We start from the raw sequence: 144,179 nt of genomic DNA, 5'->3' as shown, positions 1-144,179 counted from the left end.
AGGATCTGCTCATTGGGTGTCCGGATCCCACATGTCACCTCCACATTGTCAGCTGACAGGCTGGGTATGGTGATCGCACTGACTGTCTCATTGACAATCCAACTGACCGGTCCTGGAGCCACGTCCGGGCTCAACATCCAATACACATCGTCTATAAAACCCGAGGTGCTCAACTTACAGTAAAGAGTGACGTCAGACCCTTTCAAAACAAAATTATTTTTCAGAAATATTTTGGAGCCTTGTATTGCAGCGCGAATATCTGCAAAAAAAAATACAAAAGTAGTGAAAAAGAAGCTAAGGATAAAGTCTACAAGGGCACCTGACATCAAGATGGACTCTTATAAGGGATTTGTCAGCCATCTAATAAACAGGGATGCACTCTGATGAGTAGCTCTTCATACAATTATTTGTAGGAAAGAACTCTTTCTTATACTACTGTATATCAAAATATGTACTAAGAATGGTTTTGGTTACGTATCAATGTAGTAGGCTTAGTTCTGGTAATATATCTATAAATTAAACTTGGTTCTGCTATAGTACTTATTTAGTAAACTTGGTTCTAGTACTGAATCTACAAAGTAAACTTGGATTTGTTACTGTATCTATGTGTCAGGACTCTGAACATTTTTTATTACCTTTTTGTGCATTACTGCCCTTTTCCAAGATGGCGTCTTTGGTCTCATGTGCACTGTGTCTTCCTGCTATAAAACTCCACCCCAGCCTTCAGTCTGTGCTAGAGTATTCTGCCTTGCATCCAGCTCCTGACCTCTGGTGACTCCCTGGCTATATACCTGCTCCTGTGAACCTGTGTGGTGATCCTGCTACTCTGCTCTGAGTTCCTGCTGCACACACCAGTTCCAGTAATCCTCCTTCATCTGCTGCTCGTGTTTACTTCCATCTGCATTTGCTGGACATGTAAGCTGTTTCTGCTTTGCAAGAACCTGAGACTATTACCCAGACCTCCTGGTTGAGCTAAGATATTATTTGAACTGCCTTATAAGCATATCTATCTGTGTTTTGGACTAAGCAAGGACTTATTCGTGTCAAGTGTCCTCAAGAATAATTGTGCTTCATAGACTTTCTGCGTGATTGCATTTTCCTCTGAAGTTTCCTATAGACTGCTGAGCTGCATTTGATATTTGCACCAAGTGTTGTGGACTTGAGTTTCTCTCTGCACCTGTTTGAATCACCGTGTGATAATATAGACTTTACCACTTATAAAACTGTGTCCTGTAGTTGTCTTGTTCCACGCAAAGAGTCTCCTAAGTTATCCCCTATAATTATTACAGGATACTCTAGCCTAAAAAAAAAAGGAGACTGCTGGAACAATGACTGCAGAAAGCAGACTAGAGCAGGTGTTTTCCATAATTAGATCACTGCAGAAAGATGTGGAAGGTCTGCAAAAGAAGTTTGGGAGCTTTGAACACAACCAACAAGAGTTTGGACAGACTTTGCAGGACTTAAGCACCCGCATGGCAGCCCAGGAAAACAAACTTGCTGGCATAGAGTCCCAGTATGGATGGGCTTTTCAGGACATAAGCACGCAAATAGCTGCACAAGTGACTTTTTCCTCTGGGCAACCGCCACCAGCTAGCCCACCTAAGTTGCCCCATTCAGATTTAATGGTGATCGTGACAAATTTCGTGGCTTTGTGAATCAATGTATGCTATATTTTGATGTGCATGCTGACCGTTTTCCTACTGATAGATCCAAAGTATTGTGTGTAATAATGCTGCTGACCGCACGAGCGCTCGCCTGGGCGAATCCGATGATTGAGTCTCGTTAAATAACTTGGATGATTTCTTGGCCGCTATGGCATTAATGTATGATGATCCTAATCACCGTGCAACCGCTGAATCTGCTTTATTGTCTTTACGCCAGGCAAAACGTTCTGTAATTGAGTATGCTACTGAATTCAGGAGATTAGCGGTAGATACCAATTGGGACAGTTATGCACAATTGCCTATTTTTAAAAGGGGTCTGTCTAGTATTGTAAAAGATGAACTAGCTCGCTCAGAGTCACCACAAGGGCTAGAGACATTTACACAGCATTGTGTGCGCATTGACATTCGCCTTACTGAGCGTAGGCAGGAGAAGTTTGCTGCATATAACCGTATTTCTAACTTTTCCCTTCCTTCCAAAGAGCCTGCAGGTAAAACATCTCGGGAGGTGGAGAAGGTGCCCATGCAAATTGATTCCGTTCAGAGGCACGAGATCAATGAGCGCCGGGAGCATCGCCTTCGTGAAAGTCTATGTTTCTACTGCGGCCAGTCTGACCACTTCTTGATCAATTGTCCTAAGTGTCCTAGACGGCCTAACAAGGTGCTAGCAGCAGTAGGGGAGTATGACAACTGTGATGATGAATCTGACATCTCTGAATGTAGCCTGCCTTTAAACGCTGTATTCAATTCACTTTCTATGACTTCACCCCCCAAGGAGCTTAAGGAAAAGAACTCTCACTGTTCTCTCCCTATTAAGATCCTGTGTTCAGGCCAGTGGATTTCCAGTGCAGCTATGATTGACTCTGGTGCAGGTGGCAATTTCATGGATATCGCATTTGCCAAGGAACATGGTATTGAAATTCAGCAAAGAGCCTCTCCAATTACCATGGAAACAGTGGATGGGTCACCTTTAATCTCTGGGCCTGTGGATCAGGAGACCATACCCCTTGAAATTTTGTTGGAGCCTAATCATCAGGAGCAACTTTCTTTCTTGCTAATTTCTTCTCCTCATTTTCCTGTGATTTTAGGCATTCCTTGGTTGCATTCTCAGAACCCAATTATCAACTGGGAGACCAAGGAGATTATCTTTCCAACAAGGAGCAACTCAGCGTTACGGCTACGGAACCACATGTACAGGTATTTTCTTTACCTCCAGCATATAAAGAGTTCTCTGACATCTGTGACAAGAAGAATGCAGATCACCTTCTTCCACACAGGCATTATGACTGTCTCATTGAGTTGCTTCCTGGGGCAGCTATTCCTTTTAGTAACGTATACCCTTTGGCAGCACCTGAGCTTCAAGCCTTAAAGGAGTATATTGATGAAAATCTGGCCAAAGGCTTCATACATCCTTCTTCCTCACTAGCAGGGGCACCTATCTTTTTTTGTAAAAAAGAAGGATGGGACCCTGAGACCCTGTGTTGACTATCGGGAACTCAATAAGGTAACCGTACGAAACCGTTACCCTTTGCCTCTGATTCCCGAATTACTGGAAAGAGTCCGCCATGCTAAGGTGTTCTCTAAACTGGATCTTCGTGGGGCTTATAATTTGGTGCGTATTCGTCCAGGGGATGGGAAGACAGCATTCAGATGCCGGTATGGACACTTTGAATCTCTTGTAATGCCCTTCGGGCTTTGTAACGCCCCTGCAACGTTTCAACACCTTGCTAATGACATTTTCAGAGATTTGTTCGACCAGTTTGTAGTGATCTATTTGAACGATATACTAATCTTTTCTGACTCTCTACAGGAATATGAAGAACATGTCAAAATTGTTTAAGACGTCTGAAAGAGAACCATCTGTATATTAAGCCGGAGAAATGTGAGTTCCATCGTTCTGAGATCAATTCTTAGGTTATATCATCTCTCCCCAGGGGCTGAACATGGAATCTGGTAAGATTCAGTCTATCCTTGACTGGCCGGTACCCAAGAACGTTAAGGAGGTCCAACGTTTTATTGGTTTTGCAAATTTCTACAGACGCTTCATTCAACATTTTTCTGATATTGTCTGTCCCATTACTTCCTTGACAAAGAAGGAAAAGCCCTTTAAGTGGTCATCACAGGCTCAAGAAGCTTTTGATCGGCTTAAGATCTGTTTCACATCAGCACCGCTGTTGATACACCCAGATCCAACACTTTCTTTCATTGTGGAGGTGGACGCTTCTGATAATGCTTTGGGGGCTATTCTCTCCCAAAGAACTGGAGAGAAGGGTCTGCTACATCCTTGTGCTTTCTTTTCCCGTAGACTAACCTCAGCAGAGAAGAATTATGACGTGGGAGACAAGGAATTGCTGGCTATTATTGCGGCTTTCACAGAATGGAGGCATCATCTGCAAGGAGCTGCACAACAGATCATAGTGCTAACTGACCATCGCAATTTAGAGTTCCTTAGATCCGCTAGATGTCTTTCTCCTCATCAGGCTCGTTGGAACTTATTTTTAAATCAATTTAACTTTGTTATCTCGTACCGTCCAGGTTCTTGTAATGGGAAGGCTGATGCTTTATCCCGAATCCATGCTGCGGATTCCGTACCTGGAGCCCCGTCCAAGACCATTCTATCTGATGCCAATTTCATTGGAGTTATCCATGATCAGGACTTGTGGAAGGAGTGCAGGGAGGCCTATGATGGTGATGTATTTCTGGCCAACCCACCTGTGGATATTAATCTTGTCTTTAAGGGTGGCATGTGGTTCAGAGAACGACGTATCTACTTCCCTGAGGTCGTCCGTCTGCAGATCCTCAAGTTGGTACATGACTCCAAGTTGGCTGGTCACAGGGGGTACAGAAGACACAAGAGTTCCTGAGCCGATTCTTCTGGTGGCCAACTTGCCTGAAGGATACCAAGGACTATGTTCTCTCTTGCGAGGTATGTGCTCGTTACAAGACTCCTCATGTGGCACCTACGGGTCTTCTACAACCATTACCTGTTCCGTCCCACCCTTGGGGGTCTATATCAATGGACTTTATTGTGGAGCTGCCTACATCGGGGGGCATGAATACAATCATGGTGGTAGTTGATCGCCTGACTAAAGCTGCTCATTTTGTTCCGTGCACCGGCCTCCCCTCAGCTAAAGATACAGTGAACTTGGTTATACAGAATGTCTTTCGGTTGCATGGGGTTCCGGATGAGATCATCTCTGACGGTGGAGTGCAGTTCATCTCAAGATTCTGGAAGGGGTTTTGCTCTGCACTCAATATTAATGTCTGTCTCTCTTCCGCTTACCATCCCCAGACAAATGGTCAGACTGAGCGTACCAACCAGACGCTGGAACAATATCTAAGATGCTATGTCAGCCATCTCCAGGATGATTGGTTGGAGTTGCTGCCGTTAGCCGAATTTTCATATAACAATTCTCAGAGTGCCTCCACTAAATTTACACTTTTATTTGCCAATCTGGGTTATCATCCGTGTATCTTACCTAGGTCTCCAATTAATTCTCCGGTTCCGGCAGTGGAGGAAAGGCTGACTGCGATGAGGCAAAATCTGGAGGTTCTGAAGGAATCCCTGACCACAGCTCAAGAACGTTATAAGAGATCGGCTGATAGATTTCGTAAACCTGCACCCATGTTCAAGGTAGGAAATTCCGTGTGGTTAGCAACTAAGAATCTGAAGTTAAACGTTCCTTCACAAAAACTTGGACAGAAATTCATTGGCCCTTTCAAGATCAACGGTATTGTGAGCTCTGTGGCCTGCCGGCTGAAGCTGCCTAGGACAATGAAGGTACACCCGGTTTTTCATGTATCTTTACTAAAGCCTGTATCTCCTAATACCTTCCAGGGAGTGCTGTGCCACCTCCGCAGCCTGTAGTGATTGATGGGCAAGAACAATTTGTGGTGGAGGAAATTGTTGATTCCAGGATTCGCAGGAATCGGCTCCAATATCTGATAAGATGGCAGGGATATCCCCCTTAGGAAGACTCTTGGGAACCTGTGGAAAACATCAATGCCCAAGAGAAGATTTCTCGTTTTCATCAGAGATTCCCTGAGAAACCAGGTCCAGGATCGTCCTGAGGCCGCTTCTAAGGAGGGAGTAATGTCAGGACTCTGAACATTTTTTATTACCTTTTTGTGCATTACTGCCCTTTTCCAAGATGGCGTCTTTGGTCTCATGTGCACTGTGTCTTCCTGCTATAAAACTCCACCCCAGCCTTCAGTCTGTGCTAGAGTATTCTGCATCCAGCTCCTGACCTCTGATTACTCCCTTGCTATATATCTGCTCCTGTGAACATGTGTGGTGATCCTGCTACTCTGCTCTGAGTTCCTGCTGCATACACCAGTTCCAGTAATCCTCCTTCATCTGCTGCTCGTGTTTACTTCCATCTGCATTTGCTGGACATGTAAGCTGTTTCTGCTTTGCAAGAACCTGAGACTATTACCCAGACCTCCTGGTTGAGCTAAGATATTATTTGAACTGCCTTATAAGCATATCTATCTGTGTTTTGGACTAAGCAAGGACTTATTCGTGTCAAGTGTCCTCAAGAATAATTGTGCTTCATAGACTTTCTGCGTGATTGCATTTTCCTCTGAAGTTTCCTATAGACTGCTGAGCTGCATTTGATATTTGCACCAAGTGTTGTGGACTTGAGTTTCTCTCTGCACCTGTTTGAATCACCGTGTGATAATATAGACTTTACCACTTATAAAACTGTGTCCTGTAGTTGTCTTGTTCCACGCAAAGAGTCTCCTGAGTTATCCCCTATAATTATTACACTATGTAAAAAGGTTGGTTTTGGTATAGTATTTATGTAGAAAGATTGATTTTGGTAAAATATCTGTTAAATGGTTCCGGTGCTGTATTTGTGCACTACTATTGCTTCAAGTACCATATCTATGCACTAGGCTTGGTTCATGTACTGTAATGATGCTGGTTCTGGTACTGTATTTATGTAGTAAAGTTGGCTCAAGTATTCTATCTATGTAGTAAACTTCGCTCTCATACTAAATTTAATAAGTTTGGGTCTCCAGTTAAGCAGGCTAAAAGACTGGTAATTTTCATGTCTATCCTGTCACTGTTTCGAAGGCATATGTTGGATACACCTATGCTTCTTGCATGTTCAGCACCAGAACAGAATAAGTGCTTAGATATGATACTAGATTAAAAGCTGTAGCTATATGGAAGCACACTGAATACATTCACACAAGAAGAAATATTCACACTTTTACCATCACACATATACACATCGTTACTATAACTCACTTCATATATTGCTACCATCCAACGTCTTAGGCTTCAAAACACATAACACTTGGCATGCTGGTGACAGGTATTGCTCCATCTTATATTACAGTCACAATCTACCGTGCCAAAACCCGAGACCAAACTGCTATCGTGTGTCTCTGAAACAACTTACCTTTCTCCGGTGTCCTCCCCGAGAGTGCAGCGCTCCACTCGCTCCATAACAGCTGACCACTGTTCCCAATGCAGCGTACAGCGGCCACATACTCCGCGTAGGGAAGGAGTCCGCTGAGATTGTAGCTCATTTCCTTCTCTTTCCCCATGTACAGGTCAGGGGTGTAGTTCTGAGACAAGAAACACAGACTTTACATTGACTTCAAAATATTAAGTTATTCAAACAAGTGAAATATGTCACATATAAAAGGGTGGGATGTATGTAGACAGTGACTCCACCAGCAGAATAGTGAGTGCAGCTCTGGAGTATAACACAGGATGTAACTCAGGATCAGTAATGTAATGTATGTACACAGTGACTGCACCAGCAGAATAGTGAGTGCAGCTCTGGGGTATAATACAGGATGTAACTCAGGATCAGTAATGTATGTACATAATGACTGCACCAGTAGAATAGTGAGTGCAGCTCTGGGGTATAATACAGCATGTAACTCAGGATCAGTAATGTAATGTATGTACACAGTGACTGCACCAGCAGAATAGTGAGCGCAGCTCTGGAGTATAATACAGGAGGTAACTCACGATCAGTAATGTAATGTATGTACACAGTGACTGCACCAGCAGAATAGTGAGTGCAGCTCTGGAGTATAATACAGGATGTATCTCAGGATCAGTAATGTAATGTATGTACACAGTGACTGCACCAGTAGAATAGTGAGTGCAGCTCTGGGGTATAATACAGCATGTAACTCAGGATCAGTAATGTAATGTATGTACACAGTGACTGCACCAGCAGAATAGTGAGCGCAGCTCTGGAGTATAATACAGGAGGTAACTCACGATCAGTAATGTAATGTATGTACACAGTGACTGCACCAGCAGAATAGTGAGTGCAGCTCTGGAGTATAATACAGGATGTAACTCAGGATCAGTAATGTAATGTATGTACACAGTGACTGCACCAGCAGAATAGTGAGCGCAGCTCTGGAGTATAATACAGGAGGTAACTCAGGATCAGTAATGTAATGTATGTACACAGTGACTGCACCAGCAGAATAGTGAGTGCAGCTCTGGGGTATAATACAGGATGTAACTCAGGATCAGTAATGTAATGTATGTACACAGTGACTGCACCAGCAGAATAGTGAGTGCAGCTCTGGGGTATAATACAGGAGGTAACTCAGGATCAGTACAGGGTAAGTAATGTAATGTACAGTGGGTACGGAATGTATTCAGACCCCTTTAAATTTTTCACTCTCTGTTTCACTGCAGCCATTTGGTAAAATGAAAAAAAGTTCATTTTTTTTCTCATTAATGTGCACTCTGCACCCCATCTTGACTGAAAAAAAATTAAATTTAAAAATATTTGCAAATTAAAAAAGAAAAACTGAAATATCCCATGGTCATAAGTATTCAGCCCCTTTGCTCAGTATTGGGTAGAAGCACCTTATGAGCTACTACAGCCATGTGTCTTCTTGGGAATGATGCAAAAAGTTTTTCACCCCTGGATTTGGGGATCCTCGGCCATTCTTCCTTGCAGATCCTCTCCAGTTCCGTCAGGTTGGATGGTGAACGTTGGTGGACGCCATTTTCAGGTCTCTCCAGTTGCTCAATTGGATTTAGGTCAGGGCTCTGGCTGGGCCAGTCAAGAATGGTCACAGAGTTGTTCTGAAGCCACTCCTTTGTTACTTTAGCTGTGTGCATAGGGTCATTGTCTTGTTGGAAGGTGAACCTTTGGCCAAGTCTGAGGTCCAGAGCACTCTGGAAGAGGTTTTCATCCAGGATATCACTGTACTTGGCCGCATTCATGTTTCCTTCAATGACAACCAGTCATCCTGTCCCTGCAGCTGAAAAACACCCCCATAACATGATGCTGCCTCCACCATGCTTCACTGTTGGGATTGTATTGGGCAGGTGATGAGCAGTGCCTGGTTTTCTCCACACATACCGCTTAGAATAATCACCAAATAGGTCTATCTTCGTCTCATCAGACCAGAGAATGTTATTTCTCATAGTCTGGGAGTCCTTCATGTATTATTTAGCAAACTCTATGCGGGCATTCATATGTCTTGCACTGAGGAGAGGCTTCCGACGGGCCACTCTGCCATAAAGGCCCAACTGGTGGAGGGCTGCAGTGATAGTTGACTTTGTGGAACGTTATCCCATCTCCCTACTGCATCTCTGGAGCTCAGCCACAGTGATCTTGGGGTTCTTCTTTACCTCTCTCATTAAGGCTCTTCTCCCACGATTGCTCAGTTTGGCTGGACGTCCAGGTCCAGGAAGACTTCTGTTGGTCCCAAGCTTTTTTCATTTAAGGATTATGGAGGCCACTGTGCTCTTAGGAACCTTGAGTACTGCAGAAATTCTGCTGTAACCTTGGCCGGATCTGTGCCTTGCCACAATTCTGTCTCTGAGCTCCTTGGCCAGTTCCTTTTGACCTCATGATTCTCATTTGGTCTGACATGCACTGTGAGCTGTGAGGTCTTATATAGACAGGTGTGCGCCTTTCCTAATCAAGTCCTATCAGGTTAATTACACATAGCTGGACTCCAATGAAGGAGTAAAACCATCTCAAGGAGGATCACAAGGAAATGGACAGCATGTGACTTAAATATGAGTGTCTGAGCAAAGGGTCTGAATAATTATGACCTTGTGATATTTCAGTTTTTCTTTTTTAATAAATATGCAAAAATTTCTACATTTCTGGTTTTTTTTCAGTCGAGATGAGGTGCAGAGTGTACATTAATGAGAAAAAAATGAACTTTTTTGAATTTTCCAAATGGCTGCAATGAAACAAAGAGCAAAAAATTTAAAAGGGGTCTGAATACTTTTTGTACCCACTGTATGTACACAGTGACTATACCAGCAGAATAGTCAGTGCAGCTCTGGGGTATAATGCAAGATGAACATGGGTTTTAGCGTTGACTATATCATCTATTCTTCCTTTTGTACAGAAAATTTATTAGTTTTTGTGATACTGACCCACTGATCATCTTGTAGCTTTTTGAACCGTAGAGTGCAGTTCAGATCTAGCTCGTCAGGTGCCAGGGTTGGTCTTTTCCATGAGATTATTAAGAACGACGCTGGATTTGGTTTCAATGACAGGATCTCAGATGGATCCATTTTCGCTACAAAAATGTACAAGAAAAACTAAATTGACATCTACAGAATTTGAGGAATAGAACCTAAGCAACAGCACATGTGAAAAAGACTTGGGTGTACTAATATATCACAGACTGCACATGAGTCAACAATATGATGCAGCAGCAAAAAAGGCAAACACAGTTCTAGGATGTATGAAGAGAAGCATAGAGTCTAGATCTGGTGAAGTAATTCTCCCCCACTACTCCTCCTCGGTCAGGCCTCATCTGGATACTGTGTCCAGTTCTGGGCACCACATTTAAAAAAAGACATTGAAAAACTGGAGCAAGTTCAGTGAAGAACTATGAAGATGGTGAGCGGACTGCAAAGTATGTCCATCCTATGAAGAATGGTTAAATGATCTGGGAATGTTTAGCTTGCAAAAAAAGAAGGCTGAGAGGAGACTTAACAGCTGTCTACAAATATCTGAAGGGCTGTCACAGTGTAGAGGGATCATTATTATTCTCATTTGCACATGGAAACAAGAGACGCAATGGAAGGAAACTGAATGGGAGAAGATACAGATTAGATATTAGAAAACACTTACTGAGGATGTCCCTAACTCTAGTAGCTGACCTCGCTCTGTGCCAGCTGGCCTCAACATAGATGGAGGCAGGACCTGGACCTGACTGTCTTGCCCCTGCCCATGGAAATCTATGTAGACAAGGTTACGCTACACATTGTATGCATACTAACAGGTGTGCTTGACCAGTTTTTTTGTTTCGATGTAGTTTCTTGGCCTTGGTACAGTTGGGTTTTTTTCTTACATCAGTCCAAGTTTAGTAACCATTAACTCAGATTTTCTTCCTCGGGTGATTTCCTCAATCTCCCCTTTCCTCCATCCTGTGATCATACAATGAAAGGTGCAGACATTGCTAATCATGTTATTAAATGTGTACCTGTTATTTGTGCTGTCGCTAATAGTAAGAGCCACGGCCAGCAACAGATCATCATCCTCACCATCCAGCTGGACACTACTGGAGAAACGAGAAAGGCATTATTACTACACCATAAAGGGGGTTATACACTGGTGGCTGATCGCATGGTTTTAGCAGAAATGGGGGTTCTGACAGGGGATACATTGCTTCATCTGCATGGGGGTCTGGTGAGACAGGGGGACAGCTCTATAGCTGTGGGCCAGCATTAAGAGCATAGCAGCAGATACACAGCACCATTGGATGTTCTAGAGCAGTCCCAGAGGGTGGGCAATATCCATAACTGAACATGCAGGCCACGTGGCAACAGTGGCCTGAAGCACCTCATGCCACGATCTGACGCTGGCAGAGGCCAGAGTAGCAATCTTGAAGGACCTGACGAAAGTATGAACAGAGGTGGCAACCTTGCAGACTTGTGAAATGGAAATTTGACTGTCACAGGTGTGTCAGACAGTCGTCCTGGATCTGGGTGTAGAAGGTCTTTGCGATTAGCTCAAGCACCTTCTTGAGTTTTGCAATGGAGCGATATCCTTCTCCCTCTATGACCCAATGGGTATCTCCACCTTTTGCTGCTAATCACACACCTGTGCTGAAGGTTTAAATACATTCAATTGCTGCAGCATGGTGCTAGTGTTAGCTCACACTTCCCTCTGTCTTGTTGGATGTTCTAGCAGTCGGTTAGTGCCGTGACATCTTGGTTGTCTTCTTAAGCTAAGTGTTTTCCCCCATCCATCTTACCTCTGTCTTTATTTTTAGTGGGGACTGACTAGTGCTAACCCCATCCTCTCCCTATGTGGGGCCTATCGCTAGGGTCAGGCAGGGATTGGGTTCCTGCTCGGCGATAGGTACAGAACCTATATAGGGACGTTTAGGTCAGACAGGGTGATTTTAGATCTGCCTAGGGGTCTCCACTCCCATCTTATCTAGTGTTTGGGCTACCCCTTCCCTACTCCTGCTGTTGTGCACTTACTTATCCTTCACCCAGCGTGACATTAACCACTTGATAGGCCCCGACTACCCTTGTGGAAAGAGTGGGTGCCCAAAATGGCTGAGCTTTTCTGCCTACCATGTAGACTTTCACAATTAGACCTAATGCACCCGGCAATGGTCATCTTGGAGAACAGCAGACCATTGCGGGCCCATCAAGAATCACAAAGAAAAAACCAAAATGCCAGAAACACAATTGTTGGAGAAATTAAGGGTGGACGATCTCCTCATTTCGGTGGAAAGCTGGTACCTCCTTTGAGACGGAGGATGGTATGAAGCATAAGACCAGCATGTCCTGATGGAGAACGAAGAAAAGAGACTGGCAGGGGAACACAGCAAGCTCAGAAACCCTGGAAATGGAAGTGATTGTCTCCAGCAATGATACATTCCAGGAAAGGAGTTCAGGAGAGGCTCCAAGAAAGGACTTAAATTCTGAAGCGAATATAGGACCAAATTGGGAGCAAAAGTGTCCCACTAAATGCATTGAAAGACAAGCCCAATATGCCACCTCCAGGAGGAAGAGTGCACTAAGGTAGAATGGAAAGGGCAGAAACCTGTCCCTTCCAATTAGACTGGAGAAAATAGAAGACTCTTTGAATAGAAAAAAACATGGAGAGAGTGTTGGTGATAAACCTTGGCAAATTATGTCTGGAGAATGGTCTAGATGATAGTGTTAGTAAAACCTTAGGATTTCATGATGCAATGCAACCAAGTAGATAAGGTTGGAGTACCAACTTCAGCGAGAGCAGCACAAGGCTACCAGTATTGCTGGAATGTCCTCCACTTGAACTTCAGAACGTAGAGATTAAGGGGAAGAGTCCAGAAGAGATAGAGCAGAGAGACCTCTAAGCAAAGAGGGACTAATGCATCCTCGGCAAAGACCTGTGGGCAGGGCCGGACTGGGACTAAAATTCAGCCCTGGCATTTGAAGTCACACAGGCCCACTTGTCGCATGGTGACTGTATAATATCTTTGTACACTTGTAGGCTACAAGAAGTGAGGGGAGTGTAACACGACTATATAACATATAATTACAGCTGTATCCAGCATTACAGCTCAGTCCCCATAGAATGTAATACAGCACAGCCCCCATAGACTATAATACAGCACAGCCCCCATAGACTGTAATACAGCACAGCCCCCATAGAATGTAATACAACACAGCCCCCATAGAATGTAATACAGCACAGCCCCCATAGAATGTAATACAGCACAGCCCCCATAGAATGTAATGCAGCACAGCCCCCCATAGAATGTAATACAGCACAGCCCCCATAGAATGTAATACAGCACAGCCCCCATAGAATGTAATACAGCACTGCCCCCATAGAATGTAATGCAGCCAGCCCCATAGAATGTAATACAGCACAGCCCCCATAGAATGTAATACAGCACAGCCCCCATAGAATGTAATGCAGCCAGCCCCATAGAATGTAATACAGAATGGCCCCATAGAATTTAATGCAGCACAGTCCCCATAGAATGTAATGCAGCACAGCCCCCATAGAATGTAATACAGCACAGCCCCCATAGAATGTAATACAGCACAGCCCCCATAGAATGTAATGCAGCCAGCCCCATAGAATGTAATACAGAACAGCCCCATAGAATTTAATGCAGCACAGCCCCATAGAATATAATGCAGCACAGCCCCATACAATATAATGCAGCACAGCCACCATACAATGTAATGCAGCCAGCCCCATAGAATATAATGCAGCACAGGCCCATAGAATGGAATGCAGCCAGCCCCATAGAATATAATGAAGCACAGGCCCATGGAATGGAATGCAGCCAGCCCCATAGAATATAATGCAGCACAGGCCCATGGAATGGAATGCAGCCAGCCCCCATAGAATGTAATGCAGGCAGCCACCATACAATATAATGCAGCACAGCCCCCATAGAATGTAATGCAGGCAGCCCCCATAGAATGTAATGCAGGCAGCCCCCATAGAATGGAATGCAGCACAGCCCCATAGAATGTAATGCAGCACAGCCCCATAGAATGTAATGCAGCACAGCCCCATAGAATATAATGCAGCACAGGCCCATAGAATGGAATGCAGCCAGCCCCATAGAATATAATGCAGCACAGGCCCATGGAATGGAATGCAGCCAGCCCCATAGAATATAATGCAGCACATGCCCATGTAATGGAATGCAGCCAGCCCCCATAGAATGTAATGCAGGCAGACACCATACAATATAATGCAGCACAGCCCCCATAGAATGTAATGCAGGCAGGCAGCCCCCATAGAATGTAATGCAGGCAGGCAGCCCCCATAGAATGTAATGCAGGCAGGCGGCCCCCATAGAAAGTAATGCAGGCAGGCAGCCCCCCCCAATAGCTCCACAATCCAGTCATCACTCATTGATAAAAAAAAACAAACACTCTACTCACCTCTCCTCGTGCCCCGCGCTGCTCTGGCTCTGGTCTCAGCAGTCGCAGTCTGCCCGCCCGGTCACACAGCAGGTGCGCGATGATATGACGTCATCGCGCACCCGCAGTGTCAGCGGCAGGCAGAGCGGGGAATGATGGGAGAGGGGGTGTCAGCAGACGCTCTCTCCTCCATCATTGCATTCAACTGTACTGGCGTCTATGACGCCGGTATAGTTGAATGCGGGCCCGGGAGTGTGCCGCGACAGCGTGGGGAGTGTGCCGACAGCGGCACATTCGAGCGGCCCACTACTGCCATCGGCCCTTCTGGCATTTGCCAGAACTGCCCTATGGCCAGTCCGGCCCTGCCTGTGGGTCTAGATACTTGTGGAAATAGGTTTGTAAATTAGATGCAAAGCAAAAAGGTCACATCAGAGCTAGCTGAAGATCTCAGAATATCCTCTAGATCAGTGTTCTCCAACTGCAGTCCTCAGGAGCCACCATTAGGTCATGCTTTCAGGATTTCCTTAGTATGGCCTAGTTGACGTTTCCATCACCTGGGCAATACTAAGGAAATCCTGAAAACATGACCTGTTGCTGGCTCTTGAAGACTGGAGGTGCGGAAGGCTGCTATAGGTCCAGACTTTCTTGGCTTGGTTTATCCACTGCCAGTTGTCTACCTAAGTGATGTTGACTCTGGAAAGCTCTGGAACATGAAACTCAACACAATGAGCTATTATGGTGGCTTCCCAAATGGCTCATGGGCCCTAGCTGATCCCTGATTGTTTCACCAGGCCACCTCCATTGAGTTATCAGTACCAGTACTAGACACAAAAGGGCCAAGGGAAGAAATCTAAAGAAATGTCTCTCCATTGCAGGAGATTGATCTGGAGTTGACCCTAAGTGGTGCGATGAGCATACTTCTCACTATACAGGCTCGTGCATGCAACTGATTTTCTCAGATGAGTGCTACACATGAATGATGGATAGCACTCATCGCTATAATATTCTTTTGTGCTTTACAAATGTTCAATTTTGATCAGAGTGTCGGATCAAAATTGGCAATGTCAGTCTATGGGCCCGCGAAAAATATTGGACTGCACTCAGATGATATCAGAGTTCGGAGCAATTTTCACAGACTGACAGAATGGAGAAACATTTTTTTTTCCTCTCTCCACTTCCAAGAAAAACTGATGCCACTCAGATCAGAATAATTGAACTGTTTTTCTAAGATCTAGAGAAAATGTCAGTATGACCCTATCCTGAGCCTGAGATTGGTGTTACTTCAGACATTTTACCAAAGATCAGCACCTACTGCAAAAGCCTTTTGAGGCGAAACAGAATTGGCCAATGTGTAAGCACAAGGGACGCAGATTCGAGCGAAACCTCACAAAGTTTTGATACATGCAGCCACTGGAAGGAGAAATTCAGGAGAGCATCCTATGTGGGCCATGCTAACACAAGGAAGCATGCTCTCCTGGAAAAGACGCTTTATAGTGGGACTCAATTTAAATATCCAGCAGGTAATTGAGAAACTGTTGAACAAGAGTTTAATTGTGCGTCTTCATGAGAAATCAACGCAGTTATCGATCTTCTCTGCCAGACATAATTGATCTGTCTTGCATTAACATTTGTACAATAATCACATTCTGATTGCACAGAGATGAGCGGCACTGATGTAGGAGCCGCTTATCTGGACTGGCACAGATGCTTTGTTTTCAAGTTTTTGTGCAGCGTTCACCCTTTCAAAGAAATTGGTTTTCAGAAGCTGTAATGTATAATTGATGGGACTCTGCCCAAGATGCTGCAGTCCTCCTTTGTGAAAACAAGGATGTCACATATTGACCAATGAATGGTTAATAAGTTGTGAAGCAGCTGACGTGTGGAAGGTAAGAAATACTGAACCTTCTACTGTCCATCATGATTCCTAGAAGTAATCTCGGAGTTGTGTGGCCAGAATAAATGTCCTTAGCCCGTGGCCTCCTGCTGTTCAGTGGTTACAGATCTCCTTAGTGATTTATTATGGACCAGCGTCATTTGGCATAAGTGGTGGTCCACCTACAAACCGGTCAGACCGCAGATAAAATTGTGCCCAAACTCACGTGTTGCAAATTGTAACATGCTGATTCTATTGAAATTAAGGAAAAGATGTAAAAAATTGATACAATGTGACATAGAATATACTTATTTTTTTCAGGATGGGAGCAGATCGACACTATATTCCCCTGAGCACACCCGTCATCGCCTTCTATCCGAGGTTTATCCAAGGAAATACATTTTGTCCAGAAGGCAAGAGCAACGTGTGATCAAAGACCAAAGCGAACCAGTGACTGTGTATTACAAATACGAACCTAGGACTAAAGAATAATCTTTATAGAAGTGTCAGCTCTTACCTGTCTCCATCCCGCGTGCACAGGTCCGGCCACGCTGGGGGAATATGAATTACAGTTATCATAGAGGAAGTTGCACATTTACAATCTTTCAAAACATCCAGGAAGCAGCCGAGGATGCAGCAAGCGGCCGAATCCTGAAGCTGTAGCACAGTGAAAGCGCGAGAATATACCGCCTGTGGTCCGAAAGCAAATAACACACTCGCCCAGCGTCCGCACGTTGCAGATGTGCCAGCTAACCTAGGCGCTGTGGAAAACTCCTGCATCTAAAGCCAAAGAAATGGACAAGCACACCTGTTGGTATAAGTGCAACGTGTAGGTGCACATTCACACTGGACATTGTACGGAGTGGCTCAAGAGCAGAGTCAGTTTTGCACACTGTGGGGCCGCCTGCACCAATCCCAAAATTATTGTAAGCCCGCCAAAGTCTGAAGTATTTCTCAACATTTCAAGTAGTTTTACATCAGAAAATTAGCGAGTAATCAGGGTCCTAGACCTTTATATCCAGAACGTAAAGTTTCTCTCGGATCCACTCTAATCTTTGAAAGGGGGAAAGGTCCTTTACTCCTTTGACGGTTTGATCCTCGCACACAGGAAAAATCCAATAGGCTTTTTTTGTAATATACTTGTCGCAATGGCCCAGCGGTCAAAATGTAACCTTGTCCACCTACATTGACGTTATGACCTGCGTGAAGGCCAAAATCACTCTCTTGTTCCCCTCAGCCTTAATATCAGGGGAGCTTGAGAAACAACCAAACCAAGATTGCAAGACAGCCTGGAGGGCTTACTGGCACATATAGCGGACCAATCTGAAAACCACTGATCTAGCATCGGTCAATAAGACAGAGGACAGAAGCTTCTGATGGGATTAGCCATTTACACCTTAACATAGAATGTTTTACTATTGGCTCATTTGCATCCTAAAGTTAAGCATCTTTCAAAATAATCATTAAATATTTTCTATCAGGTTGCTGCTCTGTGATTAAGCACTTTACCCTCCTCAATGCTGTATGTCAGCAGGGAGGGGAATGTGGAGAAAGACAGTAAGTGCAGGAAAGCTTTGTCTTTACAGGAGGTAATGTGCACAACAACACCCTGGATACCCAGAGCTCACATCCAGCCTATATTACTAGGAGAGACGCACAAATCTCAGATCCCACCTAAATTACAGTCACAAACCTCACATCTAGCCTATATTACAGAGACACACAGACTTCACATCCAGCCTATATTACAGAGACACACAGACCTCACATCCAACCTATAATACAGACACACAGACCTCATGTCCAGCCTATATTACTAGGAGAGACACAGACCTCACATCCAGCCTATATTACTGGGAGAGACACACAGACCTCACATCCAGCCTATATTACTGGGAGACACACATACCTCACATCCAGTCTATATTACTGGGAGAGACACACAGAGCTCACATCCAGCCTATTACAGAGACACAGACCTCACATCCAGCCTATATTACAGAGAAACACAGACCTCACATCTAGCCTATACTACTAGGAAAGACACTCAGACCTGACATCCAGCCTATATTACAGACCTCACATCCAGCCTATATTACTGGAAGACACAACTCACATCCAGCCTATATTACTGGGAGAAACAAAACTCACATCCAGCGTATATTACTGGGAAACACACATAGATCTTGAATTCGGTATATATTACTGGGAGACACACAGATCTCACATGCAGCATATATTACTGGGAGACACACATAGACCTTGCATTCAGACTATTTTACAGGGAGAGACACACAGATCTCACATCCAGCCTATATTAGTATAACACACAGATCTCATATCCAGCCTATATTACTGAGAGACAAACACATCTCACTTAGGCCGGGTTCACATTTGCATCTTTGTGCGCAGCGTACGATCCGCATGCGTCATGCGTACATATCTTTAACATGGTGTACGCAGGGACATGCGTTCGCATGCGTTCAATTGCAGAAGACTCTGGATGCGGGCACAGGACTTTGGATGTAAGTATAGAAGCTTTGAAAATGTCTGTCTCACACTGCATTCTGCACTTACAGTTAGGTCCATATACACTCACTGGCCACTTTATTAGGTACACCTGTCCAACTTCTTGTTAACACTTAATTTCTAATCAGCCAATCACATGGCGGCAACTCAGTGCATTTAGGCATGTAGACATGGTCAAGACAATCTCCTGCAGTTCAAACCGAGCATCAGTATGGGGAAGAAAGGTGATTTGAGTGCCTTTGAATGTGGCATGGTTGTTGGTGCCAGAAGGGCTGGTCTGAGTATTTCAGAAACTGCTGATCTACTGGGATTTTCACGCACAACCATCTCTAGGGTTTACAGAGAATGGTCCGAAAAAGAAAAAAAATCCAGTGAGCGGCAGTTCTGTGGGCGGAAATGCCTTGTTGATGCCAGAGGTCAGAGGAGAATGGGCAGACTGGTTCGAGCTGATAGAAAGGCAACAGTGACTCAAATCGCCACCCGTTACAACCAAGGTAAGCCTAAGAGCATCTCTGAACGCACAGTGCGTCGAACTTTGAGGCAGATGGGCTACAGCAGCAGAAGACCACACCGGGTACCACTCCTTTCAGCTAAGAACAGGAAACTGAGGCTACAATTTGTACAAGCTCATCGAAATTGGACAGTAGAAGATTGGAAAAACGTTGCTTGGTCTGATGAGTCTCGATTTCTGCTGCGACATTCGGATGGTAGGGTCAGAATTTGGCGTAAACAACATGAAAGCATGGATCCATCCTGCCTTGTATGGAGCATCTTTGGGATGTGCAGCCGACAAATCTGCGGCAACTGTGTGATGCCATCATGTCAATATGGACCAAAATCTCTGAGGAATGCTTCCAGCACCTTGTTGAATCTATGCCACGAAGAATTGAGGCAGTTCTGAAGGCAAAAGGGGGTCCAACCCGTTACTAGCATGGTGTACCTAATAAAGTGGCCGGTGAGTGTATATTTGGACAGAGACAACATTTTTCTAATTTTGGTTATAGACATTACCACAATGAATTTTAAACAAAACAATTCACATGCAGTTGAAGGCCAGACTTTCAGCTTTCATTTGAGGGTATCCACATTAAAATTGGATGAAGGGTTTAGGAGTTTCAGCTCCTTAACCCCTTAATCCCATCTGACGTACTATCCCGTCAAGGTGACCTGGGACTTAATTCCCAGTGACGGGATAGTACGTCATACGCGATCGGCCGCGCTCACGGGGGCAGCGCGGCCGAGTGTCAGCTGCCTATCGCAGCTGACATCCGGCACTATGTGCCAGGAGCGGTCACGGAACGCCCCCAGCACATTAACCCCCGGCACACCGCGATCAAACATGATCGCAGTGTTCCGGCGGTATAGGGAAGCATCGCGCAGGGAGGGGGCTCCCTGCGGGCTTCCCTGAGACCCCCGGAGCAACGCGATGTGATCGCGTTGCTGCGAGGGTCTCCTACCTCCTTCCTCGCTGCAGGTCCGGATCCAAGATGGCCGCGGCATCCGGGTCCTGCAGGGAAGGAGGTGGCTTACCGAGTGTCTGCTCAGTGCAGACGCTGGTAAGCCTGCACCGATGTAAGTGAGATCGGTGATCTGACAGAGTGCTGTGCACACTATCAGATGATCGATCTGTAATGTCCCCCCCTGGGACAAAGTAAAAAAAAAAATTTTCCACGTGTAAAAAAAAAAATAAAAAAATTCCTAAATAAATAATAATAAAAAAAAAAATATTATTCCCATAAATACATTTCTTTATCTAAATAAAAAAAAAAAACAATAAAAGTACACATATTTAGTATCGCCGCGTCCGTAACGACCCAACCTATAAAACTGCCCCACTAGTTAACCCCTTCAGTAAACACCGTAAGAAAAAAAAAAACCGAGGCAAAAAACAACGCTTTATTACCATACCGCCGAACAAAAAGTGGAATAATACGCGATCAAAAAGACGGATATAAATAACCATGGTACCGCTGAAAACGTCATCTTGTACCGCAAAAAACGAGCCGCCATACAGAATCATCAGCAAAAAAATAAAAAAGTTATAGTTCTGAGAATAAAGCGATACCAAAATAATTATTTTTTCTATAAAATAGTTTTTATCGTATAAAAGCGCCAAAACATAAAAAAAGATATAAATGAGATATCACTGTAATCGTACTGACCCGAAGAATAAAACTGCTTTATCAATTTTACCAAACGTGGAACGGTATAAACGCCTCTCCCAAAAGAAATTCATGAATAGCAGGTTTTTGGTCATTCTGCCTCACAAAAAGCGAAATAAAAACTGATCAAAAATGGTCACGTGTCCGAAAATGTTACCAATAAAAACGTCAACTCGTCCCGCAAAAAACAAGACCTCACATGACTCTGTGGACCAAAATGTGGAAAAATTATAGGTCTCAAAATGTGGAGACGCAAAAACTTTTTTGCTATAAAAAGCGTCTTTTAGTGTGTGACAGCTGCCAATCATAAAAATCCGATATAAAAAACGCTATAAAAGTAAATCAAACCCCCCTTCATCACCCCCTTAGTTAGGGAAAAATAATAAAATTAAAAAAATGTATTTATTTCCATTTTCCCATTAGGGCTAGGGTTAGGGTTAGGGCTAATGTTGGGGCTAAAGTTAGGGTTAGGGCTAGGGTTGGAGGTAAAGTTAGGGTTAGGGTTGGGGCTAAAGTTAGGGTTAGGGCTAAAGTTAGGGTTTGGATTACATTTACGGTTGGGATTAGAATTATGGGTGTGTCAGGGCTAGGGGTGTGGTTAGGGTTACCGTTGGGATTAGGGTTAGGGGTGTGTTTGGGTTAGGGTTTCAGGTAGAATTGGGGAGTTTCCACTGTTCAGGCACATCAGGGGCTCTCCAAACGCGACATGGCGTCCGATCTCAATTCCAGCCAATTCTGCGTTGAAAAAGTAAAACAGTGCTCCTTCCCTTCCGAGCTCTCCCGTGCGCCCAAAAAGGGGTTTACCCCAACATATGGGTTATCAGCGTACTCAGGACAAATTGAACAACAACTTCTGGGGTCCAAGTTCTCTTGTTATCCTTGGGAAAATAAAAATTTGGGGGGCTAAAAATCATTTTTGTGGGAAAAAAAAGATGTTTTATTTTCACAGCTCTGCGTTGTAAACTGTAGTGAAACACTTGGGGGTTCAAAGTTCTCACAACACATCTAGATAAGTTCCTTGGGAGGTCTAGTTTCCAATATGGGGTCACTTGTGGGGGGTTTGTACTGTTTGGGTACATCAGGGGCTCTGCAAATGCAACGTGACGCCTGCAGACCAATCCATTTAAGTCTGCATTCCAAATGGCGCTCCTTCCCTTCCGAGCTCTGTCATGCGCCCAAACAGTGGTTACCCCCCACATATGGGGTATCAGCGTACTCAGGACAAATTGGACAACAACTTTTGGGGTCTAATTTATCCTGTTACCCTTGTGAAAATACAAAACTGGGGGCTAAAAAATCATTTTTGTGAAAAAAAAAAGGAATTTTTATTTTCACGGCTCTGCGTTATAATCTGTAGTGAAACACTTGGTGGTTCAAAGCTCTCAAAACACATCTAGATAAGTTCCTTAGGGGGTCTACTTTCCAAAATGGTGTCACTGGTGGGGGGTTTCAATGTTTAGGCACATCAGGGGCTCTCCAAACGCAACATGGCGTCCCATCTCAATTCCAGTCAATTTTGCATTGAAAAGTCAAATGGCGCTCCTTCCCTTCCAAGCTCTGCCATGCGCCCAAACAATGGTTTACACCCACATATGGGGTATCAGCGTACTCAGGACAAATTGCACAACATTTTTTGGGGTCCAATTTCTTCTCTTACCCTTGGGAAAATAAAAAATTGGGGGCGAAAAGATCATTTTTGTGAAAAAATATGATTTTTTATTTTTACGGCTCTGCATTATAAACTTCTGTGAAGCACTTGGTGGGTCAAAGTGCTCACCACACATCTAGATAAGTTCCTTAGGGGGTCTACTTTCCAAAATGGTGTCACTTGTAGGGGGTTTCAATGTTTAGGCACATCAGGGGCTCTCCAAACGCAACATGGCGTCCCATCTTAATTCCTGTCAATTTTGCATTAAAAAGTAAAATGGCGCTCCTTCCCTTCCAAGCTCTGCCATGCGCCCAAACAATGGTTTACACCCACATATGGGGTATCAGCGTACTCAGGACAAATTGCACAACATTTTTTGGGGTCCAATTTTTTCTTTTACCCTTGGGAAAATAAAAAATTGGGGGCGAAAAAATATGATTTTTTATTTTTACGGCTCTGCATTATAAACTTCTGTGAAGCACTTGGTGGGTCAAAGTGCTCACCACACATCTAGATAAGTTCCTTAGGGGGTCTACTTTCTAAAATGGTGTCACTTGTGGGTGGTTTCAATGTTTAGGCACATCAGGGGCTCTCCAAACGCAACATGGCGTCCTATCTCAATTCCAGTCAATTTTGCATTGAAAAGTCAAATGGCGCTCCTTTCCTTCCGAGCTCTGCCATGCGCCCAAACAGTGGTTTACCCCCACATATGGGGTATCAGCGTACTCAGGACAAATTGTACAACAACTTTGGGGGTCCATTTTCTCCTGTTACCCTTGGTAAAATAAAACAAATTGGAGCTGAAGTAAATTTTGTGTGAAAAAAAGTTAAATGTTCATTTTTATTTAAACATTCCAAAAATTCCTGTGAAACACCTGAAGGGTTAATAAACTTCTTGAATGTGGTTTTGAGCACCTTGAGGGGTGCATTTGTTAGAATGGTGTCACACTTGGGTATTTTCTATCATATAGACCCCTCAAAATGACTTCAAATGAGATGTGGTCCCTAAAAAAAATGGTGTTGTAAAAATGAGAAATTTCTGGTCAACTTTTAACCCTTATAACTCCCTAACAAAAAAAAATTTTGGTTCCAAAATTGTGCTGATGTAAAGTAGACATGTGGGAAATGTTACTTATTAAGTATTTTGCGTGACATATCTCTGTGATTTAAGGGCATAAAAATTCAAATTTGGAAAATTGCAAAATTTTCGCCAAATTTCCATTTTTTTTTACAAATAAACGCGTTATATCGAATAAATTTTACCACTAACATGAAGTAGAATATGTCACGAGAAAACAATGTCAGAATCGCCAAGATCCGTTAAAGCGTTCCAGAGTTATAACCTCATAAAGGGACAGTCAGAATTGTAAAAATTGGCCCGGTCATTAACGTGCAAACCACCCTCGGGGCTTAAGGGGTTAACATGTGCCACCCCGTGTTTAAAGGGACCAAAAGTAATTGGACAATTGACTCCAAGGCTATTTCATGGACAGGTGAGGGCAATCCCTTTGTTATGTCATTCTCAATTAAGCAGATAAAAGGCCTGGAGTTGATTTGAGGTGTGGTGCTTGCATTTGGAAGGTTTTGCTGTGAAGTAAACATGCGGTCAAAGGAGCTCTCCATGCAGGTGAAACAAGCCATCCTTAAGCTGCGAAAACAGAAAAAACCCATCCGAGAAATTGCTACAATATTAGGAGTGGCAAAATCTACAGTTTGGTACATCCTGAGAAAGAAAGCACTGGTGAACTCATCAATGCAAAAAGACCTGGGCGCCCACAGAAGACAACAGTGGTGGATGATTGCAGAATAATCTCCATGGTGAAGAGAAACCCCTTCACAACAGCCAACCAAGTGACCAACACTCTCCAGGAGGTCAGCGTATCAATATCCAAATCTACCATAAAGAGAAGACTGCATGAAAGTGAATGCAGAGGGTTCACTGCACGGTGCGAGCCACTCATAAGCATCAAGAAGAAAAAGGCTAAAAAACATCTAAAAAAGCCAGCACAGTTCTGGAAGAACATTCTGTGGGCAGATGAAACCAAGATCAACCTCTGTGCCGATATCCCGGTGTAGTAAAAAAAAACAACAAAAAACTCCATGTTTTCATAAAGCTCTGTGTACAATGAGTGGTAGGCTCCACGGCTCTGTCAGAGTTCAACAATGGGGTGTTGCCAATAGAGACGACGACATCTTCTTTGTCTTTCTCTTCTCCTTTCTTCCTCACAAGCAACAGCGAAATCAAAATCCAATTTCAATGATAAATTCAGATTGACGCTCTCCCTGGCAGCATCCAAAGAAGCGGATTTCTGCTGTGCAGTTTCTCTATATATAGAAAACACATAAGCCACGCCCATTGTGAAATAACGTACACATGCGCATAAACAACGTAAACGCATGCAATCGCAGCTTTTTTTACGTGTTTTTTTTGCATGTTTTTGCATGCAGACGATACGCTGTGGACACATACACAAATGTGAACTTAGCCTTAAAGCTTATATTACTGGAAGTGACACAGATCTCAGATTCAATTTATGTTACCAGGAGATACACACAGAAGTCTCATACAGCCTATATTCCTAGGAGATGCAGAGATCACATACAATGCATATTAGTGGGAGAGACTAACGTAGACTTCAGGCCCAGGAATGCCACACTGTCTCAGCTTGTTAGTCAACAGGGTAAAGTCTTGCCTTGTCCCGACGGCATGCTGTTCAACACCCATCAGGCAAGGGTTTTTCTTCCCAAAGAGAAGAGGGCAACCCTCCAAGCAGGGGGTTCGCTCTCTGCAGGGTCCTCGACCTCCATCCTTCCACTCGGCCATGCCAGCTCATCTTTCGGGGTTGCTACTTCCTCCCCGTTCACTGACAGGTAACAACAGATGCGAGTCTTCTCGGCTGAGGTGCGGTTTTTCGTAACCTGACGGTCCAGGCACGTTGGTCCTTGCCGATCAACATCCTTGAGATAAAGACCATTCTTCTGCACCTCTGCCACCAGTAGAGGTTTCTCAAGGGCATGCCAGTTCGAGTTCAGAGAGACAAAGCCACGGCAGTGGCATGTCATCCACCAACGAGGAACTTTCAAGTCCCTTGGCGATGTCTGAGGTGTCCAAGATCCTTCTTTGGGTAGAGATAAAGATTCAAGTGATATCTGCAGTACATATTCCCGGTGGACAACTAGGTCGCAACTTTCTCAGTCGCGAGTGTCTCATGGTGGGAGAGTGGTCGCTACATCAGGAAGTCTAGCATAAGATTTGCCTTCTATGGGGCACTCTGTATGTAGACCTCATGGCGTCCTGGATGAACGGGAATTTCCCACAGTTCGTTTCCACGGTGGGCGCCGACGCTCTGGTAATACCCTGGTCACAGTTCGCCCTTCCCACCTCTCCCAGGCTGTTGAAAAAGATCAAGATAAAAGGTGTGCCGGTCATCCTGACGCCCCCTGGAGGCTCCCAGACAGTCTGGACCTTCTTTCCCAGGGGACGATCTTCCACCAGAATTCTCGGTCGCTCGATTTAACAGTGTGGCTGTTGAAACCGTGGTTCTAAGAGCATCTGGGTTTCAGGTCGGTTGCTTCTGACCATGATCCGGGCTAGGAAGCCGTAGTCCCCGGTCTATTATGGGACTTGGAAAGTCTATTTCCGTTGGTGTGAGTCTAATCACATCTTTTTCTCTCCCTTCTATTCTGGCTTTTCTTCAAGCGGGCCTTGACGCAGGCCATACTCTCAGTTTGGTAAAGGGCCAGGTGTCAGCGCTTTACATTCTTTTCCAGAACTTATCCTCCCATTCTCAAGTCAGAACCTTTCTCCAGGATGTAGCTCACGCAGCGCCCCTGTACCAGACACCTGTTGATCCCTCCGACCTCAATTTAGTTCCTGAGGCGCTCTGGAGTTCTCCCTTTGAGCTTCGAGAAGTATGTCCGTCTGTTGTCTTGGAAGGTGGCGTTTCTTATGACGATCACTTCCATTAGGTGCGTCTCTGAATTGGCAACTCTTTCCTGTTTTCACCAGGACAAGGTGGTTTTGCGGCCTATACCTTCCAAAGGCGGTGTCCACTTTTCATCTAAATGAGGATATTGTCCTCCCTTTTCTTTTGCCCAGCGCCGACTCATCCTAGATTAGGCCTGGTCCGTGCAATGTGTGTATCTTGCCAAGACTGCCCCATTCCAGAAGAACTCTTTTTTATTCCTGAGGGTGCACATACAGGCCTACCAGCCTCCAATGATACGATTGCTCGCTGGATACAGACGGGAATCTGGAAGGCATACTTGGTCAAGAACAAAGTGCCTACCCCTGGGATTAAGGCACACTGTACCCAGGCAGTGGGCGCCTTCTGGGCAATACACCATAGGACATCCACCCTACAACTCTGCAAAGCGGTAACCGGGTCCTCCATCCACATGTTCTTAAACTTTTACAGGATCCATATGGACGCCAGGCTATGTAGAAGGATCTTGCAGGCGGCAGTGGTTAGTTCTCCGACCTGACCCAAGCTTGTGCTGTTCCCTCCCCAAGGACTGCTTTGGAACTTCCCATGTTTTTTTTGTGCCCCCCAATGAAGCAACAGAGAAACATATATATTACCAGTAATGAGTTTTAACGGAACTCATGACAGCACAAATGAGAGTGGGGCTCTGCCCTACAAGGACAGGAAACCTTCAAGATAAAAAGAGCGGCTCCTCTTGACATCAGTGGATTACAGAGCATGAGAGGACCTCCCAGTTAGTGTACACATATCTATATACCTTTATACAAATTATTCTTAATCACACCCTAAGTGGTATACTATATACAATAACCCACCAACCAGAAGGTGATGGGTTAGTAATGGAAGGGAATACAAGGGTGCCATCATGGGTTCCTTAAAAACAGATTACCGGTAAGTAATATATGTTTTACAGTCACCCATGACAGCACCAACTAATTACAGAGAATTACTCTATTAGGGAGGGACCACAGCCTGTAGAACCCTCTTCCCAAACGTGAGATCAAAAGAGGCAGAAAGATCCAGTCTATAGTGGCTATAAAAGGTGCAAGGTGACGACCATGTAGCTGCCAGCAGCTTATTCTTGCACAGAGCGGTCACGTGGTAACGCTCATTAAGGTAATGAATATGTATGTAGTGCAGGGGATTTAATGAAATCCCATCTCCATTATACGTGCAGGGTCGCATCGGCAGCCCTGCGTAAACGGACATGCGGCGCACCTTTATAGACCGCAGCATGTCTAGTTATCTTGCGGAGACGGAACGTCTATAAATAACCCAGTCTATGAATACAATGCAGTGATTCTGCATGTGTTCAATGAACACATGCGGAATCATCGCGCATACAACAGGGGGCAGCACTTTGGGAGGAGCGGGGTTTCTGCTGTGTCCAAAGCGCGGGGAATCCTGAACGTGGAGACATAGCCTAAGTGTTCCAGAGTGGACATAATTCTCTTAACTTGATCTGAGCAATGATCCACTTGACCTGCCTACAATAAGAAAATTGTCCAGGTAGGGAATAATCAGGACATTGGTTTCACGCAGGTGGGCCATGACCTCGGCAACAACCTTTGTAAAAACGCGAGGGGCCACGGCAAGACCAAAGGGGAGAGCCCTAAATTGGAAGTGCCTAGCTGAGCCCCCTGACTACCGCCACTGAGGAACCGCTGATTATCTGCGTGAATAGGCATGTGATCATACATATTTTTTAGATGCAACACCGTCATAAAGTGGTTTTTAAAGATTATCTATATTGCTGATGCAATAGATTTCATTTTGAAGGGGCTTACTACAAAGAACCCTAAGGTAATGATCGTCCTGAAAGAGCCATCCGGCTTCTGAATCAAAGATTGGGGGGAGTGAAACCCCTTTCTGGATCAGGAACCTCAACCAGGACTGCTTTACGCCGTAGCTCCAGGAACTCAGCCTCCAGTGCTCCCTGTTCTGAGGGGGATGACCGGGAAGGGGTTATCATGAACCTGTCCAGTAGGATAGAAGAAAACTAATTTCAGCCCCGATATCAGGCTAGTCACTATTGGTAATATTTGACCAGGCCGGATAGAAGGCCGATAGTCTAACCTCTACCGGGGCCGGCATTCATTAAGGTGGTTTCTTTTCTCTTCCTTTCATCCCACTTGGCTCGGTCCCTGGAAGGCTTCCTATGACTAAGCCTCCTTCTGCTGAAGGGATGCCTGTAGGAAGGAGTCGACAGACTGGGTAATTTCTTCTATTATCCAATGTCTTCTACAGAAGCTCATCCAGCACCGGTCCAAAGAGGTAATACCACTCACATGGAATACAACAGTCTAGATCTGGCCTGAATATTCCCGGGCCAGTGCTTCAGCCATAATGGTCTTCGAGCCGGATTTGAGAGGCCCGCTACTTTAGCTGCCATCCTGAGAATCTGCAGAGGCATTTGACGAAAACAACGACACCTTGAATCACTGGTAAGGTGCATAAAAGTTTCCCGGGAGGCTCCCCCTTTGAACTCAGACTCTAGCTGCTCTAGCCAGATCATCATTGAACTGGCTGTACACGTAGATGCCACTGCCGGCCTCAGGGCACCTGCAGACATTTGGCATGCCACTTTAAGAAACGTGTCCACCTTCTTATTCAAAGGGTCTTTTAGGGTCCCCAGGTCCTCAAAGGGGCAATGAGGATTTTTTTTTTTACACCTTGGCTACTGGCCCTTATCCCAAGTTTCTGCAACAGCGTCCTCAAAGGGGCATCTCCTCTTAAACGCTGGGGAAAGGAGCCCCTCTTCTCCGGCCTCTTCCACTCCCGATGCACCAGAGAATGGATTTTCTTGTTTAAGGGGAAGGACCTGTGCTTCCTTTGGTCTAGCCCCCCAAACATGACATCCTGAACAGAATGTTCCGGCCTAGACTCTACTATCCCCATAGTGCTTCTGACCACTTGCACTAATTTATCCACCCAGTCTATGGGGAAACAGAAGCAGCCAGAGTCATCTTCTGAAGAAGAGGATGCTAAAGGAGATGATGTGGAAGAATCCTCATCCACTATAAAGTCAACAGTAGTCTGACTCTGGGAACCTATGTCCTTTCCCTTTTGGGCACTCTCCCTGGGATAGGAACATCATGTACTCCCTCACTTCCGCCCTAATAATTTCTTTACGCTTGTGTGAAGTTACAAGTCTCTTCAGTCTACCATCTGCTGGACACAGGACTGAATCTTTTCGGACAGGAGTACAGGAAGGGGGACCTGCAAAGGGCAGAATTCCTAGTTTTTCGACTTCCCTGTACACTTCTTTCCCTGGCAGAATTAGGAGAAATATGGGGAAGACTACATCACCGAGTGATATTTCACGAAGATCACTTACCAGTGCTGCAAACAAATAGATACCGGATAACGATGAGGGCGCATCTCCGCCGACGCTGCTGACTCGTCCACTCTGGAGGAGCTCCTGCGGCTGGACCTTTCTGCAGAATCCTGACTTTCGCATGCCTGGCTAGCTCTCAAATTCTCATGGGTCTTCAGCTGGGCTGCATGGGGCTTCTGAATGAGCTGCTCATGCTGCTGCACAGGGTGTACGTGCTCTAGCTGCTCGCATAATTACATCCTCAGAAATGGGGCCAGAAGCACTGATGAATGTGCAATGTGCCCAATTTAAACCCTGGGCACATCCCCGCCTCCCCAGATTTCCAAGTCAAAAGGTCCTGGTGCTGGCACCTCTTCCTCCCCTAGATCTGCCACACCCTCGGTGTGATGCTACCGCCCGCCTCCCTGCAGGTCCATGACCATGCCACCTGTCACCAACCCACATTGGACCCGGGTGCCTCATTCCTCGGCGGCGCCACCCTGCTGCGTCATCCGGCTGAGCAGGCCACAGCCCGGTAACTGGGACGTGCCCTCAGGCGCCATAGGGCCCACCCAGGACATGTCACCACCTGAGCCCCACAGACCACCCCGGTCATGTCATGCCCCCAGACGCATCACTGGAGCCCCAGGGCACACACCCCAGCCCTGGCCGCATGCTACAGGTAGCGCCACACCAGAGACCACACAGCATCTGGAGGATACTTTTCTTCCGATGCTGACCTTCCAAAGCTGGTAATCCTCCCCGGACACTGCTCCATCTGCCCACTCACTGTCGTGCGGTCCACCCTGGACCCACTGTGGCACTTCCAGGGCCCACGCACCGGCTGAGGCAGGGGACCCCAGCTGTCTGAACAGACCAGCCAGGCCTGGGTTCCATCGATCTTCCACAGGTATATTTGTAAGGATTGGGTTCCGTTCAGGGAGAAGAAACCAACTGATGATGCGTGGGAGAGGTACAGCTCTGTTTATGTCTGTAGGTTTCCTGTCCCTGAAGAGAGGATCTCCTCTCTTGTGGTGCTGTCACGGGAGACTGAATAAAATAGGATTTTTGGTTACTAACTGTAAAATCTTTTTCTCGGAGACTTCACTGGGGGACACAGCACCCTTCCAAGTTTAACAGCTCTATTTACTGTATTATATTGCTACAGTTTGCAATTGTTTTGTTTCTCTTTTACATGTTGCTTCTCCTACTGCTTTCTCACTAACTGATTAACCTAGTGTCAGTCGGAGGGGTGTACACTGCTGAGGAGCTAATTTTTTGTGCATAGTGTCAGCCTCCTAGTGAGAGCAGCATACACCCCCATGAAGGCTCCGAGAAACCGATTTTACGGTAACCAAAAGTCTTGTTTTTGTACCTGTGCTGCTTCCACTTTAACTTATGGGGGCCTGTGGGCATCCTGCAGTATACCGACATTGTGAGCAGGTACTTGTATGTTGGAAAATGTTCTACAATGAAGGTTTTATCTAGGCAAAAATAAAAAAGGCTTCATGGAAACATTAAAAAACATGAACAAATCCACACAAGTAAACAGTACAAATGACAAAACAAACTTTAATTGTGCTCAAAATTTTTTGAGCAACCAGCTACTGGCTACAAACAAATGTGTAATTTTCCCAAACAGGGAAATTATGTAAATAATAACACTTTATTCTGGTAACGAAGTCCCAAAATGTTTTTTTCTTTTTACAAACATACAAATTATTGTTCAATGAAAAAACAAATCTTAACAAATGTTCCATCGGCTTGAACATTTGTTCCCCTACTAGCCCCAAACTTCCTCTTCCTCGGCCGCAGGTTGTGAAAATCCAGAACTGCTGTAACTGTCCTGCTGATAGCCGCCTCTCTGTAGAAAAGACAAAGACTGCGCATTACTAATAAGTAAAGGGGCAGATTTGCTTAGTGAAACCACGTACAGTTATACGTACAGTTATTCATCATAACGGAGAAAAACCTTGACAGCACAGCTGACAGAGGACAGGGCTACGGGTTTTTTTTTTTTATTAAATTCATTCACACTTTGCAGTCATATTGCAGTTTTTAACCACAATTTAAAAAAAATAAAATAAATTGCAGCAAGAAAAAGGGAAGATAACCATCAATGTGATTAATCTCTAGGACATCAAAACTAAATGCTGTGAGCGGCAAGCTATAGCTTCAAACCGTTCTGATAAATAGGGACCACTGTTTGCACCAACTCTGAAGTGGGCTAGTAGGCTTTATGACTGGCAGCCATAGGCTACTCCACTTTTCCTTGGCTACACACACACTGACAGACTTGTTGTGCATTATAATACTCACCTTCCGGCTATCTACTGAAGCAAAATTGCTTGAAGTCTGACTGTAGCCTTTCATGCCGTGGGTACCGAACGCGAAGTCCTCCAGCCACTTAGGGACCTCCTGTTCAGCCTACAAGAGACAAGGAGGATGGTAAAAAGATCATTGATCCAGTTCAAGACCAAGCCATTTTTTCTTCCTTCATGCCCAGGCACTATATATCTATATCTATATATATCTATATATATCTATATCTATATATATATATTTTTATTTTTTTTTGCACGTGTGCTTTTAATGGCTTAAGAAAAATGTTCTCTTTCAGAATTTGCTTTTATTACAGGGGAAACCGCCTCCTGCCTGCACAGTGGAACTGACAGATTCCTAAAACTCTGCAGCTCGTCTTCCTACACCCAGCAATGTCGTCGATTGTCATCCATTGCAGTCTTACTAGCATGAATATATCCTATAAAAGCTTCACAATCAATGCTTCACTTACTTGGGTTAAGACTTTTACGAGATCTCGACCAACGAGTTTTTCATCGTCTCCATCGCTATCAAAAAAGGAAGTTGCTTTTCCAGTGTTGCCACAACGACCGGTGCGTCCAATGCGGTGAACATATTCATCAATGTCGCTCGGGATGTCAAAGTTTATTACATGAAGAACATTCTCGATGTCTAATCCTCTGGCAGCAACGGAAGTGGCCACGATCACCGGGCACTCGCCAGTGCGGAAATATCTCAGAGCTTTCTCCCTTTCTGGTTGTTCTCGGTCCCTAAGGGGAAAAAAAAAATACTCGAGACCAATATCTTATATGGTTTGGAACTCTGGAGTCATATCTGTAGGTTTTAGTGTATTGGAGTGATTTCACAACTCTTTTGCCTAAACTTTTGTTATTTTAAACTCTGGTGCTTGAGACTTTCTGGAAAATCTGGAAACCAATAGTAAAAACATTGTTTGCGCTTTTTTCGTGAAAGCTCGGGACTGCTCTTACCCATGAATACTTGTTGTCTTTATTTGCTCTTGACATAAAAATGCAGCGAGGAAATCGGCCTTCTTTTTGGTTTTTACAAAAACCATTGTGCGCTCGGAACCTAGAAATATTTGCAAAAAGTTATAAATATATATAAGGTGAACTGGTAAAAAAAAAAACCATATATAAATATATATAAATAAATATAATATATAATCATATATATTATATTTTATATTAATAGAATAAAAAATAATATTATAAATAAATTATATATATATATTATACATTTTTATAGCACCATTTATTCCATGGCGCTTTACATGTGAACGGGGCAAATTATATATATATATATATATATATATATATATACATATATATATATATATATATATATATATATATATATATATATATATATATATATATATATATATACACACACAGTGCCTACAAGTAGTATTCAACCCCCTGCAGATTTAGCAGGTTTACACATTTGGAATTAACTTGGCATTCTGACATTTGGACTGTAGATCAGCCTGGAAGTGTGAAATGCACTGCAGCAAAAAAGAATGTTATTTCTTTGTTTATTTTTTTTTTTTAATTGTGAAAAGTTTTTTCATAGGGTCATTTATTATTCAACCCCTCAACCCACCAGAATTCTGTTTGGTTCCCCTAAAGTATTAAGAAGTAGTTCAGGCACAAAGAACAATGAGCTTCACATGTTTGGATTAATTATCTCTTTTTCCAGCCTTTTCTGACTATTTAAGACCCTCCCCAAACTTGTGAACAGCACTCATACATGGTCAACATGGGAAAGACAAAGGAGCATTCCAAGGCCATCAGAGACAAGATCGTGGAGGGTCACAAGGCTGGCAAGGGGTACAAAACCCTTTCCAAGGAGTTGGGCCTACCTGTCTCCACTGTTGGGAGCATCATCCGGAAGTGGAAGGCTTATGGAACTACTGTTAGCCTTCCACGGCCTGGACAGCCTTTGAAAGTTTCCTCCCGTGCCGAGGCCAGGCTTGTCCGAAGAGTCAAGGCTAACCCAAGGACAACAAGGAAGGAGCTCCGGGAAGATCTCATGGCAGTGGGGACATTGGTTTCAGTCAATACCATAAGTAACGTACTCCACCGCAATGGTCTCCGTTCCAGACGAGCCCGTAAGGTACCTTTACTTTCAAAGCGTCATGTCAAGGCTCGTCTACAGTTTGCTCATGATCACTTGGAGAACTCTGAGACTGACTGGTTCAAGGTTCTCTGGTCTGATGAGACCAAGATTGAGATCTTTGGTGCCAACCACACACGTGACGTTTGGAGACTGGATGGCACTGCATACGACCCCAAGAATACCATCCCTACAGTCAAGCATGGTGGTGGCAGCATCATGCTGTGGGGCTGTTTCTCAGCCAAGGGGCCTGGCCATCTGGTCCGCATCCATGGGAAGATGGATAGCACGGCCTACCTGGAGATTTTGGCCAAGAACCTCCGCTCCTCCATCAAGGATCTTAAGATGGGTCGTCATTTCATCTTCCAACAAGACAACGACCCAAAGCACACAGCCAAGAAAACCAAGGCCTGGTTCAAGAGGCAAAAAATCAAGGTGTTGCAGTGGCCTAGTCAGTCTCCTGACCTTAACCCAATTGAAAACTTGTGGAAGGAGCTCAAGATTAAAGTCCACATGAGACACCCAAAGAACCTAGATAACTTGGAGAAGAGCTGCATGGAGGAGTGGGCCAAGATAACTCCAGAGACCTGTGCCGGCCTGATCAGGTCTTATAAAAGACGATTATTAGCTGTAATTGCAAACAAAGGTTATTCCACAAAATATTAAACCTAGGGGTTGAAGAATAATTGACCCACACTTTTATGTTTAAAATTTATAAAAATTTAACTGAGCAACAAAACTTTTTGGTTTGTAAGATTTATGCATCTGTTAATAGATCCTGCTCTTGTTTGAAGTTTGAAGGCTCTAACTTATTTGCATCTTATTAAACCTGCTAAATCTGCAGGGGGTTGAATACTACTTTTAGGCACTGTGTGTATATATATATATATATATATATATATATATATATATATATATATATATATATATATATATATATATATATATATATATATAACCCACGATCCTGTGTGCTACCGTACACGAGCAGTGCAGGACAGGAAACATTACACCATCGCAGGTTCCTTATTCACCAGGGTCTCAAATGTTGCAAGATGAAACACTTGCAGGAACATAAATCAGAAGCGGCGACAATCTGGCCGTTCCCAGCAGCGTTCATTGCAATAGTGCAAATACGGAGTAAACAAGACTCGGGTTATCCGAATCGAAAGGGAAAAAATGCATTATGTGCCCCGTCCGAGCCACGTGTATCTGTAGTAATGCCTACCGATGCCTTGCAGGATCTCCAGCAGTTTATTCCGCTTTTCATACTCTCCCACTTTAATGATCTGCTGCTCGACATCACTGCAGGCACCGCCAACTTGTCCGACTGCCACAAACACGTAATCTGGCTTTAACATTTTTTGGGCAAGCCTAAAAAAAAGATTAGAATTATAATTAAACGCCTGACTAGTGGACAGGAGTTGCTCCTCGCTCTGACAGAGCCATGGCCATTCTTACTGCTGTATGGCATCGGGGAACGTGGCGCTGAACATCAGTGTTTGCCTTTCTTCTTTACTCGGCATTCCTGGACTTGACAGCAACTTCTCCACATCGCCCAAGAAGCCCATGTCCAGCATCCGGTCGGCTTCGTCCAGTACGAAGTACTTCACTTTGCTCAATCCGATCTGATAAGAAATGTGAGAATCAGCTACAGGGATTAATAACCTGCCGGTCCTGCCAGGGGGGACTGGGAAGAAAGTTTACAGATTCAGCAGAAATATTTGGAGACATTTTTTAGCAAAAAAAAAAAAAATCTACATTTCCTACAGCCTGTGTGCTGTACAACTGTATTGCTGGCTGCAAAGTGAGCTAACTGAAAATCGGTCAGTCAATTGGTTCTGACTGCAGAGTGTGCAACTTTCTGAGCTCTTAAGAGGGGTTGCCCGGTCTAAAATGACAAGTCTGCAGTCACTCTGCCATTAATGCAGACAGAAACCATCTGTCTAGTAGACCCACTCAACAAAAAAATCCGTCACACTGCCAGAGTATACAGTGAGGCCATAAAGTCAGGGTCTCATAAATGCGCCTGCTGCCCCATAAGACACTGGTGCAAGACAACTAAATGCAGCATACCATCGGTGTGTTAGAGCAGAACGGTCATTTTTTTTTCTTACAGGAAACGATTTGGCACGACTTGTATTTTATCACTTTTAGCCCCCTCTCTTCATATGCTTAGGAGTCCAGTAGGCGGCAGTTTACAGCTGATGGTAAGGTAGGACAGCCCACATGACTCCTTGCTGCCCACATACAGGAGTGTCTTTAGGGTAAATCACAATTCATGAAGATAAATCTCAACCTTCCAAACGCAAGTAAAAAAAAAATCCAAAGAAAAGAACATCTAGAAATAACTTATTTTAATGGCAACATTCATCAGCACTTTTCACATTTCAGAGAACCCACCTTTTCCTTGTTGATCACGTCCATTAACCTTCCAGGCGTGGCACAGAGGACGTTACATCCTTGAAAGATCTGCCGCAGTGAATGAGACGTCTGCGTTCCTCCGTAGATCACCACCGGGCGCACGATTGTCCTGAATGTGGGGGGATCATTTACCAGCTGTAATCTCAGATATTACTAACAGTTACATTACCTACACTGCTGGAATCCATGCAACACCAGCTCCTTCAGGACACAGTCACTTTCACCTGTTTTCTGGGATTTCTTTTTTTTTTTACTGTGTGTTATCTCGAAGTCTCAACACTTAGACGCTGTGGGTCACTGCGGACCTTCACATCCGAGGGGTTACACGGACGGGATCAGTGTTATCTCAGGCTGTGAGGCTTCCCTGTGCTGGACATTTATCACACTTTACCAGTATTAAAAGCCTGGTGGGGTTAGGAATATTCAGTGGACGCACCCGTATGAAAACTTTCGTGCCTCTAGGTAAATCTGATTGATCAGCTCTCTGGTAGGTGCAATAATTATCGCTTCTGGTTCCTGAAGATGTTGAAATTGACTTGTTGCAACTCCATTTTTCATCATATGAGCCAAAATGGGCAACAGAAAGGCCGCCTGCGGAGAGAGGATAAAGAAAAAGGTCTGTAATAATATTGTATGTAATGATGTTGAAAAATTGAGCCCATCCAAGCCCGGGCCCCTGCAGACTACATCAGAGCTCGACTGGTGGGGGACCGCAGAGTCTATCCGAGCCCGGGTCTCCCCGCAGAGTCCATCCGAGCCCGAGTCTCCCCGCAGAGTCCAACCGAGCTCATGTTTCCCCGCTAGGTTCATCCGAGCCCAGGTCCCCCTCGCAGAGCCCACCCGAACTGGGGTCTCCCCACAGAGTCCATCCGAGCCCCCAAACCCCTCCCCTCCCCCCCGCAGAGTTTAAAGAGCCTGGGTCTCCCCACCCCACAGAGCTCATCCAAGCCCAGGTCCCCTCCGCAGAGTTCATCCTCCCTCCCCACTTCCAAGAGTTAAATAGCAGATTGTACACTTACGGTTTTTCCAGATCCGGTCTGGGCACACGCCATTAAGTCACGTCCGGCCGTTACTATAGGAATACTGTGCTTCTGTATGGGCGTCAGCTTTACGTAACCCGCCTTATAAACATTTCTGGTTAAACTCTCGCTGAGATCAGCTTCTTCAAATGACTGAAAGTCACAAAATGCCGTAAATTAATAAATACCACATATTGCTTTAACTTGAAACGCCACAAAAATTGTGTACTCACCGTAAAATCCTTTTCTCCGAGCCAATCATTGGGGGACACAGGACCATGCGTGTTATGCTACTGCCACTAGGAGGACACTAAGTTAACACAGAAAGTTAACTCCTCTTCTGCAGTATACACCCTCTCACTGGGCCATATTCAACCAGTTTGGTATTAAAGCAGTAGGAGTATTAAACATAAGACAATAAAACTATGCCAAAACCAAGAAGTAACAACAAGCCAATAGGCTAACAGGGTGGGTGCGGTGTCCCCCAATGATTGGCTCGGAGAAAAGGATTTTACGGTGAGTACACAAAAATCCCTATTTCTCCTACGCCTCATTGGGGGACACAGGGCCATGGAACGTCCTAAAGCAGTCCCTGGGTGGGGAGCAACATAGCTGCTATTACCCCATGTACCATAGACTTACAGCTAAGGTACTACTGCCAACTGCAGAATGCACCTGCCAAGGGCAGCGTCTGCAGAGGAAAAAGAATGAACGTGGTAATGCTTTACAAAAGTATGCAAGCTGGACCAAGTTGCCGCTTTGCAGACCTGTTGAGCTGACGCCTGGTGCTGAATGGCCCAAGGGGCGCCCACTGACCGAGTAGAATGGGCCTTAATCCCTGCTGGGATAGGAGCACCCTTGACACAATAGGACTCCTGAATAGCTGATCGGATCCACTTGGCTAGAGTGGCCTTGGAAGCAGGTAAGCCCTTCCGTTGTCCCTCTGGAAGCACGAACAGGACATATGACTTGTGGAAGGGAGCCGTCCGTGAGCTGTACCGTCGAAGAGCCCTAACCACATCAAGAGTGTGCACAGCTTTCTCAACTCGATGGACTGGTGCCGGACAAAATGAAGGCAGAATAATCTCTTCATTGAGGTGAAAAGAAGAGACGACTTTGGGTAGAAAAGGAGGGGGAAGTCCTCAAGACTGCCTTATCCGGGTGAAAAATCAGAAACGGGGGTTGGCAGGAAAGAGCCGCTAACTCTGAGACTCGCCTGATTGATGTAATAGCCAGTAGGAAAACTACCTTCCAGAAAAGGAAGGTCAGAGAGACCTCAGCCCAAGCGACCATAGCCTTAGCCACCCAAGTGGCGGCGAAAGATGAAAAGAGTGACGCCACAGTGGCCCCGAAGACAGAGCTAGCCAGGTAGTCAATTTGACGGTCAGTAGGGTTTTTGACTGATGAACCGTCAGACAAAGATAGGAGCATTTTGGAAACGAGGTGCGATAAAGCAGGATCTATAGAAGGAGACTGCAGCCAGTCCTTCATTAGTTCCTGAGCAAAAGAGTATTTGGACTCAATAGGCTTTCGGCCCGTTAAACGTTTGTCAGGCCGGTCCCTATGTTTTTGGACAATGTCCTTAAATTCAGGATGAGTGACGAATACCTTTTGAACACGTTTAGTCCTTTTAAAAGACACTACGTGTTCTTGCGTGGATACAGCCTCCTCGTCCACCTTCAGGGTCTTGTTGACCGCGTCAATAAGAGAATTGTCTCTTGAGAAGTCGAGGAGTCCTGAACTAAAGATGCATCAGACTCGTATACAGAGTCCTGTGCATTGGGGTTCTCAGGAGAAGGGGAACGAGAAATTGAGCTTGTGGAAGCTGAAGGACAAGCACGGCTGTGGTCAGGGGACGCGACATGAGTCAGTTTTCTGGAACCCTTATGCTTTACTGGCAGAGTACGCCCCCTGCTGGTGGGCGGGTCCGCACCGTCGCCAGAGTCCTCTGCGGTAGTCTGGCTTAAAGAGGGACCCCCGGAGGGAATCTATTGCCTTTGTCAGGGAGTCCATAGAATGTGAGAGGGTAGCGACCCACTCAGGGGGACTCGGCTCCACAGTGTCAGAGGCGGCGTTGGTGGCGGCTGCACACAGGTCGGATCCCAATCCGCACATAACGGGGTAGTGTGAGGTCGAGGTAAGGCAGTACTGCAAGTGGCACATGAAGTGAAAAACACAGCGTGCTTTTTGTTAGCCTTCTTGGCTTCTTTAGGTTGAGACAGTGTCTTAGAGATAAGGGGCCAGATAGGCAGGATATGTGCTGAAGGGCCAGGCAGGCTGCAGAGAAGGGGTTAAGCCTTTAGTGTAGAGCTTACCCACGGTCCTGTGTTGGTTGTCCCCAGGGAGAATAGGACAGAGGGGAGAGGGAAGTCCCGTCTGTCTGGAGCTGTCAGCATCTGCGGCGTGATTCCCTGCAGCAGAGTGAAGCAAGATGGCGTCCGAGATTTGCAGAGCGCTTCTCGTTCTAGACGAGAAGCGCCGATGATGGTGGGCGGAGAAATAGGTCGCGGCCTAGTCCGGCTGAAAAACCGGGGGCTAAATTACTGAAATCTGCCGGCGATGCGCGCAGCAATGGGCCGGGAGCTGGCTGCCAGCCAATGTTTCCCTCCCCGGGGATCAGGACCGCGAGGAAGGGAGATACAGCCTGCAAGCAGTACCGAGGGTGCAGCGTCTCCTTCACAGTCAGGACCGCCGGTATGAGCTGAATCCTCTTCCGTCGGGGGATGGAGAGAAAAAAACCTCCATCCATCTTCGTCAGCTCTCGTGGGGCTGCTTTGACGCCATAAGGTGTGGGGCCTTGGAAAGGTGGTTGGGCCCAGGAGAGGGACATAAGAGTCAGACTATGTTCTCGCCATCATGCAGGGGGGGAGATCGGAACCATGAAAGGAACCGTCGCTTAAGAATATATCAGGCGTGCCCCAGTCGTCACAGGAGAGGGTACGGGGAGGTATACTCCGCGTGCTCGCCTGTTGATGGTTCGGGGGAGAGCGGACCCTAGAAAGGAATCCGTCGCCCCCTTCACTCCGTTAATTAAAAAATACAAATTTACAGAAAAGAAAATAAAAAAGTTGGGGTCTGAAACAGACCCAAGTGCCTCCTACAGACACTAAGCAAGAACTGGTTGAATATGGCCCAGTGAGAGGGTGTATACTGCAGAGGAGGAGTTATCTTTCTGTGTTAACTTAGTGTCCTCCTAGTGGCAGCAGCAGAACACCCATGGTCCTGTGTCCCCCAATGAGGCGTAGGAGAAAAAAACTTCTGAACTAATTACTGAATATTAAAAATTGAGCGGACCCCTGTAGACCAGCGGTTACAGATCTACTCTTCCCTCAGAGATGGTACAAGTGAGTATAAATTGTCAGGACCCTGGTAGAGCGGTTGCGTCATACGTGAGAGGCTGCCCGACCAGGGACCCATGCACCTCCAACCTGCCACACAAGGCACCTTTAAGGGAGGCAAGAGGAATCAAAAGTCTCAAACCATTTACATCAGCGTGGTCTGCGTGCTAGACGAACTGCAAGGTACCGGACCACACCACCAGGCACAGGCGTCATTTATGCTGGACGAGGGGGCCAGTGACCTCAGTATTGTTCACTGATCAAAGTCTATTCACGCCGAGCATTAATGATGGCCGCCATAATCAGCCACTGTTGTCCCCAGACAAGCCTTCGGTGGTGGTGTTAGTGTGGGCAGGAGTCTAGTCATTACAGAACTGCCCAACACTGTGACAAGTCCCCACTACTAGTACAACATCATTCATTCAGTCATTGTGCCTCTGCACGAACACAGGACTAATTTCATCTTCATGAACGGCAATTCTCCAGCTCGAGGTCGCATCATTAGGGAGCGGCTGATGGACGCTGTGGGACCTCACGGAGCAGCTGCACTTTCTCCAGACCTGAGGGAACAGCTTAGTGGCCGTGAAGATACTCCCAACTCTGTATCCCAGAACCTCAATGACCCGAGGGCCGCCATGCCTCAGCAGACCCCTCTTGTGAGAAGCTGGAGATGTTGCTAATGCCATTGGACAAGTAATTGAGACACTGACATTTATTGCTGGGGTATACCACCGCTGGGGTGGGCTCGGCGTGTGTGGTCACCTGGGGTTTATACAATGTTACTGCTATGAATAAAACAATTTAATAAATACCCACCCCTCACAAAAAAAAAAATAATAATAATCGTAATAAAAACAAATACAAAAACAGTTACAGAGGACACTAACCAGGATTGCCAGTGGTGCATTGACATCAGATACACTGACCGCGATATCATCATATTTATCAAAATTAATGCCAGTTTGGTAATGCCTAAAGATGTCATCTTCAGCATCGGATGGAGGAGGGGGGACGTACGTCACCTTCGGGCCTAAAATAATGATGATGCACAAAAACCAGTGAGGTGACGACGTGGTGGGAAACGTGCTGCAATCTTCTGAATTCACCTACCTGTAGCTCGTAAGCAGCATCGCACATTATTGATGGGTCGTTTAATTTTTTTTTTTGACGATTAAGGCTTGACATACAGGAAAAATATATTTTTGTACTGTGTTATGCCCAACCATAGACAGTGACATGCAGAGGTGGAAAAAAAATACTTTTCCCTGAGAAGGTCATGAAACATGTAATGACGCAGTTGTACTCGCCTTGCCCATATTACTCACAGACAGCACCTACAAGCTGAACGCGTAGAGCTGCGAGACCTTATAAACACCTCTCGCATCTATCCCAGGCTTCGGGGAATAACGCTTTGATAGCTGGCACGGATCCAGAACAATGTGATACTACAGCTCTCATTTCACAACACTGTCCGCTTTCATCTTCTCTCCCCACACAGAAAGGAGAGCTGCAGAATGTCACATCACTTTGGATCTGTGCCAGTTGTCAGGGCATTATCCCCAAATGGCTGGGATAGATGCAGAACAATGTGACAGGCTGCAGCCCTCATCTCACAGGTCAGCTCTGAACTTCTCTCCCCAGTCAGTGCAGGGAGAGGAGAGCTGCAATTTGTGTGCCAGCTATCAGGGTGTTATTCCCAAATGGCATGGATAGATGCAGATAATAGCCTTTGGGAAATCACCCTATGGTACAATCTTGTGCATTATGTTGCTTTTTTTCAGTAAATGCCATCATTGTGCAGGAACACATCACAATACATACCAGTATCTGCTTTTCCATCATCTTGACCTGTAAAAAAAATATTAAAAATTAAAAACATGAAAAGGCTGAACTGGGCCAAGACTCAGCAACTTTTCCAGGAGGAGTTTGTTATTTTTCTTGTGTCCAATCCTTACTGTCTCCCTAAAGAAAGGAAAGGTTTCTGCACCTACAAGGATCCAAATTCTGGCATTAAAGGGCCACTGTCACCCCCTCCAGCCGTTATAAACTAAAAGAGCCACCTTGTGCAGCAGTAATGCTGCAGTTTAACAAGGTGGCTCTTTTAGTTTTTGATTCCGTTATTCCCTCAAAGTGTTTTAAAATTTGCCCTAACTACCTGTCTGCAGACCTGGAGGCGGTCCGAAGCCTCCTCTGTGAATCTCCCAACGGCCGTCACTCTTCTCTTCTGGGGATGTGGTCGCCGCCCCCTTCGCGCTGTTTCTTCTTAAATCCGGCGCCTGCGCTGTGCGTGCCTGCCTGGGACAGGCGCAGTCTTCATTGTCCGTCATAGGTCAGATGCAGGGTGCCTGACTGCGCGGGCAGTGCGGCCACCCTGTTGCTGAATCCCCGCCACGCACTGTTATTCATTATGCACAGTGCGGGGCTGTGGTTCCTGGGCATGCGCACTGCGCTGTTCAGACGCTCCCCCAGCTCAGACGCTCCCCCAGCTCAGACGCTCCCCCAGCGTTATTTGCGGCTGCTTCATTCCAAACGCTGGCAAGGAAACCTGTATATTACGGCAACGCTGGAAGGCGGGGGACCGTCTGAACAGCGCAGTGCGCATGCCCAGGAACCCCAGCCCCGCACTGTGCATAATGAATAACAGTGCGGGGCGGGGATTCAGCAACAGGGTGGCCGCACTGCCCGCACAGGCGCAGTCAGGCACCCTGCATCTGACCTATGACGGACAATGAAGACTGCGCCTGTCCCAGGCAGGCACGCACAGCGCAGGCGCCGGATTTAAGAAGAAACAGCGCGAAGGGGGCAGCGACCACATCCCCAGAAGAGAAGAGTGACGGCCGTTGGGAGATTCACAGAGGAGGCTTCGGACCGCCTCCAGGTCTGCAGACAGGTAGTTAGGGCAAATTTTAAAACGCTTTATTGAGGGAATAACGGAATCAAAAACTAAAAGAGCCACCTTGTTAGACTGCAGCATTACTGCTGCACAAGGTGGCTCTTTTAGTTTATAACGGCTGGAGGGGGGTGACAGTGGCCCTTTAAAGATTCTTAGTGACCTAATAAATGTGAGTGCACAGTGAAATCATTCACAAACCACTTGGACCAAGCACCAAAGATTGCATCTTTTACCTTTTCCAGAACTGAAACACACATCTTCATTTTTTCCTCTGTAGCCACCTAGAAGGAATAATAAAGCCTTAAAATGTTACATATCTATATTTCTAAATATGCACAAGATGAATGTTCGGGCATCTACCCGGAAAATGACTTAGGCTACTTTCACATTAGCGTCGTGCACTGCACGTCGCAATGCGACGTTGCGGCACACCGACGCATATTGTTGGCGCCGCACAACGGGGGCAGCGGATGCTGTTTTTCAACGCATCCGCTGCCCCATTGTGAGGTGCGGGGAGGAGGGGGCGGAGTTCCGGCCGCGCATGTGCGGTCGGAAATGGCGGACACGACACACCAAAAAACGTTACATGCAACGTTTTTTGGTGGCGACGGTCAAACGCAACGACTGTTGCGACGTGTGGCAATGCGTCGCTAATGCAAGTCAATGGAGAAAAAACGCATCCTGCAAGCACTTTTGCAGGATGCTTTTTTTCTACAAAACGACGCATAGCGACGTGCAGTGCACGACGCTAGTGTGAAAGTAGCCTTAGTGTGGATGAATGTAAAGTTATTTATATGGGCACGAAGAACCTGAGGGTGCTATATGTTTTAAGGGAATGTGCAACTAGGAGAGTCACTTGTAAAGAAGGATCTGGATGTAATAATCTGCCAGAATTATATGTTCTAAGGGAAGTAAACCTAGGAGTCATTTGTAGAAAAAAGGAGCTGTATGTATTCTCTAGGTATGTTTTAGTGGAGATAATCCCGAGAGACTCATCTTTTACAGGGGAGTAAAACTTAGGGAGCCACTTGTCAAGAAGGAATAGGATGTAATCTGACAAAATATTTCAGGAAAAGTGAACTAAGACAGTTGAAGAGAAGATTCTGGGTGAAATATGTGCACATCATATGCTTTAAGAGGATTAAAACTAAGCCATTGCAAGGAAGGATCTGGGTATAATAATCTGTAGGTACCATAATATGTTCTAGGGGCAGTAAAATGAGGAGTCACTTGAACAGAAGTTTCTGTGTACTAATAAATCTGAACGTATCATACCTAAGGAGTAAAATAGGGATTTTTGTGTTTTCACCGAAAAATCCTTTTCTCCGAGCCACTCATTGGGGGACACAGGACCGTGGGTGTATGCTGCCACCACTAGGAGGCTAACACTAAGTAAATACAAAAAGGGTTAGCTGCTCCTCTGCAGTGTACACCGCCCACTGGCTCCGGATAATACCAGTTCGTAGCAAAGCAGTAGGAGATTAACAAGATTTAACCGTAAGAACAACATGTCAGACTAAAACCACTCATCATAGGCAACAAGCCAAAACAAGGGTGGGTGCTGTGTCCCCCAATGAGTGGCTCGGAGAAAAGGATTTTACGGTGAGTACACAAAAATCCCTATTTCTCCATCGCCACATTGGGGGACACAGGACCGTGGGATGTCCAAAAGCAGTCTCTGGGCGGGAAATAACCCAACAGTGTAAACTTATGGCACCTGCTGTCTACAGGTGCGCCTACCCAAGCTTGCATCTGAAGACGCCTGAGTATGGACATTGTAATGCTTTGAAAAGGTGTGCAGGCTAGACCAGGTCGCAGCTTTGCACACCTGCTCTGCAGACGCTTGATTCCGAATGGCCCAAGAAGCACCCACCGACCGAGTGGAGTGTGCCCTGAGGCCCGCAGGGATAAGCTTGCCTCTGACGCGGTAAGCCTCTTGAAGAGTCGACCAAATCCATCAGGAAATTGTCGACTTAGAAGCGGCCAGTCCCTTCTGGTGTCCCGCCGGGAGCACGAACAGAGCATCAGTCTGTCGAAAAGGTGCCGTCCTACACACGTACTTCCTGAGAGCTCTGACAAGATCCAGGGAGTGAAGAGCCTTCCCCACACGGTGCGTTGGAGCAGGACAAAATGACGGAAGTACGATATCCTCGTTGAGGTGGAAGGAAGACACCACCTTTGGGAGGAAAGTAGAGGACGGTCTGAGGACCACCTTGTCCCTGTGGAACGAAAGGAACGGCGTCCGACAGGAAAGAGCAGCCAACTCCGAGACTCGTATGATCGGCGTAATAGCGACGAGAAAGGCCACCTTCCATCAAAGGAGAGGTAGAAAGATGTCCTGCAACGGCTCGAAGGGAGATTCCTGCAGGACACCTAGGACCAGATTAAGGTTCCAAGCCTCTAGAGGCGCTTTGAAGGGAGGCACCACGTGAGACTCCCTGAAAGAACGTTCTGACCTGAGGTTTGGAAGCAATTTTTCGTTGAAAAAGTACTGACAAGGCCGAGACCTGCTCTTTAAGGGAACTCGGCGAAAGCCCCAAGTGCAGACCGGATTTGGAGGAAATCCAGGATGGTAGGGATGTTGAAAACCATCAGAGGCCGACCTCTGCTTCTGCACCATTCAAAGAAGATCCTCCAGGTCCGATGGTAGATGCGCGATGAAGCTGGCTTTCGGTCATTGATCAAGGTGGAAACTACCTCACGGGAAAAACCTGCTTGAGTCAGAACCCAGGATTCAACGGCCAAGCCATCAAACGCAGGGCCCCCGAGTTCTGGTGGTAGATCGGGCCCTGAGAAAGTAGATCTGGACGATCTGGTAGGCGCCAAGGAACATCTGTGATGAGTTGGACCAGCTCTGCATACCACGCCCGGCGAGGCCAATCCGGGGCGATGAGAATTACAGGGACACCCTCTGCCCTGATCTTCCTGATGACTTTGGGAAGCAGGGGCCGGGGGGAAACAGGCAAGGAAGGCGAAACTGACTTCAAGGAAGGACTAGCGCGTCTGCCCCGATTGCCCTCGGGTCCCGAGACCGGGCCACAAACTGAGGTACCTTGGCACTGAACCAGGAAGCCATCAAGTCTATGTCCGGAGTACCCCAACTAAGGCAGATTTGTTGGAATATGTCCTGATGGAGACACCACTCTTTTGAGGCAAGACCTTGCCGGCTGAGGAAATCCGTGGCCCAATTCTCCACTCCTGGAATGTGAACCGCCGATATGACCGAGTGGTTGTTTTCGGCCCAGGGAAGGATGTGCTCTACCTCGCGCATTGCAGCTCTGCTGCGGGTGTCCCCCTGATGATTTATATAAGCCACAGCCGTGGCATTGTCCGACGGGATACAGATGGGGCGGCCTGCTAGGAGATGATGGAACCGCTTTAGGGACAGCCGAATCGCACATATCTCCAGGATATTGATTAGAAGGCGAGACTCGTGATGAGTCCAGGTTCCCTGTGCAGTGTGATGGCGAAAGACCGCTCCCCAGCCGAGGAGGATGGCATCGGTAGTTACTACCAGCCAATGGACTGGGAGGAAGGACCTCACTTGGAGGAGAGAGGTACAGAGCATCCACCATTGGAGTGTCTGTTTGACCTGAGAGATGACAGTCGGTCGAGGGAAAACGGACTCCCGTCCCATGCGTCCAGCAGAGCGTGCTAGAGGGGACGGAGGTGTAGTTGCGCAAATGGAATCGCCTCCATTGCAGCCACCATCTTCCAGAGAATCTTCATGCCGAAACGGATGGAACAAGGGGACGGCTGGAGAAGCTTCCAGACCCCTGTTGAAGAGCCAGGACCTTGTCCCGAGGAAGAAGCACTAACCCTAGGGAGGTGTCCAGGGTCATGCCCAGAAAGGAGATCCGTTGAGCCGGAACAGGAGATGACTTTTTTAAATTGATCAACCAGCCCAGCCGAGAAAGAGTATCTACGGAAATGCGGACGCACTCCTCGTAGGCTTGGAAAGATGGGCCTTTGACCAGTAAGTCGTCTAGGTAGGGAAGCACGACTACACCCCGAGAATGCAGAATGGCCATGACCTTTGTGAAAACTCTGGGGGCGGTGGTGAGGCAGAAAGGCAAGGCCATGAACTGAAAATGTTCCTCTCCGACAGCGAAGCTAAGAAACCTTTAGTGAGGTGGGAAGATTGGGATGTGGAGGTACGCATCCCGGATGTCGATGGATGCTAAGAATTCACCTTGTTCGAGGCAATGACGGAACGGAGGGATTCTATCCTGAAATGACGGACTTTGACAAATCTGTTCAAGAGCTTTAGGTCCAGGATGGGCCTGACTGTTCCATCCTTTTTGGGGACCATAAACAGATTTGAATAAAAACCGCTGAACCTTTCGGCCTCTGGGATAGGGACAATAACTCCGTCTTGGCGGAGCGACTCGATGGCCTGGGAAAAAGCCAGAGCAGGCGCTCCCGCTTCGGGAGGGCAGCGAAAAACCGGGTTGAAGGGGGAAAGGAAAAATAGTTTTTGCAACCGGAGGACACCAGATTCCTGACCCACTCGTCGTGAACGACTGCGAGCCAGGCATGATGAAACAAAAGAAGGCGTCCGCTTACTTTGCTGGTGTCGTCCGGACAAGGTTGCGAGTCATTTAGAAGAAGATGGTTGGGGTCTGGATGCCCTGGACCTAGACTGTGTGGTGCGGCCCCTCCAGGAATGGTTGGGCTTGTAAGAAGCCTGAGGGCTTTTGACTCTGCCGGCGCGGCGCCCTGAACCAGGGGAGCTGGCCGAGGAATCCCATGCTTAAGTTCCACGAAAGGGCTGAAAACGAGCCTGCGGCTGTCGTCGGAACGGTCGTCTGAATCTCTGCTGGGGGAGGGAAGTACTTTTTCCCCCTGTAGCGTCTGAAATCAGCTTGTCCAGCTTTTCACCAAATAGTCGGCCACTGAGATATGACAGGGACGTGAAGGACTTTTTAAATGCGGAGTCCGCTCACCAGTTCCTCAAGCATAGCGCTCTCCTAATCGCCACAGCGTTTGAAGCCGTAAGTGCAGAGCAGTTCGCCGCGTCCAGGGAAGCGTTTACCAAGTAATCGCCAGCCAAGGAAATTTTATTTGCTAGCTCTGCTATGTCAGAAGGAAGATCACTGTTCTTTAAGGCCTTATGCATAGAGTCTGAGCAACAAGTCACGGCTTTGGCTACACGGGTAGCAGCGAAGGAAGGAAAGAGTGCCGAGCCTGAAGCCTCAAAGGCTGAACGGGCGAGACTGTCAAATAGGCGATCTGTGGGATCTTTGATAGAAGATCTGTCCGGCACGGATAGAAGGGCTTTAGAGGACAAACGTGAAACAGGAGGATCCACAGGAGGGGATTCTGTCCATTGTTTGCGGAGATCAGGAGAAAAAGGATATTTGGACTCCAGAGATCTCTGGCCTGCAAAGCGTTTGTCCAGACGCTCCCTATGTCGCTGGACTATGTCCTGGAACTCTGGGTGATTGGCAAACACCCTATGAGTACGTTTGGTCCTTTTGAAGGACACCGAATTATCCGTACTGGAGGTCGCCGGTTCCTCATCAACCTGAAGGGACTAGTTGACGGCCTCAATAAGACTATCTATAGAGCTCTGAAAACCTGGTGACTCCAGATATAGAGGCCCATCAGACTCAGGTTCAGAGTCCTGGTCGGAAGAGGTGCCTGGGGAGTGAGAGCGGGAAGCGGAGCTAAAGGACGCCGAGGCACCAGAGGGCCGAGCTACTGACGCGCTTCTTAGATGGTCGCCTGTGCTTAGAATGAGAGCGGCCCCTGCAGGCTGAAGATTCCGCAGCCGTAGGGGAATCCTCCTGAATAGGCGGATTAGTGGTCCTGCTCCTGTTTGGATCCTGGAGGGACTCGATAGCATTAGTCAAAGAAGCCATAGATTGCGAGAGTGACAAAGCCCACTCAGGGGGACTGGTTACCAAGGGCTCGTTTGCGGTGGGGGGCTCCTGAGCGCATTTAGGGTCACAAGCATTACAGAGCGGAGCAGTATGCCCGCTTGGTAGCGCAGCCTGACAGGAGGTGCAAGAAGTGAAGAACACCGTATGTGTCTTTGCAGACTTTTTGGAGGGTTTAGGCAGAGACATGTTGTACTGTTAACCTCCGTGCAGGGCTGATGTGGGGCACTTGTGCAGCTAATAAAGCGGAGCACTGTGTGCAGGAGTAGGAGGGCCTGTGTCAGTGTGCAGCGCACCTACCCAGGTTTTGTGTCCTGTTGCCGCACTGTGACCGGGAGAAGGTGCAGCTGGCGTCCTGAAGCTCCTTGTATCCAAGATGGCCGCCGAGAGTTTGTGGAGCGCTTGAAGCGCTAAACCGATGGGCAGGCCCTCGCGCGTGACGTGCGCTGTGGGCGTAAACGCAGCCTAGCTGGGGCCGAAGACGGGGACTAAATTGGCGGTGCCCGGCCGCAAGATGCGGCCGAGCCTGAGGTGTGCCCGGGAGCCCCTAAGACTCACCGCTGATGCTCCTCTTCAGGCGAGGTATGGGGGGAGATGCAGTAACCCTCGATCTGCTGCCCTCTTGATGAGGAGGTGGAGAGGGACTGAGGAGCTCCATGCAGCACCGCTGTTCTTCAGTGGTGGTGCAGAGGGAGGGCGGCCGGACTGTGCCTATGGAAGGTGGCCTCTGTGCATCCTAAGAGTTCGCTCTCCTAGGATTTCACAGGGCTAGTTCTCGGCCGAACATCTCACGTCGCAGGAGAGGGTACGGGGAGTAAACTCGCCGTGCTCGCCTGTTGATGTTTTGGGGGAGATCGGCCCCCTTAAAAGGGTCCATCACCAAATCATCCTCTTGCGCAAAGTTAAAATTAAAAAAAAAAAAAGGAATGTCTGGAGATAAACAGATGCAGTGTGCTTCCTACGGACACTAATCAAGAACTGGTATTATCCCGAGCCAGTGGGAGGTGTATACTGCAGAGGAGGAGCTAACCCTTTTTGTATTTACTTAGTGTCAGCCTCCTAGTGGCAGCAGTATACACCCACAGTCCTGTGTCCCCCAATGTGGTGATGGAGAAGGTAAGCCAATTATAGAGAAGGATTTGGGATTAATCTGAGCACATGTTTCAGGGTGAGTAAAACTGGGGAGTCACTTGTAGAGAAGGATCTGGGTGTTTTTGTAGGTAAGACTCAGCTTACCTGTGATGTGAGACTTGAAAATAAAAGCATCCATCAATTATAAAAACGGGGGGTTTTTTGCGTGCAAACTGAGGGGGGGGGGGGGGAAATCTCACCTCTTTGGCCAAAGCCTCTTCTATTCTCGAAACCACTAGTGCCACCTGAAACAAAGATATGAAAAAAAGTAGCTTCTTTGTCAACCACAAAGGGAAGAATATAATACTGACACTAGCAAAAAAATATATAAACTATAAATCACAATGGCGCTGAACACATGTGCCTCAAAAAACAGCAGCAGGCAGACCACCCAGTGTGGTGTGTGTGACTGTCAGAAAATAAAGTATACTAAGGTTGCCGCGCTGAACGGCACTCACGGAAAGAAGTTCAGTCCTGTATGATAGATGGCCACTTTTATGCCGATAACTCCGTCCACAGTCTCATGTAAGTTTGCAATGGGAGCGTCAGTGACGGACGTGTGTAGGGGCCAATCCCGACGCGTTTCGAGGGCAACGTCCCTCTTTCTCAAGGTATGGCTCCTACACAGCCGCTGTTCTTTTATATCCCCCCTCCGTTCCCGCAGCCTTGATTTTACAGTGGGTGGCATGATGCGAGCAGTCCAGCTGCTGCTTTCAAATACTGAACCATGGGCACATCTAGCACTGAAAGTTGTGACCTGTATATACCTATAAAAAATATTATTTATAAAAAATATTAACCCCTCCACCTTATAAAATACAAACTTTATTTAAATAATGATAACAATAAGTAGTATATTATGAACTTTAAAATACAAACAGACTCATCTTGAGCTGCCCATGTATATAAACATGTGCAGACTCAAAAATGGGCCCATTGAAAATTGCGTAACTATAAATAGTGCCATGTGACCATTAACAGGTTCCCGGCAGAGTATATTATTAAAACATGTATAAAACTATATAAAAATCTGCACAAGATTACAAAACCAATATAAAAACCTGCCTGTTATTTTAAAAAGCTAACTAAGAAAAACACCAGTGTATTAAAATATATATCAAAATAAAGCAAAAAGATGCCTTGTATCAATAACAAACCATTACAAAGCATACAATTCAATGTCTTGATTGAGCCCTTTAGGGGCTAAAGTGTCTAGTGTAAAGATCCATTTGGATTCAATGCGGGACATACTTTTGATGAAATCCCCTCCTCTCGGGTTTTCTGGTACCATCTGGATACCACAAAACGAAAACCCTACAGTTGAACGCTTATGTTTTTCTACAAAATGTCGCGACAGGGTGTGTGTTAAAGAACCCTTCAGAATACTGTCCAGGTGTTCTTTAATCCTGTCTCTAAGTCGTCTTTTTGTGCGACCTAAGGTACCTTCACACGAAACAACATCGCTAGCGATCCGTGACGTTGCAGCGTCCTCGCTAGCGATATCGTTTCGTTTGACACGCAGCAGCGATCAGGATCCTGCTGTGATGTCGCTGAATAAAGTCCAGAACTTTATTTGGTCGTCCGATCGCTGTGTATCGTTGTGTTTGAAAGCAAAAGCAACGATACCAGCGATGTTTTACACTGGTAACCAGGGTAAACATCGGGTTACCAAGCGCAGGGCCGCGCTTAGTAACCCGATGTTTACCCTGGTTACCAGCGTAAAAGTAAAAAAACCAAACAGTACATGCTCACCTGCGCGTCCCCCAGCCTCTGCTTCCTGACACTGAGCGCCGGCCCTAAAGTGAAAGTGAAAGCACAGCGGTGACGTCACCGCTGTGCTGTTAGGGCCGGAGCTCAGTGTCAGGAAGCAGACGCTGGGGGACGCGCAGGTGAGCATGTACTGTTTGTTTTTTTACTTTTACGCTGGTAACCAGGGTAAACATCGGGTTACTAAGCGCGGCCCTGCGCTTAGCAACCCGATGTTTACCCTGGTTACCCGGGGGCCTCGGCATTGTTGGTCGCTGGAGAGCGGTCTGTGTGACAGCTCTCCAGCGATCAAACAGCGACGATGCAGCGATCGGCATCGTTGTCGCTATCGCTGCAGCGTCGCTTCGTGTGAAGGTACCTCTACATACATTTTCTCACACGGACATCTTATTACATATATAACCCCCCTAGAGTGGCATGAGATCGTTTCTCTGATGGTAAATTCCCTAGTTTTGTCCATATCCCAGAATGATTTTTGTACTATTGTTGGACATTTTATGCGTAAACAACACGGGCATCTCCCACAGTATATAAAACTACCTCCTTCGGGGTTCAAATTATTTTTTCTTTTAGGGATTCTACTGGTGCCGAACCCCATTTTCATGGTGGGTGCCAGAATGTTTCCAATGTTCTTCACTTTACGGTAAATGAATCTTGGTTTTGTTGATAAAAGTTCTCCCACCACCTTATCTTTCCGTAAAATTGGCCAATATTTATTAAGAATTTTCGAGAATTTACCATGATTAGCATGATATTGAGTGATCAAAGGGATCCTCCCAATTTCCTGTGCCAAAGAAGTTTTCCCTTGGTGTTCCTTGGTTCCATGGATTAGTTGGGACCTAGGGATACTTTTAGCCTCCTGTTTCGCTTGCTCGAGAGAGGGGAGGGCATATCCTCTTTCCAGAAATTGCTCCTGTAAGATACCCGATTCAGTATCAAAATCTGTATCTTTCGTAGTTACGCCTAATGCGTATAAACTGTCTTTTAGGGATATTTCGGAGCCAGGCCGGAAGGTGGCAACTATCCATCTGTAGATAACTATTACAGTCTACTTCTTTATGATAACATCTCGTGTGCAGACCATCATTTTCAACGAAGATATTCAGGTCCAGAAAATTTACCTCTATTGCACTGAAGGTCCCTGAAAATTCTAAACCAAATGTGTTTTTGTTAAGACTCCCAACAAATTCTTCCAGCAATTGTCGGGACCCTTCCCAAATAAAGAGGATGTCGTCAATAAAACGACGCCACAAAATCAAACCTTTCCGTAATAACCCATCTTGAAAGATATAAGACTCCTCCCACCTTCCAACATACAAATTGGCATAACTTGGGGCAAATTTTGTCCCCATGGCTGTACCCCATGTTTGTAAATAAAATTGGTTATTATATACAAAATAATTATGTTGGAGGATGAACCGCATACCTTCCAAAATAAATGCCAATTGTGTTGGGTTATATAACTGAGATCTAGTCAGAAAATATTCCGCAGATTCACATTTTTTTACTTGATCGATCACGGTATAGAGGGACTTGATATCTAAGGTACCCAATATATATTGATCGGACCACTTGATGTTCTCTAAGGCCCTGATAGTATCTTGGGTGTCCTTCAGGTAAGCCGGAAGAGATGGAACACACTTTTGTAACTGTGTGTCCACATACTCTGACAAATTTGCAGTTAGGCAATTTATACCCGATATAATAGGCCTCCCTGGCGGGCACTTGGGGTCTTTATGTATTTTCGGGATGTGGTAAAATATGGCTAGACTGGGTGTTTTGTTGTAAATAAAATGGTACTCTTTCTTGTTTAAGATCCCTACTGTTTTCCCTTTATTAGCTAAAAGACCTAGTTTTTTTACAAAATGGGGGGTGGGGTCATTTAGTAATTTCTTGTATGTTATTTCATCACTCAGTAATCTCAAAGACTCCTCGTGGTATCTACCCCGATCCATAATCACTATACTTCCCCCTTTATCTGCGTTGCGGACCACAATATCATTATTTTCCTGAAGCTCCATAAGAGCATTTCTTTCCTTCCTGATCAGATTTTGCCGCCTATATTTGGGATTCCTCTTATTCATTTTCCTTATTTCTGAGGTGACTAGGGTTTTGAAAGTGTGGAACGCCCGAGAATACTCACTTATAGGATTAAAAGTAGATGGATTGGCCAACTGTGTGTGTACAAATTTTCAATGGGCCCATTTTTGAGTCTGCGCATGTTTATATACATGGGCAGCTCAAGATGAGTCTGTTTGTATTTTAAAGTTCATATACTACTTATTGTTATTATTGAAATAAAGTTTGTATTTTATAAGGTGGAGGGGTTAATATTTTTTACAAATAATATTTTTTATAGGTATATACAGGTCACAACTTTCAGTGCTAGATGTGCCCATGGTTCAGTATTTGAAAGCAGCAGCTGGACTGCTCGCATCATGCCACCCACTGTAAAATCAAGGGGCTGTGGGAACGGAGTGGGGATATAAAAGAACAGCGGCTGTGTAGGCACCATACCTTGAGAAAGAGGGACGTTGCCCTCGAAACGCGTCGGGATGGCCCCTACACACGTCCGTCACTGACGGACAGGTGACGTCACCACCCTACCACGCCCCCCGCTTACTTCGCTTCGCTGTCAGTGGCGCCATCGGCCGAGGCTTACGCTGAATCACGGCGGCGGGCTGCCTCGGGTGAATTGCTATCTCAGGGAGGACGCTCCCATTGCAAACTTATATGAGACTGTGGACGGAGTTATCGGCATAAAAGTGGCCATCTATCATACAGGACTGAACTTCTTTCCGTGAGTGCCGTTCAGCGCGGCAACCTTTGTAAACTTTAATACTGACACTATTTTGATGTTTGCTTTATAAACCAATATACATAAAAAAAAATAACTGGATTTTGTACTTATTGTAAAATCCATTTCAGGTTGAATACGCTGGAGGACACAGGACCGTGGTGTACGCCCTGACATTAAGGCTCGACACGATTAGAAAAAAAAAAGGCTTGGTTCTGCCTGGCGTGATATACCCAACTAGCAGACAGCGGGTCTGCGGCTCCTTACACCCCAGGCCGGCATAGGCAGAAGGCACAGGGTGAATCTTGTAGAATGTGACAAAAAATGTGGAAACAGGCTAATGTGGCAGGCTTGTAGGCTGGATGCCTGAATGCTCAGAAAGACCCCGACTGCTCTTCTGCTCTTGCAGAATAAGCTATAGGGCAGTCAATTTGTTTTTGTAGGTCACCACAATTCCCAACCGGATCCATCTGGAAATGCGCAAGTTAAAGGCTGATAGGGCCTTGTGTTTCTCAACAGGGATCATACAAAAAAAAATTGAAATGCCAGGAGGCCTCCATGACAGAGGAACGCCCTAAAGATCCTGACCAGACAGAGAAAAGGAGGGGAGGACAATGTCACTGATGTAGAAAGGCTGAGACCACAAAAGGAAGTTATTCCGGGTAAGACCACCTTGTCCGGATGGAGAACGAGGAAGGGAGGCCTGCACAAACGGGCAGAGAGCGCACACCCCATATGTAAGGAGATAACACAGACACAGGAAATGCCACTTTCCATGATGGGCACCTTCATAACATGCTTCATAAAGTTTCAAAGGGTGTGGTTCCACTGGATGCCTTTCAGTGGGGACATATTGAGCCAATCTCTAGATGAAAATTATAACTTTTTAGGGAAAAATCAAGAGTAGAGTATGCTGAAAGTTTGGAAAGGACAACTGTCCATTGAGAAAGGTTAGGCTGAGGCCTGCAACAAGACCAGAAGAAAAGATCTAGGAATGGAGAACGGCATGGGATGGAGTTTCTTTGTTCCAACTAGCCAAAGTGGAATCTCCAGATACGGAGGTAAACCATCGCAGATTGTGAATTACGAGCCCGCAACATGGTCTGGAGCCAAACAGATCATCGGATTTCAGAACCTCAACTTCAAACAGCCAAGATAAAACGCAGCTGAAGCAAAATGTGGTGGAAGACAGGACCTTGTGATATAAGGTCATGACCAGGAAGAAGCAGAAAATATGCCCAAGCCAGGTAAGCCCGGAGATATCATAATCACCAGAACAATCTCAACCCTGAACCCTTGAAGTGCGTGGGCAAGTCTGAAAGAGAGCAGACAAAACTCTGTCCATGGAGTAACCTGAGGGACTACCACAAAAGCCCTAGGAACTCAGAACCCGGTGACAAGTTGTGATTTTGTGTCTATGAGATCCAAGACAAGGGTACTCCAGCAAATACGGAGCTGACTGAAGACCTACGAGAAGAGCCCACTAACCTGGATTCAGAGTTTCTCAGCTGAATAACTCAGTGGCCCAGTTTTCCATGCTGGAAGAGCAGGAACATGGAGCTTCAACCACCAGTAAGACTTCATACTTTCCCCTAATGGCCTAGGAGCTCCTGGTACAACCATGATGGTTCAGGTAGGCCACTGTTTGTTGTTGAGTTGTCTGACTAATCGAAAAGTGAGGTCCCTGAAATGGGAGGGAGCCAAAAATACAGCTCTCCAAAAGGTTTACACAGGTGGTGATATATTCTCCAGAGACTAGACATTGAGTGGAGCAATTGTGGGAGAAGAAAACAAAAACATCTAGCCCAGAACATTCATGCAAAAATAGATGGAGCAAGAGGACTCCATCTACAACGAGACGCTACAGCTCGACGAAAGGAGAGATTGGTGGACAGTAAAACAGACACCTGCCACATGGGTGTCAAAGACCAAGCTCAGAAAACCCAGGAGCTGGACAGTCAGACATGGTATCTGTCTATTCATGATCCAGCCGAAGAGCATGAAGGAATCCAAGGTGATTTGGAGGCTGGAAGTTTTCACTTCTATGGATGAGGACTTACTCAAGAGGATGGTCTAAATAGTAACTGATTCCAATCCCTATGTCAAGGAGCAGCGCCATCAAGAGTTCAAGAAACTGGAAAAAAGCCATTCAACCTGTGAAGGAGAGAGGATGTCCTTCGTTTGGCTAAAAATGATGCAAGAGTGGGAAGACCTTAATGCAAGTGGAGGGTGCGTAGCTCTGGAGCCGGGTTATCAGGAAGGTTTAGTTCTGAACAGGGGCTGCCTTGAGTTAGGGGGTCAGGAGGACATCATTACGAAAGGAGTGAAAAAGCCTGGAAGCTCAGACAGATGAATGCTTACAATTCTGAAGAAACATTACTTTTTGCTAACAGAAGAACCCTAGATGTTATCACTCAACTCTGCTTTCCAATGAGCCTGTCTACTGCAAAGTGGTGCCAGTAAGTCTGTTTTTTGGATGCCAGATCAGTAGACTAAAGGTACCGTCACACTCAGCAACTTTGCAAAGAGAACGACAACAATCCGTGACATTGCAGCGTCCTGGATAGCGATCTCGTTTTGTTTGACACGCAGCAGCGATCTGGATCCCGCTGTGCCATCGCTGGCTGGAGCTAGAAGTCCAGAACTTTATTTCGTCGCCAGGTCGGCGTGTATCGTCATGTTTGACATCAAAAGCAACGACGCCAGCAACGCGCATAGGGGGCGTCGCATCGTCTCCTTCTAGCCAGTCGGTACACTCCGGCTGTTTGACATGGAGCTAACAACCAGCAAGAAAGATAAGTGAGTCGCCGTTACGTCACTGGATCGCTCCTGCATCGTTCTGGAGTTGCTGTGTTTGACATCTCTACAGCGACCTAAACAGCGACGCTCCAGCGATCTAGTTTAGGTCAGCTCGTTGTCTATATCGCCACAGCGTCGCTGAGTGTGACGGTACCTTAAGATCTGAGCTAAGTGCATCTTTGAACAATCACAGAAATTTGCTACACAGAGGGCCGCAATCTGTGCCGATACAAGAGAAATCTCTCAAAATAACTATAAAGCATGCAGCAAATGAGAACAAAGTTCGAGAAGATCCTCTTGAAAGGCCCCAGAAGATGCTGACCCCGGACACCGTAGGGAAGGATGTAAAGAGCATGTTGATGAAAAAGCAGCTTTATAGAGTCAATCCTCTTAATTCAGCAGGACACAGAGACAACGCATCAACAAAAGGGCAAAGTAGTTACTCTCGAGAGTACAGTTACCGGAGGATCCAAAGAAAGATATGGACCATTTGTCAGACAATTCTTTCCAAAGGGGAAGAGGGCCTCAAACCCCTTATGGGAAGGCCTATCCGGGTGTTTTCACTCCTACGCTGGAAGACTGTCTAAGTCTTTATGGAAAAGACGCGTTTCACACAGTGCCGACAAAAGGAAACCACTTCCTGAGATGGAGAGGCCGACTAGTCCTTAACCTGGAGTAAGGCTCTCACTGCCCTAATAAAGTCCTGCATATCTGAAGCCAGCAGTGATTCTGCTCAGACATAGGAGAAAGTCAGAGCTGCCCCCACCACATCCCTCCGAGGCTTCGGACTGGGTAGGGCGAGTAGCTGGTTTATCAGCTTTGGCTGAGCTGCCGCGTGTCTGAAAAAAAGGATATGGCTCACCATTTTCCTACCAAGTGTCAAGCCTCCTACTAGCAGGGTGAGTACCCCCACATGCCCGATGTCCCCCCAATACTATCAACAAGAAACACGGCAATACTTTTACCTTTGATAACTTATGTTCAGTGCTGATATAGGATGAGAGACAATTGGGAACCCCACCAATCCCAAAACCAGGGCTCAAACATACACCCTTAACAAGAGGGATGGGTCACCACTGTACTAAGGATCGGTGGGGGTCTCGGGGACCAGATGCAATCGGATCAGCACGCTGACTGTACAAGGTTATGTTCACCATTACCTGTTCTTCCGAAGTCTTCACCACTGCCGCCATCAGCCTCATCATTGTTTGCTACAGATTAATGACAGATGGGTTAATAGTTTATCATTGAAATGCAAACACAAAAAGACTGGCTGGAACAATAAATAATATGCTGCTGTCAAAAAAAAAGGAGTATTTATAGTTACAGATTAAATCAAAAGAAATTACAAAAAAAAAAATCCAACTACAAGGAGAAAATTATGTACGAAAAAAAATTAAAAAACTCACCCCTTCTCCCAAAGCCTTTAAAGCCGCCACTTTCATCTGAACCAATTAAAAAATAATTCATTGTCAATTTATTGAGACCAAAAAACAAAAAAGTGGTTCTGGCAAGGTGTGAAGGTGGCAGAGCCGGGACGGAATCGACGTCTGTACAGATACTGACCTGTGCTCCCAAAATTTCTCTCGCCATCTGCATTGTCGTTCGCTCCTGAAAAAACAAAAACAAACAAAAAAAAACGTTATCTTGTGTTTTATAAAATTACGGAAAGTAGCCGCAATTAATAATAATAATAAAAAAAAATTCTAATTGACAAACGCTTGAGAAGAACGATGGCAAAACCGTGCTGGGGTTGGACAACCTGTCTTTTTGCTACTTCTGATTTTCCACACCAATTATCTATCGTCTCCATATTTACGGATTCAGTTTTTGTTTATTTTGACCACCAGGCAATTATTTTATTTCTATTTGGCAGTTTTTAATACTGCAATTTGTACAGTCAGTATTACATCGTTGCCTTATTTGTGCATAATGTAAAAATACTTAATATTTCCTCGTTAATTTCATGTGTTTATTATTTCTGTGGTCAATTAATTTTTTATTATCAAAAAATAAATATTTTTAGTTTACAGCAAGTTCATGAATGATTGCTGCAATGGGGAAGACACTAAAATGAGGTGAGTAAGGCCTTACCTCTTCTCCCATAGCCTCTCCTGCCTCTGAAACCACTACTGCCACCTAAAAAGTAGAAAATTGTTAATCTGGAATACCTTGGGACGCTCTCAGAGAAAAAGGATGCATGTGTCCGAAACGCTGCAGACACAACAGCAAATGTGAAACCAGTCTAAGAACCCATGGAAATGCAGCAGAGGCCATACACTCGTGCCACCTCACTAACAGGCCTCACATCCAGCCTGTATTACAGGGACAGACACACAGACCTCACATCCAGCCTGTTACTGGGAGACACACAGGCCTCACATCAAGCCTGTATTATTGGATGACACACAGAGCTCACATCCACCCTATATTACTTATAGAGGTATGCAGAGATCTTATCCAGCCCATATTACTGGGAGAGACACGCAGACCTCACATCCAGCCTATATTACAGGGAGAGACACACAGCTCACATCCAGCCTATATTACTGGGAGAGACACACAGAGCTCACATCCAGTCTACAGGTCCTTCTCAAAAAATTAGCATATAGTGTTAAATTTCATTATTTACCATAATGTAATGATTACAATTAAACTTTCATATACTATAGATTCATTATCCACCAACTGAAATTTGTCAGGTCTTTTATTGTTTTAATACTGATGATTTTGGCATACAGTTTAACTCCTGATAACCCAAAAAACCTGTCTCAATAAATTAGCATATCAAGAAAAGGTTCTCTAAACGACCTATTACCCTAATCTTATGACTCAACTAATTAACTCTAAACACATGCAAAAGATACCTGAGGCTTTTAAAAACTCCCTGCCTGGTTCATTACTCAAAACCCCCATCATGGGTAAGACTAGCGACCTGACAGATGTCAAGAAGGCCATCATTGACACCCTCAAGCAAGAGGGTAAGACCCAGAAAGAAATTTCTCAACAAATAGGCTGTTCCCAGAGTGCTGTATCAAGGCACCTCAATGGTAAGTCTGTTGGAAGGAAACAATGTGGCAGAAAACGCTGTACAACGAGAAGAGGTGACCGGACCCTGAGGAAGATTGTGGAGAAGGACCGATTCCAGACCTTGGGGAACCTGAGGAAGCAGTGGACCGAGTCTGGTGTGGAAACATCCAGAGCCACCGTGCACAGGCGTGTGCAGGAAATGGGCTACAGGTGCCGCATTCCCCAGGTAAACAGCGGCAGAAGCGCCTGACCTGGGCTACAGAGAAGCAGCACTGGACTGTTGCTAAGTGGTCCCAAGTACTTTTTTCTGATGAAAGCAAATTTTGCATGTCATTCGGAAATCAAGGTGCCAGAGTCTGGAGGAAGACTGGGGAGAAGGAAATGCCAAAATGCCTGAAGTCCAGTGTCAAGTACCCACAGTCAGTGATGGTGTGGGGTGCCATGTCAGCTGCTGGTGTTGGTCCACTGTTTCATCAAGGGCAGGGTCAATGCAGCTAGCTATCAGGAGATTTTGGAGCACTTCATGCTTCCATCGGCTGAAATGCTTTATGGACATGAAGATTTCATTTTTCAGCACGACCTGGCACCTGCTCACAGTGCCAAAACCACTGGTAAATGGTTTACTGACCATGGTATTACTGTGCTCAATTGGCCTGCCAACTCTCCTGACCTGAACCCCATAGAGAATCTGTGGGATATTGTGAAGAGAAAGTTGAGAGACGCAAGACCCAACACTCTGGATGAGCTTAAGGCCGCTATTGAAGCATCCTGGGCCTCCATAACATCTCAGCAGTGTCACAGGCTGATTGCCTCCATGCCACGCCGCATTGAAGCAGTCATTTCTGCCAAAGGATTCCCGACCAAGTATTGAGTGCATAACTGAACATTATTATTTGATGGTTTTTTTGTTTGTTATTAAAAAACACTTTTATTTGATTGGCCAGGTGAAATATGCTAATTTATTGAGACAGGTTTTTTGGGTTATCAGGAGTTGTATGCCAAAATCATCAGTATTAAAACAATAAAAGACCTGACAAATTTCAGTTGGTGGATAATGAATCTATAATATATGAAAGTTTAATTGTAATCATTACATTATGGTAAATAATGAAATTTAACACTATATGCTAATTTTTTGAGAAGGACCTGTATACTACTGGGAGAGAGACAGGCCTCACATCCAGACTATATTACTGGGAGACACACACAGGCCTCACATCCAGCCTATATTACTGGGAGACATACAGACCTAACATCCAGCCCATATTACTGGGAAAGACACACGGACCTCACATCTAGCCTATATTACTGGGAGGGACACACACAGACGTCACATCCAGCCTTTATTACTGGGAGAGACATACCTCACATCCAGCCTATATTACTGGGAAAGACACAGACCTCACATCCAGCCTATATTACTGGGAGAAACACACAGACCTCACATCCAGCCTGTATTACTGGGAGACACACAGGCCTCACATCCAGCCTGTATTACTGGATGACACAGACCTCACATCCAGCCTATATTACTGGGAGAGACACACAGAGCTCACATCCAGCCTGTATTACTGGGAGAGACACAGACCTCACATCCAGTGTATATTACTGGGAGAGACACACAGACCTCACATCCAGCCTATATTACTGAGAGACACACAGACCTCACATCCAGCCTATATTACTGGGAGCGAGACACAGACCTCACATCTAGCCTATATTACTGGAAAAGACACACAGGCCTCACATCCAGCCTATATTACTGGGAGAGACACGTATAGCTCACATCCAGCCTATATTACTGGAAGAGAGACAAACAGACCTCACATCCAGCCTGTATTACCGGGAAAGACACGGAACATTACCTGATCTTCCAAATCCTCTGCTGCCAAAATCATTGTCTCCTAAAACCAAGAATCATACAAAAGTGTTACAGTGCAGTAACTTTAAGTTTTAACCTTCTGAGTTTTTATTCGCTTAATATACTGCAATCATATTATATAGCACTGACGGTTGCCCCTCAGTGGTGATGTATTATAGGGCAGCCATATTATACATCCCAATAATAGAACTGGGCTGCCCCTCAGTGGTGAGATACTATAGAGTAGCCATATTATAAATCCCAACAACAGAGGGAGGACTGGGCTGCACCTCAGTGGTGAGATATTATAGAGCAGCCATATTATACATCCCAATAACAGAAGGAGGACTGGGCTGCCCCTCAGTGGTGAGATACTATAGAGGAGCCATATAATACACCTCAATAATAGGAGGACTGGGCTGCCCCTCAGTGGTGAGATACTATAGAGCAGCTATATTAAACATCCCAATAACAGAGGGAGGACTGGGCTGCACCTCAGTGGTGAGATACTATAGAGGAGCCATATAATACACCTCAATAATAGGAGGACTGGGCTACCCCTCAGTGGTGAGATATTATAGAGCAGCCATATTATACATCCCAATAACAGAAGGAGGACTGGGCTGCCCCTCAGTGGTGAGATACTATAGAGGAGCCATATAATACACCTCAATAATAGGAGGACTGGGCTGCTCCTCAGTGGTGAGATACTATAGAGCAGCTATATTAAACATCCCAATAACAGAGGGAGGACTGGGCTACCCCTCAGTGGTGAGATACTATAGAGCAGCCATATTATACATCCCAATTAACAGGAGGACGGGAGCAGTCAGAATCAGCCAACACCCGAAGGCGAAGGTCCGCACACCACCCATGTCCGCGGGCGATCGTGCAAATGTAATAATCTGTCCTTAGATAGACCCAGGTCACGTACGGATTATTACGTCTAATGTCAGAACAGGGTTTAGAATACAACTGAGTGGTGCCAGAAGTCAGACCCCCACTAAGCCATGCTGAATATTGGGTAATGTGAACCTGTCAGACAATTCATGCTGCCCGACCACACGGCCTCATGAATCTGACACTAGCTCCAATATTGCTTAGATACATATTTTGCTTTAAAATACGGCACGATGGGCGAGATGTGTCCCGTCCTACCCACAACTGCATGATTGACATGTCTCTCCGTGATATATACATACATCGCTCGTACCCACTTACCTGTTCTTCCAAACTCTGTTTTGTTATCTGAATCATCCCCGTCACCTGCAGGTGGGATAAAATGGAAATCTGCTTTATACATGAACTTACCAAATGCTGATCCATCTGAAGGAAATGAGTATCACCAGGTAATGTAACTGGCATGTGACACAAAGGGTCCTGTTATATAAAAATAAAGGGGGCTCCTTACCTCTTTTTCCAAAACCACCTCCACCACCTGCAATAGTCAGAAATAGTAAATTAAATGTTTACACAGGAGGCAAGGAGGAAATATCAGCAAGTGATAAGAGGTATTTACTACGTCTGAGTGTCCGCACCCAATTATGATGCACGACTGAGCGCACGTTTGCTCTGTTGGCACACAGAGCCTATCTATATATATAATTGTCTAAGGGTTTTTCTGTCTGTCCTGGAAATCCCGCGTCTGATTGGTCGAGGCTGCCTGGGCCTCGACCAATCAGCGATGGAGACAGTATCGACGTAGATGTCATAATGGTTGCCATGGCGACGATGTCATAAAGGTTGCCTCGACCAATCAGCGACGGGCACAGTCTGCCGCGAATTCTGGAATCATCATTGTCCATATACTACGGGGACATGCATATTCTAGAATACCCGATGCATTAGAATCGGGCCACAATCTAGTATTATATATTCAGCCTATATTACTGGGAGTCACAGACGTCACATCCAGCCTATATTACTGGGAGTCTCAGACCTCACATCCAGCCTATATTACTGGGAGAGACACAGAGCTCACATCCAGCCTATATTACTGGGAGAGACACACAGACCTCACATCCAGCCTATATTACAAGGAGAGAAAACAGACCTCACATCCAGCCTATATTACTGAGAGTCACAGACCTCACATCCAGCCTATATTACTGGGAGTCACAGACCTCACATCCAGCCTATATTACTGTGATAGACACAGACCTCACATCCAGCCTATATTACTGGGAGAGAAAACAGACCTCACATCCAGCCTATATTACTGGGAGTCACAGACCTCACATCCAGCCTATATTACTGTGAGAGACACAGACCTCACATCCAGCCTATATTACTGGGAGGGACACACAGACCTCACATCCAGACTATAAATACTGGGAGAGACACACAGACCTCACATCCAGCCTATATTACTGGGAGAGACACACAGACCTCACATCCAGCCTATATTACTGTGAGAGACACAGACCTCACATCCAGCCTATATTACTGGGAGAGAAAACAGACCTCACATCCAGCCTATATTACTGGGAGTCACAGACCTCACATCCAGCCTATATTACTGTGAGAGACACAGACCTCACATCCAGCCTATATTACTGGGAGGGACACACAGACCTCACATCCAGACTATAAATACTGGGAGAGACACACAGACCTCACATCCAGCCTATATTACGAGGAGAGAAAACAGACCTCACATCCAGCCTATATTACTGGGAAAGACACAGACCTCACATCCAGCCTATATTACAAGGAGAGACACAGACCTCACATCCAGACTATAAATACTGGGAGAGACACACAGACCTCACATCCAGCCTATATTACTGGGAGAGACACAGACCTCAAATCCAGCCTATATTACTGGGAGAGACACAGACCTCACATCAAGCCTATATTACTGGGAGAGACGCAGAGCTCACATTCAGCCTATATTACTGGGCGAGACGCACAGACCTCACATCCAGTCTGTATTACAGGGAGAGACACACAGAGCTCACATCCAGCCTATATTACTGGGAGAGGCGCACAGACCTCACATCCAGCCTATATTACTGGGCGATACACACAGACCTCACATCCAGCCTATATTACTGGGAGAGACATACAGATCTCACATCCAGCCTATATTACTGGGAGAGACACCGACCTCACATCCAGCCTATATTACTGGGAGAGACACAGACCTCACATCAAGCCTATATTACTGGGAGAGACGCAGAGCTCACATTCAGCCTATATTACTGGGCGAGACGCACAGACCTCACATCCAGTCTGTATTACAGGGAGAGACACACAGAGCTCACATCCAGCTTATATTACTGGGAGAGGCGCACAGACCTCACATCCAGCCTATATTACTGGGCGATACACACAGACCTCACATCCAGCCTATATTACTGGGAGAGACATACAGATCTCACATCCAGCCTATATTACTGGGAGAGACACAGACTTCACATCCAGCCTATAATACTGGGAGAGACACAGACCTCACATCCAGCCTATATTACAGGGAGAGACAAAGATCTCAGATCCAGCCTATATTACTGGGAGAGACACAGACCTCACATCCAGCCTATATTACTGAAAGAGACAAAGACCTCACATCCAGTTTATATTACTGGGAGAGACACAGACCTCACATCCAGCCTATATTACTGGGAGACACACAGAGCTCACATCCTGCCTATATTACTGGGAGAGACACAGAGCTCACATCCAGCCTATATTACTGGGAGAGACACACAGAGCTCACATCCTGCCTATATTACTGGGAGAGACAGAGGTCACATCCAGCCTATATTACTGGGAGAGACACACAGACCTCATATCCAGCCTATATTACTGGGAGAGAACCACAGACCTCACATCCAGCGTATATTACTGGGAGAGACACAAAGACCTCACAAACAGCCTATATTACTGGAAGAGAGACACGCATAGCTCACATACAGTCTATATTACTGGAAGAGAGACACACAGACCTCAGATCAAGCCTATAATACTGGGAGAGACACACAGACCTCATATCCAGCCTATATTACTGGGAGAGAACCACAGACCTCACATCCAGCGTATATTACTGGGAGAGACATACAGACCTCACAAACAGCCTATATTACTGGAAGAGAGACATGCATAGCTCACATACAGCCTATATTACTGGAAGAGACACACAGACCTCACATACAGCCTATATTACTGGGAAAGACACGGAACATTACCTGATCTTCCAAATCCTCTGCTGCTTAAATCATTGTCTCCTAAAACCAAGAATCATACAAAAGTGTTACAGTGCAGTAACTTTAAGTCATTAACGAAGCATTCCTCCCTTCTGAGTTTTTATTCGCTTAATATATTGCAATCATATTATATAGCACTGACGGCTGCTCCTCAGTGGTGAGGTATTATAGAGCAGCTATATTATACATCCCAATAATAGAACTGTGCTGCCCCTCAGTGGGGAGATACCATAGAGGAGCCATATTATACTCCTCAATAATAAAAGGAGGACTGGGCTGCCCCTCAGTGGTGAGATACTATAGAGCAGCCATATTATACATCCTAATTAACAGGAGGACGGGAGCAGTCAGAATCAGCTGACATACGGCGGCGAAGGTCCGCACACCACCCATGTCCGCGGGCGATCGTGCAAATGTAATAATCTGTCCTTAGATAGACCCAGGTCACGTACGGATTATTACGTCTAATGTCAGAACAGGGTTTAGAATACTACTGAGTAGTGCCAGAAGTCAGACCCCCACTAAGCCATGCTGAATATTGGGTAATGTGAACCGGTCAGACAATTCATGCTGCCCGACCACACGGCCTCATGAATCTGACACTAGCTCCAATATTGCTTAGATACATATTTTGCTTTAAAATATGGCGCGATGGGCGAGATCTGTCCCGTCCTACCCACAACTGCATGATTGACATGTCTCTCCGTGATATATACATACATCGCTCATACCCACTTACCTGTTCTTCCAAACTCTGTTTTGTCATCTGAATCATCCCTGTCACCTGCAGGTGGGATAAAATGGAAATCTGCTTTATACATGAACTTACCAAATGCTGATCCATCTGAAGGAAATGAGTATCACCAGGTAATGTAACTGGGACACAAAGGGTCCTGTTATATAAAAATAAAGGGGCTCCTTACCTCTTTTTCCAAAACCACCTCCACCACCTGCAATAGTCAGAAATAGTAAATTAAATGTTTACACAGGAGGCAAGGAGGAAATATCAGCGAGTGATAAGAGGTATTTACTAAATCTGAGTGTCCACGCCCAATTATGATGCACGACTGAGCGTACGTTTGCTCTGTTGGCACACAGAGCCTATATTATATATCCAGCCTATATTACTGGGAGACACACAGGCCTCACATCCAGCCTATATTACTGGGGGAGACACACAGACCTCACATCCAGACTATATTACTGGGAGTCACAGGCCTCACATCCAGCCTATACTACTGGGAGTCACACAGAGCTCACATCCAGCCTATATTACTGGGAGTCACAGGCCTCACATCCAGCCTATATTACTGGGAGTCACACAGGACTCACATCCAGCCTATATTACTGGGAGTCACACAGGACTCACATCCAGCCTATATTACTGGGAGTCACAGGCATCACATCCAGCCTATATTACTGGGAGAGACACAGACCTCACATCCAGCCTATATTACTGGGAGACACACACACCTCAGAAACCCTCAACCTATTGTCTCCATCCCCACCATCCAGTAGAATGTAAGTCCGCATGGGCAGGATCCTCACCCCTCTGTATCAGTCTGTAATTGTTAGTTTGCTTACTGTAAATCATATCTGTAATTTGTATGTAAGCCCTTTTCATGTACAGCACCATGGAATCAATGGTGCTATATAAATAAATAACCCAGCCTATATTACTGGGAGAGATACAGACGTCACATCCAGCCTATATTACCAAGAAAGATACGGAACATTACCTGATCTTCCAAATCCTCTGCTGCTAAAATCATTGTCTCCTAAAACCAAGAATCATACAAAAGTGTTACAGCGCATTAACTAAAAGTCATTAAGGAAGCACTCCTTCCATCTAAGTTTTTATCCGCTTAATATATTTCAATCATATTATATAGCACTGTGTACTTACCATTGCTCATTTTGTCATTGTACCCAGCTAATTCTTCTCTTTTCTATGCTTTATGTAGAAACAGGAAGTCTCTTGTCCCTGCATTTACCATTCCCCTCCTAAACTTTTCACCCAGCTGCTCTGCTCCTCTCCCTACCATTGACTTTTGCAGTGATTGAATAATACAGTGATAATTGATTAAGAAATCGGCTCGTCAGTTTTTAATCACGTGATCTTAAAGAGTTAATGAATAATGAGCAATATTAAGTGCATGGTGCTATTTAATATGATGGCAATATATTTACAGGATAAAAATTTTGAGGCGAGGAGGAGTAATTGGAGGAGGGAAAAAACAAAATAAACAATTACCTCTTCTACTACCAAAATCTCTACGGTTTTCATATCCTCCACTGTCACCTTAAAATAAAAAAAAATTCCAAAAATTAGTCTGGCAATGCCAAAACTTGAGAGATGAGATATGCATGATCTGATCTATCCGCAGCAGCAAATCGATCAGTATTCAGAAGAGGGAATTCATATTATGATAGTATAATGAACATAGGGATTTTTGTGTACTCACCGTAAAATCCTTTTCTCCGAGCCACTCATTGGGGGACATAGGACCGTGGGTGTATGCTGCTGACACTAAGTAAATACAAAAAGGGTTAGCTCCTCCTCTGCAGTATACACCGCCCACTGGCTCCGGAAAATACCGGTTCATAGCAAAGCAGTAGGAGATTAACAAGATTTAACCGTAGGAACAACATGTCAGAGACTAAAAACACTCATCATAGGCAACAAGCCAAAACAGGGGGTGGGTGCTGTGTCCCCCAATGAGTGGCTCGGAGAAAAGGATTTTACTGTGAGTACACAAAAATCCCTATTTCTCCATCGCCACATTGAGGGACACAGGACCGTGGGATGTCCAAAAGCAGTCCCTGGGCGGGAAATAACCCAACAGTGTAAACTTAAAGCACCTGCTGTCTACAGGTGTGCGCTACCGCTGCCTGCAGAATACGCCTACCCAGGCTTGCATCTGAAGATGCCGGAGTATGGACATTGTAATGCTTTGAAAAGGTGTGCAGGCTAGACTAGGTCGCAGGTTTGCAAACCTGCTCGGCAGACGCTTGATTCCGAATGGCCCAGGAAGCACCCACCGACTGAGTGGAGTGTGCCCTGAGACCCGCAGGGATAGGCTTTCCTCTGACACGGTAAGCCTCTTGAATAGTCGACCGAATCCATCTCACGACTGGTGACTTAGAAGCGGCCAGTCCCTTCCGGTGTCCCGCCGGGAGCACAAACAGAGCACCCGTCTGTCGAAAAGGTGTCGTTCTAGACACGTACTTCCTGAGAGCTGTCAAGATCCAGGGAGTGAAGAGCCTTCTTCACGCGGTGCGTTGGATCAGGACAAAATGACGGAAGTACGATATCCTTGTTGAGGTGAAAGGAAGACACCACCTTAGGAGGAAAGTAGGGGACGGTCTGAGGACCACCATGTCCCGGTGGAACATAAGGAACAGCGTCCGACAGGAAAGAGCGGCCAACTCAGAGACTCGTCTGATCTAGGTAATAGCGACGAGAAAGGCCACCTTCCATAAAAGGAGAGGTAGAGAGAGACACCTAGGACCAGATTAAGGTCCCAAGCCTCTAGAGGCGCTTTGTAGGGGGGCACCACATGAGAGACTCCCTGAAAGAACGTTCTGACCTGAGGTTTGGAAGCAATTTTTCGTTGAAAAAGGACTGACAAGGCCAAGACCTGCCCTTTAAGGGAACTCGTCGAAAGCCCCAAGTCCAGACCGGATTGGAGGAAATCCAGGATGGTAGGGATGTTGAAAACCATCAGAGGACGACCTCTGCTTCTGCACCAAAGAAGATCCTCAAGGTCCGATGGTAGATGTGCGATGACACCGGCTTTCGGGCATTGATCAAGGTGAAAACTACCTCACGGGAAAAACCTGCTTGAGTCAGAACCCAGGATTCAACGGCCAATCCGTCAAACACAGGGCCCCTGAGTTCTGGTGGTAGATCGGGCCCTGGGAAAGTAGATCTGGAAAGCGCCAAGGAACGTCTGCGATGAGTTGGACCAGCTCTGCATACCACACCCGGAGAGGCCAATCCGGGGCGATGAGAATTACCGGGACACCTTCTGCCCTGATCTTCCTGATGTCTCTGGGAAGCAGGGGCAGGGGGGAAACAGGTAAGGAAGGCGAAACTGACTTCAAGGAAGGACTAGCGGGTCCGCCCCGATTGCTCTGGGGTCCCGGGCCACAAACTGAGGTACCTTGGCATTGAACCAGGAAGCCATCAAGTCTACGTCCGGAGTACCCCAACGAAGGCAGATTGGTTGAAATATGTCCTGATGGAGAGACTACTCTTTTGAGGCAAGACCTTGCCGGCTGAGGAAATCCGCGGCCCAATTCTCCACTCCTGGAATGTGAACGGCCGATATGACCGAATGGTTGTTTTCAGCCCAGCGAAGGATGTGCTCTACCTCGTGCATTTCAGTTCTGCTGCGGGTGCCCTCCTGATTATTTATATAAGCCACAGCCGTGTCATTGTCCGACTGGATACAGATGGGGCGGCCTGCTAGGAGATGATGGAACCGCTTTAGGGACAGCCGAATCGCACGTATCTCCAGGATATTGATTGCAAGGCGAGACTCGTGATGAGTCCAGGTTCCCTGCGCAGCGTGATGTCAAAAGATCGATCTCCAGCCTAGGAGGCTGGCATCAGTAGTGACTACCAGCCAATGGACTGGGAGGAAGGACCTCCCTTGGAGAAGAGAGGATCAGAGCTTCCACCATTGGAGTGTCTGCTTGACCCGAGGAGAGAGAGGACACAGTCGGTCGAGGGAAAAAGGACTCCCATCCCATGCGTCCAGCAGAGTGTGCTGGAGGGGACGGAGGTGTAGTTGTGCAAATGGAATTGCCTCCATTGCGGCCACCATCTTCCCGAGAATTCTCATGCGAAACGGATGGAACAGGGGGACGGCTGAAGAAGCTTCCAGACCCCTGTTGAAGAGCCAGGACCTTGTCCCGAGGAAGAAACACCAACCCTAGGGAGGTGTCCAGGGTCATGCCCAGAAAGGAGGTCCGTTGAGCTGGAACAGGAGATGACTTTTTTAAATTGATCAACCAGCCCAGCCGAGAAAGAGCATCTAAGGAAATATGGAAGCACTCCTCGCAGGCTCGGAAAGATGGGCCTTTGACCAGTAGGTCGTCTAGGTAGGGAAGCACGACTAGACCTCGAGAATGCAGAATGGCAATGACCGCCGCCATGACCTTTGTGATAACTCTGGGGGCGGTGGCAAGGTCGAAAGGCAAGGCCGTGGACTGAAAATGTTCCTGTCCAACGGCGAAGCGAAGAAACCTTTGGTGAGGTGGGAAGATTGGGATGTGGAGGTAGGCATCCCGGATGTCGATGGATGCTAAAAATTCGCCATGTTCCATCAAGGCAATGACTGAACGGGAGGGATTCCATCCTGAAATGACGGACTTCGACAAATCTGTTCAAGAGCTTTAGGTCCAGGATGGGCCTGACTGTTCCATCCTTTTTGGAGACCATAAATAGATTTGAATAAAAAACGCAGAATCTTTCGTCCTCTGGGTCAGGGACAATCACTCCGTTTTGGCGGAGCGACTAGATGGCCAAAAAGCCCGAGCGCGCATTCCCGCTTCGGGAGGGTGGGAAGCGAAAAACCGGGTAGGAGGGGGGAAGGAAAAATCAATTTTGTAACTGGAGAACACCAGATCCCTGACCCACTCGTCGTGTACGACTGCGAGCCAGGCATGAAGAAACAAAAGAAGGCGTCCGCCTACTTTGCCGGTGTCGCCCAGACGAGGTTGTGAGTCATTTAGAAGATGGTTGGGGTCTAGATCCCCTGGACCTAGACTGAGCGAAGCGACCCCTCCAGGAATGGTTAGGCCTGTATGAAGTCTGAGGGCTTTTGTCTCTGCCGCCACCCCGAACCAGGGGAACTGGCCGAGGAATGCCATGCGTAAGTTCCACGAAAGGGCAGAAAACGAGCCTGCGGCTGTCGTCGGAACGGTTGTCAATCTCTGCTAGGGGAGGGAAGTACTTTTTCCCCCTGTAGCATCTGAAATCAGCTTGTCCAGCTTTTCACCAAATAGACGGCCACTGAGATATGGCGGGGACGTGAGGGACTTTTTAGATCCGGAGGACGCTCGCCAGTTCCTCAAGCATAGCGCTCTCCTAATCGCCACAGCGTTTGAAGCCGTAAATCCAGAGCAGTTCGCCGCATCTAGGGAAGCGTTTACTAAGTAATCACCAGCCAAGGAAATTAGATTTGCTAGCTCCGCTATGTCAGAAGGAAGATCACTGTTCCGTAAGGCCTTATGCAGAGAGTCTGCCCAACAAGTCACGGCTTTGGCTACCCAAGTAGCCGCGAAGGAGGGAAAGAGTGCCGAGCCTGAAGCCTCAAAGGCTGAACGGGCGAGACTGTCAACTAGGCGATCTGTGGGATCTTTGATAGAAGATCTGTCCGGCACGGATAGAAGGGTTTTAGAGGACAAACGTGAAACAGGAGGATCCACAGGAGGGGATTCTGTCCATTGTTTGCGGAGATCAGGAGAAAAAGGATATTTGGACTCCAGAGATCTCTGGCCTGCAAAGCGTTTGTCTGGACGCTCCCTATGTTGCTGGACTATGTCCTGGAACTCCGGGTGATTGGCAAACACCCTATGAGAACGTTTGGTCTTTTTGAAGGACACCGAATTATCCATACTGGAGGTCGCCGGTTCCTCATCGACCTGAAGGGACTGGATGACGGCCTCAATGAGACTATCTTTAGAGCTCTGAAAACCTGGTGACTCCAGATCTAGAGGGCCATCAGACTCAGGATCAGAGTTCCTGGTCGGAAGAGGTGCCTGGGGAGCGAGAGCACGAAGCGGAGCGCCGAGGCACCAGAGGGCCTGGGGGTTGAGCTACGGACGCCTTTCCTAGATGGCTGCTTGTGCCTAGAGTGAGAGCGGCCCCTGCAGGCTGAAGATTCCGCTGCCGTAGGGGAAGTTTCCTGAATAGGCGGATTAGTGGTCCTGCTCCTGGTTGGATCCTGGAGGGACTCGATAGCTTTAGTCAAAGAAGCCAAAGATTGCGAAAGTGACAAAGTCCACTCAGGAGGACTGGTCACTGCTTGGCTCGTTTGCGGCGGGGGGCTCCTGAGCGCATTTAGGGTCACAAGCATTACAGAGCGGAGCAGTATGCCAGCTTGGTAGTGCAGCCTGACAGGAGGTGCAAGAAGTGAAGAACACCGGATATGTTTTTGCAGACTTTTTGGAGGGTTTAGGCAGACATGTTGTACTGCTAACCTCCGTGCAGGGATAATGTGGGGCATTTATGTGCAGCTAAAAAAGCAGAGCACTGTGTGCAGGAGGAGGGCCAGTGTTAGTGTGCATCGCACCTACCCAGGTCCTGTGTCCTGTTGCCGCAGTGCTATGACTGGGAGAAGGTGCAGCGACGTCCAGAAGGTTTCCTCACATCAAGATGGCCGCCAAGAGTATGTGGAGCGCTTCTCGCAGTGTGCGAAAAGCGCTAAACCGGTGGGCGGGGCCTTGCGCGTGACACGCGCTGTGGGCGTAGACGCGGCCTAGCTGGAGAAGCAGCCGGGGACTAAATTAGCAGTGCCCGGCCGCAAGATGCGCTCAGGAGCCCCCACCCCTGCTAGACTCACCGCTTATGGTCCTCTTCAGGCGAGGTATGAGGGGAGGTGCAGTCAACCTCGATCCACCGCCCTCTTGAGGAGGTGGAAAGGGACTGGGGAGCTCCATGCAGCACCACTGTTCTTCAGTGGTGGTGCAGAGGGAGGGCGGCCGGACTGTGCTCATGGAAGGTGGCCTCTGAGTATTTTAAGGGTATGCTCCCCTAGGATTTCACAGGGCTAGTTCTCGGCCGAACATCCCACGTCGCAGGAGAGGGTACGGGGAGTAAACTCGCCGTGCTCGCCTGTTGATGTTTTGGGGGAGATCAGCCCCCTTAAAAGGGTCTGTAGCCCCATCATCTTCTTGCGCAAAGTTAAAAATAAAATTAAAAAATAAGAACGTCTGGAGAAAAACAGACGCAGTGTGCCTCCTACGGACACTAAGCAAGAACTGGTATTATCCAGATCCAGTGTATACTGCAGAGGAGGAGCTAACCCTTTTTGTATTTACTTAGTGTCAGCCTCCTAGTGGCAGCAGCATACACCCACGGTCCTGTGTTCCCCAATGTGGCGATGGAGAAAAGGGGATTCAGTGGAAATTAAAGGGTAAAGGTTTTGGGAGAGGTGAGGTGGATAGACAATTACCTGTTCTTCCAAAATGTGTCTTTTTTTATGTCATCAGTGTCACCTATAGTTTATTAACACTAATAAAAGATTTAATGCAAAGTCTACAGGTAAGGTTACATACTATAGGCAAAATAGTTACACCTTACGCAGAGATTTTATAACACGTGTAAATAAGGGCTCCTTGGCGGGACCAAGGGCTCAGTGATCAGTTCGGCATCTGCACTTCATTGATGGCGCTCACAGGGCTGTGGAGTCGGGAGTCATGGAAATTGAGGAGTCCGAGGTTTGGCTTAATTACTCCACAGCCCTGGGTGCTCACTTGCCCAGAGTCTGCACTGCCTGAATTAATTCCTGGTCCTGTGTACACTGCCACACTCATCCCCCCCTCCTGTCTGCAGAAAGTATCTGCTGCAGACAGGAGAAAGGGATGATCCCATGTCCGGATCACAAGCCCTAGTTATAAGCGCTGTAGTTCCTTCAGTTTTATTTATTATTTTTTTCAGTCTGAACTGACTAGCATCTACTACACCTATATAACGAGCCTATAAACCTACCTGACTGGAAAGATCCTCTTCCTCCTCTGCTGCCGCCTCTTCCTCTTGATCTAAAATTGTCATTGTTAAACCCTGCACACAAAAAAGAAATATATAAAATTGCTCATTTCTGTGGGAATAATTGATATTGCTGAGCCATTTACTTCATGCCTCCAGCTAGTTTGCATAAATCTGCTTTGGATCAGACTTTTTTACTATTTGCGTCGTCTGAACCAAGACTGCACTACAACTTGCTGCATATCCATAGTCAGACACCCAATTCCCCAGAACTGTAGCACACAAATGTTCTATCATTATTGCTAATGTCTTAGCTGTGCCAACATCTTTGCACTTTTTGGAGTTTTTTTTTCTTCTTTGCACCAGTTTTTAACAGCTCAGACAACTTTTGAGCTTAGCTGGAGGAGGCACGGCCGAGTACCGACAATGTTTTTTTGTGGAACAAAGTATGATAAATGATATTCTAGTTAAACAAAAAAAAGAAAGACATAAAAACCAGAGCTCCCATTTTGCGGGGAAAAAAAAGTTATCGTCTTATAAAAAGAATAAGGAGGGAAAAATTTCAAGCGGTGAAATGAAAAGTATTAAACACATTGATAAATCGGCATTTCTGCTGTTTCTCACCGCCTCTTGAAGATCGAGATTGGTCATTGTTTTGATTACTGCCGAATCCTGTAACAATCAATTTAGTTTCCCGATCAGATGGGAGTTCTCAGGTAACACAAATTAGACACATTGCTCCTCTGTGAAACCACACCCGTCCATGTCTAGACATTTCAACAAAACTTACATTAACAAAGAAAATACATCTACAGTACTTCAAGAAAATCTATAAATGGGGTAAAGTTGTCTCTACTTGCAGCGCTGGAAAGTGCACAACTTGGGCCAGCGATGGAAGCCAGGACATTGGGCACCCAGAAAACCCTTTAAAACCGATCTCAAATGAAATATAATGTCTTTACCTGAAAACCTCGGTCGTTCCTGACTTTCAGATGAATCAAACCCTACAACAAAAAAGGAATAATCAGTGCACACAAGAAACTGGTCACACACAGCTGCTGACCCAGATATTGGCATATACTCGGCCGCTCTGCAGGGTTGGAAAGAAAAATTGTAAAAAAAAGTTTCAAGAAAATATTTTTTTTATTTAATACAATAGGAGACAGAACTGTGGTCCAATATGAGGCTCGACAAGCAGAAAAAATAAGCAGCGTGGGCTCTGACTGGTGGGAGTGATTTCCCTTAATATATTTTAGGGGAAAGGGTACAAAAAAACAGATTTTCATTGAGGGACACAAAAGTCCCAGAGTAGACACGATGGGTGGGAAGTAACATGACCATGCAGACCACCTAGCGCACAGTGGCCTGCAGCACCTGGTGACCTAAGTTGGAATCCTGTAGAGTTTGACGAAGGTGCGGATGAAGGTCCAGGTGGGCAGCCATGCAGACCTGAGAAACAGAGGCCTGATGCTTGACCGTCCAAGTGGAAGTAACGGTTACCGAAAAAATGGAGATTTGTCCCTGGTCTTGGGGGCCTCAACATTATCCAACCTGATCTGTTCAATAAAGGTTGTGTTGGAGGCTGACAGGCCCACTTGTGGACCATCAGGGATCACAAGAGTAAAAACACCAGAAAGGCTCATTAACTAAAATACAGGCCCCAATGGCTCCAACCAGAAGCAGATGGTAGCGAGAACATTCGTGGGGATGAACTGCAGCAGGGAAAAGGAGGCGAGGACAATGTCCTCATTGATGAGGAAAGCAGAGACCACCTTTAATAAAAAAAAAAAAAAAAAAAAAAGATACAGGACCAATAAGACCACTGGATCCTGATGGAGAACGAAGGAGGAAGTGACAGTGTGGTTGAGATAAGATGCAAATTGGTCCATGGTGGGAGGCAACCAACAAAGGCAGAGATGGCTGAAGATTTCTAGGAGAACTGTTGTGAATTCTGCTTTTGGGCTCCCTCCGGTGGTTGTAGATGGTAATGCAGTTGCCCCAGAGCTGCAGTCCTGGTCAGGTGTATCTGCTGATTGCAGTTCTGACTGGGGTATTTAGGCGTGCAGGATTCATTAGTCCTTGCCAGTTGTCAATTGTTGTTGGGAGGTGTAGGACCTCTGCCTGGTTCCTCCTGCCTTTCTGCCAAATCTGCAAAGAAAAGTGTCTGTTTTTTTTTCCCCCTGTGGCACACGTGTGCTTCACAATTCAGTGCTATTCTTTGTTTTCTTGTCCAGCTTAGATTGTGTCAGTATTTTCTCAGTCTCGTTGGATTCTCTGGAGTGGCAGATATACATTCCATGTCTTTAGTTAGAGTGTGGAATTTTTTGTATTATCTGCTTTGGATATTTTTGGAAGGGTTTTAATACTGACCGCCTAGTAATCTGTCCTATCCTTTCCTATTTAGCTAGAGTGGCCTCTTTTGCTAAATCCTGTTTTCTACCTGCGTGTGTCTATTCTTCTCCTACTCACAGTCATTATTCGTGGGGGGCTGCCTATCCTTTGGGGGTCTGCTCTGAGGCAAGGTAGCATTCCTATTTCCATCTATAGGGGTATTTAGTCCTCCGGCTGTGTCGAGGTGTCTAGGGTATGTTAGGCACACCCCACAGCTACTTCTAGTTGCGGTGTTAGATCAGGATTTGCGGTCAGTACAGGTTCCACCGACTCCAAAGAAAGTTTCATGCGGCTCCAAGGTCACCAGATCATAACAGAGAACCAACGTCTCCTGGATCCATGGTTTCTCGACTGAGAAAGTCCACATCTGTTTTTCATGCCAGGGATGTGGACCAGAGCTGACACAGAGCTCTACCCAATGGAGAATCCTTGTGGTATGAGGGGATCCTGGAGTTATCCAGCGATTCCTGAGAAAGGAGGGTCGGTAGGAATGAGCTAGAAATCTGGCTTAGTTTTAGAAAGTATCTGGTAGCAGGATTCCTTCTGAGACAGAGTGGTGTGATGGTTAACAATGCTCACCAATACAAGAAACTAGTTGGTCATCACCACACCACTGAAGAGGAAGGATCTGTTGGAAAGCCATGTAGGGGCTGTCAATCACCAATGGTCCCTGTGGACTCAAATGGGCAACTGGACACAGTCCAAGGAGTCTACTGAATAGACAAAATGTTGCAGCAGGATGGTTCTGCCTTGAAAACAGACCTTCTTGCCCAAGAACCGAATACAAAAACCAAAGGAGAAAAGGTTTCCATCCGCAAATGAGACACTCCAGGTTATAGGGGGATGAGCTTCATTGGTGGTAGGAAAACCTGACCAACTGAAGTGTCATACATCATGCTCAAAAATTTCTGAGAGAGGTGGACTCACCCACGACATGAAGGCTTATCCCTTACTATCCAAATAAGGTCCTGCATGGCCAAAAACACAGCTTAGAAGCTTGGTCAGTGTCTAAAGTGTCCACTAGTGATTCAGACTTGTAAATAAAGAATGGGTGTGATTCACTTTTTCTCTGCCCAAGGGTAATCCAGGAAGGCAGAAGAGTATCTGTGTGGAGGTGGGGTAGACTCTTCAAGCTCTGAGCCAGAGGGTGACGACTGGGCAAGTGGACACTCACGGGGGCAAGATGGGCTGGGCTCCAGGTTCTTGAGGGTTATATGAGGGATTAAGGCATAGGGTGCAGAAAAAGCCAAGGCGAAAGAGCGGCATAAGATTGCAAAGTAACCAGTGCCAAAGGAGCTGCACTGAGGTGGAGGAAAGAAGACAGTGCCTGGGAAGAAAGTCATTAATGAGGTAAAAAAAAAAAAAAGCCCACAGTCTTGGATGCTGGATGAGAGGACAAGATAGGCAGCTGTGAGAAATTCTTAGACCTCGATTAGTAATCAGTGACCAGAAAAAAATAAAGGAGCCAGACGTTCAGGGTAGAAGGGCCTTGTAAATACCTGGAATGGCACAAAGGTGCGGAGGTGAGACGCAGCAAGACGAGTGCAGAAAACAACCAAAGGGGCTGTTAAACAGAAAACTGCTGAGAAAATTTCCCAAGGACAATAAAGAGGGAGACCCCAGGGAAAAGTCCTCAAGTGAAGCCTATGGAAAATCAGATGTCGCATTTATTGGATGTCTTCGGCGACCTGCAGAGTCATGCCATTCAATGGCTTCACACTGATCATGGGGAGACCAGTACTCCATAGCGGCAGCAGTCGTGGGGGACTGGTGACCAGCGATGAAATGGCATCTGTAGGGCGGTACACTACAGTGGAGTGCATGGTGTGTCCCAACTAGGAAGGGGACCTAAAGTGGGGTGACATCCACACCTGATGCAGGTCATGTCTGCCTCCTACAGACACTAGGCCACATCTGAGCCGCTATGGTTGTCGGAGAGGACATGGCCCCAACTTTCCCTTAGCGTCGAGCCTCTTATTAGCTGGACCTATATGCACAATAGATTAACTAAAACATTGCAGAAAAAAGCATCCAATACCAACTGAAAAAAAAGAAAATTAAGCAGGATGTAACTACAGCATTTTAGAAAAAAATGCAGTTTTCGGAGGACAGAAAATAGTTGCTTTATCCTCAAGTTATTGGGAAAGTATCAACCAAGACAGAATAATGCCATGAGACGTCTTGGTGGAGCAGTAGAAGAGCAATCCTTAATGCAAACCTGAAATCCTGCCAGGCCATGGATGACTACACAGCAAAACGTCATGGACTGGAACAAATTCACACCCGTGCTCAGAGAGCGTGCTTTTCTGCATGGTAATTTTCAAGCCACTAAGTAGACCCAGTTCTTATATATTCTAGTAAATATCGCCTCAGAAATAACTTTTTTTTTTACCTCTATTAAAGGTGTTGCTGTTTCCTCCTCTTCCTCGATCTGAACGACCTATGAATTTTAAGGCAAATTTTCCATATTATAAAATTTGAAGAGCGGAACAAACTTTGATTAGTTTTATCTCCCGCTCCTCCTGAGGCAACAATGTCTGTTTTTTTTCTGTGACCTGATCACCAAGACCTGGGATTGGCTGCAGCAGTCAGATGACTAGAAGAGTCTTGGATGACATCAAGTCCAGTTACCTGACTGCTGCAGACAATCACAGGCCTCCGCAGTGAAGTGACCAAAGAACAGAACGTCACTGGGTCCTGTCTGGGCAAAAACCACTTGGCAGGTCAGCCAATTCTGTAATCATTATATAATTATTATAATCACCATTTTTACTCACAGTAAATTAATATAATCCGCTTACTTTATTTTTTGGTGCATTCTTTGGTTTTATCACAAAACTTACCCCAGTTGAAGCCGCCTCCGTCATTTTTCTCATCTAAACAAAAAAACAACGTTTGGGCCTACAGTCAAGACACTGGAGAAGCAGCTCCAAAGATGGCATGCGGTGAAAATGTTAGAATAGACTGTAAGACTATGTGCACACGTTGCGGATTGAGGTGCAGAATTTTCTGCACAAAAACCGCATCTCCTGGCAGAAAACGCAGGTGCGGATTTGACGAGTTTTTTTTGCGGATTTTGTGCGTTTTTGTTGAGGACTTGATGTGGATTTTCTGCATTTTTTACCCCTGCGGATTTCTATAATGGAAGGGTTCAGTAACGCTGCAGTTCTGCACAAACGAAGTGACATGCTACTTTTGATCTGCAGCAGTTTTCATGCAGATTTTACCGCACCATTAGCACAGCCTTTTTTTTTTCTATTGATTTACATTGTACTGTAAATCACTTTGGGGAACTGCAGCGTTTCTGCGTGGAAAAAAAAAGCTGCGGATCCGAAATAAATCCGCATCGTGTGCACACAGCCTGTGGGTTAAAGTTTTTTGTTTACAACCTTTTGCGGTAACTCGAGTTTTGTTAAACTTATGATAACTTGATTGGGAGAGATGACTGACCACAACGAGGCCTCGGGGGTCACCGTACACTGCACAGCCACGTGAGCAGGGACGTTTGAGGCCTGGTCGTTGTCGGAGGTGCGGCTCGCACCAGCAGAAAGAAGGAGGGGATCACTGGTGGGCAGTGAGTGCAACTGGACATGAACATGGAGGTGTATTCATGTTATTTACATCTGGAGCATCATAAGGGATATTCAATTCACGGAGAATAACTCAGCTGAGAATGAAACTACCCAGTGAAATCCACGCAATTTGCCAAATTCTAATTTCGTCAGATGCCCTCATCTCTAGTTATCTATCCTACGACTAGGCGATAACGTCTTTTGATTAGACAGTCCCTTTATAACTGCATTATTAAATCCCTGTGTGAATTCAGCTTACAGAACAGATTTTGCATTTACCTCTTTGCCGACCAAAACCTCTTCCTGACGATTCGTAGTTTTGATTTAAGTCATCGTCTAAAATAGAAAATGAGTAAAACAAATACGATAAGTGCATGCAAGTGAAGCAATATTAAATACTCAAAATATTAATTGCCAATATCAAAACGTTTGTAGGTAGTAGAGGAGAGCATTAATGTCTACATTGACCAAAAAAAACTACCATTAAAAGAATAAAATTTTTTCCCTTAAATGGTTTGCATCCTGTGGTTTGAGTCCTTCCTTTTACCCTGCATTGGTGATTACATACCTGGTCCCATAGAGAGTGAATGGAGAGGAGGTATGCACGCTCTCCTCCCTTGATTGGCACAGACCTTTATAATCGGGAGGCTCTCTCCTTAACCCAAGCCGAGGGTGAACCGGAAGGTTCATAGTGTTAGAAAGCTGAACTGCAGTCATACTGAAAACACAGCTCCCAACCAGCGTGGCTAGTTACCGCTCATAGCATTGTCAGCAGCGGATGCAAGCACGTCCCAGTACTTAGAACCAAAGCCGGCAGCTCCCGGGACTAATAAAATTAATTTTCACTGTGGAGCCAGGCTTTCAGTGCAGCATCCAAGCACCATTCTATATCCAGCATAATTTGTTGTGACGGATTCCTTTAAATAAAAAGTTGGCTCCTCAGCAGACTACACCGGCTTACTGACAAGATAATCACCTACCTTGCTGTGCGGCCTGCAATTAGAGCACTCCCATTTCTTGTATGAAACAGCTATGAAGCATCTTTACCTATGCCAACAACCACCTGGTACGCTGACCACCTCCGAAAGATAATCAGACCAACTAGCTTCTCCGCATCAAGGCAATTCGCAGCAGAGGTCCAAGCGGCCTTGAGCAACTTCATAGTCTCCTTTCCTCCCACTATGTATTTGCCCTCTCACTTCCCCCATCTTCTGAGGCTGAACCCCAGAATCGGACCCCCATTCAGACAGAAGCAAACCTGGACTTTGTCACATCCTCGTCTCTCCCTGGTGGACCCTCATCTTCCGGTTATCCATGACCATGACCTTGTGCTCGAATGCCACTTATCTCCGGGATTCCATGGCTAGACGTGCAATCCTTGATTAAGTCTGCCCTTTTGGGCAAAGTTGCGAGGTTGGTGTTTGTGCTCTTTTTTCACTGCCACTTGGGATGCCAAGGCTCTTACTGACAGGCCAGGACATCAGCACCTGGGCATCTTTTCTGGGGCTCTTACAACTGTGCTATTGAACCTTACAGAGCAGATTTTCCACCAGGTAATTATCTTTGCTTTGTCGACTATTCAGGCTTCAATCAACATTGTGTTGATCTGTTGGGTTCTTGGCTCCAGTCATGGTACACGGTCGCACATTCAAAGGATCTTTTAACCACCTTCCTTTTCAGGGCTTTCGCCTGTCACCAAGATGGATAAGAATCATCTCAGATGCCAGAAGAGCACTCTGTTTCCACAGTCTGGTCCAATCGCCCAGCTGACAGACTGAGTCACTGTCTTTTTCACCAGTTCTCTTACATCTGAATAAGAGTAGACTCCACATCTCAAAAGATGAAGATGTGTGGGTGGAAAAAGGAAACTTCTTCCAGTTCCACAGGCAATAAGTTTTCCCTCAGCATTACAAAACACTCCCCCATCCAGGAAGCTTTTTCCGGTGAGCTGCCATCTTAATTTCTGGACACTTGGGTCAGAGTTTGTCTCCTCCAGAAACTTGACTGGATTCTATGATCTTGTCCTCCTGGTCTTCCATTTCCAGCCCATCTCCTCACTTAATCAGGGATTATTGTTCTAGCTCCTGTACAAAGGTGCTTAAGATTTTTATGCAAACCTCTTCATCATGTCCAAAAAGAATGGTTTGGTGAATCCTGGACCAGAACAAACAGGTCTGACCACACCGCTGCAAAATGTAGTCTTTTTTTCCATCAGAGACTTCATGGAACCTGATGAACTTCTATACTCTGGATATTCAGGAGAACTATGCCATCCTGTGCTTGAATCAACTCAGGTTTTTCTTTGTTTCACAGTTGAACTTCTAGTTGGGGCTCGTTACGACCCAAGCGTGTTCACAAAGTTCAAGCCTGCCATTGTGGTCCTCTTGTGCCAGGTAAATCGATGTCTCCTACCTGGACAACATTCTTATTAAAACACAGTTCAAACAAATGTTTTTCTTCTCCAATAAAACAATATTTCTAATCGCTGAACCGGAAACCATTTTCCAACACCATTTCACCTCCGCTTCTGCTTGAGCATTCTGGACAACATGGTTACTGCCAGTGACAATTGTCTGCACAGTTACAATACCATGCCCCTACAGCTTACTTTTATCTTGTTAGGACTAAACTATTATTTCTGCATCGTCCCAATTCTCTTTCCCACCCAGCGTCAAGTAGTGGGCTGGATTCCTCCCCTCACCGCCATTTTCTTCCTTTTCATTGGCAGATCGTGATGCGGATTGCCAGTCATCTGGGTCAGTAACACATGAAGAATCACAAAGCTCTTAACATCAATGGAGCTCGGGGTCATTCGTCTTTTTTCCATTAGGAGAGCTGTCAGGTCTACCCGTCCATATCCAGCCCGATAATGCCACCGCTGTGGCCTAACAACCAGAATTAAACACAAACTCATTTAGCCATAGCAGAGCTCTCTTTAGTGAAATGTCAGCAGTGCACATACCCGCAGTGGACTACTGAATGGCAGATTTCCAAAACCACAAAACGCAGAGAAAGCGGTTTTCGCCTGGATATTTTCCTCCAGATTGGTCTCCGGTGGGGCACTCCAGACATTGACCTGATGCTAGTCAGACAGAACCAAATATCTCAAAAAGATCTAGTTGGAAAGGGTTCCCCGTCATCCTTGTGGCTCTGGACTAACCCAGATGCAGAAGCAATCAATTTTCTAGAAGACACTCCGTGTATCCAGACCTGGTTCCCCAGGGTCACCCCCTTCCATCCATATTCACGTTCGTTCATTATTGACATTGGTATTGAATGCAGAGTTCTTAATTCTTCAGTTCTCTGTTCAGGTTGTTCTAGGATTCAAGCACGGTTGCCCACCTTGATACACTCCCATCATTCTACTTCGAAGACCATTTTCATTGTCGTGTATTCTTTTTTCTACTCTTCTCTTTCCAGAGGTCTACTTGCCCCAGTTGGGTCAAGTCCTGCTTGGTTCTTAACTCCTTCAAGACAATTTTCTGCCCAGTCTACTCCTTTTCAGAAGAATCTGGCTTCTGTGTCTCTTACCCTGGGCACTTGATTCCTTAAAATGCTCTCCCCGCTTTGAACAGATACATGACACCTTCCTGCTCTCTCTCCTGGAAGGTTGCTTTCTAGGAAGCAATTACATTTAGAAAAAGACTACAGAAGGAGTCTGTTCTCTTTATTGTTGTCCGTTCCTTGTCCTTCTCTAAGCTAAGGTGATCTTGTGTCCAGGTAATTTCTTCTTTCCACCTTAATGAGAATTAAACCTTACTACTGTCCTTATCATCCAGCTGAGTGATCTTTACACAATTCATATATTCGATAGTCAAAACTGAGCTTCACAGCCTGTTGTTGACAGCCTAATTCAGACGTTCAGTCCATCATTCTGGTACTATTTCATTGAAGTCTCTCCATCTCTAAGGCTACCATAGATCAAGCCTAGAGAAAATTGAGCAAAAATGTCTCAAACAATATATTATAAATGTATAATGCAAAATGTATTTATTGAAAAATCACATGAAAGGTACTCAAATATACATGCTGTATACAATGTATAAAAATCAGGAAATAAAACGGAGACATGAAGGTACGCCGGGTTCGGGGAGGACAGCTAAATTCATCCCAGGGACGCAAGCATCTAATTAACAGTTCATCGAATAGCCCAATGGCCTGCAGTAATTAGTGGAGATCACAATACATCATATATTAGCCAAGCAAACCCCAGAGCAGTTTCAGAGATGCATGCTTACCCATAAGATTAATAGGGGGTGTCCCCGACTCGCCCAGCAGCCCCTGATGCGCGTTTCGCCGTACAGCTTTTTCAGAAGGGCTGCTGGGCGCCGGGAAAGGTCAGAGAGGCCCGGCGCCTGCACACTGCAGTACTTTGTTCTGCCCTCAACAGGGCAGACAAAGTACACCTGAGCCGCAGCGTGAAGACAAGAAGAGGATGTCATCGTATGAAGATGGGAGGCCCCCGGACCGAACCGTGATGCCCATTGGACCCGGACCGCTTCCTCAGGTGAGTATAATCTAACCTCTTTTTCTCATCTTTCAGGATACATCGGGGGCTTATCTACAGCATTCCAGAATGCTGTAGATAAGCCCCTGATGCTGGTGGGCTTAGCTCACCTTCGATTTTGGGGGTGACAGGTTCCCTTTAACTTCCTTCTATGACAACCACTGACTGGGTGGATCAGGGAAATGCTGTAGATATAGTATATCTTGACTTCATCAAAGCATTTGACAAAGTATCGCACACCATCCTTTCTGAAAAAATGACTAAGAATGGAATGGACAAGGCAACTGTTAGGTGGATTCATAACTGGCTTAGTGATCGGACCCAAATAGTGGTCATAAATGGCTGCACATCCAGTTGGAAGAATGTCTCAAGTGGGGTACCACAGGGTTCCGTCCTGGGCCCTGTATTGTTCAACATCTTTAGTAATGATTTAGATGAAGGAATTGAGGGGTAAACTGATTAGATTTGCTGATGACACAAAGCTAGGAGGGATAGCTAATACTAAAGAAGAGAGAGAGGATTCAAAAAGATAAATAAACTGGAGCAGTGGGCAGCAACTTACAGAATGGTTTTTAACAAGGAAAAATGCACAGTACTACATCTGGGCAATAAAAATGAAAAAAGCATATACAGAATGGGAGGAATAGGGCTAAGCCACAGCAAATGTGATAAAGACTTGGGTATACTAATAGATCACAGACTGAACAGGAGTCAACAGTGTGATGCAGCAGCAAAAAGGAGCAAATGCAATTCTGGGATGTATTAACAGAAGCATACAGTCTACATCACGTGAAGTCATTATTGCGCTCTACTCTTTGGTCAGACCTCATCTGGAATACTGGGTCCAGTTTTGGGCACCACATTTTAAAAAAAGACCAACAAACTGGAGCAAGTTCAGAGAAGAGCGACCTGAATGGTGACCGGTCTGCAAACCATGTCCTATGAGGAACTGTTACAGGATTTGGGAATGTTTAGCTGCAAAAAAGAAGACTGAGAGGAGACTTAATAGCTGTCTACAAATATCTTAAGGGCTGTCACATTGTAGAAGGATCATCTTTATTCTCATTTGCACAAGGAATAATATGTAAAAGGGGTGCACCCCTATACTGATGATGATACAGGGTGCAAAACTTAGTCTGTAAGGCAAACTAGATACAGCAAAAAGAGAAAAGACGACTAATGATGGTATGCACACCCGAAAAATAAACAAAATCAGAAAACTTATTATTACACCTCAAAAAGACAGACACAGATAAAACCATTTAAAAGGGCCTAAGATATAGGACCGATAAGCGACACCTATATATCACAAATAAAGTATAGTACAACCAAAAAAACGTTGTAATTATAAGCAAATATGCACAAGGGATGAAACTGAATGGCAGGAGCCACATTAGATATTAGAAAAAACTTTTTGACAGTTAGGGGGGTGATCAATGAGTGGAACAGGCGGCCATGAGAGGTGGTGAGCTCTCCTTCAATGGAAGTCTTCAAACAGGCTGGACAGACATCTGTCTAGGATGATTTAGTGAATCCTGCTTTGAGCAGTGGGTTGGACCAGATGACCCAGGCGGTCCCTTCCAACTCTACAATTCTATGATCACAGGATGCAAGTCTGGAAGAGCATCAGGAAACAGAGTTCCTCTGCCGGTGATTAAAGGGGAATTCCCATTCCCAATATGTAAATTGATATAATATTAGCAAATACCTCAAATTTGAAATTTAGCACAGTTATTTTTATTCACTATCACTTACACCATGTAGGCCATTGCATTAGTTTAGGTATCCATTGCTACGTCCACTCAGTGACAGTTTGCGGTCGTAACCATGGATATGGATACCCAAGCTACTGCAATGCCCTACACTGGGTATGCGACATAGCGAATCAGAATAACTAAACTAAATTTTTAATTTCAGGTAATTGCTAATATATCCATTACATAATGGGATTAGAAAAAGGATATTTTTGTGTACTCACTGTAAAATCTTTCTCCGAGCCAATCATTGGGGGACACAGGACCATGGGTGTTATGCTGCTTGCCACTAGGAGGACACTAAAGGCCCCGTCTCACATAGCGATTTATTAACGATCACGACCAGCGATACGACCTGGCCGTGATCGTTGGTAAGTCGTTGTGTGGTCGCTGGGGAGCTGTCACACAGACAGCTCTCCCCAGCGACCAACGGTCAGGGGAACGACTTCGGCATCGTTGAAACTGTCTTCAACGATGCCGAAGTCCCCCTGCAGCACCCGGGTAACCAGGGTAAACATCGGGTTACTAAGCGCAGGGCCGCGCTTAGTAACCCGATGTTTACCCTGGTTACCAAAAAAAACAAACAGTACATACTCGCCTTTCGGTGTCCAGGTCCCTTGCCGTCTGCTTCCTGCTCTGACTGAGCCGCCGTACACTGAGAGCAGAGCGCAGCAGTGACGTCAGCGGTGCTGTGCTGTGCTGTGCTCTCACTGTACGGCCGGATCTCAGTCAGAGCAGGAAGCAGACGGCAAGGGACCTGGACACCGAAAGGCGAGTATGTACTGTTTGTTTTTTTTGGTAACCAGGGTAAACATCGGGTTACTAAGCGCGGCCCTGCGCTTAGTAACCCGATGTTTACCCTGGTTACCAGTGAAGACATCGCTGGATCGGTGTCACACACACCGATTCAGCGATGTCAGCGGGACCTCAACGACCAAAAAAAAGGTCCAGGCCATTCCGACACGACCAGCGATCTCACAGCAGGGGCCTGATCGCTGGTACGTGTCACACATAGCGAGATCGCTACTGAGGTCGCTGTTGCGTCACAAAACTAGTGACTCAGCAGCGATCTCGCTAGCGATCTCGCTATGTGAGACGGGGCCTTAAGACACAAAGAATTAACTCCTTTTCTGCAGTATACACCCCCTGTCTGGCCAGTAATTACCCAGTTCGGTAGTTAAGCAGTAGGAGTATAAAAAAACTAAGACAAATAAACTATGTCAAAATCGAGGAACAAACACCACAACAAGCCAATAGGCTAACAGGGTGGGTGCGGTGTCCCCCAATGATTTGCTCGGAGAAAAATATTTTACGGTGAGTGCACAAAAATCTCCTTTTCTCCTACACCTCACTGGGGGACACAGGACCATGGGACGTCCTAAAGCAGTCCCTGGATGGGGAGCAATTGCACTGCTAAAAACCCCATGTACCACTGGCTTACCGAGGTACCTCTGTCTGCAGAATGCGCCTGCCAAGGGCAGCGTCTGTCGAAGACTGGGTATGCACGCGATAGTGCTTCGTAAAAGTGTGCAGACTGGACTGTCAAGGTGAAAATGTATTTTCTTATATACCTTTGTACTTTTATATAAATCTTTATACTCTCTTTGTACTGCTATACTTTTATACTGTGAAACAATAAGTTTTTCCTATCTGCTAGTTAATGCAAATGTAATTGTATTTAAAGATGGCCGCCAGGGTTCAGTTTCGTTTCTGGTTTGTGTCTGGAGGGATGATTCATTTCTTCAGAATCGAAACTCAGGAATGTGAAGAAAGGGAGGATTCACCAGAAGACGTCAGAACAAATCAGAAAGACTGGATGCTAGCTTAAACCCCGCCTAATGCACGCCTTCCCCTAACACTCAATATAGTATTGTGTATTTTAGAATAAAGCCAGTTGGTGTGACCGCTGCAGACATGTGTGGATGCACGGGGCATTAACTAAGTTTGAACCAGCTACCTGTCTGATTTATTCTTATCCGGTACCAGATGCCCTGCACACATATTAATTGGGAATGACTGGTGAAGGAAGGGTAATTGTCGTTTTACGACCCCGACAATTTTGGCGCGACCAACGTGGGGCGTGGCCAGCGATCCGAGACCCTCTGGACCCATGCCTGGATGTCTGTGGATGATACCCGTTAGTGGCTGACCTCGAGGACTGATCACCCTCAGCACGCGGTAAGTGGCGATCATATACATTGTATGTGTCACACTTGCTAGTGTCTCAGCCGTTATTGGTTTGTCTGTAGTCTCCTTGGGTCCGGGAGGTGAATGATCGAGTGGTGAGATCAAACGTGATCCTGTGCCACGCTCTGAACCAGCAACTGAGAGACGTCGCATCCTGTGCGACCTCTGTACACCACACCTCCCTCACCGGTCATTGTACTCCGTTCAACCACCCTACCCGTGACTATTGTCTAGTAGTGAAGTGGAGTGATAAATTGAGCTAGTTGTAGATTGTGGGGCGGCTTAGAGAAGGGATAGGAGACGCAGCCTCTGTGATATTGTACCAACTAGGTAATTAAGACGTCCCGGAGGGGGACCACCTGTATTTCTGTGGAGGGCTCTCACTAGGAGACCGCCTCCCGACGGTTTGGAATATCGTGGCAGGATAGCCTGTTAATCACTGTTGTTCTAGTTTAGGGACAGGAAATATTGAGCGCGAGGCTCTTTTCCTAGTACGTTGAACGCGAAGTTCCGTGGTATAGAACACCGTGTTGGTATCGCTGCCAGTGGCCTACTGCAGGAGGACATAGTATTCTGTGAGTCATGCTGCGTATCTTAAAGCAGAAGAAGTCCGTGCCCCACAAGTTAGATGAGGATGCCGTGGAAGTCAAGACAATGGTCACGGGAGGGCAAGAGACAGTCAAGAAGCTTATCTGCGAGTTGCGCGAGGCTTAAAGAACAAAGGATGAAAATAGGTTGATGGAGGGGAGGATCAGATAATGTAGAGCCCGTGTTTGGTTATAAAATGCCTGTGAACTGTGATCTTACAGATTGTAAAATGGCCGCCGTGCCACTGATGATGAAAATGTAGTCCCAGCCACCTCCCTGTAATGGCGGCGGAAAGAGATCTCCAAAAGCGTAGGTGTGTCCTGTTTGTGTTGTGCAGAATCCAACCTGGGCGGAGACCTGCCTTGTGTGTGCGTACGGACCGTCCTTGGGGCTCCGCCCAGACCACGGAGGATTATAGAAAAGTTTTGTAGAAATTAGGTCTGAAAACTGCTGTAATTTGTGACTGTAGAAGATACGGAGCTTTGTATCAGTGCTGTGTACTGTAGGGGAGGGGCTGAGCAGACCGCTGCGAGATTTCTTTGTCAGTTCTTCTTCTTCTTTCTCCTTATCTGCGCTACGTGCTGGAGAAGGGGGGTATGGAGTTGGGCTCTTGCTCTCCCTTCAGCGCTGAAGAATGCAGTGGAAGTTCTTATCTCCGTGTTACTAGATGGGAGGGGCTGTGTGTGCCCCTGCGCGCCCTGCTTGCAATTTTTCCCCTCGGCGCTGTGGGCTACGGGGGAGGGGGGGGGGGCCATGTATTGCATTCTAAGTTTTCTCTGTCCTTGGTACAATACACACTGAGAGATTTATGTTTACAGCAATAAGTACTGTATGAAATTGAAAGTGAAATAGACCTGCCTAGTCTTAGATGAAAACTTGTAAGTAATTGAAAGATTGGTAAAAGGCACCAATATATCCTGGATTGCCGAGAAGTTCTATGGGCGTCTTATGGTAGTGTTTGAAGATCTGGGATTCTCACTGTAACAAAAAGCCCATTCATACTTTTTTGTAGTAGACCCGATATTGAGATTTCCACTCCGGATGATGCATTGCAAATAGTAAAAGGTTTTCAAAAGAATTTAGCCCAGCAAGAAAGGCAGGGGTTAAATCACTAGCCGTAGTGATTCTTGCTCGCTCACTGGCCCCCATCGCTGCAGCTGCGAGATCAGTGTTTCTTATCTCCATGTAACAGACTCCAGTTTCTGCCCCCCTCCCTTGTACATGTGAGTCCAGCTTCACACTCCAATACGCCTTTTAACCCTGTATAGGAATCTAACTCCCTCCCAGCTGCCTTATGTCAATTTTCAGCTAGATTTTCCAGGAATCTGAAGTTTGTTTCCCTGTCATTCACGTTGCTACATCACACCTCAGGAATCCCAGGTTCTTTTCTCAGTAGGGTATGGGGACATAATTACCCACCAGATAGGAGCCATAGTGAACCCAGCTAACTCTACCCTGTCACATAGAGGTTGTTTGGCTCAACAGATAGCTAGAAAAAGGGGGGCCCATCCATAGCCCAAGAGTGTCAAGCCTACCTTGCTGCTTATGGCCCCTTGTATCCAGGAGACGCTATGTCCACCCAAAGAGGGAATTTGCCCTGTGATATAGTGCTACACACTGCAGGTTCTATATATGATTACAAGACACCCGAGCATTGCCGTACAGTATTGCAGACTGCCTTGCAGACAGAGCTCACCTATGCAGGACATGCTACAGGTGTGCTGATTCAGCTTCATGGAAACAAACAGAGATCTGTTGCTTATTACAGCGGCCGCCTGGATACGGTGGCAAGAGGAAGTCCCTTATGTGTTCGGCCCGTGTTGTCTGTCCAGCTGTTGCTACACAAGTCTTCAGAAATTGTTTTGAATTACCCACTGATGGTCCACACCCCACACGATGTATATAGTATCCTTAACCAAGTACAACCTAGCCACATGTCCATGGCTGGACAGCTGCGACTTCAGTGTGCTATTCTCATGCCTACTAATGTGATTTTAAAAAGGTGCACTGTCCTGAACCATGCTACTTTTCTCCTAGTTCCTATGGATCCAAAGGGGGGAGGAGTAGGTGACATATAGGTGACATGAAAAAAGGACACTCTTTCTTTTTCTTTCTAGAATGGATCCAGAGGAACAAGATTAGGTTTCCAAACCCCATGACTGTCTAGAATTGATGTCTCAGGAAACGGCTGGTCTCTAGTGTGCCTATTCTAATGCTGATTTTGAGCTTTTTGTAGATGGATCCCGTCACCAAGATGACCGAGGATGCTACTGTACCAGATATGCTGTGGTCTCAGAACATGAGATAATCAAGGCAGAGTCAATGCCAGCTCATATGTCTGCACAAGAAGCAGAGCTCAAGGCGCTCATAGAAGCGTGCAAACTAGCAGAAGGTAAGACTGTAAATATCTACACTGATTCCAGGTATGCTTTTGGCATTACACACGGTTATGGGCCTATCTGGAGAGCCAGGGCTTTCCTGACAGCAAATGGCCACCCCTTTAAACGTGCTGAGGCAGTCCAGCAACTTATGAATGCACTACAGCTTCCCACCCAAACAGGCATCATAAAGGTAAAGGCACATACTAAAGGCACTGATGGACGGACAAAGGGTAACGCACTGGCAGACCAGGCTGCAAAGAAAGCAGCAAGCACTCCTGTAGCCTCTCAAGTACATCACCTAGACACCCCACCATCTCCACTTGTGTTGAAAGACATCTTAGCCCGGTTACAAGAACAGGCAAGTAAGGAGGAGAAAAATAGGTAGCAAAAGTTAGGGGCTTGCTCTGATACCGTTACCGGACTATGGGGGAGGGGTGAAAAGGTCTGCCTACCACAGGTACTGTACCCAATGATGGCACAGGTTCTGCACAGGAATGTGCACCACTCGAAGACGGCCATGTGTGACACCCTACAGAAACAATGGATTGCCCTCCGGGTTTTCCACCTGCGCAGAAAGGCAGGTACAGAGCTGCATGATATGTGCCACACATAATCAGAGTAGGACAGTGAAAACTCCATCCAAACACACTCCCCGGCCCTTTAACCAATTCCAGAGACTGCAGAATGATTATATTCAGTTACCCAGGGTAGGGACGTATGAGTATGTGTTGGTCTGCATTGATCTATTTTCAGGTTGGCCAGAAGCCTACCCAGTTGCCAAAGCTACGGCTAAGACAACGGCGAAGAAACTGATGGCTGAGATCATATGCAGGTATGGAGTTCCTGAAGTCATTGAGAGCGATCGGAGTTCCCATTTTACTGGAGAGATCATGTCAGAGGTAATGGCAGCACTGGGGGTAAGTCAAGCATTGCATACTCCATCCACAGAGTAGTGAAAAAGTGGAGAGACTAAATGGAACTCTTAAGCCTAAAGTCCAGAAGGCAATGACGGAGACCGGTAAACCATGGACAGAATGTCTCCCTCTGGCTTTGTTTTCAGTAGGATATACCCCAAACAGGAAGACAGGACTGTCACCGTATGAGATTCTGTTTGGCAGGAGCCCCAATCTTGAATGTTTCTTTCCACAACAGTTGTAGCCCAAGTATCAGGACTTGACTAGCTATGTGCAGGCCTTACATGGACACCTTGCCAAAGTGCATTTAACTGTCTTCAGTTCTCTTCCAGACCCAGACAAGGTTCCTGGACACCATCCTTTTGTGCCAGGAGACCTGGTGTATGTGAAAAAGTTTGTGCGCAGAGATTGTCTCCAGACAAGATTTGAAGGACTCCACACGGTGATCCTGGTCACCCCCACTGCAGTAAAACTTGAAGGAAAGAGCACCTGGATTCACGCCTCATATTGTAAAAGAGACCGAACCAGTGTTTAGTCACAGAAGTGACTGAAGGGAAATGTTGCTGTTGTTTTTGATCCTGGAACTGAGGGCTGTCCTCGCCCCTACCTCTTCGGCCCCTATTGTAAATATAAGAATTCTAGTCCCACTATTCTCTGGGGAAACCGGACAGCCCCGGCAAATATCTGGCGATTTGATTTCTGTGATGTAGTCAAGTGCCTTGAGACTGAACGGATAGTAGAGGGAACTATCCAGTTTATATATATGTGTTACCAGAAATGACAACAATAATTGTTATTATTGGACAGATGCTGCCTGGAATACGGGAGATGATTGGGGATATAAACCTAGCGAAGCCATGTTCCCAAGGATGGGACGGGTAGGAGTCTTCGTGAGAGAATGCATCTAACAGCCCTTCTGCAACCACTTAGGGGCTGTAAATGGGGTAAAAGTTGTCACCCCCTCCTCCTAAATCTTGAAAGCCCCCAATCTGCTGACCTGCAGACATTTGTACTGGGAAGGCATTATAATTATGTATTTAGTAGTGAATACCATGGGAATTTAGGCCATATACAGCTCCAGGATATTAGCTTCAGACCAACCAAAGCCCCTGTTACCAGTACAGCTAAGACAGGCCCAGGTGAGCGTTTGCAAAATGTAGTTAATGAAGTGATCCCCATTCCAGGTCTCAGTTGGCGAGAAGTTTTCTCCATAGAAACACAAACAGCCCCAAGGAAAAACCTATGGTTAGAATGGGTGAGATACAATGTAAGAGTCCAGAATATCTCTGTAGGATGTATTGCTTGTGCTGCTGCGAATACACATCTCTACACACATGCATTACTTTTTCCTGATGACAACACCACTGCCTGTGTCATGAATTTGTTGAAAGGTTTGAAGCCCACTGATTGCCCAGATTATGTCCCACTATTTCATAAGGAACCTAAACTAAAGGTCCCAGGAGAAGTAATCGTATTAGCGGACAATTACACCTGCTATAATTCCCACGACACCACAGGTACACTAGTAGGGATCTTCGAGACAGGTTTCTGCAAAGGGAACAGTTCTCTAGATACTGATTTGCTAATCAAACATACACAATATATGTACACCAAAGATACCTGATGAACCTACCAGAAAGAGGAGAAGTTTTGACCAGCTCTATATGAGTTATGAAGAAGATCCACTGGTATATATTGATGCCATTGGAGTGCCAAGGGGGGTGCCTGACCAGTTTAAAGCCCAGAACCAGATCTATGCTGGCATTGCTTCTACAATCCCACAAGTGCAGATTAATAAAAATGTTGAATGGATCAAATATATATATTACAGTGAACAAAGATTTGTCAATTATAGCTGTGATGCCTTTTAGGGTATAGTTGAGGATTTGGGCCCTAACACTTGTATGACCCGTGCTGCAACCCGACCTAAGAGAATTACACTGAATCCTGTCCAGACAAGATCACATGTAGTGACATAAGAAGCTGACACAGGATTGTGGTTGGTGGATAGTGGGGACATTAACTTTTAGGAGTAGGCTGACAGTAATCCTTTTGGGAAGGAGCTGTAGACCAGCATGTCATGTCGCCCCCACCACCAGAGAACCAACCACATCAGGTAGGGTAAGACAGATACAGGAGTATTATCCCTGGAGGCCCTCTGACTAGTTAGTTATGCAAAAACAATTGGCTGACCCTGAGAACCAACCTTTCCCATTTTTCAGATAAAGACCATATGATGGACGTATAAATCCACCTAGGCAGGCCTAGGGAGTTGGTGAGCACAAAAACAGGTGACGTGCTAAGACGCAAATTAAGATTTTCTACAGATGTGACAAAGGAGAGAGTGTAGAGCTATACTTTGGACGGTTACAGCTGAAATGGGAAGACATGGAAAACAGTCCCATAAACCCACTTGATGTTAGAGTATCGGTAAATACATTCATTGACGGTATGACCAAAAGACATACGAGACGAAATATAGACAGCCAGACCTTAATGGCAAAATGTAGATCCGAAAGACCTGAAGGTTTCTAAAGAAGTTGAACAAATTAGGACAATAAGACGACGTGTCATGTATGCTGGAGCAGACACATCTTTCTTCTCCAGTTGGTTAGGTGGGATCAAGAGATTCCTTCAATAAGTTTGTTTAGTACTAATTGCCCTCCTTATAATTGGATCGATAATTTTCTGTTGTGTTATTCTTTGTACAAAAAGGTTATTGCCAAAGCAACTCCGACTGGCACCGTCCTCAATCAAGAAGACCCACCAGAGTACAATGGTACTGATCCAGGGGAGATCCCGAAGTACATTCCCCCTCAAGAGAGTAGACAAAACCCCCCATTCTCAGATGATGCTAAGAGATTTAGTTTAGGGACAGTGGGAGAACTCCATGTGAAGTTAGTGAAGGGTTCAGCTGCCTGGAGGCCTCTCGCTAGGGGAGAGTTTCTGAGGTGTCTGGATGAAGAAATCCACCTCCCCTTTTCCCATCACATGGACAGTCTCGAAGGATCCTTCTTTAAGGGAAAAACTTAGTGTTTAGGGGGGATTGTCAAGGTGAAAATGTATTTTCTTATATACCTTTGTACTTTTATATAAATCTTTATACTCTCTTTGTACTGCTATACTTTTATACTGTGAAACAATAAGTTTTTCCTATCTGCTAGTTAATGCAAATGTAATTGTATTTAAAGATGGCCGCCAGGGTTCAGTTTCGTTTCTGGTTTGTGTCTGGAGGGATGATTCATTTCTTCAGAATCGAAACTCAGGAATGTGAAGAAAGGGAGGATTCACCAGAAGACGTCAGAACAAATCAGAAAGATTGGATGCTAGCTTAAACCCCGCCTAATGCACGCCTTCCCCTAACACTCAATATAGTATTGTGTATTTTAGAATAAAGCCAGTTGGTGTGACCGCTGCAGACATGTGTGGATGCACGGGGCATTAACTAAGTTTGAACCAGCTACCTGTCTGATTTATTCTTATCCGGTACCAGATGCCCTGCACACATATTAATTGGGAATGACTGGTGAAGGAAGGGTAATTGTCGTTTTACGACCCCGACAGGACCAAGTCACAGCTTTGCAAAGCTGTTGTGCTGACACCTGGTGCTGAATGGTCCAAGAGGCACCGACTGAGTTGAATGCACCTTAATCCCTGATGGAACAGGAGTGTTCCTGACGCTGTAGGATTCCTGGATAGTTGAGCAAATCCACTTGGCTAGAGTGGCCTTCGAGGCGGCTAGACCTTTCCTATGTCCCTCCGGAAGCGCGAAGAGGACGTCCGACTTACGGAAGGGAGCTGTCCAAGATATGTACCGCCGAAGAGCCCTAACTACATCAAGAGTATGGAGAGCTTTCTCGATACGATGGGTTGGTGCCAGACAGAATGACGGCAAGACAATGTCCTCATTTAGGTGGAAGGAGGAGATGACTTTAGGCAGGAAAGAGGGAGAAGTCCTCAAAACTGCCTTGTCTGGGTGAAAAATCAGAAAAGGGGGTGGGGGCAGGAGAGAGCCGCCAACTCAGACTCGCCTGTTTGACGTAATCACCACTAGAATGACCACCTTCCATGAAAGGAAGGTCAGAGAGATGTCCTGCAATGGATCGAAAGGGGGCTCCTGAAGAACTCCGAGAACCAAGTTCAGATCCCATGAAGCAAATGGCATTCTATAGGGAGGGGCCACCCGGGAGACTCCTTGGATGAACGTCTTAACCTGCAGTCTGGAAGCAATCTTTCGTTGGAATAGAACGGACAATGCGGACACTTGTCCCTTGAACTCCAGAATGGACGGAATGGAAAACACCAGAGGGAACGTCCATGCGCATTGCACCATGAGAAGAAAGTCCGCCAGGTGTGATGATAAGTGCGCATGGATGCGGGTATCCTAGCACTAATCATGGTAGAAGACACCCCTGGAGAGAATCCGGCTTGGGATAAAATCCAGGATTCAACGGCCACACCGTCAAAGACAGGGCCCCGGAGTTCTGGTGGCTTATCGGGCCCTGTGAGAGAAGATCCATGCGATCTGGAAGCCGCCAGGGGACGTCGGCGACCATTTGGATGAGTTCCAAGTACCATGCTCGGCGCGGCCAGTCCGGCGCGACAAGGATCACCGGTCTCCCCTCTGCCCTTTCTTGATGACCCTCGGGAGCAGGGGAAGAGGAGGAGGAAAGATGTACGGCAGTTGGAACCGATGCCACGACAGAATCAGAGCATCTGATCCGATGGCGCAAGGTTCGCGGGATCGAGCAATGAACTGGGGAACCTGGTTGTTTAGCCTTCAGGCCATGAGATCCACATCCGGCGTCCCCCAGCGAAGACAAATCTGCTGGAAGACTTCAGGGTGGAGGGACCACTCGCCCGAGGCAAGACGGCGATTGAGGAAGTCCGTCGCCCAATTTCCCACACCCGGTATGTGGATCGCCGAGATGAGCAAATGATTGGTTTCGGCCCAGCGTAGAATGTGAGTGACTTCGCGCATGGCCGCCCTGCTGCGGGTTCCCCCTTGCCGGTTGATATACGCCACCGCTGTGGTGTTGTCGGATTGGATCCTGATGGGATGGCCTGCGAGAAGGTGGTGAAAATTGGGTAAGGCAAGTGTGATCGCTCGAATTTCCAAGACATTGATTGGGAGATGCGACTCTCGTGTGGACCAACGACCCACTGCCATGTGTGGTGATTGAAAACTGCGCCCCAGCCCAAAAGGCAGGCATCGGTGGTCACCACTAACCAGCGCACCGGGAGGAAGGATTTCCCATGGTTTAGAGAAGCTATCATCATCCACCTGAGGGTCTGCCTGACCTGTGGGGACAGGCGAAAATGACGGTCGAGGGAGAACGGACTCCTGTCCCAGGTTAACAGCAGCGCCTGTTGCAGGGGATGGAGAGGGAACTGCGCAAACGGAACGGCTTCTATCGCCACAACCATTTTCCCGAGTGATGCGCATAGTAAAGCGAATGGAGTGAGGGACTGGGTGGGAGAGCTTGTGCACTCCATGTTGTAAGGACAAGACCTTCTCTGGAGGGAGAATGACTAACCCGCGGGAAGAGTCCAGGATCATGCCCAGGAAGATTTGTTGAGCCGGCACTGGAGATGATTTCTCCAAGTTGATTTTCCAGCCCAGGCGAGAAAGAGAATCCACGGTGATACTTACAGACTCCTCGCAGGCAGAATGGGATGGACCCTTGATTAATAGGTCGTTCAGATACGGAAGAACTACCACTCCCCGAGCGTGAAGAATGGCCATGACAGCTGCCATGATCTTCGTGAAAACACTGGGGGCGGTGGCGAGGCCGAAGGGCAAGGCCACAAACTGGAAGTGTTCGTCCCGGACTGCGAAGCGCAGGAACTGCTGATGAGAGGGAAAAATCGGGATGTGGAGATAAGCATCCTTGATGTCTATGGATGCTAGGAACTCTCCTTTTTCCAGGGACGCGACAACGGAACGGAGCGAGTCCATCCTGAAGTGTCGAACCCGTACGAACTTGTTTAACAGCTTGAGGTCCAGTATGGGCCATAGAGTCCCGTCCTTCTTTGGGACCACGAATAGGTTCGAGTAAAACCCCCTGAACCTTTGGTCTCGAGGGACCGGAACAATGATACCGTCCCTTCGAAGCGCCTGTATGGCCTGAAGAAGATCTGATGCTCTTGATTTTGGGGGGAGAGGACTGGAAGAAGCGTGAGGGGGGAATGGGAAAAGACGCCCACCTACTTTGTCGGTGTCCGCCGGACACGTCGACGAGTCATTGTGTAGAAGGTTTAAGGGGTGCGGATGCCTTAGGGCCAGAAGGTCTGAGTTTCCAGGAACGGTTAGGTCTGTATGAGACCTGGGAATTTCTGTCTCCCTGCCGTCCCAAACCGGGAGTAAAGGAAGTGGATGACCAATTGGAGTTGTTACGAAAGGACCGGAACCGCAACTGTTGTTGATTCCAAAAGGGCCGGGTAGGTTTTTTCTGAGGAAGAAATTTACTCTTCCCTCCGGTAGCGTCGGAAATGATTTGGTCTAGTTTCTCTCCAAATAAATGACCAGCTTGGTAAGGTAAAGGCAACTTTTTAGAAGCAGAATCTGCTCGCCAATCCCGGAGCCACAAAGCCCTCCTGACGGAAACAGCGTTTGCAGCTGCTTGCGCTGCGCAATTAGCCGCATCTATGGAAGCATTAACTACGAAGTCTCCGGCCTGAGCCATCTGGTTAGCGAGTCTGGCCGCTTCTGGGGGGAGATTACTGTTATGGACGGTAGAGGTTAACACCTCTGCCCAGGCGACCACTGCCTTAGCCACCCAGGTAGCAGCGAAAGATGGACTTAGGGATGATCCCCGGAAAAAGTCCAATGCCTTGGCCAAAGCATCCACGGATCGCGACAAGGAAGAGGCCCACTCAGAGGGTTAGGCTCGGCGGGGACATTGGAGATGGAGGCAGAAGGCGGCTGCGCACAGGCTGGGTCACAGTAAGGACACAAAGGAGTATTGTGGGCACGTGGCAAAGCAGAATTGCAAGTGGCACATGAAATAAAAAATACAGCGTGCTTTTTATTGCTCTTTTTTGCCTCCTTAGATTGAGACATAGTGTATGTCTATTCTCTCCAATAAACTGTGAGAGCAGGGCTATGGGTGCAGAGAAGGGGTTACGCTTTTTCCTATAGAGTTTAGCAGCTTACCCACGGTCCTGTACCTGTGTCCCCAGGGAGGAAGAGAGAAGATTGCGCCTTCCGAGTAGTTAGGCTAGCGTTTTCGGCCGAATTCCCCGCAGAAGTGGAGTCCCAAGATGGCTCCCAAGATTTGCAGGGCGCTTCTCGTTCAGAGCGAGAAGCGTCTGAGTAGTGGGCGGGGCTCCGGCTCCGGTGGTGGGCGTGGATTTCAACTGCGGCCTAGTCTGGCTGAAAAAGCCGGGGACTAAATTTATAGAGCCTGCCGGCAGGCCGCGACGTAGCGCCGAATGATCGACGCTGGCATTCAGCCAGCAGCACCACTCCCCGGGGACCAGGACCGCACCTTCCCACGCAGACAGCGTGAGGAAGGAAACTACTTACCGCCACCGAGCAGAGATGCAGCCTCCATTGTGAGGGAATAAGCTCAATCGATCCTCCCTTTGCGGGGGATGGAGAGCCTCCGTCCATCTTCATATGTGCCTGCCGCGGGGGACTTACAGCTACTGTGGGGACTACATGACGCCATCAGGTGAGGGCTTGATTGCGGTGGAGCGCGGGAGATGTACATAAGAGTCAATACTCTATGTGCTCGCCATCTTACAGGGGGGGTCGGGACCGTATAGGAACAGTCGCCCTAGCATAGATTAGGCGTGCCCCAGTTGTCGCAGGAGAGGACGGGGAGGTATACTCGCCGTGCTCGCCTGTTGATGGTTCGGGGGAGAGCGGACACTAGAAAGGAATCCGTTGCCCCCTTCACTCCGTTAATTAAAAAATAAAAATATACAGAAAATAAAAATAAAAAAAACAAACGTTGGGGTCTGAAAACAGACCCAAGTGCCTCCTACAGACACTAAGCAAGACTGGGTCATTACTGGGCAGACTGGGGGTGTATACTGCAGAGGGGGAGTTAATGCTTCTGTTCCTTCATCCATACATTCTTAAAATTTTAAAAGTTTATACCTTTGCTTAAGCTGATGCAACAATGGGTCGAAGGGCGCTGCAAGCGGCAGTTAACTCGGGTTAGTCCTGAGGGATCTGCCTTACTATCCATTACCTTTGGAACAGCCCATAACTTCCAGTGTTTCACCATTGAGGCGTCTAAGAGGATTTTTGGTATTTATCATAAAATACCTTTCTTGCAGGCTTCATTGAGGGACACCGCAGAGACTCTTCTAGTTGTACTCGTTTGTTTGTTTTTTCCCTTATGTTTCTCCTATTGTTTTCTCATTAAAAGTAACTTGGTGTAGCTTGCTGGGGAGGCTTTTATGTTAAGTATCCTCTTATGTCACAATAGCCAGTAAAGGGACAAACAAACGTCAAAGTGGGGCTCCTGGTACTCAAAGCTGGGTAGCGGTGTGCTCCAGAAGGTATAACTTGAGACGTCACCTTTTAAAGGGAACCTGTCACCCCCAAAATCGAAGGCGAGTTAAGCCCACCGGTATCAGGGGCTTATCTACAGCATTCTGTAATGCTGTAGATAAGCCCCCGATGTATCCTGAAAGGTGAGAAAAAGAGTTGAGATTATACTCACCCAGGGGCGGTCCCGCTGCAGTCTGGTCCGATGGGCGTCACGGTCCGGGGCCTCCCATCTTCTTACGATGACATTTTCTTCTTGTCTTCACGCTGCGGCTCCGACGTACTTTGTCTGTCCTGTTGAGGGCAAAGTACTGCAGTACGCAGGCACCAGGCCTCTCTGACCTTTCCCGGCGCCTGCGCACTGCAGTACTTTGCTCTGCCCTCAACAGGGCAGACAAAGTACACCTGCGCCGGAGCGTGAAGACAAGAAGAGGATGTCATCCTATGAAGATGGGAGGCACCGGACTGCGACGCCCATCGGATCAAACCGCCCTTGGGTGAGTATAATCTAACCTCTTTTTCTCGTCTTTCAGGATACATCGGGGGCTTATCTACAGCATTACAGAATGCTGTAGATAAGCCGGTGGTTTAGCTCACCTTTGATTTTGGGGGTGACAGGTTCCCTTTAAGTTCCTAGCATCAAATATTGGTATGCCCAGGAGACAAAATTAAGACGCAAAGTCTAATATCTGCGGTAACTGAATGCACATGTGACCACGTGTTTGGCACATCTAGTCATACTACATAAAAGGCCTTTGGAAAGAAACCCTTTTTCTAGCTAATATTGGTTACAATGTTTTTACTGGTGCAAAACTATAATTTGTGTTTTTTTTGTTTGTTTTTTTTAACCAAAAAACAAATGTTCATTACCTTTTTGGCTTCCAAAGCCTTGGTCGGTTGATTGAAAGTTTTTGTTGAAATCACGATTTGCTAAAATTGAAAAGTTAATTCACAAATCTAGAGAAACGTCAGGCTCAAACCAGGAAGACCCAAATGTTACAACCGCACACAAAAAAAGTGAAAAAAAAAATAAAAAAAAAATAAAATATATATATATATATATATATATATATATATATATATCCATCCAAAGGAAAGACAACCCTGTACCATATAATCCACCACCACACATCAGAGCAAAGAAATGATTACCAGATGTTATTGGATTTTATAATTGATATGGGGATATTACAGTAAAAATGTGGTGCTGCCCCATCATGTACATTTAGGACACTGCAAGGGGCTCTGCTATAAATGCCTCATTGGTGGCGTTAATCAACCCACGCGGCTCCAAACATTGAGAACATCGACACTTTCTTTTATCTTCCATAAGTAATCTAATTTTACAACTACATGGTTGTATCACAACTTGTTTTTTAGTGTGGGACAAGTCGTCGTTTTTAATGACATTTATTGTGCCACATCAGAGAATGAAATGAAAAAGCATGGCATAAAAAAAAATGCTAATTTACGGCGTAAAATAGTAAAAATAAATAGGCAACGTGATTCACCAGTTATTTTAATAACGACAATACCAAACTTATACAGGATTTTTTTGTGTATATATATATATGTATACATAGATATATATATATATATATATATATATATATATATATATATATATAATTTTTTTTTTAAATACATATATATATTTATATATAAAAGTATGGATCGAGAAAGATATATATATTTTTTTTCATCAATGGAGCCAAGTTTTACAAGGCCTTGATTTTTTGTGTGCACTGAACAGTACGTTTTATTGTTACCGTTCTGGAGTCCATATGACTCATTGAATTTTTTTAGGAAGGTGAAATGCACCACAGTCTATTTTTTATGGTGTTTGGGTTACTTTTTGATTTTCATAAGAATTTTTCGGACGCAATAACATTACTTTTTTATTTTAAATTCTTTATTTTTGGAAAAGACCAATTATTATTTTTTTTTTTTTATAATTTTTTTACTCTGCTGGGTCTTAAACCTGTGCTTGTTTGTAGTGTATATTGCATTATTCTAGTACAGCCATATGTAGTGAAAATCTCCAATGAAGACAGCTGAGCTGCCATGGTGACAGGAGCATGCAGCGACAGTAGGTGCTGACTGTAGGACACAGCAAGCACCCGTCCTGTTTGCAGCAAACACAGCTTTTGAGCCTGCTCCATCCATCTGCAACTTGCAAGGGACTTACATGAGCATTTAATGTCAAAGTGGTTGAACAACTATTTACTATGATGTGTGAAAGTGCAAAGGCAGCAAATCACCGTCCCAGCAAAAGTGTGGAGATCAGGCAAGAGCCAAAGGAAAAGTGCACTGCCCAAAAGCAATCAATCAAGGTGATCTAGATTCTCTTGTTAAGAATACATGATCTAGAATCAGGGCTGCACAGTTGTGCAATGCGGAGATTGCAGGGACACATTGTGACATTAGATGTAATGATTTTCTAAAGTGCTGCATGTTTCCAAATATGTTGGACTTTCTGTCGCTGGTCACAAGAGACACTTGTAATAGACTTCAAAAGAAATATGTGAAAACTTGTCTATTTTACTTGAATAATCAGAGCTCAGTCATTCGACTAGCTGCGACTTTTCCGACACCCATGTCGTTTGACAAGGGTCAGCATGGAGCCCCAAGCCTTGTTGATACAGTGGCTGCACTTTTCCTCCGCACTAGTGCTAAAACACACAAGTTGCGCTGCAGAAGCGTTAAACTTACTCGAGAAGGAGCTATGAGTGTTTTCTTTAAATTCTGGTTCCTTAAAAAGAAAAAATAATATTATAGAAATAGACTTAATTGGCTCTACGAACATTTCATTTTACAAGATGGCATACTTTTGTCTCAGCTCTAATTTTGATTAGCCGGCCTGGCATCACGTTATCATTCAAGCATCTATCCAGGCTGGCTAATCGAAACAAGAGCAGCGGATGCGGTGATTCTCGAGGCTCCTGTTCTACAGCCACGGATTACGGTCATAACCGTAGCAACTCTAGCATCTATAGCACAAGAAAAAGACTAGTTCCATTTTTCCAGTTATTTAATTTTCCAGGATCCCAAATACCAAAAAATGCTTCAAGTAAATGGTTTGTAAAAGCATCTAGCAGAGCCTGAACATTGACAGATGACACGTTACACAGACCGTAGTACATACCGAGCTGCCGAAATTAGTGACACAGGCGGGACTGTTATCCAGCTCACTTTCCCAATCTTCTTCAGCCATGTTAACAGAATTCAAAAAACAAAGAAAAAAACAAAATCGGGTTCTGACCTCTCGGCAAAATTCCTGCAAAGATGAAAGTGACTTTTACTAAAGATAAATTCATATATTTCTCAACACAGAATAGTTAGGAATAGACTCTCCTGCGCGTCCACCTCCTACCACCAAGAAGACGCATTAACCCCCTTAAGAGACCCTGCCCTTTTTCGTTTTTGCGTTTGTTTTTCCCTGCCGTTCTTCCCAGAGCCTTAAGCTTTTGTATTTTTCAGTCAATATCGCCACGTGAGGGCTTGTTTTTTGCGGGACGAGTTGTACTTTTGAACGACACCATTGGTTTTACCATATCATGCACTCACAAACGGGGGGAAAAATTCCAAGTGCGGTGAAATTGCAAAAAAAGTGCAATTCCATTTCCAAAACAGTTTTTTGCATTTTTTTTTCTTTTTTACCATGTTCACAAAATGCTAAAACTGACCTTCCGTTATGATTCTCCAGGCCAATACAGGTTCATAGACACCAAACATTTCTAGATTCTTTTTTTATTTAAGAGGTATAAAAAAAAAAAATCCAAAATTTGTTACAAAAAAAAAAAAAAATTGCACCATTTTCCGATACCCGTAGCGTCTCCAGTTTTCGTGATCTGGGGTTGGGCGAGGGCTTATTTTTTTCGCGCCGAGCTGAAGTTTTTTAATGATTCCATTTTGGTGCAGATACGATCTTTTGATCGCCCATTAATGCATTTTAATGAAATGTTGCTGCGACAAAAAAAAAAAGTAATTCTGGTGTTTTGACTTTTTTCTCGCTACGCCGTTTAACAATCAGGTTAATCCTTTTTTTAATGATAGATCAGGCGTTTATGAACGCAGGGACCAAGTATGTGCATGTTTGTTTTTTTTCTTGTTTTATTTTGAATGGGGCAAAAGGGGTGATTTAAACTTACCGTATATTTTTTTAAAAACTTTTTTTTTTGGCATGCTTCAATAGTCTCCATGGGAGACTAGAAGCTGCCATAACCCGATCGGCTCTGCTACGTACAGGCGATGATCAGATCACCTGTATATAGTACAACTGCTGACTTGCTATAAGCGCTGACCACCGGGCGGCGCTCATAGCAATCCGGCACTGACAACCATAGAGGTCTCCAGGAGACCTCTGGTTGTCATGCCAACCCACCGGTGACCCGCGATCATGTGCCAGGGGTCACCGGTGGGAGGCGCTCTGGCTCCATGGCCGGAAGCGCACGTTAACCCCTTCACCCCCAAGGGTGGTTTGCACGTTAATGACCAGGCCAATTTTTACAATTCTGACCACTGTCCCTTTATGAGGTTATAACTCTGGAACTCTTCAACGGATCTTGGCGATTCTGACATTGTTTTCTCGTGACATATTGTACTTCATGTTAGTGGTAAAATTTATTCGATATAACTTGCGTTTATTTGTGAAAAAAATGGAAATTTGGCGAAAATTTAGAAAATTTCGCAATTTTTCAACTTTGAATTTTTATGCCCTTAAATCACAGATATATGTCACGCAAAATACTTAAGTAACATTCCCCACATGTCTACTTTACATCAGCACAATTTTGGAAACAAATTTTTCTTTTGTTAGGGAGTTATAAGGGTTAAAAGTTGACCAGAAAATTCTCATTTTTACAACACCATTTTTTTTTAGGGACCACATCTCATTTGAAGTCATTTTGAGGGGTCTATATGATAGAAAATAACCAAGTGTGACACCATTCTAAAAACTGCACCCCTCAAGGTGCTCAAAACCACATTCAAGAAGTTTATTAACCCTTCAGGTGTTTCACAGGAATTTTTGGAACGTTTAAATAAAAATGAACATTTAACTTTTTTTCACACACAATTTATTTCAGCTCCAATTTGTTTTATTTTACCAAGGGTAACAGGAGAAAATGGACCCCAAAAGTTGTTGTACAATTTGTCCCGAGTACGCCGATACCCCATATGTGGGTGTAAACCACTGTTTGGGCGCATGGCGGAGCTCGGAAGGAAAGAAGTGCCATTTTACTTTTCAATGCAAAATTGACTGGAATTGAGATGGGACGCCATGTTGCGTTTGGAGAGCCCCTGATGTGCCTATACATTGAAACCCCCCACAAGTGACACCATTTTGGAAAGTAGACCCCCTAAGGAACTTATCTTGATGTGTGGTGAGCACTTTGACCCACCAAGTGCTTCACAGAAGTTTATAATGCAGAGCCGTAAAAATAAAAAAATCATATTTTTTCACACAAATGATCTTTTCGCCCCCAATTTTTTATTTTCACAAGGGTAACAGGATAAATTGTACCCTAAAAGTTGTTGTCCAATTTGTCCTGAGTACGCTGATACCCCATATGTGGGTGTAAACCATTGTTTGGGCGCATGGCAGAGCTCGGAAGGGAAGGAGCGCCATTTGACTTTTCAATGCAAAATTGACTGGAATTGAGATGGGACGCCATGTTGCGTTTGGAGAGCCCCTGATGTGCCTATACATTGAAACCCCCCACAAGTGACACCATTTTGGAAAGTAGACCCCCTAAGGAACTTATCTAGATGTGTTTTGAGAGCTTTGAACCCCCAAGTGTTTCACTACAGTTTATAACGCAGAGCCGTGAAAATAAAAATTATTTTTTTTTTTCACAAAAATTATTTTTTAGCCCCCAGTTTTGTATTTTCACAATGGTAACAGGATAAATTGGGACACCAAAAGTTGTTGTCCAATTTGTCCTGAGTACGCTGATACCCCATATGTGGGGGGGAACCACTGTTTGGGCGTCTGGCAGAGCTCGGAAGGGAAGGAGCGCCATTTGGAATGCAGACTTAGATGGATTGGTCTGCAGGCATCACGTTGCATTTGCAGAGCCCCTGATGTACCCAAACAGTAGAAACCCCCCACAAGTGACCCCATATTGGAAACTAGACCTCCCGAGGAACTTATCTAGATGTGTTGTGAGAACTTTGAACCCCCAAGTGTTTCACTACAGTTTACAACGCAGAGCCGTGAAAATAAAAAATCTTTTTTTTTTTCCCACAAAAATGATTTTTAGCCCCCAAAATTTTTATTTTCCCAAGGATAACAATAGAACTTCGACCCCAAAAGTTGTTGTCCAATTTGTCCCGAGTACTCTGATACCCCATATGTTGGGGTAAACCCCTGTTTGGGCGCACGAGAGAGCTCGGAAGGGAAGGAGCACTGTTTTACTTTTTTAACGCAGAATTGGCTGGAATTGAGATCGGACGCCATGTCGCGTTTGGAGAGCCCCTGATGTGCCTAAACAGTGGAAAACCCCCAATTCTACCTGAAACCCTAATCCAAACACACCCCTAACCCTAATCCCAACGGTAACCCTAACCACACCCCTAACCCTGACACACCCCTAACTCTAATCCCAACCCTAATCCCAACCGTAAATGTAATCCTAACCCTAACTTTAGCCCCAACCCTAACCCTAACTTTAGCCCCAACCCTAACTTTAGCCCCAACCCTAGCTCTAACCCTAGCCCTAACCCTAGCTCTAATCTTACCCCTAACCCTAACCCTAGCTCTAACCCTAACCGGAAAATGGAAATAAATAAATTTTTTAAATTTTTCGCTAACTAAGGGGGTGATGAAGGGGGGTTTGATTTACTTTTATAGCGGGTTTTTAGCGGATTTTTATGATTGGCAGCCGTCACACACTGAAAGACGCTTTTTATTGCAAAAAATATTTTTTGCATTACCACATTTTGAGACATATAATTTTTCCATATTTTGGTCCACAGAGTTATGTGAGGTCATGTTTTTTGCGGGACGAGTTAACGTTTTTATTGGTAACATTTTCGGACACGTGACAGTTTTTGATCACTTTTTATTTCGATTTTTGTGAGGTAGAATGACCAAAAACCAGCTATTCATGAATTTCTTTTGGGGGAGGCGTTTATACCGTTCCGCGTTTGGTAAAATTGATAAAGCAGTTTTATTCTTCGGGTTAGTACGATTACAGCGATATCTCATCATTTTTTTATGTTTTGGCGCTTTTATACGATAAAAGCTATTTTATAGAAAAAATAATTATTTTGGCATCGCTTTATTCTGAGAACTATAACTTTTTTATTTTTTTGCTTATGATGCTGTATGGCGGCTCGTTTTTTGCAGGACAAGATGACGTTTTCAGTGGTACCATGGTTATTTATATCCGTCTTTTTGATCGCGTGTTATTCCACTTTTTGTTCGGCGGTATGATAATAAAGCGTTGTTTTTTGGTTCGTTTTTTTTTTTCTTACGGTGTTCACTGAAGGGGTTAACTAGTGGGACAGTTTTATAGGTTGGGTCATTACGGACGCGGCGATACTAAATATGTGTACTTTTATTGTTTTTTTGTTTTTTTTAGATAAAGAAATGTATTTATGGGAATAATATTTTTTTTTTCTTTATTTAGGAATTTTTTTTTATTATTTTTTTTTTTTACACTTGTGGAAATTTTTTTTTTTTAACTTTTTTACTTTGTCCCAGGGGGGGACATCACAGATCGCCCATCTGACAGTTTGCACAGCACTCTTGTCAGATGGGCGATCTTACTTTCATCGGAGCAGGCTGCTCTGCAGCCGGCTCCGGACCCTGACCCGGAAGTACTCCCTGCAGGACCCGGATGCAGCCCCGCGGCCATTTTGGATCCGGGGACTGCAGGAAGAAGACGCTCGGTACAAGGTGAGTACATCACCTTGTACCGATCGTCTCAGGGAAGCCCGCAGGGAGCCCCCCTCCCTGCGCGATGCTTCCCTGTACCGCCGGTACACCGCGATCATGTTCGATCGCGGTGTGCCGGGGGTTAATGTGCCGGGGGCGGTCCGTGACAGCTCCTGGCACATAGTGCCGGATGTCAGCTGCTATAGGCAGCTGACACCCGCCCGCGATCGGCCGCGCTCCCCCCGTGAGCGCGGCCGATCGCATACGACTTACTATCCCGTCGGTGGTCATACGGGCCCACCCCACCTCGACAAGATAGTACGTCAGATGTCAGAAAGGGGTTAAATGCCGCTGTCAGACTGACAGCAGCATTTAACGAGTTAAAAGCCATACTTGGATCACGATTCCATCCACAGCTGTTGTGGCACATGTCAGCTGTTCAAGACATCAAAGGGAAGGAAGCTACCTCCACAGTACTAGTACAGCGGAGGTCGCATAGGGGTTAAAAACAGAAATGGAGGGCAGTGGGCGCCGAATGCCAGTAATAGGTAAGGAGATCTGATTCTTGGAAAAATCCTTTTAAAGAAGATCAGACACCAGATTTCAAAACAAGAGTTAAATACACAATTTCAAAGAGATACCTTATACCTGATGTGGCTGGTGTACTTACTGTGGTACTCCAAGTTTTAAGGGTCGTATAATTCTTAGGAAAGTTAAAACTTTTCCCACAGCTGCCTTCCCTGACTGGCAGCAACTTGGCATCACGGGCCACTCTAGCGCACGCCTCTCTGCTGCTGAAGTGCCTGATTGACAGCTCCCTGATGCTGAAATCTCAGTATAAGCAGCAGCTGTCAGTCAGGCTGGATAAAGTAATAATGGACCTGTCATATGGAGCACAAGCGACAGTTCAGCTGGTATTAAAAAACTGCCACCTGAAGAAGACACAACTATTCAGTTGCAACGCGTTGTGGAAATATTAAATGAAGACTTTTTAATACCAGCTGAACTTGGTTGCTTGCGCTCCATATGACCGGTCCATTTTTACTTCATCCAGTCGTATCCTCTTCTGAGGCATCCGGCCGGAGCTGCAGCGTGCCATCTGCACTAAAATACTCCCATCACCAACTTGGCGCTCATGTGAAGTCGCCTATTCTGACTGTACATAGGCTGGATAGGCACAAACTCATTTCACTTGGACTTATGAGTTTGCTTACTCTACGCTGCTGGATTTAACTGCTCACTTTATTATCAGGATTATATAACCATTTTGAAATGGAGCTTTCTAGCAACTTCACCAGCCTCATTGGGTCTAAGGGATCTTTTTAACCCCTTAAGCCCCGAGGGTGGTTTGCACGTTAATGACCGGGCCAATTTTTACAATTCTGACCACTGTCCCTTTATGAGGCTATAACTCTGGAACGCTTTGACGGATCTTGGCGATTCTGACATTGTTTTCTCGTGACATATTGTACTTCATGTTAGTGGTAAAACTTATTCGATATAACTTGCGTTTATTTGTGAAAAAAATTGAAATTTGGCGAAAATTTTGCAATTTTCCAACTTTGAATTTTTATGCCCTTAAATCACAGACATATGTCATGCAAAATACTTAATAAGTAACATTTCCCACATGTCTACTTTACATCAGTACAATTTTGGAACCAAATTTTTTTTTTGTGACGGAGTTATAAGGGTTAAAAGTTGACCAGCAATTTCCCATTTTTACAACACCATTTTTTTTTAGGGACCACATCTCATTTGAAGTCATTTTGAGGGGTCTATATGATAGAAAATACTCAAGTGTGACACCATTCTAAAAACTGCACCCCTCAAGGTGCTCAAAACCACATTCAAGAAGTTTATTAACCCTTCAGGTGTTTCACAGGAATTTTTGGAATGTTTAAATAAAAATGAACATTTAACTTTTTTTCACACAAAATTTATTTCAGCTCCAATTTGTTTTATTTTACCAAGGGTAACAGGAGAAAATGGACCCCCAAAGTTGTTGTACAATTTGTCCTGAGTACGCTGATACCCCATATGTGGGGGTAAACGACTGTTTGGGCGTATGGCAGAGCTCGGAAGGAAAGGAGCGCCATTTGACTTTTCAATGCAAAATTGACTGGAATTGAGATGGGACGCCATGTTGCGTTTGGAGAGCCCCTGATGTGCCTATACATTGAAACCCCCCACAAGTGACACCATTTTGGAAAGTAGACCCCCTAAGGAACTTATCTTGATGTGTGGTGAGCACTTTGACCCACCAAGTGCTTCACAGAAGTTTATAATGCAGAGCCGTAAAAATAAAAAATCATATTTTTTCACAAAAATGATCTTTTCGCCCCCAATTTTTTATTTTCCCAAGGGTAAGAGAAGAAATTGGACCCCAAAAAATGTTGTGCAATTTGTCCTGAGTACGCTGATACCCCATATGTGGGTGTAAACCATTGTTTGGGCGCATGGCAGAGCTTGGAAGGGAAGGAGCGCCATTTGACTTTTCAATGCAAAATTGACTGGAATTGAGATGGGACGCCATGTTGCGTTTGGAGAGCCCCTGATGTGCCTAAACATTGAAACCCCCCACAAGTGACACCATTTTGGAAAGTAGACCCCCTAAGGAACTTATCTAGATGTGTTTTGAGAGCTTTGAACCCCCAAGTGTTTCACTACAGATTATAACGCAGAGCCGTGAAAATATATATTTTTTTTTCTCAAAAATGATTTTTTAGCCCCCAGCTTTGTATTTTTACAAGGGTAACAGAATAAATTGGACCCCAAAATTTGTTTTCCAATTTGTCCTGAGTACGCTGATACCCCATATGTGGGGGGGGGAACCACTGTTTGGGCACATGACAGAGCTCGGAAGGGAAGGAGCGCCATTTGGAATGCAGACTTAAATGGATTGGTCAGCAGCCGTCACGTTGCATTTGCAGAGCCCCTGATGTACCCAAACAGTACAAACCCCCCACAAGTGACCCCATATTGGAAACTAGACCTCCCAAGGAACTTATCTAGATGTGTTGTGAGAACTTTGAACCCCCAAGTGTTTCACTACAGTTTATAACGCAGAGCCGTGAAAATATAACATCTTTTTTTTCCCACAAAAATGGTTTTTAGCCCCCCAAATTTTTATTTTCCTAAGGATAACAAGAGAACTTGGACCCCAGAAGTTGTTGTTCAATTTGTCCAGAGTACGCTGATAACCCATATGTTGGGGTAAACCCCTTTTTGGGCGCACGGGAGAGCTCGGAAGGGAAGGAGCACTGTTTACTTTTTCAACGCAGAATTGGCTGGAATTGAGATTGGACGCCATGTCGCGCTTGGAGAGCCCCTGATGTGCCTGGACAGTGGAAACTCCCCAATTCTACCTGAAACCCTAACCCAAACACACCCCTAACCCTAATCCCAACGGTAACCCTAACCACACCCCTAGCCCTGACACACCCATAATTCTAATCCCAACCCTAATCCAAACCGTAAATGTAATCCAAACCCCAACCCTAACTTTAGCCCCAACCCTAACTTTAGCCCCAACCCTAACTTTACCTCCAACCCTAGCCCTAACCCTAACCCTAAACGTGGCACTGAAACACGTGGCACTGAAACACGTGGCACTGAAACACGTGGCACTGAAACACGTGGCACTGAAACACGTGGCACTGAAACACGTGGCACTGAAACACGTGGCACTGAAACACGTGGCACTGAAACACGTGGCACTGAAACACGTGGCACTGAAACACGTGGCACTGAAACACGTGGCACTGAAACACGTGGCACTGAAACACGTGGCACTGAAACACGTGGCACTGAAACACGTGGCACTGAAACACGTGGCACTGAAACACGTGGCACTGAAACACGTGGCACTGAAACACGTGGCACTGAAACACGTGGCACTGAAACACGTGGCACTGAAACACGTGGCACTGAAACACGTGGCACTGAAACACGTGGCACTGAAACACGTGGCACTGAAACACGTGGCACTGAAACACGTGGCACTGAAACACGTGGCACTGAAACACGTGGCACTGAAACACGTGGCACTGAAACACGTGGCACTGAAACACGTGGCACTGAAACACGTGGCACTGAAACACGTGGCACTGAAACACGTGGCACTGAAACACGTGGCACTGAAATACGTGGCACTGAAATACGTGATACGTGGCACTTAAATACGTGGCACTGAAACATGTGGCACTGAAATACGTGATACGTGGCACTGAAATACGTGGCACTGAAATACGTGGCACTGAAATACGTGGCACTGAAATACGTGGTACTGAAATACGTGGTACTAAAATACGTGGTACTAAAATACGTGATACGTGGCACTGAAATACGTGATACGTGGCACTTAAATACGTGGCACTGAAACACGTGGCACTGAAATACGTGGCACTATGACTGTCAGAAAATGTTCATTAAACGGTTAGGGGTGAGGTTAGGGGTAGAGTTAGGGTTAGGATCCCTTTATCACCTTGATGGTGGTGGGTGGCTTTTCAGTGTGTTTTCTGTTTTTTTTTCCGATAAAAACGCATGCGTTTTTAACGCAAACAAACGCATGTGCTTAAAAACGCAAGAAAATACTGCAGGTTGTATTTCTGAAAATGAACGCATGCAGAAAAAAAAGCATGCGTTTGAAAACGCGACCAAACGCGTACAAAAAAACGCATGCGTTTTCAATGTTAAATATTTTTGTGCAAAAAACGCTGCAGACAAAAACGCAAGTGTGAAACCAGCGACGCTTTTTATAGCAAAAAAGTTTTTGCGTCTCCACATTTTGAGACCTATAATTTTTCCACATTTTGCTCCACAGAGTCATGTGAGGTCTTGTTTTTTGCGGGACGAGCTGACGTTTTTATTGGTAACATTTTCGGACACGTGACAGTTTTTGATCACTTTTTATTCCGATTTTTGTGAGGCAGAATGACCAAAAACCTGCTATTCATGAATTTCTTTTGGGAGAGGCGTTTATACCGTTCCGCGTTTGGTAAAATTGATAAAGCAGTTTTATTCGTCGGGTCAGTACGATTACAGCGATATCTCATTTATATCATTTTTTTATGTTTTGGCGCTTTTATACGATAAAAACTATTTTATAGAAAAAATAATTATTTTGGTATCGCTTTATTCTGAGGACTATAACTTTTTAATTTTTTTGCTGATGATGCTGTATGGCGGCTTGTTTTTTGCGGGACAAGATGACGTTTTCAGCGGTACCATGGATATTTATATCAGTCTTTTTGATCGCGTGTTATTCCACTTTTTGTTCGGCGGTATGGTAATAAAGCGTTTTTTTGCCTCGTTTTTTTTTTACGGTGTTTACTGAAGGGGTTAACTAGTGGGGCAGTTTAATAGATTGGGTCGTTACGGACGCGGCGATACTAAATATGTGTACTTTTATTGTTTTGTTTTTTTATTTAGATAAAGAAATGTATTTATGGGAATAATATATATATTTTTTTTTATTATTTATTTAGGAATTTTTTTTTTTTTTTTACACATGTGGAAAAATTTTTTTTTAACTTTTTTACTTTGTCCCAGGGGGGGGACATCACAGATCGATGATCTGATAGAGTGCTGTGCACACTATCAGATCACCGATCTCACTTACATCGGTGCAGGCTTACCAGCGTCTGCTCTGAGCAGGCACTCGGTAAGCCACCTCCTTCCCTGCAGGACCCGGATGCCGCGGCCATCTTGGATCCGGGACCTGCAGCCAGGAAGGAGGTAGGAGACCCTCGCAGCAACGCGATCACATCGCGTTGCTCCGGGGGTCTCAGGGAAGCCCGCAGGGAGCCCCCTCCCTGCGCGATGCTTCCCTATACCGCCGGTACACCGCGATCATGTTTGATCGCGGTGTGCCGGGGGTTAATGTGCCGGGGGCGGTCCGTGACCGCTCCTGGCACATAGTGCCGGATGTCAGCTGCGATAGGCAGCTGACACCCGGCCGCGATCGGCCGCGCTCCCCCCGTGAGCGCGGCCGATCGCGTATGACGTACTATCCCGTCACCGGGAATTAAGTCCCAGGTCACCTTGACGGGATAGTACGTCATACGGGATTAAGGGGTTAATATTGTATGCAATTTGTATTGTGAAATCTTGGAGCGGGGTTGGTCATGTGAAAACATGAATTCCCTTTAATATAATAGGCAATAACTTATTGATTGTGAGGGTCTGAAGGCTGGGACCCGCACTGATCAGCAGTACATGACACTTATCTCTCAGAATGGCGTGGTAGTGTGCACGCCCAGCCACCGCTCCATTCACTGTCATGAAGTGCAGAGAACTTTAACTCAGCTAATCTCAACAGCTCAAACTAGAAAGATTGGAGCAGTGGTCAAATGCTGATTGTTACATTTTAATGGGAATAGAAATAAAGAGATACACAATAAGATTCTGTCTGCAGCTATAGGGGGAGCACCCTGTATACAGAGATACATGATAAGATTCTGTCTGCAGCCACCACTAGGGGGAGCTCCCTGTATACAGAGATACATGGTAAGATTCTGTCTGCAGCCACCACTAGGAGAAGCTCCTTGTATACAGAGACACATAAGATCCTGTCTGCAGCCACCACTAGGGAGAGCTTCCTGTATACAGAGATACATGATAAGATCCTGTCTGCAGCCACCACTAGGGGGAGCTCCCTGTATACAGAGATACATGATAAGATCCTGTCTGCAGCCACCACTAGGGGGAGCTCCCTGTATATAGAGATACATGATAAGATCCTGTCTGCAGTCACCACTAGGGGGAGCTCCCTGTATACAGAGATACATGATAAGATCCTGTCTGCAGCCACCACTAGGGGGTGCTCCCTGTATACAGAGATACATGATAGGATCCTGTCTGCAGCCACCACTAGGGAGAGCTTCCTGTATACAGAGATACATGATAAGATCCTGTCTGCAGCCACCACTAGGGGGAGCTCCCTGTATACAGAGATACATGATAATATCCTGTCTGCAGCCACCACTAGGGGGAGCTCCCTGTATACAGAGACATGATAAGATCCCGTCTGCAGCCACCACTAGGGGGAGCTCCCTGTATACAGAGATACATGGTAAGATTTTGTCTGCAGCCACCACTAGGAGAAGCTCCCTGTATACAGAGACACATGATAAGATCCCGTCTGCAGCCACTACTAGGGGGAGCTCTCTGTATACAGAGATACATGATAAGATCCTGTCTGCAGCCACCACTAGGGGGATCTCCCTGTATACAGAGATACATGATAAGATCCTGTCTGCATTCACCACTAGGGGGAGCTCCCTGTATACAGAGATACATGATAAGATTCTGTCTGCAGTCACCACTAGGGGGAGCTTCCTGTATACAGAGATACATGATAAGATCCTGTCTGCATTCACCACTAGGGGGAGCTCCCTGTATACAGAGATACATGATAAGATCCTGTCTGCAGCCACCACTAGGGGGAGCTCCCTGTATACAGAGATACATGGTAAGATTCTGTCTGCAGCCACCTCTAGTGGGAGCTCCGTGTATACAAAGATTGGGCAGGGGTAGGTATAACTCATACATACCCTCCGGACCCAGGTCTCGAAGCAGCCAATCACAGTGGTCAGCACTCATAGCAACTCAGTTACATAGAGGCGATGTGAACAGTGCCACTATGTAGCTGAGCCGATCAAGTTGTGCCAGCTTCTAGTGTCCTATGGAGACTATTGAAGTATGGCAAACGTAAAAAAAATGTTTTTTAAAACTATAAAAAAATCTAAAAGTTTAAATGACCCCCCTTTAAATTTTTTTCCCCCATTTTCTAGTACACGAAAGGTTAAATCAATAATGACATTGAAAATGAAAACCTGTCCCGCAAAAAAATAATCCCTCACATAGCCATATTGACGGAAAAATAAAAAAAAAAGTTATAGCTCTGGGAAGAAGGTGAGTGAGAAACGGAAAACCGAAAACCGGTCATGAAGGGGTTAAAGTGGACCTGTCACCAGGTTTGACAGATATGAGCTCCCACTACCTTTTACGCCTGATAAACAGCATTCTATAGTGCTGTGTATCTGCCCCCAAGAAAAGGCCTTTTATTATACCTGCCTGCGTTGTGGTCAGTCCCTGGTCTTGGACCTCTGCCTCCAATCTAGCGATGCTGTCGTCCTCCTGACATGTCCCTATGCCATCCACACAGGGTCCCTGGCATCACACACCTGTGTAGGTGCACTTCTCTGCCCTGACAGCAGTACTTATACTGGAGACACCCCTCAGACCAGACCGCCGCACACGCCAGTATAAGAAAAGGTCTTTTTCTTGTCTTGGAGTTCAGGTTGCGGGAAGATATACAGCATTATAGAATTATTATGCTGTATATGAGGCCTGAAAGGTGGTGGTGCTCTCATGTAGTCAATGTTTTTAAATCTTAAAAAATACAAAAGCTCAAATCATTTTTCCCCCCATTCAAAATAAAATAAACATTTGATATCACTCTGCGTTCAGAAATTTCTGATCAAAATATAAAGTAAATTAGTGTGATCGGTAGATCGCATTAACAAAAAAAAAATCTTAATGGCAGAATTCCCTTTTTTTTAGTCACGACCACATCGCAATAAAATACAATAAGAGGCAATTAAAATGGTAACATCAGCTCAGCACACAACTGAGCCCTCATCCAGCCCCAGATCACAAAAAAACACGCTACGAATCTCTGAAAATGGGTCATTTTTCCATACAAACACTAAATTTTTTTTTTTAACAATATTTAAAAAAGAACCTTTACATGTTTGGTATCTGCATACTCATAATGACCTGGAGAAGCACAATGGCAGGTCAGTTTTACCGTACAGTGAAAATGGTAAATAGAAAAATAAAAAATTGTGAAATATTTTCCAGTACAATATATGGTAAAAAAAACAACGCGTACCGCAAAATAATGAGCCCCGATACCGCTATATTGATGCAAAAATAAAAGTTGCGGCTCTGGGAAGAAGGGGGGTACATAGAACGAAAATTTACAAGGTGGTGAAGGGGTTAACTTTCTCCCATCAGTGGCTGGGGGGGGTCATTAACCTGCAGATTAACCCCATATATGCAGGTAAGAGACTTTCCCCTTTAAAATACTACATAAACCAGCAAGTTTTGCACTGCTGTAATCTTGGGCTTGGAGAAAGTTACCAGCTCATTTTTTAATGCACAATGAACAGAAAAAAAAATCAAAACGCAATGATTGAATTACTTTTTTTTTTACCATTTCACCTCGAATATTAACTTTTTTTTTGTAGATATAGGAAAATGAACTATGGTAAGTAAAGCTACAACTCATCCAGCAAGAAAAACACAAGCCCCCAACACGTGGAGGGAAAAATAAAATAACATACAGATCTTGGAAGAAAAGGAATAAAATAAAGCAAAAAAAGGGTTAATACAAATTTAAAATACAAACTGACCGCTGCCACCGATCACAGCAAACTCACAAGGGCCAATCTACCTGTCCAGTGACGTCACACCTATAGAGGGGAACAGCGTCCACCACAAATAAGGCGACTATTCCATCAGGTCGCCACCACCCAGCCGCGCACCTGTACCGGCCGAGGCCGCCATGTTCTATCACGATACCCTACTGACGGCGTGACTCACACTGACCGTAACCCTGACGAGGCGGCTCCTCCGCAGCGGGTGAGGCGGCACACAGGGACCTCGCGGGCGGCGCCGGCTCTCAAGCACACACGCCTTCCCGCAGCAGCACACAACACCACGTCTCGAATCCGGACTCGCAGCCTATAGAGCGAAGAGCGCCTCAGCGTACAACCTTATATAGACTCCAGAGAAAAGGCGCCAATAGCCTCAGCCAATCACCTGGCGTCTTTCCGGCCCGCCGAGTGATGGACTCGTGTCACGTGGTGTAGATAACGCTGCCGCTCTTGTTCCAGCTCTGAGGTGATGGGGGGGGGGATCAATGATGGCGGACATATCTCTGGGGTCTTAATGCTTTTTTTTGTATGTGTTGAATAAAGTATTTTTCTATATATATATATTTATTTATTTTTAATTTTTTTTTTGCTATAACAGGTGTATTGTCTCCTATGAGACGGCCGTGTGTGTATATCACGTCAGGGAACAGCGACCGCTGTTTTCCTGAGGTGAAAGTTACAGAATTTGGCTCTCATTTCTCATCTAAAGGCTTTTTTTCTTAAATTATATCAAAAATTTGCCCCCAAAATTCCGATCCTGCACTATTCCCGCTCCGGAGCGTCACCGCTAGTCCCAGTTATGGCGACTCTGGCCTCTGAGACAGGTACAGCGTCGCCAACGCCCATGTCACCTCTGGTAAGGCCGGTGATTGGCTGCCAGGGTCACATGACTAGTTCGAGACGTTACCGCTACTCGGCGCGCCTAATTTATTGTGGGGCTCATTTATACAATTTTTATTTTTTTTTTTTTTTAATAAGGCACTTTAAAAGAGTTGAACACTAATAGAAAACCCCTTTAAGGGATTAATAAACCCAGGAAGGTGTAATCAAAAATCAGATCTGTGCCCATCGACTGCACTCCAATCTCCACAGTTTTTTTCACTTGGATTTTTGGAACAGATCAGCTTCAGGGTATGTGCACACGGTGCGGATTTGGCATTGTGGATTCGCAGCAGTTTTCCCTGAGTTTACAGTACCATGTAAACCTATGGAAAACCAAATCCGCTGTGCACATGCTGCGGGAAAATACTGCATGGAAATGCTGCGGTTTATTTTCTGCAGCATGTCAATTATGTCTTATGGGTTGAACTAGATGGACTTAAAGTCTTCCTTCAACCTTAATTATGTAACTATGTAATTCTTTGTGCGGATTCTGCAGTGGTTTACACCTGTTCCATAATAGGAATCCAGAGGTGTGAAATCCGCACAAAAACCACGGTAAATCCGCAGGTAAAACGCAGGGTGGAAAAATCCGCACACTGATCCGCAACATGGGCACATACCCTCAAAATCCTCATGGCGTTGCCTTGCTGGAGGCGGTGATGCGGTGGTGCCTTACTGGAGGCGGTGATGTGGTGCCTTGCCAGAGGCGATGATGTGGTGGTGCCTTGCTGGAAGCAGTGATGTGGTGGTGCCTTGCTGGAAGCAGTGATGTGGTGGTGCCTTGCTGGAAGCAGTGATGTGGTGGTGCCTTGCCAGAGGCGGTGATGTGGTGGTGCCTTGCTGGAGGCGGTGATGTGGTGGTGCCTTGCCAGAGGCGATGATGTGGTGGTGCCTTCCTGGAGGCGGTGATGTGGTGCCTTGCTGGAAGCAGTGATGTGGTGGTTCCTTGCCAGAGGCGGTGATGTGGTGGTGCCTTGCTGGAGGCGGTGATGTGGTGGTGACTTGCTGGATGCGGTGATGTGGTGGTGCCTTGCTGGATGCGGTGATGTGGTGGTGCCTTGCTGGAGGCGGTGATGTGGTGGTGCCTTGCTGGATGCGGTGATGTGGTGGTGCCTTGCTGGAGGCGGTGATGTGGTGGTGCCTTGCTGGATGCGGTGATGTGGTGGTGCCTTGCTGGAGGCGGTACTTTGTGACCCCGTTCACTTGCTCTGCTCTTCAATGTAGCAGCACACAGTGATGTTTTGTCACAGAACCGGTGTCATAGCCAAATTGGCTGTGTAGCTCCATCCTTAGGCCGCATTCACACGTCTGTGTTTTGTGGACCGATGCACAGAGGTGCCGCGTGTCTCCTGACCTTAAGGCTATGTGCCCACTTTGCAGATTCATGTGCGGATTTTTCAACACCGTTTTTGAAAAATCCACAGGTAAAATGCACTGCGGATTTACTGCGGAATTCCTGCGTTTCTTTGTGCGGATTTCACCGGCGGTTTTACACCTGCGGATTCCTATACAGGAACAGGTGTAAAACGCTGCGGAATCCACACAAAGAATTGACATGCTGTGGAAAACACAACGCAGCGTTTCCATTCGGCATTTTTCGCACCATGGGCATTGCAGATTTGGTTTTCCATAGGTTTACAAGGTACTGTAAACCGCATGGAAAACAGCTGCGAATCCACAGGCAAATCCGCGCCGTGTGCACATAGCTTCATTCAACAGTCTCATTGGCATAAGTGAAGGTGTCCAATATGAGCCAGAAGACCCATGACCGGTCCCATGCATTGTGATCTGTACTGATCTGTACTGATCTGTACTGATCTGTACTCACGGATGTGTGAATGCAGCCTTTGCTCTTTTAATCGTATGTTCACACAGTGGTTGTTTTTTGGAGTGTTTTTTTTGTTTTGTTTTGTTCTTTTTAGAGCTTTTTTTGCAGTGAGCTGGCAGAAAAAAACAACCAGTATATTTTGCATGGGTTTTTTGTGTTTTTTATTTATACATAATTTGGGCAAACAAATGTTGAAAGACTTAACATGCTGCGGAAAAAAACAACCACACCTCTGGTTAAACGCCAGAGGGGGGAAAAAAAAGCACCGTCTGAATGAGATTAGAAATGTGTTTGGCAGTTACCGCTACTTTGAAATACTGTGATTATTATGCTTAAAAGCAAATGGAAAAAAGCTCAGCAAAAAAAACGCTGCTTGTGAACAAGCCCTGACCAGTTTCCTTTTATACTTAGTTTTTAGTGAGTTTTTTTTACGCTGTGTATTTTAGAAAAAGAATGCAAGTAACCTATCTTACTTAATGGCTGCAGGAAATCTGCAACATCAACAACTCATTGTGGGAACAATGCGATCGCTGAGAACCGTTGCCTGTGACTGGCGGCATCGTTAATGACGTCACCGTCGGTCACACGCAGCCACGTTCTCACGCTCCGCTCCTTGTGTCGGCTGGCGCAGTGAGCGGTCGCATCACCTATGTCACCGCTCACCAAACCATCTGGATGTAGCGCAGTTGGGGATCATCGTGGGACATGAGCAGGAACCTTTTTGGATATTGGCCCCTTCCCAGAATATTAACACCGTGCACCAGCTGTTTAGGAACATTATGGGGGACCCCACACCTGTTTTCTCATTTAATTATTTAATACACGCGATACACAGAAGGCCGGTGCTGACTGCAAGTCTCATCAGTGTCGTCTGGACTCACTAATCGTAGGGAGACCAGACGACAATGATGAGAGTTGCATTCAGCACCCGGCATCCAGGAACAGCACTAACTACAGGGTGGGCCATTTATATGGATACACCTACTTAAAATGGGAATAGTTGGTGATATCAACTTCCTGTTTGTGGCACATTAGTATATGGGAGGAGGAAAACTTTTCAAGATGGATGGCGGCCATTTTGTAGTTGGCCATTTTGGATCCAACTTAATTTTTTCAATGGGAAGAGGGTCATGTGACACATCAAACTTATTGAGAATTTCACAAGAAAAACAACCCGTGCTTGGTTTTAACAAACCTTTATTCTTTCATGAGTTATTTACAATTTTATGACGACTTATAAAATGTGATCAAAGTGCTGCCCATTGTGTTGGATTGTCAATGCAACCCTCTTCTCCCACTTTTGACACACTGATATCAACACCGCAGAAGAAATGCAAGCACAGGCTCCCAGTATCCGTTGTTTCAGATGCTGCACATCTCGTATCGTAAAGGCAATTGTCTATGCTGTTTCCACAATAACATTTTGGTGAGTTTTTAATGTTGCAGATTTTATTCACCATTTCTTCACCCATTCAATAAAATAGGTTACTCGCATTTTATCAAAAATATGCAGTGTCAAAAACTCATCTCATTGTGGGAACGTAGCCTTATTATTCATGCTTTTGTTCACTTTTTTTTTCAATTTATTTTGTTAATGTATGTTCCCACGATAAATATTTGGTCAGTTATTGATGCTGCAGCTCTTCAACTACATTTCTGTACCAACTAGCTGATTTACGTTACTTGTGTTCGTTGTTTATTTTTTGCATAACTGCAGCGTTTTTGCTGCATATTTTCCACGGCATGTTTTGTAGGTAAAATACACTGCGTTTTACAGTGCCAGCAAAACGAATGAGATTTTTGAAATCTCATGCTGCTTTTTTTTGTGAGTATTTTACCAATCAGTGTTTTTTTTGTTTGTCTTTTTCAATTCTGCACTATTCAAGTGAATGAAAAAAAAAATGGATATAAAAGGCATGTTGTACAGTATTGTGTGCACTTCTGGGTTTTGATGCAGAAAAATCCACGGTGTGAACACGCCCTCAGTCATTTTTTTTTTAGTTGTGTTTTTATCACATTTTGACTCTTTTTGGCACATCACATTTTAAAGGAATCTACTTTGTTTTGTTCACTTTCCTCTTTGCTCCTTAACCTTCCTTTGATAAAATGTTAGACCACGTTCACACATACAGTATTTTTTACATATGTTTTTGTATGACAAAACCAGGAGTGTCGGCACTATATTTCCTACCAATTGGTAGACAAAAAGTAAAATCTGTCTGATCTGTAAATGTAAAGACCCTTTAATCTGAGTGAAGTCATTGTCATTGACCAGGAGGTGAGAAGTAGAGAGGGGGAGAATAAACATTGGGAATCTGCAGCTCCAAGGTCTCCGACTCCAGACAGCTCAAGTCAGTAGTCACTGCAGCATCTAAGTGGTCAGACCAGGAGCCATCTATCACCCTATTGTCCTTTGGAGGTGATTAGCTGTGGCTGCAGCCGAGGGACCCCCTGCGTCTGACATCTTTGTGCTCAATAAAATACCAGATTGGTTAATGAGAACAGAGAAGTGAATGGTGATTCAAAATAATCCACTATTTCCATAAGGCCGGTTTCACACGTCAGTGGCTCCGGTACGTGTGGTGACAGTTTCCTCACTTACTGGAGACACTGACACAAGTAGACACATTAAAATGAATGTGTCTCTGCAGATGTCAGTGTACTTTCACGGACCGTGTGTCCGTGTGCAAAACACGGAGACATGTCAGTGTTCGTGGGAGCGCACGGATCACACGGACCCATTAAAGTCAATGGGTGCTTGTAAACACGTACGCACACGGATGCCGTCCGTGTGCTGTCCATGTGCTTTTTTTAAAGCCATAGGGATAAAATTGAAAAAAAATGTTTCAATACATGGACACGAACAGCACACGGACAGCACACGGCTAATAAACACGGACACACAGATAGCACACGGATAGCCTACGTGGACACAAGGACACGGATAGCTCCGGGACCGTATCTTTCGGTACCGGAAATATCTGGATGTGTGAAACTGGCCTAAATAGAACTCCAAAATATAAAAAAAATGAACAAATTTTGCATTGACGCAAATAGTCTAAAAATGTTACAGTATCACATTATTTATTCAGTATGGTGAACACTATAAACAAATACTGTTTTTGCATGGTACTAATCAGAATTACAGTCCTGCAAAAACCAAAAAATTCTATTTACCTGCAGATAAGATGGAGAGTTAGGCCGGGATCACACATACGTGAGATACGGCCGAGTCTCGCAGGTGAAAACCCAGCTCTGGCGCCGGCACTCCGGAGCGGAGCGTGCAGCTCCATGTATTGCTGTGCGGCTGCACGCTCCACTCCGGAGTGCCAGCACCAGAGCTGGGTTTGCACCTGCGAGACTCGGCCATATCTCGCATATGTGTGATTCCGGCCTTAAAGGGGTTGTCCGCTACCAGGATAACCCCTTGTTGATCAATGTGTTTGGCTCCCATAAAATAATAAAGCCTATATTCGTCTCCCGTGCCGGCGCCATTCCCACAGTGTCAGCACTCGCTCTCCTAGGCCTCTCATGCGGTGTTGTGACATGTGATGCCAGCGCCAAAGACGCCAGTGCTGCTGTCACTCTCTGCGCCTTCGGACAAATCGAACATGAAGAGGAAGTCCGGGCTGAAGCTGATCTTGGATTTCGTCTTCATGTTCAATTTGTCCGAAAGCGCAAACAGTGACGCCAGCTCTTATTGGGCATTGGCGTCACAACACGTCATCACAGCCGTGGGAGAGGGAATGCAGACACCACCGGAACAGCGCCGGCAGGGAGGCGAGTATAAGCTTTATTATTTAATCAAGGCCAAGCGAGTGAGAACGTTACGCATCTTGGAAAATGGCAACATAAGCAATTTTTTTCCCTTACAAATTTAGAATTTTTCTCACCACTTAAACAAAAAAAAACAACTTATACTTGTTTGGTATGTGGGTACTCGTACTGACCTGGGGAATCCTATTACCGCGGATTTCCTGCGGAATCCACCTGTGGTTTTACATCTGCAGATTCCTATTGAGGAGCAGTTGTAAAACGCTGCGGAATCCGCACAAAGAATTGACATGCTGTGGAAAATACAACGCAGCGTTTCCGCGTGGTATTATCTGCACCATGTGCGCAGCGGATTTGGTTTTCCATAGGTTTACATGGAAAACTGCTGCAGATCCGCAGCGGCCAAATCCGCAACGTGGGCACATAGCCTAAATTGTCCCCTTTTCTCCCTTCAAGAATAAAGAAATTAAAAATATACTTAATATCTTCAGGCACCCAAAAGTTTGATCTATCAAAAAAGCTTTCAAAATGTCTGTCATATGTACCCCAAAATAGTACAAAAAAATTAAAAGCCAGCTCCATCAAAGAAAAAAAAAAAAAGTTATTGGGTTCAGATAATGGCACAACGATTTTTTTTTTGTGTCAAATTTTTCAGTACATTGTTCAAAACCCCCCAAAAAACCTCTTGTGGTTACCATACTTTAAAGGAAAAATAAAAGCCATTGCTCTTGGAGCAAGAGAAGGAAAAAAAAGACCGGAGTTGGGCCCACATCTTTTCCGGCACATGGTGGCTAATTTAATCAGCCATCATGTGCCTTTAATGGCCATGGGTGCAGCTGTGCTGTGCTCTGCCTGAGGCTGTCAATTACTAAAGGTACCTTCACACTCAGCAACGAGAGCGACAACGATCCGTGACGTTGCAACGTCCTGGATAGCGATCTCGTTGTGTTTGACACGCAGCAGCGATCTGGATCCCGCTGTGCCATCGCTGGTCGGAGCTAGAAGTCCAGAACTTTATTTGGTCGTCAGATCAGCGTGTATCGTCATGTTTAACATCAAAAGCAACGATGCCAGCAATGTTTTACATGGAGCTAACAACCAGCGAGAACGATAAGTGAGTCGCCGTTACGTCACCTTTATCGCTCCTGCATCGTTCTGGAGTTGCTGTGTTTGACATCTCTACAGCGACCTAAACAGCGACGCTGCAGCGATCGGCTCTTTGTCTATATCGCTGCAGCGTCGCTGAGTTTGACGGTACCTTTAGAGCAAGATTTAAGATTCCCCTCTTGAGAAGCATGTAATTCATCCCGCCTTTCATGTGATCGCGGAGCGCTAATGGGATATCATGACAGCATGGGTCTGCTGATAACACCTGTGCCTGTCATTACTAGCCTCCAGCAAATGCTGGCCTGTGACTGGCGTTCACAGAAAATTGTGATTTCTATATCAGTGCGCACTTCTAGGACAGCACGGTGGCTCAGTGGTTAACATTGCAGCACTGAATTCCTGGGTTCAAATCCCACCAGGGACAACATCTGCAAGGAGTTTGTATGTTCTCCCTGTGTGTTTGCGTGGGTTTCCTTTGAGTTCTGCGGTTTCCTCCCACATTCCAAAGTAATACTGATAGGGAATTTAGATTGTGAGCCCCATCGGGGACAGTGATGATAATGTGTGCAAACTATAAAGTGCTGCTGAATATGTTAGCACTATATAAAAATAAAGATTATTATTATTACTTTTATGTATAGCACAAGCGATCAGGCAGCTTTAAGTCCCCTAAGGGGACTAACAAATACGAGGAGGTGAGAAAAAGTTTTTAATAATATGAAAAAAAAATTAAATAAAATCACACGTTCAAATCAGCTCCCTTAAAAAGAATTAAAATAAAAAATACACATATTTCCGATCCCTGAGTTCGGAAACGTCCGATCTATCAAAATATAAAGTAAATTAATCCGATCAATAAAGTGTGTAAGGAGAAAAAAATCAAAATGCCAAAATAGTTTTTTTTTGGCTGCCACTACACTGCAGTAAAATGCAATAAGCGGCGATCAAAACATTGTATCTACCCCGAAATGGTGTCAGGGCACAAAAACAAATAAGCCCTCACCAGCCCCATGTTATGGGTCTTGGAAAATGGCAACTAAGGCAAAAAAAAATTCTAATGAATTTTTTTCACCACTAAAATAAGGGAAACTGTACACGCTTGGCATCTGCGTAATCGTACATAGGGCTCATACTTACTTGCGCAAAACTTGGATGAGTCTCGCACGGCAATCCCCGGCGCTGCTGACGGCACTCGGATCGGAGCATGCGGCCGCATAGGAATACATGCAGCCGCACACTCGGCTCCTGAGTGCTTGGTGCAGGGCAGGGTATTTCCAAGTGAGACTCATCCGAGTTTCGCGCAAGTGAGTAAGAGCTCTAATCTGCAGAATCTTATTACCAAGTCAGGTTTCCCTGTATAATGAACATGATAAATAACTCAACACTTGTAGAATTGCGGTTTGTTTGTTTTTTTTCAAATTCAATACACTTGTATTTTTTTTTTTCCTGATCTCCAGTAAATCACATGATAAAATTAATTGTGTAATTCCAAAGTACAACTCGTCCCACAAAAAAAAAACAAGCCCTCATACGGCTATGTGGACTGAAAAATAAAAACATTATATAAAACGTTAGAGATAATATTGTAGTTATGAGACCTTTTGATGGCGAACAAAAATAAAATAAATGATGTCGCAAAGCAAGCTTTCAGGACTTCTTAGGTCCCTTCCTAAAGCTTGCTTTTGTAATATCATTTATTATATTTTCGTTCGCCATTAAAAGGTCTCATAACTACAAGATTATCGTGTTTTTCACACTTGAGAGCATTATTTTTTTCAACTGGCTAACACGGTACCAAAGCCCTTTTTTTTCTTCTTTGTGCTATTTAATCATACATTACTAAAGTAATACAAAAAGATAACCAATAACATGCAAGTAAAAAGTGTCTTAACCCATAAGGAAATAAACCAGTAAGTTTAATACTCACGTGTTGGGTCTAGGATGCAGCACACCTCGGGGCAGAGGAGATCGGAACAAACCTCCAGTTCAGTTTATCCCCAGCAAATGACCAACATCCAAAGACTTGCTTACGTTTTATATAATGGAGTCTTTCAGTGCTCATCCTCCCTGTCCTCTGATGTCACTGACCTTCCTGGGTAATTGCATTTTATGACTTTTTTTTACAGTCCTCAACACCTCTGTGTTGTGATGCATACCTTGAGAAGACCCTACCTGACAAAGGAACCCCAGGGATCTTTAGAATTAGAGGAGGGAGACCCAACACTTTGGCAGTTTAGGTATGTGCACAATTCTTACCTGTCGCCAACTTCTCCTGTTTCCAGCGCAGGTCCAGTTTGTAGGACGCGACTGCGGTTCTGATTCGCTGCCTCTTCTGTGTGGACCATAAGTCACTTTCTCAATACACGTTTACCGCAGCCTCCTTGATGTAAGTCCCATAGACTTATATTGAGAAAGTGTCTTTGGCCCACACCGCACAGCCAGCAAATCAGAACTGGCATCACCTAGTGCAGAAATCGATTGAAATGGGGCAAGGGGGTATGTATTTTTAATATATGCACATTATATCTATAGTCAAATAATAGTAAAAAAAAAATCCGATATCTGCCCTACATGTATGTGAGATAGCGAATGTTTGAGGCAGAGGCCAGTTACAGCTAGCATCCGTCTCTTGACAGCAGCGACCATGGCTAGCTCCGTTCACTGCTGTTTAACCATGTACTGTAGATGCTGCTGTTCATTTTTGACGATGCCAACTTTGGACTCCTATGAACTCCACAGGCAGGGCTTACCATATAATGCCCGATTCATTTAGAAAAAAAATAGAAACACCAGTTTTACGTTTTTCGGGACTCTCACCTCACTAACAAATGGGTGAAACAAAGGGATCTCAAAATCGTATGTCCTCAAAGTTGGTACCACTAAAGATTACAGTGCACATTAAAAAAAACCCTGATAGTTTCATCCGTGGAAACTTAAAAAAAAAAAAAAGTTATGGGTTTGAGAAAATGGTGACACGAAATTAATATCTTTTTTTTAAGTCCACAATATATTTGTCTTTTTAAGACCTGTAAAATATATATCTGGCAGTCACACTGACCAGGTCAATTTTACCACACAATGAATATCTTAAAAACAAAACAAACATGGCTGAATTGCGTTTTTTTTTGTTTTTTTTTTAAACCATATCTCCCCAATTAAAATATTCTTTTCCTATTTTTCAAAACTGCAACTGACTTGTCCCATAAGAAACAGGCCCTCATATGCCTATGTTCATGGAAATATAAAGTTATGATTCTTGGTATAACAGAAGGAAAAAAAATAGAAATTGGCCATGTCAGGAATGGATAAGACCCCTTTCACACATCAATTTTTTGATACCAGTCGCAATCCGTCGAATTTTGAAAAAAACGAATCCGGCGACTGATGCCGCTGGATCCGTTTTTTTTCTCATAGACTTGTATTAGTGACGGATTGCGACGGATGGCCTCATGTTTCATCTGTCATTCGACGGATCCGTCAAAAATTGTTTGTCCGGCGGCCGGAGACGATGGACAAAGTAAAGTTTTTTGTGTACGTCGAAAAATCGAACAGTGACGGATCCGTCGCCGTCTGTCGTTTATGGAAGCCTATGGGCGCCAGATCCGTCAAATGATGGAATCCGGCAACGGATTCCGTTTTTTTTAACTGAGCATGCTCCGATTTATTTAGGATCCAATTGGCCAGATCTGTTAGTCGGATCTGTCGAAAAAACGAATCCGTCGCATCAGTTTTTCACAATCTGTCGAGTCAAAGGATTGTGACTGACTGCAAAAAACTGATGTGTGAAAGGGGCCTTAAAGAGGCTGTACGGCCTTCTGATGAGTCTGCAGTCACTTTATGCAGTGCGCAGGTTGTCTAGATTCTCCGGTCGTGCAGGATGGTACAGTATACAGAGGAGTGAGAGGAGGGATGTACTGCAGGATGGGGCTGTGTATAGGGGCTGTCAGGAGTGATGTACTGTATACAGAGGAAGGATATACTGCAGGATGAGGCTGTGTATAGGGGCTGACAGGAGTGATGTACTGTAGTTTGCTACTATGTATAGAGGAGGGATGTACTACAGGCTGGGGCTCAGGAGTGATGTACTGCAGGATGGTACTGTATATAGAGGAGGGATGCTTATCAGGATGAAGCTGTATATAGAGGTTGTCAGGAGTGATGTACTGTATATGGGCTCATTCTCACATGCGAGAAACCCAGATGAGTCTCGCATGTTAATACCCGGCCCTGCACCCGGCACTCAGTAGCAGAGCTTGTGGCTGCATGTATTGCTATGCGGCCGCACGCTTCGATCTAAGTGCTGGGTGCAGTGCCGGGTATTGACCTGCGTGACTCATCCGAGTTTCTCACATGTGAGAATGAGCCCTATAGAGGAGGGATGTACTGCAGGATGAGGCTGTGTATAGGATCTGTCAGAAGTGATGTACTGCAAGATGGTACTGTATACAGAGGAGCGATATACTGCAAGATGAACCTGTGTATATGGGCTGTCAGGAGTGATGTACTGTAGGTTGCTACTGTATAAAGAGGCGGGATGTCTTGCAGAATGAGTCTGTGTATAGGGGCGATCAGGAGTGATGTACTGCCGAATGGTACTGTATATAGAGGAGGGATGTCCTGCAGAATGCCCCTATACACAGGCTCAATCAGGAGTGATGTACTGCAGGATGAGCATGTGTATAGGGGTGATAAGGAGTGATGTACTGCTGGATGGCCCTGTATATAGAGGCAGGATGTGCTACAGGATGAGCATGTGTATAGGGGCGATCAGGAGTGATGTACTGCCGGATGGTACTGTATATAGAGGCAGGATGTGCTACAGGATGAGCGGGCGATCAGGAGTGATGTACTGCCGGATGGTACTGTATATAGAGGCAGGATGTGCTACAGGATGAGCATGTGTATAGGGGCGATCAGGAGTGATGTACTGCCGGATGGTACTGTATATAGAGGCAGGATGTGCTACAGGATGAGCATGTGTATAGGGGCGATCAGGAGTGATGCACTGCGGATGGTACTGTGTATAGAGGCAGGATGTGCTACAGGATGAGCATGTGTATAGGGGCGATCAGGAGTGATGTACTGCCGGATGGTACTGTATATAGAGGCAGGATGTGCTACAGGATGAGCATGTGTATAGGGGCGATCAGGAGTGATGTACTGCCGGATGGCCCTGTATATAATGGAGGGAGGTGCTGCAGGATGAGCATGTGTATAGGAGCGATCAGGAGTGATGTACTGCCGGATGGCCCTGTATATAGAGGCAGGATGTGCTACAAGATGAGCATGTGTATAGGGGCGATCAGGAGTGATGTACTGCCTGATGGCCCTGTATATAGAGGCAGGATGTGCTACAGGATGAGCATGTGTATAGGGGCTATCAGGAGTGATGCACTGCGGATGGCCCTGTATATAGAGGCAGGATGTGCTACAGGATGAGCATGTGTATAGGGGCGATCAGGAGTGATATACTGCCAGATGGTACTGTATATAGAGGCAGGATGTGCTACAGGATGAGCATGTGTATAGGTGCGATCAGGAGTGATGTACTGCCGGATGGCCCTGTATATAGAGGAGGGAGGTGCTGCAGGATGAGCATGTGTATAGGTGCGATCTGGAGTGATGTACTGCCGGATGGCCCTGTATATAGAGGCAGGATGTGCTACAAGATGAGCATGTGTATAGGGGCGATCAGGAGTGATGTACTGCCTGATGGCCCTGTATATAGAGGCAGGATGTGCTACAGGATGAGCATGTGTATAGGGGCTATCAGGAGTGATGCACTGCGGATGGCCCTGTATATAGAGGCAGGATGTGCTACAGGATGAGCATGTGTATAGGGGCGATCAGGAGTGATATACTGCCAGATGGTACTGTATATAGAGGCAGGATGTGCTACAGGATGAGCATGTGTATAGGTGCGATCAGGAGTGATGTACTGCCGGATGGCTCTGTATATAGAGGAGGGAGGTGCTGCAGGATGTTACTGCATGTAGAGGGGCTGAGACAGAGGCGTAGCTAGGGGTTCAGCTCAGGGGGGGTGAGCCATCTAAGTGGGCCCCTAACCCTTGATTACAACTATGGTGGCACACTTTAATCATGGGTATAGGGGAACCTCAGCAGATGATCCTGCTGTAATCGAAAATGTATAATGGCTCCCACATTAGCCCCAACGTTGTATAATGGGCCCCGAATTAGCTCCCAAGTTGTGTAATGGCACCCACTTTATATCTCCCTTGGATTGTGGTCTCTGTCCCTTTTCTGTGGGCTGCAAATTGCAGAAAATAAAAACAACCAGTAAGTGCGTATAGAGTCCATCATATGGGAATAGGTCCCTGAATGCATCCAGGTAACCCTAAAAGGGATACTCTTGTCTGGACGAGACCCTAAAGAGGGAAGCAGAAGAAAGAGGGGGAGGTAAAATATCACACATGTAAAAAAGAAAGTGCGCCCCCTGTACGTCATCTCTTCTTTTTTTCCCCTCTCCCTCTTTGCCGGCCATGTTATTCAGACTGAGTATACATATGCATCTATATGTGATTTTGATTATCTATACTCACCTACTGGCTGTTCCCATTTTTATTCTACTTGGCCCTTTATCATATATATTTATCCTCAACTTTATTGGGATTTTTATTGTTAATATAAATGGCATTTTCATGTTTGTCACCTTGTATTTACTGATATGAGATGACACAGACACTGGACTGATAGGACCCTGACCCCGGCTACAGGACCACAGATAGAGAGAGACAGATGCTGAGAGAGACAGACAGAGAGGCACACAGAGAGATAGACTGAGAGAGAGCGAGACAGACAGAGACAGAGAGAGAACGAGACTGAGAGAGACAGACAGAGAGACGGAGAGATTGACAGAGAGACAGAGAGATACTGACAGAGAGACTGAGACAGAGAGACTGAGAGAGAGAGCGAGACAGACAGAGAGACTGACAGAGACAGAGAGAGGCAGAGACTGAGAGACAGAGAGAGATACAGACTGAGAGAGACAGAGAGATACTGACAGAGAGACTGAGAGACAGAGAGAGAGCGAGACAGAGACAGAGAGACTGACAGAGAGACAGAGACAGAGATACTGACAGAGAGACTGAGAGACAAAGAGAGACTGACAGAGAGAGAGAGAGACAGAGCCTGAGAGACAAAGAGAGAGACTGACAGAGAGACAGACTGACAGAGAGGCAGAGACTGACAGAGAGGCAGAGACTGAGAGACAGAGAAAGACTGACAGACACAGAGAGAGAGTGAGACAGAGAGAGCCTGAGAGACAGACTGACAGAGACTCAGACACAGAGACTCAGAGAGAGAGACAGAGAGACAGAGACTGAGAGAGAGACATAGAGAGACTGACAGAGAGACACAGATCCTGAGCCGATACAGACTGAGCGCCCACAGCCTACTCATCGAATCCGGGCGGCACCGACAGAACTACAAGCCCCGAGAGAGCAGACTCTGCCAGCAGCGCCCCCAGGAGGCCGTGGAGGATGAGGCCCACTTCCTGCTGAGGTATCCCAAATACTCCGCAGTGAGGGACACTCACCTCAAGAGACAGTCTTATCTCCTCCCAGACTTCACCTCAAGGAGAAGGAAGAGAAACTGCCAATAATCCTGGTGGAAGAGGAAAGTGCAGCGGCCATAGCAGCGGAATATGTCAGTGCCTGCCACAGACTAAGAGAAGCTTGATATGTCATGGACTCCTATACCCCACCCTAGACATGTCCCCTATCCTCTAAAAGGAGCCTGATATATACTGGACCTCTATATGCCTACCTACCCCACCCCCCTATTCCCCCATTTTTACCATATGCTTTGACAATGCTAACATGTACTTAGTCCTGCCAATAAAGCTCATTTGAATTTGAGACAGAGAGACTGAGGCCTCATACCAATTTGTGATAAAAACGGACGAGTGCAATCTGATAAAAAAATCGTATTGCACTTAGGTAACATCTCATTTGCAATTTTTTTTCTCAGCCAAAATTGGACTGAGAAAAAAAACGCAGCATGCTACGAGTCTCGGCTGAGACTCGCCAATGTAAATCAATGGGTGCGAGAAAAAAAAAAATCGCACAGCACTCGCACCATGTGAGTGCTGTCTGATTTTTACGCACCGGTGTCCTTTGAAAAGCCGGTAATTCAGTGCGGTGTACAGTAAAATCACACTGACATGTTAGAATATATATATATATATATATATGTCAGTGAGACACATATATATTTACATTTAATACAGAGCTAGATAGCAGAAAAGCCGGTAATGCAATTGCCGGCTTTTGCCAAGTCCCTACCAAACCCGACAGGATATGAGACATGGTTACATACAGTAACCCATTTCATATCTGTCATATTTGTACATATTACTCACTAATAATGTTAGTAGTGTTTGTGTGTAAAATTTGGCAGGTCTAGGTGTTAAATTAAAGGGTTAATTCACGGAAAAAAACTGGGCTCCTGCGCAATTTTCTCTGCCAAAGTGGTAAAGCCAGTGAAAGAGGGCAGATATTAATAGCCTAGAGAGGGTCCATGGTTATTGGCACCCCCTGGCTAAAAACATCTGCCCCCAGCCACCCCAGAAAAGGCACATCTGAAAGATGCGCCTGTTCCAGCACTTAGCCTCACTCTTACCACTCCCTGTAGCCACAGCGGCAATGCACTAGCAGGGCGGACAGCCTGTTGCCCCACAGCACCCATGCTGCGAGACTGAGCCCCATGACTCCAGACCGCGCCGCCCCACCAGCACAAAGCCACAGCAACAATGGCCGCCACACAGCACCACCACCAAAATGAATGGAGCACCCTTCCTCCAGCTCTTCAGTGAGAGCCAAAATGGGCTAGGCCCCTTACTTATATATATATATGTCTGTGTGTGTGTGTCAATGTGATACATATATATATATATATATATACAGTACAGACCAAAAGTTTGGACACACCTCATTTAAAGGTTTTTCGTTTTCTCTGTATTTTCATGACTATGAAGATTGTACATTCACACTGAAGGCATCAAAACTATGAATTAACACATGTGTAATTATATACTTAACAAAAAGGTGTGAGACTATTGAAAATATGTCTTATATTCTAGGTTCTTCAAAGTAGCCACCTTTTGCTTTGATGACTTCTTTGCACACTCTTGGCATTCTCTTGATGAGCTTCAAGAGGTAGTCCCCGGGAATGGTCTTCCAACAATCTTGAAGGAGTTCCCAGAGATGCTTAGCACTTGTTGGCCCTTTTGCCTTCACTCTGCGGTCCAGCTCACCCCAAACCATCTCGATTGGGTTTAGGTCTGGTGACTGTGGAGGCCAGGTCATCTGGTGTAGCACCCCATCACTCTCCTTCTTGGTCAAATAGCCCTTACATGGCCTGGAGGTGTGTTTGGTGTCATTGTCCTGTTGAAAAATAAATGATGGTGCAACTAAACGCAGACCGGATGGAATTGCATGCCGCTGCAAGATGCTGTGGTAGTTCAGTATGCCTTCAATTTTTAATAAATCTCCAACAGTGTCACCAGCAAAGCACCATCACACCTCCTCCTCCATACTTCACGGTGGGAACCAGGCATGTAGAGTCCATCCGTTCACCTTTTCGCACAAAGACACGGTGGTTGGAACCAAAGATCTCAAACTTGGACTCATCAGACCAAAGCACAGATTTCCACTGGTCTAATGTCCATTCCTTGTTCTTTAGCCCAAACAAGTCTCTTCTGCTTGTTACCTGTCCTTAGCAGTGGTTTCCTAGCAGCTATTTTACCATGAAGGCCTGCTGCACGAAGTCTCCTCTTAACAGTTGTTGTAGAGATGTGTCTGTGTGGCATTGACCTGGTCTGTAATCTGAGCTGCTGTTAACCTGCGATTTCTGAGGCTGGTGACTCGGATAAACTTATCCTCAGAAGCAGAGGTGACTCTTGGTCTTCCTTTCCTGGGGCGGTGCTCATGTGAGCCAGTTTCTTTATAGTGCTTGATGGTTTTTGCCACTGCACTTGGGGACACTTTGAAAGTTTTCCCAATTTTTCGGACTGACTGACCTTCATTTCTTAAAGTAATGATGGCCACTCATTTTTCTTTACTTAGCTGCTTTTTTCTTGCCATAATACAAATTCTAACAGTCTATTCAGTAGGACTATCAGCTGTCTATCCACCAGACTTCTGCTCAACACAACTGATGGTCCCAACCCCATTTATAAGGCAAGAAATCCCACTTATTAAACCTGACAGGGCACACCTGTGAAGTGAAGACCATTCCCGGTGACTACCTCTTGAAGCTCATCAAGAGAATGCCAAGAGTGTGCACAGCAGTCATCAAAGCAAAAGGTGGCTACTTTGAAGAACCTAGAATATAAGACATATTTTCAGTTGTTTCACACTTTTTTGTTAAGTATATAATTCCACATGTGTTAATTCATAGTTTTGATGCCTTCAGTGTGAATGTACAATTTTCATAGTCATGAAAATACAGAAAAATCTTTAAATGAGAAGGTGTGTCCAAACTTTTGCTCTGTACTGTATATATACCTATACTATGGGTAGACATTTATTTTATCCTACTGTAAACTGTCAGTATGATTTTACTGTAAGCGCACAGGAATTGCCGGGTTTTAATCTATCTATCTATCTATCTATCTATCTATCTATCTATCTATCTGTCACACATATATATGTGTATATATATATATATATATATATATATATATATATATATATATATATATATATATATGCATGTGTGTCTTTTGAAGAATATTTCGTTGTAAAATGATGTGTAAATGTCAGAGAACTGCTGCATGTAAAAGCTCATGTTAAAATCACATTGCACACGGATTGCATACGGATGTAATACAGATGTCATACGGATATTGCGATAAAAAATCGCATGACAATCGCATGTTTTAACTCCGTTTTTTTCGGTCCGAAAATCGGACCGTTTTTTTTCTCGCAAATGGGTATGAGGCCTGAGAGCAAAACGGATACAAAAATCCTAGGACTTGTCAGCAGGGGCACAGTGTCCTGCCTCCTCCTCACTGCTCGGTGCAGTCACCCCCAGTCCCGATACCGCCACCTGCAGCCTGAGCTCCTACTACGTCCTGTCTCCTGCCCTGCTCCTCTATGCAGGGCTCAGGGAAGAAGCAGCGTCCTGAAGTCTCCTCAGCAGACACCACACAGCCGGCAATGTGTGCTGTCTGCAGTATGCTGGAGGCAGCAGGTACAGTGCCGGCACCCAGCGTCCCCCGGCACACGCTCCTGTACAGAACAGTCCGCGGCAGTGCAGAGAGATTGTCTCCCTGCTCTACCGCAGAGCTTAACTATATTTGTGAGCACAGCAGGCTAATGTAGTTAAGGGTAGCTTAGCTCTGGGTGGGCCCCTCTGAGCACCGGGCCCGGGCCGACAGCACCCTCTGCCCCCCTGGGCTGAGAGAAGCGCTGTACTGTGCATAGCATAGGGGCTGAGTAGGGTCATGTACTACAAGTGAGACAGTGGCTGTACTGGAACCGCAATCTTAGGCTGCGTTCCCACAATGTTGTTTTGCGCTGCGTATTTTTTATAAAATGCAAGTAACCTATTTTACTAAATAGGTGCAGAAATGGCCCAGAAAATCTGCAACATAAAAGCTTATTGTGGGAATTTAGCCTAACACAGCCGCAGAAAATTGCAGATCATCACAAAAAAATGTCCAGAGGCGAGGAGAAGCCAAAGCCCAGAGCTGCAAGGGATCATTCCATTTTTCTCTCTGTAGTTTTTACTGTTGGACCATCTTCATATTGCTGTCTTTGGTGCTATTTACACATCCATGTTTGATTTGTTATTTTCTTTATGGACACATAATCTACAATAAAAAATAGAGACATGTCTGTTTTTAATCAGCGTCATGGATACAAATCACTCACTCAAGTCTAGACTTAAGGGCGCATTCAGACATTGGGGGAAACTCTCCTGATTTTGGCTGAACATGTGAAAGTAGTCTAAAGAGAAGACTGGTGGGAAGTTATGGATTGTGAAGACAAAAGAACAGGAATCCACCAAAGGCGTGGGCGCTGTTCACATGCATAGAAAACTGAAGGAATGATCAATTTTACAAGCCTCTTTAAAGCTTTTGAAATGCAATGCTGGGGGAAGAAAAAAAAAGGATCACTGCCCTAGGCCTTTAAGGAGTTAAACAAGCTTCCTTGCCCTAATTAGATTACCTGTGTGTAAATAAAAGCTGCCATTTATCTCTGTAGGCGAGGTGTGAATAGGTGGCAGACACAGATCACAGGGCACCACTGGCTGCTGTATCTCTGCCATGGTAAATCTTCAGCCTGACTGCTAGATTGTGAGAAGGCTAAAATAAAGATCAAGACCAAGTCCACACTTCTGCAGCCCCCTCTAATTAAACGGCTTCAGGGCCACCTGACTATATAGCCTTCTATAAGTGTATACTTTATCCATTTATATAGAGAAAGAGGAAGATGGAGAAACCGACCATAACATCCATATATATAATGTGTGGTGAAAAAAGTAATAGTTTATTGAATTACATCAGATGACAACAAATGATAAAAAGAGATGGGCGGACACCTGGATGTTTGGGTTCGGCCGAACAGTTACAAAAAGTTTGGGTACCAGAACCGTACCCAAACCCAATCCCGCACCCCATTGATTTGAATGGGGGCCCGAACATCCAGTGTTTCTGATTGGCGGTGAAACCATCCCCGCCGGTTAGAGAGCCGCAGTTCCCATGCTGTCAAAAGACAGCGTGAGCATTCAGCTGTGATCGGAAGTATAAAGTTTACCTCCGGTCACTGGTGTCAGCTGATGGGACAACTGCTCTCATCATCTGACACCTGTTGCCGCTAATAACAGGGTGAGCAGGAGCGGCAGATGGGAGTATTCATTAGCCAGCTCCTGCGCTGTAAGTAAATAATAAAAAAAAAACAAACGGCGTGGGTTCCCCTGTATTTTTGTTAACCAGCCAGGCAAAACTCACCACTGGGGGCTGCAACTGTCAGCTTCAGCAAGGCTGATTATCAAGAATAGAGGGGTCTCCACGCTGTATTTCTTAATTATTTAAATAAATAAATTTTTTTTTTAAATGGCGTAGAGTGCACTCCATTTTTGACTACCAGCCTTGCTGAAGCAGACAGCTGGGGACTGGTATTCTCAGGCTGGTAAGGAGCCATGGATATTGCCCCACAGCCTAAAAATAGCAGCCCGCAGCTGTCCAGAAAAGGCACATCTTTAAGGTGCGCCAATTCTGGATCTTTGCCCGGCTTTTCCCACTTACCCTGTAGTTGTGGCAAGTGGGGTTAATATTTATGGGGTTGATGTCACCTTTATATTATCAGGTGACATCAAGCCCACGGCTTAGTAATGGAGAGGCGTCTATAAGACACCTATCCATTACTAATCCTATAGTTACATGGTAAATAAAGACACAGCCAGAATAAAGTCCTTTGTTAGAAATAAAACAAAACTCAGTTTTCCTTTTTTATTTAAAAATAACAAACACAGTTATACTCACCAAGCGCCTATTCCACCGAAGCCCTCGTTCTCCTGTAATAAAACTAAAATAAAAAACAACAATATCCCTCACCTCTCCGTCATTCTGTACAATGCCGTAATCCATGTCTGGGGGAGAAATCGTTTTCATCCTGGATGGTGCCAAAATGCGACCGTTTAGGCTGAGAACCACTGGTGACTGAACTGCTGCGAGCACAGCCTCCATGACCAGAGGTAACCTCGATGACATCACCGCCAGTCTCTGAGGCTCCGTTCCCAGCCGGGCTGAAATACTGTGACCTCGGTGATATCCCCGCTAGCACCATGAGAGTTTTTGTCACGGTGTTAGCGGGGATCTCTCCAAGGTCATGGCAGTTCAGTTCAGCTGGGAATGGAGCCTCAATGACCGGAGGCAACCTCGATGATGTCACTGCCAGTCGCTGAGGCTGCGCTTGCAGCAGTTCAGTCACCAATGTTTCTCGGCCTGGATGGTCGCATTTTGGCACCATCCAGATTGAAAGCTATTTCTCCCCCAGACATGGATTACGGCATGGGACAGAACGACGGAGAGGTGAGGGATATTGTTGTTTATTATTTTAGTTTTATTACAGTAGAACGAGGGCTTCGGTGGAATAGGCGCTTGGTGAGTATAACGGTGTTTGTTATTTTTCAATAAAGAAAGAAAACTGTTTTGTTTTATTTCCAATAAAGGACTTTATTCTGGTTGTGTCGTTATTTACCATGTAACTATAGGATTAGTAATTGATAGGTGTCTTATAGACGCCTCTCCATTACTAAGCCGTGGGCTTGATGTCACCTGGCGGTATTTGCCGCACTGCTATGCACGTGACAGCGCTACAAACACCCGGTGTTCAGTCAGCTGAACCCGAACAGTAACACGGACTCCTGATGAAGTCCATGTTCAGTACAGGCGCCGAACTTTACTGTTCGGTTTCGCCAATCTCTACTGATAAACGAAGCAATGTACATGAAACATGATAAAAATGATTAAAAACCAGAGCCACACACTCAGATATACAAAAGGCAGACTAAATCATATTGCCAAAACGTGCGTCGGGGTGGACGCCATCCTGGAGAGGGAGCTTTGTTTTCCATTTGTAAGTACAGTACAGTACATCCATTACCATTCTTTCTGCCTAACACTACGTCGTATTACCTCTTTTGAATACAGTGGTTAACGCCTTCTTTCAGTACACTCTCATATCACTCTCCAGCACTATGAATATATATACACTCACTGGCCACTTTATTAGGTACACCTGTCCAACTTCTTGTTAACACTTAATTTCTAATCAGCCAATCACATGGCGGCAACTCAGTGCATTTAGGCATGTAGACATGGTCAAGACAATCTCCTGCAGTTCAAACCGAGCATCAGTATGGGGAAGAAAGGTGATTTGAGTGCCTTTGAACGTGGCATGGTTGTTGGTGCCAGAAGGGCTGGTCTGAGTATTTCAGAAACTGCTGATCTACTGGGATTTTCACGCACAACCATCTCTAGGGTTTACAGAGAATGGTCCGAAAAAGAAAAAAAATCCAGTGAGCGGCAGTTCTGTGGGCGGAAATGCCTTGTTGATGCCAGAGGTCAGAGGAGAATGGGCAGACTGGTTCGAGCTGATAGAAAGGCAACAGTGACTCAAATCGCCACCCGTTACAACCAAGGTAGGCCTAAGAGCATCTCTGAACGCACAGTGCGTCGAACTTTGAGGCAGATGGGCTACAGCAGCAGAAGACCACACCGGGTACCACTCCTTTCAGCTAAGAACAGGAAACTGAGGCTACAATTTGTACAAGCTCATCGAAATTGGACAGTAGAAGATTGGAAAAACGTTGCTTGGTCTGATGAGTCTCGATTTCTGCTGCGACATTCGGATGGTAGGGTCAGAATTTGGTGTAAACAACATGAAAGCATGGATCCATCCTGCCTTGTATGGAGCATCTTTGGGATGTGCAGCCGACAAATCTGCGGCAACTGTGTGATGCCATCATGTCAATATGGACCAAAATCTCTGAGGAATGCTTCCAGCACCTTGTTGAATCTATGCCACGAAGAATTGAGGCAGTTCTGAAGGCAAAAGGGGGTCCAACCCGTTACTAGCATGGTGTACCTAATAAAGTGGCCGGTGAGTGTATATACAATAACCGAGCCGCCGCCTCACCACCGCCTGAGCCGCCGCCGCCTCACCCCTACCTTCTATCTCTTCCCCACTATCCCATAGAATGTAAGTCCGCAAGGACAGGGTCCTCTCCCCTCTGTACCAGTGTGTCACTGTAAACCTGTTTACTGTAAATGATATCTATAACTCTGTATGTAACCCCTTTCTCATGTACAGCACCATGGAATTAATGGTGCTATATAAATAAATAATAATAATAAATAATATATACCAACATCTTGGATTAATAGTGATACTTACCTCAGTTCCTCCTTTTTGCACTAACACTTTTTACCTACTAGTACTACTTCCATTTAACCCTGTATATATATATATATATGTGACTGATTTTTTATGTATCTCCGGGTATACTGTTTCACCAGTCACCTAATATGTTGCCTATTGCTCCCTCTTGACTATGGTATTTTGTATGAATGTGCTGCCCTGGCTTTTAATCATTTTTAT

General features: G+C 45.5%; 2 protein-coding genes across 7 annotated transcripts in view; both read right to left on the bottom strand.

Moving 5' to 3' along the window:
- The window catches only part of IL31RA (interleukin 31 receptor A), an 88,098-nt gene extending 70,509 nt beyond the window's left edge, over window positions 1–17,589 (bottom strand). Inside the window, exons 1-5 of the mRNA XM_077281394.1 lie at window positions 16,908–17,589; window positions 11,112–11,186; window positions 10,054–10,199; window positions 7,073–7,241; window positions 1–259 (exon numbers count right to left, since the gene is read on the bottom strand). The exon at window positions 1–259 is cut by the window's left edge and continues 26 nt beyond it. Of these exons, the coding sequence (XP_077137509.1) occupies window positions 1–259; window positions 7,073–7,241; window positions 10,054–10,199; window positions 11,112–11,186; window positions 16,908–16,917 (659 nt within the window). The 5' untranslated portion in view covers window positions 16,918–17,589. The remainder of the gene's footprint in view (window positions 260–7,072; window positions 7,242–10,053; window positions 10,200–11,111; window positions 11,187–16,907) is intronic.
- Window positions 17,590–31,578: 13,989 nt separating this feature from the next.
- On the bottom strand, window positions 31,579–120,868 carry DDX4 (DEAD-box helicase 4). Of its 6 annotated transcripts, none has more exons than XM_077281385.1 (35): window positions 120,631–120,868; window positions 106,276–106,407; window positions 105,843–105,882; window positions 104,001–104,060; window positions 82,576–82,632; window positions 81,568–81,600; window positions 81,117–81,164; window positions 77,296–77,337; window positions 76,958–77,005; window positions 76,337–76,408; window positions 69,869–69,916; window positions 69,354–69,392; window positions 68,538–68,564; window positions 68,354–68,398; window positions 67,597–67,635; window positions 64,821–64,847; window positions 64,631–64,675; window positions 63,414–63,452; window positions 60,613–60,657; window positions 60,085–60,129; window positions 59,928–59,963; window positions 59,679–59,729; window positions 51,356–51,400; window positions 44,376–44,423; window positions 43,071–43,097; window positions 42,137–42,279; window positions 37,912–38,064; window positions 37,329–37,483; window positions 36,872–37,001; window positions 35,930–36,096; window positions 35,697–35,842; window positions 33,322–33,421; window positions 32,826–33,102; window positions 32,351–32,458; window positions 31,579–31,895 (listed from the first exon to the last, which is right to left on the bottom strand). In XM_077281385.1, the coding sequence occupies exons 2-35, from the start codon at window positions 106,342–106,344 to the stop codon at window positions 31,815–31,817; spliced, it is 2,535 nt and encodes an 844-aa protein (XP_077137500.1). In that variant the 5' UTR covers window positions 106,345–106,407; window positions 120,631–120,868; the 3' UTR covers window positions 31,579–31,814. The 6 variants fall into 6 exon arrangements, with proteins under 6 accessions (XP_077137500.1, XP_077137502.1, XP_077137501.1 ...); XM_077281387.1 differs by having other exon boundaries at window positions 120,625–120,746; XM_077281386.1 differs by lacking the exon at window positions 120,631–120,868 and adding an exon at window positions 120,476–120,615.
- Window positions 120,869–144,179: the final 23,311 nt, after the last annotated feature.

Source organism: Ranitomeya variabilis, chromosome 1 (genome assembly GCF_051348905.1).
Source record: "Ranitomeya variabilis isolate aRanVar5 chromosome 1, aRanVar5.hap1, whole genome shotgun sequence".
Lineage (NCBI taxonomy): Eukaryota > Metazoa > Chordata > Amphibia > Anura > Dendrobatidae > Ranitomeya > Ranitomeya variabilis.
Note: the sequence above shows the minus strand (reverse complement) of the source record. Positions and strands in the feature narration are given on the sequence as shown.

Excerpts from the sequence above, each read along its gene's own strand:
- DDX4 (XM_077281385.1), bottom strand. The coding sequence starts at position 106,344 with ATGGCTGAAGAAGATTGGGAAAGTGAGCTGGATAACAGTCCCGCCTGT. Across the intron at positions 59,730-59,927 it reads TAAAGGCTTTGGGAGAAGGG|CAAACAATGATGAGGCTGAT; the intron begins GTGAGTTTTTTA and ends ATTAATCTGTAG. Across the intron at positions 42,280-43,070 it reads TGATGGAAAAGCAGATACTG|GCCCGAAGGTGACGTACGTC; the intron begins GTATGTATTGTG and ends TCATTATTTTAG.